Raw genomic sequence first — 144179 nt, 5'->3', positions numbered from 1 at the left:
AACCACACTAATTCCATATTATCCCAGTTTCTCATCCACTCCCTGCACTCTGGCGGCATTTTACAGAGGTCAATTAACCTACAACCCTGCACATCTTAGGGATGTGGGAGGAAATCGGGGAACCCTGAGGAAGCCCACATGGTCACAGGGTGAAAGTGCAAACTCCACACAGCAAGCACCCGGGGTCAGGGTTGAACCTGGGTCTGTGGCTCTGTGAGGCAGCAACTCTACCAACTGTGCAATTGAGCTTTCTGTAACGTCATTTTCTAAAAGGCGAAAGTTGTCATGACAGATGTGAAATGCTTTGTTTTTATTGACTCCATTTTTGGAATGTAGGTTCTTGGCAATAGCAGTGTTTATTACCAATTCCCAGTTACTTTGGAGGATGCAAGTGTAAGCCACCATTTTGAACTGCTGCAGTGTCAGATAGTTAAGATATTCTTCTGATCCTCCTCTTCCACTGACATAACTCTGGCATAAAGATGGCATGTGCTGCACTGTGACTCAACGCCAGAGATTCTGGTTGGATCCCATCTACGGGTGCTGTCTGTGCGGAGTTTAAACGTTCTCCCCGTGATCTGCGTGGGTTTTTCCTGGGTGTCTCCGATTTCCACCCACGCTCCAAAGACGTACAGGTTTGGATGTTATTTGGCTTGGTAAAATTGTAAATTGTCCCTACTGTGTGTAGGATAGTGTTAGTGTGCAGGCATCACTGGTCAGCACGAACATGATGGGCCGAAGGGCCTGTTTTCGTGCTGTTTGACTAAACTAAACTAAACTAAACTAACACACAGAAGTATGGCTGGCTTTCCTGGCCCACCTCCGTTTACAATCAACTGCAATTGTTATGGTCATAAAGTCCCTGCACATTTTCCTTTGCCAATTGCTAATTGACATAGTCATAGAGTGATACAGTGTGGAAACAGGCCCTCCGGCCCAGCTCGCCCACACCGGCCAACAATGTCCCAGCTACACTAGTCCCACTTGCCCGCGCTTGATGCATAACCCTCCAAACCTGTCCTATCCATGTACCTGTCCAACTCTTTCTTAAATGATGGGATAGTCCCAGCCTCAACAACCTCCTCTGACAGCTTGTCCCTTACACCCAGTGTGTGAAAAAGTTGTCCCTTACACCCAGTGTGTGAAAAAGTTACCCCTCTTTGCCTCTTTAGATCACCTTGAAATTCTCATCCTCATTTTAAATCCCTGATAGTGTAACATTGATTTGAAACCTGCACTGCCATTTTGGAATTCAGTATAGTTAGACACAAAATGTTGGAGTAAATCAGCGGGACAGGCAGCATCTCTGGAGAGAAAGAATTGGTGACGTTACCCATTCCTTCTCTCCAGAGATGCTGCCTGACTCTCTCAGTTACTCCAGCATTTTGTGTCTATCTTTGGTGTAACCCAACATCTGCAGTTCCTTCCTGCACCTTGGAATTCATTAGTCCAATTAACAACCTCACTTAAATTGCCACCCCCTTAATCCCTGCATAAATTATATGCCAAGGGATCATCCACAAGGCATAAATTAGTTGTCATTACTTTTGTGCATGAGATTCTGAAATGTAAGGGAAGATGTTTCAAGTTGCAAAATTTTACAAGAAATTGTTTGACAAGTGATAAAGCAATTTTGAATGATTTCAGATTTTGTTTTTCTTACTTAGATAGATGCAAAAAACTGGATTAACTCAGCGGGTCAGGCAACACCTCTGGAGAAAAGGAATAGGTGCGTTTCAGGTCTAGACACTTCTTAGACTGAAAGTCAGGTAAAGAGGAAGCAAGAGATATAGATGGTGATATAGAGAGATATAGTTCAAGTTCGTTCACCTTTAATGTCACAAATATAGAACAAATGAATGAAAGATATGCAAAAAAGTAAAGATGATAAAGAAAACAGGCTATTGTTAACTGCGGCCTCGGTAAAAACGAGTTACAGACAATGAGACTCGACAAGACGACTGAAATAGTACGACATGGGTGGGGGAGGGATGGAGAGAGAGAGGATGCAGGGGTTAGTTGAAGTTAGAGAAATCAATATTCACGCTTTCTTTATTCTTTGCAATATTCATTTTTTAATCTATTTTAGTAAGACTTCGTGTCATACACATAATCCATATCCTTTTCATCTCTATAAACTTTGTTGTTTCATCATCTCCAGATCTTCAGACCACCAACAGAGACTGTTTTGATCATCAATATGATTCTACAAACTGGAACAGATTAATCTCACCGTGCTATTTTGAACCTTGCTTTCTCAAACATCCCAGGCAATATCTTCAATACCTCATCTTCTCTAAAATTCTTTTCACTTCTAAAGTCCATCATTTATTTTATTTACTGTATGGCTCTGGATGTATAGAAGTGATTTTGTTCCAGAATTTGTTGCAGATGCAGAGAATCTGAAATAAAAACAGAAAATGCCGAAAACACTAATCGAATCAGCAATTAAGGCCACAACTGTGGAAACGTCACCTATTCCTTTCTTTCAATAGATGCTGCCTGTCCCGCTGAGTTACTCCAGCTTTTTGTGTCTCTCTTCTGTTGAAAGATAAATTGTTAACAGGTCTGGGATGCTCATCAAAACTATCAAGTTTCTCTAAGAATCTAACTATTTAATTGCTTGCAGCAATCAGTAGATTAGCAGGATATACTTTGGGCACCACCCTGTTACACAAGAATGTATGCAAGTTGCTATGTGATTAGTCTGTTATATTACTGCCATCTTTTGGTAGCATCAGGAATTAAATATTAATTTGTTAATTATTTTAGCGTGAAATTCAAATCTGTCCCGGCTTTTATTTGGAAATTTGATTATTGATTGTTTAACAAAATGGAGTCTACAACAAATAGTCATGTTTGTGACATTTACCACTCCAATTGTCATCCAAAAGGATATCGGCGTATGTGCAGTGAATACAATGCAGAATAGGCAAGATTGGGATTCTAACTCAGTATGTGACACTAATTTGTTTCAGCACTGCCATTTGGACTTGAATGATTTATTTTATACTCACCAAACCTGCCCACCCACTCCACAGGTTCTATATAAATAATCATTCCTGATCTACAGGTTAGTTGCCACTCCCTCATTTTTACTTCCCAAGATTCCGCATTGGTTTTGTGATTATTTAGTTTAGTTTAGTTTAGTTTAGTTTAGTTTGGAGATACAACGCAGACACAGGCCCTTCGGCCCACCTACTCCGCACTGACCAGCGATCCCTGCACATTAACACTATCCTACACACACTAGGGACAATTTACACGTACACCAAGCCAATTAACCTACAAACCTGTATGTCTTAGGAGTGTGGGAGGAAACCGAAGATCTCGGAGAAAACCCACGCAGGTCACGGGTAACGTACAAACTCCGTACAGACAGCACCCATAGTCAGGATCGAACCCGGGTCTCCAGCGCTGTAAGGCAGCAGCTCTACTGGAGCTGTTTTAAGTTACAGAGGTTTATAGGAAAGGGTGTGACAGTTGAAGAAGCATTTTTGATGACCATTTGATCCTACACAGAGGTGCATTACTAGCATAATCCTTTGGAAATCAACACAATTTTAGATCTCATGGCATCCAGGGAGAGTTGGTCAACTAGATAGGGACTTGGTGATTGTGGTCTTTTATCCTTCTGGTTGCTTCCAGGCTGAAATTGGGTATTTACTACAATCTGCAGTTTATAATTAATTTCAGTTTAGTTTAGAGATATTGCGCAAAGACGGGTTCTTTGGCCTACCGGGTCTGCGCCGACCATCAAACCCCTACATTAACACAGTCCTGCACACACTAGGGACAATTTACATTTATACCATGCCAATTAACCTACAAACCTGTACGTCTTTGAAGTGTGGGAGGAAACTGAAGATCTCTGCGAATACCCACGCAGGTCACGGGGAGTACATACAAACTCCATACAGACAGCACCCGTACTCAGGATTGAACCCGGGTCTCTGGAGCTGTAAAGGGCCTGTCCCACATAGGAGATTTTTTTAGGCAAATGTCGGCGACTAGGCTGTGGCCACACGGTTGCCGGGGTGTCACCTGTATGGTCGTGAGTAATCTCCTCATCCGCCCAAAGAGTCATAGCGTTTTTCTGGTCGCCGCTGGATTTTGAAATGTTCAAAACCTTTTGGCGACTGTGGGCTTGACGTAGCTTGTCTTCTCCTGTCGAAGGTGCTGTCGTAGGTTGTCGCCAGGATGACGCCAGTTGTCGCCAGAATTCACCAAAGTCAGCACCCGGCGACAACCTACGTCAACCTACGTTAACCTAACTTAACCGGTGACTGAATTGTCTTCAGTTGTCGCCGACAGGGTCGTAGCTTGTTGCGGGTGGACGTAGGTTGACTTCGGTTGTTGTAGGTTGTCGCCTGTGTGGTCGTATGTTGTCGTAGGTGTGGTCGTAGGTGGACGTCCTAATGGGTCGCCGGTTGTTGGTAGTTTGCCGTGGCTTGGCGTAGACTAGGTGGTAGGTTGTCGCCTGCGTGGTCGTAGCTTGTCGTAGACATTGTCATGGGGGGGGGGGGTCCAGTCGCCGCCTTTTCTGCAACCTGCTACGACTGTGACAGTCGCCAGCAGTCGGCGAAAAAATCACCTAAGTGGGACAGGCCCTTAAGGCAATAGCTCTACCACTGCGCCACCGTGCTGCCAGCAGGCAGAGAAAACACTTAGGTTTGTGAAGATTGCAAGATATATTTCACTGTGTATGTCCTGCATGTCAGCACTGCCTTATTCCTTAGCCAAAAGGGATCTCGGTCTGTGTAATCAGTCAATACCTGCACACATTGTTGCAGTAACAATCCCATCTTTCTGGGACAGTCACTTCAATGGTAATTGCAGGTATCTGGGTGATGAGCACTAGACAGTGGTGGCAAATATCTCCAGTATACACATATCATGACTGCTATACCGCCACATGAGATATGATTAAAAAAAAACATTTCCATCTATCCCTGCATTTCCCAACAGGTGACAGAGAATATGCCAAGATTCCTTGTGGTCTTGTGTTCCTTTCCCCTGACTCTCAGTCTGAAGAAGGGGCTCGACCTGAAACGTCACCCATTTCTTTACTCCAAAGATGCTGCCTGACCTGCTGAGTTACTGTAGCATTTTGTGTCTATCTTTCTTGTGGTCTGCTTGCCACAAACTACATTGAGAGGTTGACAATAGACAATAGCAATAGGTGCAGGAGTAGGCCATTCAGCCCTTTGAGCCAGCAATGTGATCATGGCTGATCATCCACAATCAGTACCCCTTTCTTGCCTTCTCCCCATATCCCCTGATTCTGCTATCTTTAAGAGCTCTATCTAACTCTCACTTGAAAACATCCAGAGAACTGGCCTCCACCACCTTCTAAGGCAGAGAATTCCACACTCACAACTCTCTGTGTGAAAATGTTTTTCCTCATCTCCATTCTGAATGGCTTACCTCTTATTTTTAAACTGTGGCCCCTGTTTCTGGACTTCCCCAACATCAGGAACATGTTTCCTGCCTCTAGCATGTCCAAGCCCTTAATAATCTTATATGTTACAATAAGATCCCCCTCATCCTTCTAAATGACAGTGTATACAAGCCCAGCCGCTCCATTCTCTCAGCATATGACGGTCCTGCCATCCCAGGAATTAACCTGGTGAACCCACGCTGCACTCCCTCAATAGCAAGAATGTCCTTCCTCAAATTTGGAGACCAAAACTGCACACAATACTCCAGGTGTGGTCTCACTAGGGTCCTGTACAACCGCAGAAGGACCTCTCTGCTCCTATACTCAACTCCTCGTGTTATGATGGCCAACATGCCATTCACTTTCTTCACTGCCTGTTGTACCTGCATGCTTACTTTCAGTGACTGATGTACATGGACCCCCCAGATCACCTTGTACCATCTAGATAATAATCTTGACACCATTTAGATAATAATCTGCCTCCCTGTTTTTGCCACCAAAATGGATAACCTCATATTTATCCACATTAAACTGCATCTGCCATGCATCTGCCCACTCACCCAACCTGTCCAAGTCACCCTGCATCCTCATAGCATCCACCTCACAGTTCACACTGCCACTGCCACCCAGCTTTGTTGAAGACAATGTAGAAAAGGAAAAGGGCAGGAAGAAATCTACACAGCCCATTGGCTGTGCTTGTAACCCTCTTTCAAATGCATTTCTGATAACCACAATCCCAACTCCCTGCTCATGAACAGTCTTAGATCTTCCCTTCTCCCTTTTATTGACTATCGCAGTCAATTGGCCACAACGGAAAACTAAAAACTATGGAAAAATAAACATTATAGATCAAATTGGTAAAGGGGGCACACATGCAAATTCTATACCAATGTTAATTAATCAATCTTACTCCTTCCTTTGGTGTCATCGTCTGTGTACCTTGTCTTCAGTGCTCCTATAGATGCTCCTCCAATGGCTGCACTGTGACTGATGCTCCACTGATGTTCATGGTGGAAGCACAGATGGCTTTGGAGGATGACCTCAATCAATCAAGGCCAGACTGAAGACTAGAACATCTCCTCATGTATAGTAACAGATCTTGCTGGCTGGATGCAAACCATGATAGTCAGCAATGAGGGCAGTTAACTGAGCTTGCCTAACAGCAGTACTGTGAACTTGTGCTTACAACACACAATGGCTGAATGTGGAGGTTTAGTTTAGCTTTGATTAGAGATACAGCACAGAGTCTACAACGGCCAACGATCCCCGCACACTAACACTATCCTACGCGCATTAGGGACAAGTTACATTTATACCAAGCTAATTAATCTACAAAACTGTATATATTTGGAGTGTGGGAGGAAACTGAAGCACAGATCAGCGGATAGCGGAGTCAGGAGATATGGCGAGAAGGCAGGAACGGGGTACTGATTGTGGATGATCGGCCATGATCATATTGAATGGCTCGAAGGGCCGAATGGCCTATTCCTGCATCTATTGTCTATCTCAAAGAAAACTCACGCAGGTCACAGGGATAACATACAAACTCCATACAGAGAGCACTCATAGTCAGGATCATACCCTAGTCTCTGGCGCTGTAAGGCTCTACTGCTGCACCACTGTGCCACCGATATAGTGAAGGTTGCAACATTAGCTATCAGACTCGGGATTGCACGTGTGATCATAAATGGCATTTGGAAAGGCTGGCCTTAAAAACACTGCTTTAGAACTGTTGCCAAAAGTTGTTGCCTTCTCCATGCTTCTGGACAATGCACCAGGCCCTTTACTGTAATTCCATGTGCCTTTTTAGCTGCTCTGCCTAAATCATCCAAATCCTCATTGAAATCCACTGCTAGAGAATGTGCCAACACCATCCTCTCCTCCCCCCCACCCCCACCACCAGTGCCCAGTATCTCACTACATGTACAGTAGATCATGGCTCTGTGCTTAACCTTTAAATTGCTCTCTAAGTTTTTGTGGCATCGTGGCGCAGAGGTAGAGTTGCTGCCTTACAGCACCAGAGACCCGGGTTCAATCCTGACTATGGGTGCTGTCTGTACGGAGTTTGTACGTTCTCCCGTGACCTGCGTGGGTTTTATCCGAGTTCTTCAGTTTCCTCCCACACTCCAAAGACGTACAGGTTAGTGGGTTAATTGGCTTGGTATAAATGTAAATTGTCCCGAGTGGGTGTAGGATAGTGTTAATATGTGGAGATCGCTGGTCAGTGTGGACTCGGTGGGCCGAAGGGCCTGTTTTCACGCTGTATCTCTAAACTAAAGTAGTGGGGATATGATTGCAATTGAGGATAGTCTGAAGGTGATCAGCCCAGTGGATAAGTAAATCATTCACCAAGATATACTGAAAGAATGGTGAATTGAAAGATACATAATTTAAAGCATAATAGATGGAAAAAATTAATGGTCTGGAAAAGATTTACAATATGTGGATAATTGTACAGATGAAAAAGGATAAATTGATTAATTTTTTTATGGGTTGAGATGAACTGATTGAAAATGAGGGGACAGGTTTATTTAATGTCATACTCTACTTAAGTACATTTTGATGGACATCAGTATTCTAGTCATAAATTGTTAGTGATCTGTGAAGAAAGAGATAAGTAAATGTTTCTAGCCAGTGAAGTACCATGTCGTCATAAGGTTCTAATCGTATCAGATGCAGATTCACTTCTTCAGCTACGGCAAATAACACAAAATGACAGAAAATAAGTGTGCAGCCCAAAGATAAAAATAGATTCTTCTATTTATTTCCTTGACAGTAAACCATGTGAGGAGAGTGCCAGGATGTGAGCGCAAACATTTACATGTATGAACCACAGTGTCACAGGGGGCAGCCTCAGTGCTGGGTCTGATGCAAACTCAATATTATGGTAGGATGCACTTACTAAGCCTTCCCCATAATTGGATTTGATAATAGATCGCTCTTGAAACAGGGATGTAATTTTTGTTACACATTCTTTAAATTCACAGGTTTCCCATCATTTTCTGTTTTAATAGTGTCTGCTCTATTTTTATTCAAGAGAGATTAAGATGTTATCAGCAGTGGTTCATTTGGAAATGTAAATTTCAAGTACTATGCTAATTGTATGTAAGTGATTCTTTCCCAGATTGATAACATGATAAAGGTCAATTATTATTATCTACTTATCAATGAAAATTAATTGTCTTAATTTACATAACTGGCACAGTTAGAGTCACAGAGTAATACAGTCTGGAGACAGGCCCTTCGGTCCAATTCTTCCTTGTTGACCAAGATGGCCATCTAACTTGGCCCCATTTGCCCAGCTTAGACCCATATCCCTCTACACCTTTCCTAAGCATGTAGCTGTGCAAATATCATTATTGCACCTGCCTCAACCACTTTCTCTGGCAACTCGTTCCATATACTTACCCCTGTCCCCTTAAACCTATGCCATCTAGTTTGTGATTTCCCCTCCCTGGTAAAAAGTGTGTGTATCCATCTTATCTATACCCCTCGTGATTTTATAGCCTCCATAAGGTCCTATATCATTCTCTCACACTCCAAGCAATAAAATCCTTGATTAACCAACCTCTCCCTATAACTCAGGCCCTTCAATCCTGGCAACATTCTTGTAAATCTTCTTTGCACTCTTTTCAGCTTAGTGACGTGTTTCTTATAACAAGTTAACCAAAATTATATATAATACTCAAAGTGCATCTTCACCAACGTCTTATCCAACTGCAACACAACATTCTAACACACAAAAAGCTTGGCGGGTCAGACAGCATCTTTGAAAAAAGGAATAGGTGACATTTTGGGTCGAGACCCTTCGTCAGACTCGACCGAAACGTCACCTATTCATTTTCTCCAAAGATACTGTCTGACCCGTTGAGTAACTACAGCTTTTTGTGTCTATCCCCTGTGTATACCAGCATCTGCGGTTCCTTCCTACACATTCTAATTCCTGTACTCAGTGCCCTGACTTCTGAAGGCATTGTGCCAAAAGCCTTCTTCAAAACTGTCTATCTATGATGCTACGTTCAGGGAAGAATCTACTTGTATTCCTAGATCCCTCTGTTCTACAACACTTCTCAGGTTCTACCGTTCACTATGAAAGTTGTACCCAGGTTTGGCTTCCTGAAATGCAGCACTTAGCGTTAATCTGAATTGAACAGCATTTGCCATTCCTCATTCCTACTGCCTAATCAAGTGTCGTCACCAATCAACTGGACTCTGACAACTTGCATTCATTTTCCAGACACACTATTTACTCATGCACAATGCGAGCAGCATAGGCCCAGTTTCCACACAAGGTCTTGGTGTAACTGGCCATAGCTTTCCTCACTGTCCACTATAACTCCTATTTTCAGTGTCAGCTGCAAACTTACAAACAAACCTTGTACATTGTCATCCAAATCACTGAAATAAATAGCAAACTGCAATGGGTCCAGCACGAATCCCTGTGGCACACCAATAATAAAAGATCTCCAATCCATAATAATAATAATAATAATGGATGGGATTTATATAGCGCCTTTCTAATACTCAAGGCGCTTTACATCGCATTATTCATTCACTCCTCAGTCACACTCGGTGGTGGTAAGCTTCTTCTGTAGCCACAACTGCCCTGGGGCAGACTGACGGAAGCGTGGCTGCCATTCTGCGCCTACGGCCCCTCCGACCACCACCAATCACTCACACACATTCACACACATTCACACACAGGCAAAGGTGGGTGAAGTGTCTTGCCCAAGGACACAACGACAGTATGCACTCCAAGCGGGATTCGAACCGGCCACCTTCCGGTCGCCAGCCGAACACTTAGTCCATTGCGCCATCTGTCGTCCCATAAACACATTTCCACCATCATCTTCTTCTTCCTATCTTGTCAAAGTCCTTGTTAAAGTTCCTATGAACAACTTTCACTGCCCTGCCCACATCAATCCTCTTGGTTACCTCTTCGAAAATATAACAGATTTTTGAGACCCAATTCTCCATATACCAACCCATGCTGACAATCACTAATTGTGATACAAAATGCTGGAGTCACTCAGCGGGACAGGCAGCATCTCTGGAGAGAAAGAATGGGTGACGTTTTGGGTCAAGACCTTTCTTCAGATTAAACATCACCCATTCCTTTACTCCAGAGCTGCTGCCTGTCCCGCTGAGTTACTCCAGCATTTTGTGCCTATCTTTGGACTAACTTGCTCATTAAAAAAGGAGTGAAAAAATACAAAGATGATCTCAGCTTGAAGGCAGATCTGCAGTTCCTTGCTACACATATCACTAATCGTTCCCTGTCTTTCAATATGTTGGTAAATCCTGTCCCTCAGAGTCCCCTCCAGTAATGTACTCACCACTGACATCAAGATCACCAGCCTGGAGTTTCCGAGCTTGACCTTGTTGCCCTTCTTAAATAATGATACAGCGTTGTCACCTCCCAACTTATAGACCTACACCTTGGCTACAGTTCAAGCAAATATCTCTCCAAGGGCCTCCACAATATCTGCCCTAACTTCCCACAAGGTCCACGTGTTCAGGCCCTTGGGATTCATCTACCTTAATGTGCTTTAAGACTGCCAACACCTACTCTTTGGTAATTTGTATATGGCCCAAGACATATACAAATTTGCCTCAATTCCTTAGCATCCATGATCTTCTCCACAGTAAACGCTGTTGAGAAATATTCATTAAAAGTCTCACACTTCTCCCCATGGCTCCACAAAGACAGCCATGATCTTAAAGGGGACCCATCCTCTCCCTAGCCTCCCTGTTACTCTTAATATACCTGCAGAAACTCTTTGCATTTTCCTTCTCCTTGCCTCCCAGATCCATCTCATGCCCTCATCTTCATGATTTTCCTCTCAATGTACCCCTACACTTTTTATACTCCTCAAAAGATTTTCTCAATCCTGAACAAAATGTGTGACTCCATTCTCCTGACCAGAAGCTCAATATCTCTTGTCAACCAATGAACCTTAACATTGCCAATCTTACCCTTCACACCAACAGGAACATGCTGTCCTGGACTCTTGCTATCACACTGAAAACCTTCCCACTTGCTCATATGCTATTACCTGTAAACGGTCTCGCTCTGTCCACTTCTGTAAGTTCCCGCCTAACGCCTCCAAAATTGGTTTTGCCCCAACCTAGGCCATTAAGTTGTGGACCGGTCCCATTTTTCTGCATAACTATTTAAAAATCAATAGAATTAGGATTACTGTCCCAAACAAATGTGATTAGGTGCAGAATTTACTCTTGTTACTTCAATCCTCCTGCTCCATCACACATCACACAGACCAACCTCCCATCCACTGACTCCATTTATACCTCATGCTGCCTCGGCAAGGCCAGCAGCATAATCAAGGACAAGTCGCATCCTGGCCACTCCCTCTTCTCGCCTCTCCCATTGTGCAAAAGGTATAGAAGTATGAAAATGTGCGCCTCCAGATTCAGGGACAGTTTGTTCCCAGCTGTTATCAGGCAACTGAACCATCCTACCACAACCAGAGAGCAGTCCTGAACTACTATGTCCCTCATTGATGACCCTCGGACTATCTCTGCACTAAATGTTATTCACATTAATCCCTTTATCAGATATCTGTATGCTGTTGATAACTCGATTGTAATCATGTATTGTCTTTCTGCTGACTGGTTAGCACGCAACAAAAGCTTTTCACTGTACCTTGGTACTGTCAGCTATAGTAGAAGACATGTGACAATAAACTTAACTCAACTCAACAAGTCTCAGTCTGAAGAAGGGTCTCGACCTGAAACATCACCCATTCCTCCTATCCAGAGATGCTGCCTGACCCGCTGAGTTACTCCAGCATTTTGTGTCTAAGCTCACTCACCTCATTCTGTTTTGTAGTATTTGCCAATGACACATTTAATGCTCAGCGTTTTGCATGCAAACATCCTGCTTTAATTCCTTTTCTGTAAATGAGTTTGCCAGCATCTCTGGCGAGAAGCAATGGGTGACGTTTCGGGTCAAGACCCTTCTTTTCAGACTGAAGAAGAGTCTCGACCCGAAACATCACCCATTGCTTCTCTCCAGAGATGCTGCCGGTCCCGCTGAGTTACTCCAGCTTTGTGTCCATCTTCAAATGACATCAAGAGCTTCAGACGGCTGTGCGTACGCATGTAATCGCGCTCGAACTTCGCCGGACCGTCGCGCCACAACACGACCACGAGATCGCGTAATTTGCATGCCAAGGATACGTAAGTGGGACAGGCCACATTAAAAACGCAAGATGTGCTTATCGAGCTGAGATTGTGGGTGAAAACACCTGTGGTATTGAGGTGCATTAAGAAAGCACATCAATAAATGACTAAAACAACACACAACTAAATGAGTGCACAATTTTTATATAAATTAATGCTAATTTACATGCATCAGATTATATAGGTGAATAATGTAGCATATTGTTCTTAGTAATAAAGTTTTCTGGATAAAGCTAAAAAAAACACTTTGGCTACTGAACCACACAAGGAGATGTTGTGAGCATGAGAGAGAGAGTGAGAGAGAAGATTAAGGAATGACTTCTCTTCCTTGGAGACGTGGTGTGAATCATGATAGGGCACCAGAACTTTGGATGATGGTTAAAATGAGAAGCTAACTAGTCAAAATCAGAATTAATAAGCCCACAAGTTAGTGCTTTGGTTAAATAATAAAGTGAGGCAGTGTCAGAACCAACCGATATACTGGATGTGGTGGTAGACAGTCACAGTAAAGGAACAGATTGGAAACTTGGCTCAGGATTAAATAACCAAGGTTTTTACAGCCTGAAACCATTCCCAAGAATAGCCAATGACCCAATTAAGTTGTTTATGTTCATGATAGAAACAGAAGAGAATGGAGAATTTTACATCCATCAATACAAGATGTTGGACACACAGTTCCTAATGATTATCACAATGCATTGCCATATCCTGCATGTTTGGCTGCATTGTCATTCAAGGGACCTCGAGCGTTATCGAGTGCTACTCCTCCCCAGGAGTAACTTGCTCATTAAAAAAGGAGTGAAAAAATACAAAGATGATCTCAGCTTGAAGGCAGATCAGTAGTGCCTGAAACAACTGGTAACAGGTCAGACACAATGGATATCAGCCTGAAACATTCACCATCTATCCATTTGGCATTTCCGTACAACAAGGCAACCAGGCAGTCCTAACTATTCCCATGCAAAGATTGAGAAAAATGTTGGCACTAGGAAGTTGTTCATGAAATTAAGTAACAAATGGAAATTGTGATGCAAGGGGACATGGGGGGAAGAGATGCACAGCACTGCATCCAAAATTAATAGTGGTGTAACATATTTCAGTACACAAGGGACAACTACAGATCTTGGCACCACGGATACTTCCCAACCTATGGTGACACTGGAGAAATCTACCCCCTTTAGTGCATTGATCGATACATGGAGACTCGGAGAATTGAAAACTCAGGCAATACGATCCCACGTTTGACACTCAATGTGCTCTCAAACAGTTCATTCATAAAAGTTGGATGGCTCCAAAAAATGTTGAGTCTCTCCCCATGGATATTTGAGCATTGGGACGGGCTGGTAACAGTAGCTCCAGCTGATCTCCTTGCTCAAGCTTCACGATTCCTAAAACAAAATAAGAGAGTTAACAGATAAATGAAATAAAAACACAATGTGCTGAAAATGCTCAACAGGTCAAACAGCGTTGGTGGAGAGAGAAACAACTGACATTTCCTGACAATGATCTTTCAATAAAATAGGAAACATTAGATATAAATATATTATAAATAGCAGAGAAGGTGTTGTGGGTGGGGGTGGGGGGGGGGGGGGGGGGTTGGGGGGGGGGGGGGGATGAAGGGCACAAATGGAGCATCTGTAATAGGGGCAGAACAAGGGAGAGTGAACAACACGTGGTGATGATGTGGCTGAGAGAGGATGCTGAAGGCATGTTAGTCTGCAGTTAGTAGAACTGTGAACTGAAGGATAATGTTCAGGATACTCAGCAGGTCAGTCGGCATCTGTGGAGATCGCAAAAAATTAACATTACAGGTCATTGAAACGGTCAGTGTCAGAACCAACTGGAAAGGCTGGGTATCTGAAATTGTTGATTGGTTAATCTGTCCTCAAGGAACATCAGCTTCATCTACAATTCAGTCTCAGAGAATTGATGTTGCACAGACACCAAACTAAGCACATCTTTCATTAGTTCCAGAATAAAACACCTCTGGGTCGTCAGGAAGGCCACACCGCAGAATTGTTTGCTTTTAGCTTAGTTTAGTTTAGTTTCGAGATTCAGCACGGAAACTGGCCTTTCGGCCCACCAAGTCCGCACCACCCAACAGTCCCCGCACACTAATACTAATCTACGCTAGGGACAATTATTACACATACACCAAGCCAATTAACCTACAAACCTGTATGTCTTTGGCATGTTGGTGGAAACAGAAAATCTCAGAGAAAACCCACGCAGGTCATGGAGAGAACGTACAAACTCTGTACAGACAGCACCCATAGTCAAGATCGAACCCGGGTCTCTGGCGCTTCGAGCATTGTAAAGCAACAACTCTACCATTGTTCCATCATGCTGTCTGCCATACTAAACCGGCCATCTTTTATGTTTACTTTCTACACTAATATCCGTCTGTCGGAAATATATGTTAGTCTCACTGCTTAAGATATGGATTATTTCTACTCCTCCAACTGGTGAAATACTGTAACTCAATGCCACTAAACACTCCTTGCAGACACTTGGAGTTCTCTCGTGCTTTATTTTTTACATGTATTACCATATCATTAGAAAACCTTACACTCTGTCACCTTTATCTAAGTTTTGATAAGTGCCAACCTCTGTGTTGACTCCTCTGGCACTTCACTGGTAACGACTAACCAAACTAAAAATGACCAAATTATTCCAGGTTTGCATTCAGTCCCTTTACCAAACAAAATCCCGACTACGGGTGCTGTCTGTACGCAGTTTGTCCGTTCTCCCCATGACCTGCGTGGGTTTTCTCCGAGATCTTCAGTTTACTCCCACATTCCAAAGACGTACAGGTTTGTAAGTAAATTGGCTTGGTATAAATGTAAATTGTCCCTAATGTGTGTAGGATAGTGCTAACATGCGGGAATTGCTGGTCGGTGTGGACTCGGTAGGCCAAAGGGCCTGTTTACCTTGCTGAATCTCTAAACAAATTTATGAATAGAATGATAATTACTGAACTTGTGATTCACTTCACATCCCTTTCGGCAATCCAGAGGGATTGTTCCCTCCATAACTCGTTGGTTCCCCCTTCAATGGTTTATGAACACACTGATCTGTTCTGTATTTATTTATGCCTACAATATTCTGTTGTGCTGAAGCAAAGCAAGAATTTCATTGTCCTTTCTGGGACACATGACAATAAACTCTCTTGAATCTTGAATCTATTATGAGTCCTTCCCCTTCTCTTGGCACCTTCCCTTGCAATCATAGCAAATGTAATATCTGTTCTTTTACAAATGCCCTTCCTACCAACCAGGGACCCAAACAGTCCTTCCTGGTGATGTAGTGATTCATTTAAACTCCTTCTTCAGTGTAGTTACGCTGCCCATGAACCTGGATGTAGTTAGGTGGCTGCTTTGAGAGCACCTTCATTTGGTCATGATGATAATCCTGAGGCTCTAGTTATCACTCTGACTCTCTCTCCATCCCATTCCCACTCTCACCTTTCTGCCTCTGACTTCCTACACTTTTCCAGTGAAGCAAAACATGACTTTGAGGGAGAGTTCCCCCTCTTCCACCTGGGAATGCTGCAACTCTCCGGACTTAATACTCAATTCAAACATTGTAGAGAGCCAGCTTTCCTGTTGGTGGCCAAACAGGCCAGTTCCAACAAAAAGGTTATTCTGTCAAATCGTCCCAGCTTTTCTCTCTCCATAGATGCTGCCCAATCTGCTGAATGTTTCAGATATTTGCTTTAATTCACAATTCCCACCACTTCCGGAAGTGGCGGCGCTGTGAAACGCCTGCGGCTCGCCTGCAGTCTGTCTGTTTTTACTTTTTTGTGTTGTTTTTTTTGTCTAGTTCAGTTAAATTTTTGGTTATTAGGTGGTGTTATGTGGGGGGGGTGTGGGGGGGGGGGTTGAAACAGGGCTTTCTGTCTCTCCCTTCGGGGGAATGCGACTTTCTTGTCGTATCCCCCTTCTCTTCCCCCGCCTGAGCTGAGGCCTAATGGCGGAGCTGGCAGCCTCCAACCTGCGACCAACCTCGAGCATCCGGAGGTAGAGCCAGCGAGGCTGGCCGTCTTCGAGCTGTGGCGACGTTCGGGCAGCGGCACGACTCGGCGCTACGGTGAGGGCGGACGGCGCGGGGCTGAGACACCGCCGTGCAGGCGGCGCGGCTACCGGCTGGAAGGCGCTCCCGTGAGGGCGGCCTGGGTCCCGGCTGGAAGGTGCTCCGGTGTGGGCGGACCGGCTCCCGGCTGGAAGGTGCTCCCGTGGGGGCAGCCCGGTGCGGGGCTGAGACGCTGCCGTGTGGGCGGCCCGGTGCGGGGCGGAGACGGTGCTCCGGTGGCTGTGGCGGCGTTCTGGCGGCAGCGACCTGAATCCGGGGTTCGGCCGCGGACCAGTGGACGACATCGTCGGGAGCTCGCAGGTCACAGGATGGTGCCTGTTTTCCGGAGCACCCGTTGCAACAGCTGCGTCCGCTGGACTGGAGGGCGGCAGCTTCGACCACCCCCGGGCCGCGGAGCTTGAACCGCGGGACTGACTTACCATCGCCCGGTGGGGTATCACCTCAGCGCAGAGGGAGAAGAGGAGGGAAGAGACAGTAACTCTAAGACTTTTGCCTCCATCACAGGGAGGAAGTGCTTGGTGAACTCACTGTGGTGGATGCTAATTTGTGTTTATTGGGTGTTGTTATTATTACATGTATGGCTGCAGGCAACAACATTTCGTTCAGACCGAAAGGTCTGAATGACAAATAAGGGATTCAATTCCAAGTTCTCCAACTCCTACTTACAGCATTTGAATTGTTTTTTTTGACTCTCCTCCATTATCATTTCCTTCCTCAGTTCACACCTTCTCAAGTTGCATCGTCTACAATGAATAAGTATGTGTGGCTCTCATAGATGGAATTTGCGCAGGTTGATAGTTTTGGATTCCATTCTATTACACTCTCTCCAGCCCTCCCTCTTCGCTACAACTTAAAACTTGCTTGCTCTCTCACTTTTCCAGTTCTGTGACAGCTTGCTATTCTGTGATGTTAATCTTGATGCTCTCCCTCCATGGTTGTTGCCTGTCCTACTGAGTATTTCTACCATTTTGTGTTACAAAATCTATCCAAATCTGCTGATGATATAAAACAGTGATAAAGATGTGGATCCACTTCATGGCAACACGGGCAAGTAAATAAATGGGCAGAGGGAATATACATGGAGTACTTTTTTGTTTTTTTGGTTCAGCTTAGTTTAGATTACAGGCATGGACATGCCAGCCCACTGAGTCTGCACTGACCTGTGATTACCTGTATACTAGTTCAATCATACACACCATGGACAATTTACAGAAGTCAATTAACTTACAAACTCGCACATCTTTGGAATCAGCTGTGAGGCCTGTTGTAGAAACATAGAATATAGGTGCAGGGGTAGGACATTCGGCCTTTCAAGCCAGCACCGCCATTCAATATGACCATGGCTGATCATCCAATATCAGTACCCCGTTCCTATTTTCTCCCCATATCCCTTGATTCCGTTAGCCCAAAGAGCTATATCTAACTCTCTTTTGAATATATGGTAGGCGAACTGCAGTGGATCAAGGCTGTTTGTTAGGCTGGATTTAATGTGTGCCATGTCCAGCTTCTCAAAGCATTTCATGATGGTGGATGTCAAGGCCACTGAATGGTAGAGTTTAGACTAAAGAGAGGCGATCTCATTGGAACATACAAACTTCTTGTGGGTAGACACAGAAAATAGTTTTTTTCAGCTGGTGAGTTTAAAAGCATGAGTCACCCGTTCACTTTAAGTCTTCAACCATTCAAGGACTGAGCAAGAAAAACATCTTGACAAAAAGTGATAGGTTGCCATTATAAGCCAATAGACACCAAAAGCTATCTCAACTCTACTTTCTCCCAGTCTGACTCCTGTGAGGATTCCAGTATATCCTCCCAGTTCTTCCGTCTCCATCATATCTACTCCGAGGTTGAGTCTTTCCACAGTTTGAGATGTTTAAGTGTGATTTCCTCTCTATTTAGTTGGCAGAGGCAGTGACTGCACCTCATCTATTTACTGCTCATCTTCTCTCTTCCTGGCTGAGAAAGGGATAAAGTTCCCCTTGACCTCATCTTCCATTATACCAGCCTCCATATACAGCAGGTCATCCTTTGCGATTTCTACCATCTTCAATGAGATTGCATCACCAGCTATATTTCCCCTTCCCCTTGCAGCATTCTGAAGGCTTCTCACTGACGATTCACTATTATCCAGCTGCATCACAACTCCAATGTATAGTCCATGCCAGCTTCCAGTAGACCCTTGCTGCTGCTCAGTTAGATGGCAAGTAGCAGGTAATGGATACACTATGTTCTTTCTGTTCAATGCAAAGACACAAACAACTGCACCAATCTTCATTGAGAATACCGTCAACAACCTGAGTGCGGTCGTTAATCTTAACTGGAACGACCAATATCAACAATGTGGCGAAAGGAGCAGGTGGAGTATTTTATTAACAAGTCCCACAGCCAATGATGAAAACCTTCTAACATATTGCCCCATGTATCCTCAAAGTGTTTCTACCATTTTGAAACATTATGTCCGAAACCTTATGGAATATTTAATGCTCACGTGGATGGGAGAATCTGCAAGAGTTGTTGCGCGGTGCGGTGGCGCAGCGTTAGAGTTGGTGCCTTACAGCGCCAGAGACCCGGGTTCGATCCCGACTACGGTTGCTGTCTGAATGGAGTTTGTACGTTTCCCTGTGACCCGCGTGGGTTTTCTCCGAGATCTTCAGTTTCCTCCCACACTCCAAAGACGTACAGGTTTGTAGGTTAATTGGCTTGGCATAAATGTAAATTGTCCCTAGTGTGTGTAGGGTAGTGTTAATGTGCGGTGATCGCAGGTCGGTGCGGACTCAGTGGGCCGAAGATCTTGTTTCTGCGCTGTATCTCTAAACTAAACAAAACAGGGAGGTCAGCATCCTCCGGCAGAATGGTCAACCAGTTTGTGATTAACATATCCTTGGTTCTTGGTTCTTGGTCCGTACTTACATCACTGGTGCCTTTATTAACGCCTTAAAAAATGCAGTACAGCTTACTATAACTGAATCGCACAATTGAGATCTGAGGAATATGAATAGCAAAAGTTTGACCGCCCATCACTTCTGAATCCACACAAGTTTTACTAATCCACATAGTGCCATTGTGTAGTCATTTTCTGGTCATTATGGTGAAAACAGTACCCGCAGGTTCTCTGAAGCAGGGTTTCGGCCCGAAAGTTGCCTATTTCCTTCGCTCCATAGATGCTGCTGCACCCGCTGAGTTTCTCCAGCATTTTTATGTACCCAGCAGGTTGTCAGTGGCCCTCATAATTGTTTGCTTTTCTTTCGTGCCACATATCACCAGTGAGACCACAAGAAGCAAGCAGAGGAGATAGGGGAGATTGTGACAGGCAATAAATTGCCAGCTGAATCTACAACCCCAAATCAAATAAGAAACAAATGAAGGCAACACTTGTCTGATGAGGCATTTGTTAACAGAGACTTGGTTGGCATGGATAAGTTGGGCCAAAGGGTTTATTTCCATGCTGTGTAACGATAAACTTCAGTAACATTGCCCTCTGAGGACACCAAGAGTAAAATGATGTGTTGTGTGTGGAATTCCATTACGTTTTACCTATGATCAGAATTACTTGAGAAAATACCCCCTTGATAGTAATGTGAATGTCTCTAATATTGCTGCCACCAAGTCCTTTACATTACCGGACTGCATTGAAAAGTGTTGCTGTTTGCCAAAGGCAATGATAAAATGAAGTAAAGATGGGGCATTGATCTGCTTTCAATTTCTTAATTCAGGTTAGTGTATGGCCTCAATTACATCAGAGACACTTCACTTTCCAAAGAGTGATATGGGTGCACAATAGACAATTTGTACAGCCCAAGACTTACCCGCTGTGAAACAAGTATTACTGGCTGTGTTGTTGGGCATGTTTTGAATGCACCGAAATAATGTAATTATACGCTGTTCATTTCCAGACACATTAAACTTCCTCCTCCGTACAACATGCCCCATAGCCATGCAGTTATCCTGGTAAAGAACCTGCAAATGAACAATCAATACATTATGAGTGTCTGGAAATAATCAAGTGTTTTACTGTGAAAATTAAAAGGATACAAATGTTGGCAATCTAAAATAGAAACGTGAAACGCTGGCAACACTCACCAAGACAGGCAGCATCTGTGGAAAAAGAAAAGGAGTAAATATTTCAGTTCAAAGGCTCATCATCAGAACTGTGAAAGAGAAGAAATGTCACTTTTAACGTCCCTGCAATGTTGCCTTGTTTTCTTTCTATCTCAGTTCTGATGTAGCATTTTCAACCTGAAGCATTAATTCTGTTTCACTTCCCACAGATGCTGCTTGACTGACTGACTATTTCCAGCAGTTGCTGTTTTTATTTGTGCATTACTACTTAATGATAACAAACCTAAGGATTTTCATGTTTATTGGTAGACTAGACCATGTAAAATGATATAGATACGTGAATTGTCTATTGGTGTTAAGAGGATCTCAACAAAGCAGTGATATATTGGAAAATGAAACAGTTCAATAAAATCTACAATGGAATTGGCAGGTAAAGAAAATCAGAATCAGAATCAGAATCAGAATCAGAATCACACTTTGTTCGCCAAGTATGTTTTGCAATATACGAAGAATTTCATTGGCCAGGTCAGCCATACAATAAAAAGCAACAGATCACTCAAAAACACATTTTAACATGAACATCCAGCACAGTGACTCCTACACATTCCTCACTGTGATGGAAGGCGAAATAAAGTTCAAGTCTCTGCCTTCTGTTCTTCCTCGGTCGTGGGCCTCGAGCCCCCGTTGACGGGACGATCTTGACTCCCGTAGCCAGCAGCATTTGGGCCCTCCGTGTCGAGGCGATCAAGCTCCCGCATCGGGGGGATGTCAGCTCCCCTACACGGGGCGATCAAACCTCGCGTCGGGGCTGGTCGAACCTTCCGCGGCGTTAGAGCTCCCGACTCGGCCTCTCCCGAGACTGCGAGCCCTTGATGGTAAGTCCGCGGTGGTCATGGTGGGTGCGATCCCAGGCAAGGGATCAGCTGCGATGTTAATTCCACGCCGTGGGGCTCATGACAGTCCGAGGCGGCTTCCAGCTCCATCGGTGGAAGGCCACAGAGCGCCCGGAGAATGTGATCCGAAAATTAATCACATCTTCGGGAAGGTAAGAGCTTGAAAAAAAAGATTTCCCCGTTCCCCACCCACCTTTCCCACCGACTTTTTCCAGGTCGCCTCCCCCGTGGCCTAACATCAAGGATCGACGCGGCCTTTCCCGGAGACGTGCCCGGGGCTTCAGCGGCGGGCGCAGCGTGGACTCTCGGCGTGGAGCGGGTGAGCCCTCGCTGGGGCTCACTGGAGGGGAGCACTCCGTTTCGCTGGCCCGGGGCAGCCGGCAGCCTGAAGTCGCAGTCTGAAGCCGCGGTCTGCAGAGCTCCAGCTGGTGCGGCGTCTACAGCCCGGGATCCCTCGTGGGGGACCCGGGGGAAGAAGAAGCCATCACCGCCGGCCCGCGGCCAACTTCTACCGCGGGGCTGGCATGGACTTACCATCACCCCTGGAGGGGAGCTTCGACCGCCGGCCCTGCAGTCTACGGTGCTTCTGGCTGCAGCGGGGACTTTAAATCTTGACCGCCGGCCTGCGGCCTACAACAACTTAAAGCCGCGGTCTCCGGTGAGGAAGAGCCGATCCTGGACTGACTCTGGACTCTGGTCCTGACCACGGGGGGGGAATGGAGGAGGACTGGCCAAATGTTTGTGCCTTCCACCACAGTGATGAATGCTGTGGTGGATGTTTGTGTTACAGTTTTATTGTGTGTTCTTTATTATTGTACTGCTGCTGACAACCCAAATTTCCACCGACCCTGGTTGTGTGGCAATAAATTATATCTATCTATCTATCTATCTATAAAACAAACCGAAGAACATTAAAACAAACTTTTAATGCACTAAAAAAATAACAAAAAGAATGGAAAAAATGCATGGACTGTCGGCAGGGCAGCCATCGCCCCGGAGCCCCTGGTGGTCTTCCTAAAAATGAGGATTAATTACTATTTCTTGCTTGACACTGCTTCAAGGCTGGTGTCCCAATTAGATTTAGTTGTGTTATTACGAATTGCAACAAATGGGATTGGAGTAGGCGATAGTTAAGAATTAACAATGTATTTATGTTTTGATCATTATAATTAGAATGATCAACAAGTTACAAATATGTTGGTGATTGACCTGTAGGTTAGGGTATGTCAATTATTGACGAGTTGAAGCTGTACGCTTGCAGTGCGTAAATAGCTAATGTAGAATTTATTATAGTTTGGAAGCAGCCTTGTTTGGAGTCCTAGTTTGGGAGTTGCTTATAAATGTTGGAGGGCTGTACGTTCTAATTGAAAGAATCATTAATTGATGTTATTATTGATTGATTTATCATTACTCAAGTTTCATGGTCCATGAAAATGCAAACAGATGACATTTAATGCCGAAGCAAGGCCATAAACTGTGTTAAGTTATTACTAAGCTAGTCAAGGAAATTAATTGGACATCACTATTGAATCATGATCACTTTTTTCTATTTAAGAGTTGTATTGTTTTTGCTGAAGGTGAAAATTATAATTGACAATTTCTAGCAAATGATATTGCAGGGTGCATTCATATTAAGTAAATGCATGCATTGTTCTGAGGTCTGGCATTTGGTGCCTTTTTAAAAAGAAAGTAGAACTCTGACACCTGAATATTCAGGGTTTTCTTTTTGTCTCAGCATTCTGAGAGTGGCACGGTGGCGCAGCGGTAGAGTTGCTGCCTTACAGCGCCAGAGACCCCGGTTCGATCCTGATTATGGGTGCTGCCTGTATGGAGTTTGTACGTTCTCCCCATGACCGTGTGGGCTGTCCCCGGGTGCTCCGGTTTCCTCCAACGCTCCAAAGACGTACAGGTCTGTAGGTTAATTGGCTTGGTGTAAATGTCAATTATCCCCAGTGTGCAGGAGAATGCTCATGTACGGGGATCGCTGGTCGACGCAGACCCGGTGGGCCAAAGGGTTGGTTTCTGTACTGTCTGTCGAAACCAAATTAAACTAAACTTTGACTGTGCCTGCAGGCTCTGGCTTGCTTGTAGAATTCCTTTATCTTCCCATCCCAATCCTTCATGCAAGTGCATCCACCATTACCAACCACACTGGCCTACATCCTCAATCCTGATCCTCAGGCTATCTCCATTGTCTTCTTTCTTCAGATCCCCCAGGGCGCCGTACTGGACGAGATCCTATTAAATATCATCCCCTTCACCTTTAACCTATGTCCTCTGGTCCTTGGTTCACCTACTCTGGGCAGGAGACTCTGTGCACCTACCCGATCTATTCCTCTCATGATTTTATACACCTCTATAACATCACCCTTCCTCCTCCTGCGCTGCAAGGCATAATGTCCCAGCCTCGCCCTATAGCTCAGACCTTCTAGTCCTGTAACTTGCGACATTCTTTCAGCAGTGCTCAAGGCCTTATGACTGAAACAATCAATGTTGCGGATTGTTTTGGCCATTTGGATGCAGTTGAATTTCTGGGCCTTGCAATGTCTTTTGTCTGCAAATAAGTGGTATTTCTTAATCTTGCGTACACTATCCTATAATTCCAGATATTGTACATAATAAAATAGGCCAAGTGCATGGTTTTGTGAAAGGGAGATTTGCCTGACAAACTTCTTGGAATTCTTTGACAAAGTAAATAGCAGGATAGACAATGAAGAGCCAGTCGATATGGTTTACTTGGATTTTCAGAAGGCCTTTGATAAGGTGCCGAATGCTAAATAAGATGAGAGATCATGGTATCAGAGGGAAAATACTAGTATGGTTAGCAGGTTGGCTGGATGTCAGAAGGCAAAGAGTGGAAATACATGGGGCTTTTACTGGTTGGTGCTGTCAGTAACTAGCAGAGTTCCGCAAGTGTCGGTGCTGGGGCCGCTCTCTTCATGGTGTGTATCAATGATTTGGACGAGGGAATTGAAGGCTTTGTGGCCAAGTTTGCAGATTGATGAAGGGGCAGGTTGTGTTGAGAAAGCAGGGACTGTGCAGAAGAGGTTGGACTGGTTGGGAGAGTGGGCAGACAAGTTGCAGGTGGAAAACATTTTGGTAGTAGGAATAAAGGCATAGACTATTTTCTAAATGGATAGAGAATTCAGAAATCAGAGGTGCAAAGGGATTTGGGAGTGCTTGTACATGATTCCCAAAAAATGAATTTGCAAGTCAAATCGGTAGTAAGGAAGGCAAATTAGTTATTTGCCTTTAGTTATTTAGAGATTAGTTAAAACAAATATAGGTCCCTTGCAATCAGAAACAGGTGAATTGATCATGGGGAACAATGACATGGCAGACCAATTGAATAACTACTTTGGTTCTGTCTTCACTAAGGAAGACATAAATAATCTGCCGGAAATAGCAGGGGACCACGGGTCAAATGAGATGGAGGAACTGAGTGAAATCCAGGTTAGCCGGGAAGTGGTGTTAGGTAAATTGAATGGATTAAAGGCCGATAAATCCCCAGGGCCAGATAGGCTGCATTCCAGAGTACTTAAGGAAGTAGCCCCAGAAATAGTGGATGCATTAGTGATAATTTTTCAAAACTCCTTAGATTCTGGAGTAGTTCCTGAGGATTGGAGGGTAGCTATTGTAACCCCACTTTTTAAAAAGGGAGGGAGAGAGAAAACGGGGAATTACAGACCAGTTAGTCTAACATCGGTTGTGGGGAAACTGCTAGAGTCAGTTATTAAAGATGGCATAGCAGCACATTTGGAAAGTGGTGAAATCATTGGACAAAGTCAGCATGGATTTACGAAAGGTAAATCATGTCTGATGAATCTTATAGAATTTTTCGAGGATGTAACTAGTAGAGTGGATAAGGGAGAATCAGTAGATGTGTTATATCTGGGCTTTCAGAAGGCTTTCGACAAGGTCCCACATAAGAGATTAGTATACAAACTTAAAGCACACGGTATTGGGGGTTCAGTATTGATGTGGATAGAGAACTGGCTGGCAAAAAGGAAGCAAAGAGTAGGAGTAAACGGGTCCTTTTCACAACGGCAGGGAGTGACTAGTGGGGTACCTCAAGGCTCAGTGCTGGGACCCCAGCTATTTACAATATATATTAATGATTTGGATGAGGGAATTGAATGCAACATCTCCAAGTTTGCGGATGACACAAAGCTGGGGGGCAGTGTTAGCTGTGAGGAGGATGCTAGGAGGCTGCAAGGTGACTTGGATAGGCTCGGTGAGTGAGCAAATGCATGGCAGATGCAGTATAATGTGGATAAATGTGAGGTTATCCACTTTGGTGGCAAAAACAGGAAAGTAGACTATTATCTGAATGGTGGCCGATTAGGAAAAGGGGAGATGCAACGAGACCTGGGTGTCATGGTACACCAGTCATTAAAAGTAGGCATGCAGGTGCAGCAGGCAGTGAAGAAAGCGAATGGTATGTTAGCATTCATAGCAAAAGGATTTGAGTATAGGAGCAGGGAGGTTCTACTGCAGTTGTACCATGGTGAGACCACACCTGGAGTATTGCGTACAGTTTCGGTCTCCAAATCTGAGGAAAGACATTCTTGCCATAGAGGGAGTACAGAGAAGGTTCACCAGGCTGATTCCTGGGATGTCAGGACTTTCATATGAAGAAAGACTGGATAGACTTGGCTTGTACTCACTAGAATTTAGAAGATTGAGGGGGGATCTTATAGAAACTTACAAAATTCTTAAGGGGTTGGACAGGCTAGATGCAGGAAGATTGTTCCCGATGTTGGGGAAGTCCAGGACAGGGGGTCACAGTTTAAGGATAAAGGGGAAATCCTTTAGGACCGAGATGAGAAAAACATTTTTCACACAGAGAGTGGTGAATCTCTGGAACTCTCTGCCACAGAAGGTTGTTGAGGCCAGTTAATTGGCTATATTTAAGAGGGAGTTAGATGTGGCCCTTGTGGCTAAAGGGATCAGGGGGTATTGAGAGAAGGCAGGTACAGGATACTGAGTTGGATGATCAGCCATGATCATATTGAATGGCGGTGCAGGTTCGAAGGGCCAAATGGCATACTCCTGCACCTGTTTTCTATGTTTCTAAATGCAATGGCGTTTTTGACATATGTAAAAAGAAGGATGTGATGCTGATGCTCTATAAGGCATTGGTAAGGCCAGGTTTAGAATATTGTGAGTAGTTTTGGGCACCATTTCTGAGGAAGGATGTGCAAGTCCAGGGGAGTTTTACAATAATTATCCAAGGAATGAATTTGACGGCACTGGGCCTGTAATCACTGGAGTTTGGAAGGATTAGGGGGGACCTCATTGAAACTTACCGAATAGTGAAAGGCTTGGAATAAGGAGATGTGGAGAGAATGTTTCCACTAGTGGGAGAGTCTAGGTCTAGAGGCCATAGCCTCAGAATAAAAGGATGTCCCTTTAGAAGGGAGATGAAGAGGAATTTCTTTAGTCAAAGGCTGGTGAATCTGTGGAATTCGTTGCCACAGGCAGTGGAGGCCAATTCAATGGATATTTTTGAGGCGGAGATAGATAAATTCTTGATTAGTACGGGTGTCAGGGGCTTTGAGGAGGCAGGTGAATGGGGTTGAGAGGGAAAGATAGATCAGCCATGATTGAATGGCAGAGTAGACTTGATTGGTCAAATGGCCTAATTCTGCTCCTATACATTAGCATGAATATTATTTCATGTTTAGGTGTCGTCAGCTTTGGTTGTGCTCAACTACGACAGTTTCAGATGATGATTTGCTCTCCCACTGCCCCCAACGTTTATCACCCAAAGGTTAATCAAGTGTTTCCCCCATTTTTACATTTAATGTATAGAATAGTTCAATAACATCCACACCCATTGAACAAAAGTTCAAAATAATTTTCCCCACAGTGTTTTATAACACATTGGACATTGATTGCAGTATTGTCTAATTCATAAAGTTTCTAAGCCCAACTTATAGAGTCATAGAGTGATACAGTGTGGAAACAGGCCCTTCGGCTCAACCTACCCACACCAGCCAACATGTCCCAGCTACACTAGTCCCACCTGCCCGCGTTTTGCCCATATCCCTCCAAACCTGTCCTATCCATGTACCTGTTTAACTGTTTCTTAAACATTGGGATAGTCCTTGCCTCAACTACCTCCTCTGGCAGCTCGTTCCATACACCCACCACCCTTTGTGTGAAAAGGTTACCCGTCATTTTGTTATTAAATCTTTTCCCCTTCACCTTAAACCTTGGTGGACTTTGTAAGTACATCTCTTATCTGCTAACAGAAGTATGCTTGCTCCTTGCTAACAACTGAAAGAAACCCATGAAGTTCTGCTATTGCCCATGTTTCAATGGGAACACACAATGGTCTGCAAATAACAAAAAAACTCACGTTTCCAACTTATCCATATTGATCAGCACTGTAAATGGCACAATTGTAATCATGTATTGTCTTTCTGCTGACAGGATAGCACGCAACAAAAGCTTTTCACTGTACATGAGTCCGCATACGTGACAATAAACTAAACTGATAGCCCCACTGTTCATAGTTATTATTAGATTAGGCTTACCTGACTGTACACAGTATAAAAGCCGCCTTTTCTCACACTTATCATATTGGAATTTGATGCCAAGGCCTCACCCCGCTCAGTATCCACAATCCAAGGAATAAAGGTTGAATCACCTGCTAACATAACATTGAAAGGTCTTGAGGAAGGAATCCAATAGAACAGGGAGATATTGACAATTGGGAAGATAATATAGGTTATTTGGTATTGGATATATTTAGGATGTATGCCTTGTTGTCACCTTCCTCTAGCTAGCAATGATCTAGTCTACATTGACCTTCATCCCCTTTGATCTCTCGTTTTCACATCTTACCCTTCCATATTTCTGTGTCACCCTCTCCCCTGACTCTCAGTCTGTAGAAGGGTCTCGACCTGAAACGTTACCCATTCATTCTCTCCAGAGATGCTGCCTGTCCCGTTGAGTTACTCCAGCATTTTGTGCCTATCTTTGACATAAACCAGCATCTGCACTGCCTCCTGCACACTTTGGATATATTAGTCGGGTTACAACTAAGCAGCAATGTGAACAACTATTAATACGCATACATTTTCTAAAAATCACATTTATGTTGCATTGGTAATTTATTTAATTAATTTTGTTTAGTTGGCTTCTGTGATTAATGTTTCAAAATGCGAAGTATATTCCCCCATTTCAATATGTTTCACACAATTCTTGAGTAATGACTCTAGATGCGGATTACAAATTAAAAACACAAATATATTTCCTCTGTCAATGTCCCTTATCTGTCTACTGAGAGGAAACCTGGGGGAACATAGCTAATTAATAAAGACAGACAAGGAACAACCTTTAACTTTTACTTGCCTCTCCTCATCCCTCAGGTTTGTTAGTAAATTTTAGAAAATATATATCTATATATCTCTATATATCTATATCTATATAAATATATCTATATCTATATCTATATCTATATCTATAGATATAGATATATCTATATCTATATCTATATCTATATATATAGATATAGATATATATATATCTATATCTATATCTATATCTATATATATATATATAGATATAGATATATATCTACACACATACATAATACATTATATATAATATATATAATATTGGGGAAAAAATCACAAACTCAAACTTGTCTGAACTATATATATGTATAATATATATTCTTTCTCTCCAGAGATGCTGCCTGACCCACTGAGTTACTCCAGCATTTTGTGTCTACCTTCGATTTAAACCAGCATCTGCAGTTCTTTCCTACACATATATATAATTGGAACAAATCACTAAATTAAACGTTTGAACTACTCTATATATATATATATATATATATATAGTTCAGACAAGTTTGATTTTGTGATTTTTTTCCCCTATGTTGATATATTTTTATATTTATATATTACTATATTAATCCAGTATGTTATTGGGAATTTAATTTGCAAATAGATCTGGCACTAAAAGACAAAGGATGTCTTTGAACTAGCTAATTGATGGTATAATTAGGAGACCCAGGATATTCCAGATGTGGGAATCTTGAGCAAAAAGCAAGATGCTGGGGACTCAACAGGCTGCACAGATGGAAGATTAAATTGGCAATAAATGTGTTTTACTGACAGAGTTTAGACATCAAAAGCATATTCTTCCTACATTAGCCATGGGACATGTGTTTAAAATGTAAAAGCCGCTGACATGTCAGTGTTGGAGGTACTGGCACCAAGGACAAGACCAAGAAATGGGTTCATTCTTTTGTCTTTTACATCACGTGATATTGATGTTTTTTATTAGACTCTGGTCTTTTCCTTTTTAAAAGTAGAAACGGTTGTGGGAGGACGAAAAGTGAAACATTTTGATAAGATTAGGATGTGGTTGAAAAGGTTTTTTTAAAGATTACATACACTTGGGACTTTCAGCTCAGCCTGGCCCCTCTCACCGCAACCTCACTTGATCACCTTGAAGCACAATTAGTTATAACTCTCTCCTCAATCCCACCCTGGACCCATCAGTTTTCATTTACTTTCTTCCTGTAAAACAAATGTAATCAACTTTTCCATTTGGCGCTGTGTTTATTTATGAGGGCTGTGAGGGGAGAGGGGAAGAACAATGGACAATGGGGAGGGGGGGGGGGAGACAAAGGACAATGGGGGCCCTGCGTGGGGGGAACTGCCGTGGTGGAGGGGAGGGGGGACAAAAGAGGGAGCTGGCGTACTTTGTAACTTTGTCAGCGCTGTAGGTGGCTGCTATTTGTATACATTGTGTATGCATGCATAGAATCTCACTGCAAAATATTCATATTCCTATTCCTATTTTTCAGCGTGTAGCACTATCAAACGGCAAAGGCATTTTTTATGTATCTTAAAATGCTTCATAAGAACGTTGATTGCATTTTGGCACTGAAACATTAAACAATGACAAGGTATGTCCCCGACATCACATGTATCCTGTTTCATATCAGTTTTTCTCAGTTAAAAAAAAATGATGGTGGGACATCTGATAGACATGTTCACAGCAGATAAGCAGTTTGGCAAGATGTACATTACTATTAAAACACAAAGTACTCGTGCTATAAAAGGATAAACGTTCAACCAAGAAAATCAAGCACAAAAGCCAAAGTACTACCTAAACTGATTATATCAACTGATGCTAAAGACAATAGCCAGCTCCATATACAATAAGCAGCTACCTACATGTTAACAAGCACATTTTTTATTAAGCTGATGGTGTAGATGCAAGTATATCATTAGGTTATCAAGTGGGCCCCTCCCTTCACTGGTGTTTCATTGAGTAAAGGGCCTGTCCCACGAGCATGCACCTGCATGAGGTGAGCGCGACCAAACCGGAAGCGGGGGCCGCGCGGAGGTCGAGTGATCCCCGTACAGGGCCGGTCCCACCAGCATGCGCCTGCATGCGGTGAGCGCGACCAAACCGGAAGCGGGGGCCGTACGGAGGTCGAGTGATCCCATACGAGTTGACGTGAAGTTCGAGCGAAGTCCGCGGGAATTTCGCGCGTGACGTAAGGTGTCAAGACGCTGCGTACGGCGTCAAGACGCCGCGCACGGCGTTGAGACACTGCGCACGCCCGTCGAGGCGGTGCGTACGGCGTCGAGGCGGCTGCAGGCCGGCAGGCCGTTGCCACGCGGAACTTTTGAACACGGTCAGTTTTTCGGAGCCCCACGCGGTGTCGGGACCATACGGCTCCGGCGATCGAAGTGGGACTGGCCCCGCGAGGCCGTACGGCTCAAGCGACCACGTTAGGTCGCGCTTGCCGCATGGAGTCGCATGCTCGTGGGACAGGCCTTTAGGCCCACACACCTCGGGAAGTTCCATGGCGTCCCACAACCACCTCCCTCAATACCTGCTCACACCAACAGCAGATGAGCAGTATTTAGTAAGATGTAATAAATAGAAGGAATGAATTGGAGAAGTAATTCAAACGAAAGTGACACCAAGTTGGGTGTAGATCACAGGTGGTTATATTCCAGAATCCTAATGGAAATGGTGTAGGAAATAACAGAAGCCTCAGAAGTTAAATGTCAGCACGCTACATATAATGACAGCACAGTATCAGATCTTGCTGAGTTACCTTGCTGAATTGTGCTGCGCTCAGTGTTTGGAATCAGCTGCAAGAAAGATGGTTGTTCTATAAAGAAAATATATTCATTGGTTAATTTTACAATAATCACAATTATAATTCCACTCATAATTCCACAATCCAGTCCAGTTAATTACTGCCCAATTGTCTACTCCCAATGTGATAGATAATGCTGCTGTCAAGTGGTAATACCTCCTCAATGTTCAATCCAGGGTGTGTTATACAATCACTGCCTTCAATATAGGAGAGTCTAACAACCCACCCTTGACGTTCATTGCCATTGCCATTTAACGGTGCCTCCTGGGTGTGTGTGGATGGGGTGTAGATTGCCTTGCTACATAAAGCTTGTCAGATGCTAGATATCCTGTTGAAAATAGGTGAAAATAGCTCACCGTCAATATCCTCAAAGGATCTCCACCATCTACACAATGGTCTGCATCAGCATTAGGAGCAGGATGGAACATTCTCCATTTGACTAGCTCCAATAACACAAAGAAGCTCAGCAAAGAAGCTCTGTCAAGCTTCTCAAGTTTGTGGATGACACAACCCTGATTGGACTGATCCAGGATGGGGAAGAATCTGCCTACAGACAGGAAGTGACACAGCTGGCGTCCTGGTGCCATCGTAACAACCTGGAGCTCAATGCTCTGAAGACAGCGGAATTGATTGTAGACTCTAGGAGAGCTCCCCCTCCCCTCACCCCACTCACCATCAACAACACCACAGTCATATCTTGGGAGTCTTTTAAGTTCCTGGGAACCATCATCTCCAAGGACCTTAAATGGGGGACGACCATCGACTCCACAGTCAAAAAGGCACAACAGAGGATGTACTTCTTGCGGCAGCTGAGGAAGCACAATCTGCCACAGGCAATGATGGTCCAATTCTATACGGCCATCGTAGAGTCTCTCACCTTCTCCATCATGGTCTGGTTTGGCTCAGCCACCAAGCACAACACCCGGAGGCTGCAGCGAATCGTCCGATCAGCAGAGAAGGTTATTGGCTGCAACCTTCCCTCCATTGACGAACTGTGCACTGCAACCTCTTTGAATTACTTCCCTCTAGAAGGTGACTCCAGACTGTCAAAGCTGCCACAGCCAGACATGAAAACAGTTTTTTTCCACGAGTGGTAACTCAAAAGCCAAAATTCTGTAGCCTCTTTTTACTCTGGTATTTTATTTAATTCACATGTTTAATCAATAATGTTTTATTATTAATGTTTAATGTTTTATTGTCATTCCTAACTGTCACTGTATCTCATGTTGTCACTTGTGGGCGGAGCACCAAGGCAAATTCCTTGTATGTGAATACTTGGCCAATAGACTTATTCTTATTCTTCTCATTCCTAATCCTGGACAAGTCGTTCACTCAAATGATGTCACCACCCTAAACTTCAGCTCCCACCACTATCATTACACAATGTCTGCTGTGTGTGTGTTCTGCAAAATGCACTGCAGTTATTTACCTAGACTATTCCAAGATCATTTCCCAAGCTTATATCTTTGAGTAGGGCCAGTTGGATGTATGAAACATCACTGGTTGTAAGTTCTCCTCCAACTGTGATATGAAAATATATTACTGTGGCTTATTTGTTACAGGTTTAGTTCCTGAACATCCTACCTAACATCTTTCAGGGAAGGACAACAACAGTTCAAGAAGGTAGCATGCCAACATGGTTTCAAGGGTTATTAGGGATGAGCAAAATGAACTTGCCTTGACATTAATATCTATATCTCATAAATGAATTGAAAGACATAAACCACCATTCGCTACGATCATGTCTGGTCCTCCATTTCAAATCAACTTTGCTCTTTGATCTCTATATCAAGGGGCGGGCACAGTGGCGAAGTGGTAGGGCTACTGCCTTACAGCGCCAGAGACCCGGGTTTGATCCTGACTACGGGTGCTGTCTGTACGGAGTTTGTACGTTCTCCCTGTGACCTGCATGGGTTTTCTCTATATGTTCCCGTTTCCTCCCACACTCCAAAGACGTCCAGGTTTGTAGGTTAATTGGCTTGGTATAAATGTAAATGGTCCCTAGTGTGTGTAGGATAGTGTTAATGTGCGGGGATCGCTGGTCAGTGTGGACTCGGTGGGCTGAAGAGCCTGTTTCCGCGCTGTATCTCTAAACTAAACTAAAATAATCTGTTGGTTTCAGCCTCAAATACACCCATTAACTGAGCATGTGCAACTCTCTAAGACAAGAAAACTTCAAACATTTAGAACTCTGGGTAAAGAAGTTTCTCCCCACCTCAGTTATAAACCAGTAATTCTTATTTCCAGACTATTGTACATCCCCAGTTCTGGATTCACTACATTATCAGAGGCGTCACTGTGATGGAAGTGCCTTTCATTGTAGATCATGTAGATAATGTATTGAATATGGATCAAGCTTTCCCAATTGCCCTTCCTGGAAAAGCATTCTATTTTCTCAGAAATCAATTCTGTAAATTGATATTGCATTGATTCCACATCAGGTATATAGACACAAAATGCTCACAATAATACAAAAACCTGCAGTCCCTGCAGAACTTCCTTCATTGTACTCCAGCATCTTGCGATGAAAAACAACACATCATTTGCTGCCTTGAATACTTCATACACACACCTATTTATTTTCTACACTAGCACACTGTACATGATTTTTTACTAGTTTCTCATGATATACAAAAACATTCCTTTTCTATTCTTGTACCCAAGTGCATGAACACAAATGTTCCCGCATTGTACTCCATCTACCATCTCCTTGCCTACTCACTTGACCTGAGTTTAATTTTGTTTGAAAAAGTAATTTGAATGACTTTAAAGCACCATGGCCCTAATGTTAATTGTGTAACCTACATTAAGATCAAGATCTTCAAATATAAATCTACATGTCTAGGTTTTCCTGTATTATACCCATGCTGATACTTGCATCGCAGTTTCAATGCAGGTTCTCGCGGATCTTGGTACTTATCAGAGCAGGTATGATCTCTGCAGTCGTGTCTTCAAAGGGTATACAATAGTAGCGGCCTCTGCAGTCTGTCTGTGTATTTTTTAATTTTTTTTGTCCTGTTGAGGGTTTAGTTTGTAGCGGGTTTTTAAATGTGTATGTGTGGGTGGGGGAAACTTTTAAATCTCTTCCCTGCATGGAGACCCAACCTTTTCCCTGTCAGATCTCCGTTGCCGTTGGGGCCTAGCGCCGTGGAGCGGCCTCCAACCGGAACGACTTGGAGGCTCAAGTCACGGAGCCTGTGGAGCTGCGGAGCTGTGGAGCTGCGGAGCTGTGGAGCTGCGGAGCTGTGGAGCTGTGGAGCTGTGGAGCTGTGGAGCTGTGGAGCTGTGGAGCTGTGGACCTACGGACCTACCTCCGTGGAGCTGGCCAGCTTCGGAGCGTGGAGAGCTGCGGTGGCGCGCTGCTGCGACCCGACTCCGGTGGATGGTGACACCGGGAGCTCGCGGGTCCCCGGTGGGAGACTGCTTTGCGGGGCACCGGCAACGGCGACTTCTCCCGTCCGAATTGCGGGGTTGAGAGTGACCTGGAGGGGGGCCTTACAACGCCCGGCGCGGCTTTAATTTGCCGCGGACTTGCTAGCGCCCGCCGGGGGCTCCAACACCAAGAACCGGGGCAGGGCCCTACATCGCCCGGCGTGGCTTTGAGTGGCCGCGGACTTACTAGCGCCCGCCGGGGGCTATGACCTCGACTTCGGGAGAGGAATGGAGAGCAGGGGAGAGACAAGACTTTGCCTTCCATCACAGTGAGGAGGAGACTTACTGTGATGGATGTTTATGTGAATTATGTTTGTGTGTGTCTTGGTTCTTTTTTTGTATGGCTGCAGAAATCAAATTTCGTTTGGACCTCATGTGAGGTTCAAATGACAAATAAAAGGTATTGTATTGTATTGTATTGTAGCCAAAGTCTTTCAGCTACTTGGGAGCTGCAATGTTCCCAGGGATCAGAGGAGGTGGAGAGAATGGTACCTGCAAGAAGCATGTTTATTTGGCCCGAAGCCGATGGAGAACCACCAGAGCTATGGCTGAACGCTCTTGGCTGGAGTTTACTGGGGACACCACTGCGAGGCGTAGCACCACAAGAGTGGAGCCTGTGAACCCCAGCAGTCTAGGGAAGTCATCACAAACCCCATGCTGCTTTAGTCGAAATTGTGTGGGATAATATTAGTGTGCGGGGATCAGTGGTCGGCGCAGACTTGGTGGGCCAAAGGGCCTGCTTCTCTAAACCAAACAAAAGTTTAATGAAGCTTGGGCTTGGAGTGTAGGTAACCACTCTAATGCTGTGATGAGCAGCAAGCGCTAAAAGATAGTCAAAGAGCTGCAGTTGGAGCAATGCTGAGACCAGGAAGAGGAGATGACCATCATTCTGTCCTCCAAGGGTAAATATATTAACACGAGGTCACAAACCCCGCTGAGAACAAGGTCATAAGATCATGTGATAGGAGTGGAATTAGGCCATTCGGCCCATCAAGTCTACCCTGCCATTCAATCATGGCTGATCTATCTCTCCCTCCTAACCCCAATCTCCCCATAACCTTTGACACCTGTACTAACCACACTAATCAATAATCCTTCTGTCTCTGCCTTAAAAATATCCACTGATTTGGCCTCCACAGCCTTCTGTGGCAAAGAATTTGACAGATTCACCCCCCCCCCCCACCCCTCCCCCACCCACCTCCCCCTCTCCTGACTAAAGAAATTCCTGCTCTTCTCCTTCCTAAATGAACGTCCTTTAATACTGAGGCTATTATCTCTTGTCCTAAACTCTCCCACTAGTGGAAACACCCTATACAGGCCTTTCACTATTCCATAAGTTTCAATGAGGTCCTCCCATGATAACAAGGGGTATGAGTTGAGAAGCTCTTTAAAATGCATGGATTAAAGAGAAATTAATAAAACCTGGTAATCCCGTGACTAAATGAGAATTCTCATTTTACAGTGAATGTTCAAATAGGAATGTTACATGTTACTCTACTGTTAATCTCGTTGGGCAGTTCTAAACGGAGTAAAGGTGGAATCAGGGCAAATAAAAATTGTGCCAAGAAATCTGGGATTATATTGACCAACAGTTTTGGTTCAGGTTTATTATTGTCATGTGTACTGAGGTACGGTGAAAAGCTTTGCATTGGATGTCACCCAATCTAATCAGATAATACTGTACATAAGTACAATCAAATCAAACTCAAGTACAATTGGAAGAGCAAAGGCGAAGATCCAGAGTGCAGATATTATTCTCAACATTGCAGTACTTCATTTTCATACACCTTATGGAAGCACCATTGAGAAGCCTGATAGCAGAGAGAAAGAATCTGTTCCTAAGTCTGGTGGTGCATGTTTGCAAGCCTCCGTACCTGACAGGAGTGGGGACAGGAAGCAACAACTGGAGCAGGACATGTCTTTGATGATCTTGGCTCTTTCCTGAGGTAGCATGATAGTTCATTTTGGGCCTCCAAATGTCACTTATGTGAATTCTGAATACTTGGAGGCCCAAAATGAACTATCATCTGTTTATTCCTACTCAGTTTTCTGTCCTTTACCCAAAGCTCCACATCTGCCTATACGTTACCTCTTACTTTGTGGATACTTATGTTATAGTAACATCCGATCAAACCCCTTCTGAAAATCTAGTTTCACTATGTTGATTTGGCTCGCTTTTCCACCCTGCCAATTACATCTTCAAAAAGGATGTTAAGTTTGTTGAAACAGTTTAGCTCCCATGCAGAACATTGGGGGTTTGAGTCCAAACCCAGGGGCCCCTGTGTCAAAACCATGCACTGAAGGAAGAATATTTTATAGCCCATCTGTGGTCCCTAACCCTAACCAGGCATCACCCACACGACAGCATACGTCAGTGTGTGACAGGGAGCACGACAAGATGAGACACCCAGATGTCGTCCTAGGATTTTGAACATTCCAAAATCCTGGGGCGGCAGGGAGACACCGCCCGTCACTACATGCGTCACGACCCGACCACGCCCAAGGGAGACAGGCCTTATAGGGGTTGAGAGAGAGAACATCTGAGATGAGGTTTGTGAATATTGAAGGCCAAGACACCAAAGATGCTGGTTTGGATCTGGGATGTGCAGTTACTCAGGTTTGGATGAGCACAGACATCTGTAGGTTTCCACTGGTGGGAGAGTTAGGATGAGAGGTCATAGCATCAGAATTAAAGAATGTTCCTTTAGGAAGGAGATGAGGAGGAAATTCTTTAGTCAGAGGGTGGTGAATCTGTGGAATTCTTTGCCACACAAGGCTGTAGAGACCAAGTCAGTGGATAATTTTAAGGCAGAGATAGATTGATTCTTGATTAGTACGGGTGACAGAGGTTATGGGGAGAAGGCAGGAAAATGGGGTTAGGAGGGAGAGATGGATCAGCCATTATTGAATGGTGGAGTAGACATGATGGGACAAATGGCCTAATTCTGCTGCTATCATTTATGACCTTATGATGGTAGCGCTGGAAGAGATTCCAGAGGAAGAGACACGTAGGGACAAATAAGATTTGAAAATTAGAGCGAGGATTTTTAAACAGGCAACGCTTAGCCAATCTTGTTCAGTAACACCAGCAATGTAAGAATTGGTTGATGATAGAATATTGAAACAAAGTTTTGAATGACCTCAAGTTGATGGTAAGAAGCTGTGCAAGGAAAAAATAGTTTTACGTACATGATTTGGATAAAGGGTTATATTTTTTGACAGTTGACATTGGTGTTCACTGATGTTTCTCTGGTATGCCAGAGGCTGAGGGGAGACTTCTCAAACTTTATAAAATAATGAGAGGCCTAGATAGGGTAGATAGAAATTTTTTTTTTCTGGGGTCAAAGATTAAAGGGCATAGCTTTAAGGTGAAAGGCAAAAGGGCAAAGTTTAAAGGAGGTGTGCGGTGTAAGTGTTTTACATACTGTAGATAGTGGGAGGTGCCTGGAAATTGCTGCCAGAAGTGCTGGTGGAGGCAGATATTGGCTTAAAAAGGCTTTTAAAAATGGGGAATGGTGGGGTGGGATGATGTACAGGCAGATTAATTTACTCCCCTCCATGGACACAATCTACACACAGCGCTGTCAAAAAAGAGCAGAGAGAATCATCAGAGACACACTACATCCAGCTCACTCCCTGCTCAAACACAAAAACTGCACATACAACCTCAGGCACAGACGAGCAGACAGCATCGCCACAAACAGAACACGCTTTTTTAAGAGCTTCTTCCCTGCAACAGTGAGACTCTTGGCCAAAACAAAATGAACTGATGTCCTGATATAGGGTTTGTGCAAGTTACAATGCTCTCACTTTCCCCTTTATATAGGGTTTTAGGCACTTTCTTTTTTTATTTCTAGAGTAGTATATGTTTTTATAGATTGTGTGTCTTCTGTGTGTCTTTTTAATTTTTAATTTGACTTGACTTGACTCTCTGAACAACCGCACAAGTGTGTAAGCACAAATGGCAAATAAAGTTTTTGACCTTTTTTTTTAATGTTGGCTTCATGTTTAGCACAGATATTATCGGCTGTTCCTGTGCTGTGTATATACTATGTTGGAGTGTGTACTGAAAAATAGATTCGCGCAATCATACTTTCAGCGTTCCTTCCACGTGGACTATACTTAGCCTTTAATTATGATTTTGAATTCATCTGCTTACTTTCACCATCTCTCGTATCTCTCCTCTTTCTTGTAAGACTCGTGAATTCATAACTCTTAACATTCCGTATGGTTAACTCTTCGCTTATTTGGATTTGGCCATGACTATCATTTTCCAGCAGATCTTCCTGAGGAGAATTGTGAACAAAATGTGAATAGAAAAAAAATTAGTGGTTGCTTTTCCTCTCCCCTAAATCCATAGTTTAGTTTAGTTTAGTTTGGAGATACAATGTGAACACAGGCCCTCTGCCCACCGAGTCCACGCCGACCAGCGTACCCCGCACATTAACACTACCCTACACACACTAGGGACAATTTTACATTTTATACATTTATACCAAGCCAATTAACCTACAAATCTGTACTTCTATGGAGTGTGAGAGGAAACCGAAAATCTTGGAGAAAACCCACACAGGTCGCGGGGAGAACGTACAAACTCAGTACCGACAAACACCCATAGTCAGGATGGAACCCGAGTCTCTGGCGCTGTAAGGCAGTAGCTCTACCACTGCGCCACCCTATAGATTGGAAAAAAACTCTCCAGTTCCTCATTCATCATCTTTCTTCATGTGTGAATCAATTTAATTAATGTTAACATGCTATTTCACAGTGGGAGGCATGATCTTAATCTGATCAGTCTCCACTACTTTTCTGGTTGTGTTCGAATGATTCAGCAGCCTCGGCAGAGCCAGCAGCATAATTGTGGATGAGTTGTATCCTGGCCTCTCCCTCTTCTCCCCTCTCTCATCTGGCAAAAGGTATAGAAGTGTGAAGACGCACACCTCCAGATTCAGGGACAGTTTCTTCCCAGCTGTTATCAGGCAACTGAATCATCCTACCACAACCAGAGAGCAGTGCTGAACTACTATCTACCTCATTGGTGACCCTTGGACTATCCTTGATCGCACTTTGCTGGCTTCACCTTGCACTAAACGTTATTCCCTTATCTAAACACTGTAAATGGCTCGATTGTAATTGTGTATTGTCTTTCTGCTGACTGGATAGCATGCAACAAAAGCTTTTCACTGTACCTCAGTACACGTGACAATAAACTAAACTGAACTGAACATCTCCTCCTACCATGCCTCTTGCAACGACTGCATCCCTTACTCGCAATTTCTCCGACACCGCCGCATCTGCTTCCAGGATGAGGCTTTCCACTCAAGGCTATCCAAAGGAAACTCATCAGCAAATATGGTGTTAGCCCCTGCTGTTGTGAATGGATCTCTCATCTGTGGCTGTTCTGTGTCCCACTATTCTGCTATCACTTCCCCTTCCTCCAGACACAAGGATAGAATTCCCCTGGTTCTCGCCTTTCACCCCACCAGCTTTCTCAGACATTTCACTCTCTGACATTTCCACCACCGTCAACGGGATCCCACCACTAGTCGTATCTTCCCATCCCCACCCCTTTCCGTAGAGACTGTTCCCTTCTCAACTCCTTGGTTCACTCATCGCTTCCCACCCAAACCACCCCCTCGCCAGCAATATAGGAGATGTAACACCTGTCCCTATACCTCCCCCCTCACATCTCTGCAGAGCCCAGCAGCTCTTCCAGGCAAGACAGAGGTTCATTTACATGTCTTCAAACCTCATCTCCTGCATTCGGTCTTTACAATGTAGCCTCCTTCACATTGCCAACTCTAAACTAGCCGAACACTTGCACTTTGTCCACCAACGCCTGCTGGCTATCAACCTTTTTTTAGTTTAGTTTAGTTTGGTTTAGAGATACAGCGTGGAAACGGGTCCTTCAGCCCACACCGACCAGTGATCCCTGCGCGCTAACACTACCCTACACACACTAGGGATAATTTTACATTTACACCTAGCCAGTTAACCTACAAACCTGTACGTCTTTGAAGAGTGGGAGGAAACCGAAGATCTCGGAGAACGCGGTGAGAACGTACAAACTCCATACAAACAAGCACCCGTTGTCAGGATCGAGCCCGTGCCTCTGGCGCTGTAAGGCAGTAGCTCTACCGCTGCACCACCGTGCTGCCTATTTTTACCCCCCTGCCCATTCCCAAATCAAGCTTTCTATCCCAGGCCCCCTCCATTCCCAGAGTGATTGATGGAACAGGCTTGGGTAGCTTACAACCCAATGCGATGAACATTGAATTCTCCAACTTTAAATGCTATCACCTTTCTCTTTATCTTCATATGCAATATTCTCCCCCCCCCCCCACACATTCTGGTGTGCACCCATTTCTACCACTATCCCACCCCAGCTACCCTGCACATCTCCCCTCCTTCCTAGACTCGTGCCCTATTCCTGAGTCCCCCATTCCCCTTGTATTTCACTTCTTGCCCCTTCCACTTGTCCCCGTCCACCTCTATCTGTCTCTCTGACTTTATATTTCACTCTTCTTCTCTCCTTATCTGACCCCCTTTTGTCTCCTTCTCATCTTTGTCCTGTGAGATTTACTCCGCACATCTGCCAACCCTCACTGTATCCACCCATCACTTACTAGGATGGACACAAAATGCTGGAGTAACTCTGCGGGTCAGACAGTATCTCAGGGGAAAAGGTGATGTATCGGGTCGAGACCGATCCATGTTCAATCCACTTACTGGGCTTTGTCCCACCCTCCCATTTTTCATTTCCAGCTCCCTCCCCACCTTCTGCAATTAGGCTTAAGAAGGGTTTGGACCCAAAAAGTTATTTGTCCATTCCCTCCACAGATGCTACCTGATCTGCTGAGTTCCACTAGCACTTTGTGTATTATGCAAGATTCCCTCATCTGCAGGTCCGTGTACCCCCCCATCATGTCATCAGCAACGCACAAGCCCAGAGGACAGGACTGCACTGACGCATGTACTACAGTCAGAGGTCTGGAATGTACTGACGCATGTACTCCAGCCAGCCAGCCAGCCAGCAAGCTGTCCCCTCTCCAACCATAACCCTGCCATCCACACAATCTGGCCCATCTCATCTCAGGCCCACTCAATTGTCTGATGGAAAGAATTTGATGGCTTATGATGTATGTTAGTGGAGGCTCTACCAATGGTCCTCTGTAGCCAGCTGCTGAAAGGTACAGGAGGAAGGTGATATCACACTACTTGCAGTTTATGTTTGCAGAGGAGACTCAAGTAGTAACAAAGGAGAAATTTATGGAGTTTGAGAAGAACTTTTTAATGTCTTTATACTATCATAGAAACATAGAACCATAGAAAATAGGTGCAGGAGGAGGCCATTCGGCCCTTCGAGCCAGCACCGCCATTCATTGTGATCGTGGCTGATCGTCCCCTATCTATAACCCGTGCCTGCCTTCTCCCCATATCCCTTGACTCCACTAGCCCCTAGAGCTCGATCTAACTCTCTCTTAAATCCATCCAGTGATTTGGCCTCCGCTGCCCTCTGTGGCAGGGAATTCCATAAATTCACAACTCTGTGGGAGAAAAAGTTTTTTCTCACCTCAGTCATAGGAAACATTTTTCCTGCATCTAGCTTGTCCAGTGCTTTTATAATTTTATATATAATCAGTATAAAGATGCACTGTTAATGGGGGTGGGGGGGGGGGGGGGGGGGGGGGGGGGGGGCAGAGCACGTAGTCCAAATATTTAGACAAATTGGCTGCAATACATAAACAGGCATTAATATCTATTGACATTGGGTTTAGGTCATATTACTGTGCCATGTGCTGCAGTAGCCTACGGTAGCAGAAGAAAGCTTTTGCTCCAAGTAAATTATTTTCTATCTGGCCTGCAGTTCCATTAATGTAATATTTCTCACACACATTTACAATGTGTATGAGAAAGAACTGCAGATGCTGGTTTAAATCGAAGGTAGACACAAAAAGGTGGAGTAACTCAGCGGGACAGGCAGCATCTCTGGAGAGAAGGAATGGGTGACGTTTCAGGTCGAGCCCCTTCTTGAAGAAGAGCCTCGACCCAAAACGTCACCCAAACCTTCTCTCCAGAGATGCTGCCTGTCCCACTGAGTTACTCCAGCACTTTGTGTCTATCCTTAATGTAATAACTTTGTTGCATTTATCAATATAAAGTTGTTGTCCTTCATTCTCAGTTGTCACTTGGTCTTATACGTCTTACTATGACAACCGAGAATAGAGGGCGACACTTAGAATTTACCCCTGTAAAGGAAACAAAATCCAAGAGATTGAGCGGAAATATTTCCTTACCATATCTTTCTCGTGCTGCGTTGAGCGATCCCCAACATTTACTCTTGTCCTCTTGTTAAAAACACGAAGCTGTTTGTGGACATTTGCCAGTTCCCTGTGTAGATCACTAATTTGCTGCAGTAGTATCATCAGCAGTGAGAAACAACATAAAACAGCCAAGAAAAGGATGACTACAGTTATAACAAACCCTCTCATGATAGATCTGCTTCTTGATTCCGGTAAATTATTCCAGAGTTTGGGTTGCATCGTAATTTAAATCATTCTTCTTTCTTAGTTCCAGTCAATCTGGTGACAATTCTTTCACTCAACAGAGGAAGTTCGTATGTCTGAAGGCGTCATATTGCAATGACAACAGGAAATTGTATTTCATTGAAATACTTGCATTATTAAACATTTTTAAAGGGCATTATCATCTGTTATGATTAATAAGTGGAGCTCAGAACTTTCAAATATTTACTTGGAATCTTTAAATCTTTCTAGTAAGGCTGCTGTATTATATGCCCTTGGGAATATTATTTTTTTTAAATTATTTTTTTGTTATTAGAAGCAATGTACATACACTTAATCATGATATGCAACATACTACATTTTGTGTACAACTTCTTTTTTTTTAACTTTAACCTATAATAGAAAAAGAGAAAAGAGAAAGAAGAGAAGAATGAGGATAGTAGAGAAGTGTAGTCCGCAGTAGTTGGCGTTAAATGAATGATGATGGTTAAGTAGACTGCGTGCTTGAAAAAAAAGAAGAAAAAAAGGCCCCAAAGAGAAGACGGCCCTAAGAAAAGAAAAGAAATAAGTAAAGAATCCAAAAAAGGTAAAGCTAAACAAAAAAGAAAGGGAATGTGCCTAGTTCATAATGATTCACACCCATCACCTAGTTCTAAAACAATTACTTTCCAGGGTTGTGTTGCACCATATTACACTAGTAACAAATCAATGAAAGGTGACCATATTCTTTGGGTGTAAATATTCTTCTTGAATCGGGGTTGAATAGGGTTGAGAACATCTCACGGTGGCACAGCGGTAAAGCTACTGACTTACAGCACCAGAGACCCGGGTTTGATCCTGACTCTGGGTGCTTATCTGTACAAAGTTCGTACGTTCTCCTCGTGACATGCATGGGTTTTCTCCAAGATCTTCAGTTTCCTCCCACACTCCAAAGACATACAGGTTTGTGGGTTAATTGGCTTGGTATAAATGTATAAAATGTAAAATTGTCGGATAGTGTAAGTGTGTGTCGGATAGTGTAAGTGTGCAGGGATCACTGGTCGGTGCGGACTCGGTGGGCCGAAGGGCCTGTTTCCAAGCTGTATCTCTAAACTAAACTAAACTAAAATCACTAAATCCTTGCGGCAGAGATGCTCCCTGCGTTTTGGTGATCTTGGAAAGAATCCAGAGAATTGCAAGAGCGATTCTCAGTTTAAGCAAAAGTTTATTACGCAGGCCTTTGGAAATGTAGAGACTTAATGGTGAACGTCAGAGGTCCATAATTAATTAGCAATTCTATAGTTAGATTGCTTCAATGTTGCAGGTTGATGAGAAACACAGGGCATGAGTTTAAACTCTGTGGTAAAGTATCAACTTGTATGTAGCGCTGTCTCTCGTTACACACACAGTCAGCATGAGCCTCCGACAGGTTTTGCCCGTTGGTGTGATGTTGCTGACTCTGTATTCCAGGGGAAGGTCCATGTCCATATTTTGGGAGCAATTTCTTCACATTGTCTTGAAAAAGGGATGGTTTTGACTGTGTGAAGGAGGCCGAGGGCAAAGTATGTTTTCTTTCTTTTCTTTTCTTACACTTTGGGGAGGTGGGGTAGGAAAGTGTAGCCATGATGGTCACGTCATCATCAATGTAGAGAGTCCCAGGACTCTTATTAAAGGGACAGCGTAACGGGTGCAGGTAGTCAGTTTCAACGACACGGCTTCAACCTCTGGCGCTGTCTACGTGGAGCTTGATAGTTCTCACTGTGACTCTGGGTTTCCTCCAAGTGGGCTGGCTTTATTGGTACAACTTACCATTGTAAATTGCTCTTAATGTTTAGGAAGATGGTAGACTCTGAGGGAAGTTCAACGTGGAAACAGGCCCTTTGGCCAACATGCCCCAGCTACACTAGTCCCGCCTGCCTGCATTTGTCCCCAAAATCCCTCTAAACCCATCCTATGCATGTACCTGTCACTTACCGTGTTTCTTAAATGTTGCGATAGTCCCTGCCTCAACTACCTCCTCTGGCAGCTCATTCCATACACCTAAAGTTACCGTGACAAAGTTACCAATCAGGTTCCTATTAAATCTTTCCCCCTTCACCATAAACCTGTCATTAGTTCTCGATTCCCCTACTCTGGGCAAGAGATAATGTGCATCTACCTGAACTATTCCTCTCATGATTTTATACAACTCTATAAGATCACTCCTCATCCTCCTGCACTCCAAGGAATAGAGTCCTAGCCTACTCAACCTCTGCCTATAAAGGGCCTGTCCACGAGCATGCGACCTGCATGCGGCAAGCGCGAACAAACCGGATGCGGGGGCCAAGTGGAGCTCGAGTGATCCCCGTACAGGGCCGGTCCCACCAGCATGCGCCTGCATGCGGCGAGCGCGACCAAACCGGAAGCGGGGGCCGCGCAGAGGTCGAGTGAGTGACGTGAAGGTCGAGCGAAGTCCGCGGGAAGTTCGCGTGTGACGTACGGCGTCAAGACGTGCGTCCGGTGTTGAGACGCTGCATATGCCCGTCGAGGCGGTGCGTATGGCGTCGAGGCAGCTGCGGGCCGGCAAGCCGTTTCCGCGCGGAAATTTTGAACACGGTCAGTTTTTCGGAGCCCCGCGCGATGTCGGGACCAGCTCCGCACAACTCCATACGGCTCCGGCGATCAAAGTGGGACCGGCCCTGCGAGGCCGTACGACTCAAGCGACCATGTTAGGTCGCGCTTGCCGCATGGAGTCGCATGCTCGTGGGACAGGCCCTTAACTCAGACCCTCGAGTCCTGGCAACATCCTCGTAAATCTTCTCTGTACCCTTTCCAGCTTGACAACATGTTTCCTATAACATGGTGCCCAAAACTGAACGCAATACTCTAAATGCAGCCTCGCCAATGTCTTCTGCATGAGCTCCCAGCTTCTCTAATCAATACGCCGACCAAAGAAGCCCAATGTGCCAAAAGTCTTTTTGGCCACATTATCGACCTGCGACTCCACAATCAAGGAACCGTGCAGCTGCAGAATGCAACGCCTCATATTTCTCTGTATTAAATTCCATTAATCATTCCTCAGCACACCTGCCCAACCAATCAAGATCCTGGTTTAAATGTTGACCTCCAATACCACCCACCTTTGTATCATCTGCAAACTTGCTAATCATGCCATGTACATTCTCATCCAAATCATTGATATAGATGACAAACAGCAATGGGCCCAGCATCGAACCCTGAGGCACACCACTGGTCACAGGCCTCCACTCCGAAAAGCAACTTTCCACCATCACCCTCCGCTTCCTTCCATGAATTTTCATCCCATTCAGCTATCGCTCCTTGAATCTCATTGAACCTGCCTGCGCAGCCTACCATACGGTACTAAAATCCACGTATGCAACATGTACAGCTCTGCTCTCATCAAACTTTTTGGTCATATCTTCAAGGAACTCAATCAGATTCATGATGAGACATGGCCTCCCACGTACAACACCATTGGTAAACCCTTGCCCACCTAAATGCCTGTATATCCTATCCCTTAGAATATTCTGTAGAAACCTTCCGACCACAGATGTTAAGCTCACTGGCCTGTAGTTTCCAGCTGTTTCCCTGCAGAAATAGATGCACAACATGCACCTCACCAGTATTTAATAACGACTCGTAAATCTCAGCCAGGGCTCTCCCAATTTCCTCTCTAGCTTCCCAAATTGTACTCAGACATATCTGATCAGGCCCGGGAGACTTGTCTATCATCCTACGCGCAACACTGACTGCTCTCAAGACACCTCCAGTGACTATTCCAAGTTCCTCCCTCCTCATGTCATTCTCCACGGTAAAAACAAAGAAGAAGTGCTCATTGCCCATCTCCAGTGTTTCCACACAGAGTTGACTGCTTTTGAGGAGTCCCACTCTCTCTCTGGTTATCTTTTTCCCTTTATGTGCTTATAAAACCTTTTGAGATTATCCTTAAAGTTGATGAAGGGTGAGTAGAACAAAGTGGAATCCATGTGGGATTGTTGTGAATGCTTGAGGGTTAGTCAGAGAATCATAGAGTGATGCAGTGTGGAAATAGGCTCTTCGGCCCAACTCGCCCACACCGGCCAACAATGTCCCAGCCACACTAGTCCCACTTGCCTGCGCTTGGTCCATATCCCTCAACCTGTCCCATCCATGTACCTGTCTAATTGTTTCTTAAACGATGGGATAGTCCCAGTCTCAACTACCTTCTCTGGCAGCTTGTTCCGTACACCCACCACCCTTTGTGTGAAAAGGTTACTCCTCGGATTCCTATTAAATCATTTCACCTTCACCTTGAACCTATGTCCTCTGGTTTTCGATTGCCCTACTCTGGGTAAAAGACTCTGTGCATCTACACGATCCATTCCTCTCATGATTTTGTACATCATTGTAAGATCACCCCTCATCCTCCTGCGCTCCATGGAAGACCCAGCCTACTCAACCTCTCCCTATAGCTCACACCCTCTAGTCCTGGCAACATCCTCATAAATCTTTTCTGAATCCTTTCAAGCTTGACAATATCATTCCTATAACATGGTGCCCAGAATTGAACACAATATTCTAAATGCGGTCTCACCATCGTCTCATACAACTGCAACATGACCTCCCAACTCTATACTTGACATGGACTTGGCTGAAGAACCTGTTTCCTTGATGTATGGCTCTATGTGAAGAGATGGCATTACATCTCCAATCAAGAGTGATGGATAAACTGCAGGGGAATTACCTATATAGTTAGCTGTGCAACGACTGTTACTTGCATTAAATGTTCAGACGCGGGATCACCTAGGTGTACAGCATGTACACTACAGATCAGAAGTAGGCCAAATGCAGAAATGGCAAAGAGAGGCAAAAGGCACACTTTATTCACTCCTGAATGAACCTTTACATAAAGAAAGAAAGGGGAATCACACCTGTCCGACACCCCAATCCCAAGACTAGTTTGCCCTGAAACAGCCAATGCCATCACAAGCTTATTTCAGAAAATCAGCCCTTGGGATCAGCAGCCAACCAAGAATAGAAACTCTGTCCGGAATGTGTCACCCCACTAAAAAGACCGTTGTTCCATTCTTCCCTGTCCTCCTGATTAAATTTCCTGATTGTATGCCTCGTTGTCACCTTCCGCTCAGCTAACAATGAATCATTCTACGTTTTCTTGATCATCGTCTGCTTTGATCTGTAGTTTTCACACTTTACCGTTCCATATCTGTGTTTCCCTCTTCCCTGCCTGTCAGTCTGAAGAAGGGCCTTGACCCGAAACATCACTCATTCCTTCTCTCCAGAGATGCTGCCTGTCCCGCTGAGTTATAGCCCTTTTCCACAGTGCGAGTTCATTCCAAGAGCTCTCCCGAGTTTAAAAAAAAATCAAACTTGTGGTAAGCACGGAGAATGAACGTAGCGGGTACGTCGGAGCTCTGGGACGTCTCAGCGCTTACGACAGGTACTCGGGAAGACTCGCTAACGGCAGGTAAGCACGGAAAGATTTTTCAACATGATGAAAAATGTCCACGGGAGCCACGAGTACCGATGAGTGGCCATTACCGTAAATCTCCGAGTTCGAATCAGGGCAAACTCTTGGAATGAACTTGTACCGTGGGACAGGGGTTTTACTCCAGCTTTTTGTGTCTAATGATCATTCCTTTTCTTCTCCACTCCTTCTCTACACCATCTACCCCCATTTTCTGCTGCTGTACAGTGTCTCAATCTCCACTCACTGGAGTTTATAGATAATAAACAATTTTCATTTATTTACTGGTGTTAACATGGGATATTTGACTGCATTGCACAAGCCTTTGGCTTCCTGCAGTGGTTGCAGCATTTAACCGCTGCTCCGGTTCAGTTTGTGATCTGTGGAGACTCCTCGGGATATTACTGGCCATGGGTCTTTGCCATGGAGGTGCCTCAGAGACAAGAGGAATTGCTTGGTTTTCCTGTGGTGAAGATGATCGTGTGAGTCCTGTGAATATGACAGAAAGCTACGGTGACCAAGTCACCGAATATATTTAATAAGGAAAAGGAGGCCAAATCAATGGATGTTTTTAAGGCAGAGATGGATAGATTCTTGATTAGTGTGGCTGTCAGGGGTTATGGGGAGAAGGCAGGAGAATGGGGTTGAGAGGGAAGTTTGTGAGGAAAATATAGATCGGCCATGATTGAATGGTGGAGTAGACTTGATGGCCCGAATAGCCTCATTCTGCTCCGATCACTTACGAGCATGAACTTAAGATCTTATGAAATAGAGATATTTCTAAACACACAAAATCATTAGACACAGGGGCAGAATTAGCGCATTCAGCCCGTCGAGTTTGTTCTGCCATTCGATCATGGCTGATCTATATTTTCCTCACAAACCGATTCCCCTGCCTTCTCCCCGTAACCTTTGATGCCCATACAAATGATGAACCCATCAATCTCTGCTTTAAAAATACGAAAATGACTTGGCCTCCACAGCCGTCTGGTTCTCCACAGAATGAGGATCCCGTGATATGTGGAAAAAGTGGGAATAGCACTTTGAGATATAGCCATTATCTCTTCATGGCAGCACAGATCAGCGATCAGCCATGATCACAATGAATGGCGGTGCTGGCTCGAAGGACCGAATGGCCTCCTCCTGCACCTATTTTCTATGTTTCTATAATATCTCAGGTTGACCTTTGGTGACTGGTGTACCTACACACATAGAATCCTTTACACACCACAAAACTCTCTCTATTTAACAAATACTTTGGTTTTCTCCTATCTGCGCCACACCCTTTCCCACATATACCAATACAAATACTATCTGTCAACTTATCGCCTGGTCTCTACACTTGCCCATAACCACTGTATGTTTATTTATATCCTCTTCTGTACTCTTCAACCCACTGGTTTAATATCATCAGCAAACTTGGAAATTTGAATTTCGCAGCCATTTGGTGATATAATGAAAAGCCACGGTCGAGATTCCAATTCTTATGGGATCTCCATGGTCGTAGCCTGCTAACCCAAGAGAGATCTGTTCATCTGTTCTTCCTTTTGTCCAGTATGCAGGCACTGGAGATTTTCAATCTTTGACTCTCATTGATTTAAGTTTTACTATTACTTCTTAATGATCCACTCAGAGAAAAACTCCCTTGATATCAGGAAAAGTCAACATCATGTCTGGAATCTAATTTGTCCTTGTTTCATTGGATTTAGTTGCCATACACTTCCTCACAGAATCCCAATTTAGATCGAGCAACCAAAACTGTGCACAATGCTCCAGGGATGGTTTTACCAAAACTCTGTACTTTACGGTAAGACTTCCTTATTCTTGTACGCCGCTTCTCACAATAAAAGTCAACGTGTGTAGGAAGGAACTGCAGATGTTGGTTTAAACCCAAGATAGGCACAAAATGCGGGAGTAATTCAGCAGGACAGACAGCGTCTCTGGGTGACGTTTCGGGTCGAGAAAGGCCTTCTGTAACGGTCCTCCCGTAATATCAGTTCCCTATACAGTGGCACAGCAGTAGCATTGCTGCCTTAGTGACAGAGTCCCCGGTTCGATCCCCACTACGGGTGCTGTCTGTATGGAGTTTGTATGTTCTTACCGTGGCTGCGTGGGTTTTCTCCAAGATCTTTGGTTTCCTCCCACACTCCAAAGACGTACAGGTTTGTAGGTTAATTGGCTTGGTAAAAATGTAAAATTGTCCCTAGTGTGTGTAGGATAGTGTTAATGTGCGGGAATCGCTGGTCGGTGTGGACTCGATGGGCCTAAGAGCCCGTTTCCTAAACACGTTGTATCTCTAAACTAAGCTTCCTTTTTTTCTCATCCTCCACCCTTCAGTATCCCTCAGTGCAACTCCAGAGCTAATAAAATCATGGGAGACCCCTTCCACCCCTGCAACGGACTGTTCCAGCTGCTACGGTCAGGCAAACGCCTCAGTTGCTATGCTGTGAGAACGGAGAGGTTGAGAAGGAGTTTCTTCCCAGAGGTCATTCGGACTGTAAACTCCTATCTCACCAGGGACTAACTTTACTGAACATTTTTCCTTCCGCCCACAATAATTAATATGTAAAAGAATATGTGATTCTGTTTGTAGTTTGTTTGGTTGTTTGTTTGTTTGTTTGTTTCTTTTTATGCACAAAGTCCGCGAGCATTGCCACTTTTCATTTCACTGCACATCTCGTATGTGTATGTGACGAATAAACTTGACTTGACATACTTGTTACTTCAGGACTTCACTCTGACTAACACGGTGGGCATGAAATCTTGCTATTTCTCTTTCAAACTCCCAGTGCAGTTATACATTTACCATGTCCATGTGAGTTTTCTACATGCAGTACATTCCAACAGATTTTGTGTTCCAAATATTACTAGTTTCACAATGTTTTTTTAAATCTTCTGTTTTACTATTCCTCCAACCACATCAAAACAAATGTTAACACATTTTTTTTTTTAACTGTCCACAAATATCTTACTCAAAGTATCCGTTTCCAGACCCTAAGCATCATCCACACAGGTTGCTTTTCCAATTAGATTTCTACCGTAAACTGATTTTCTGGAGCCCTGGAAAAGTATCTCCAAACGGTGGGAAGGCTAATGTCCGGAAACCAGTGTAAAGTCACACATTGTAATCCAGCATTCCGTACGGCCTGTCACTTGCACACCAGCCCACGTTGATTAATGAAACATATTTGGCCAGTTATAAAGCAGCAGATAGGAGAGGAGAACACTAAAGGGCCTGTCCCACTTGGCCGTCATTTGAGCCTCATTTACGCGTCATATGTAAAATAGGTCGTGATGGGCGCTGTCGCGCACAAACCACACGTCAGCACAGCCGTCTGGTGCGCCTGACGTCAATAGAATACCCTGCGGCGCCCGGAGATGCATGGTTACGGACGTTGACGCACGATGACGTAACCATGCGTCACCACGCGATACACGTGAGACGTCGGGACGCCAGCGTGCGACGCCAATGCGTCAGCGTGCGTACACGATATACGCCACGCAGGTGGCACGCGAGGATTTTGTTACACTATGAAATCCTGGAGCGCCGCGCAATACTGCGCGCCACCACATGCGATTCCACGCCTCACCATGCACAACGCGTGCATCAGCCACGCGTCGACCTACTTTACATATGACGCGTAAATGTGGCGCAAAAGACGGCCAAGTGGGACAGGCCCTTAACTCACTAACTAAGTCCACAATTCACCACCTGCTTTCTCAAAAATTGCCCTAAACATCCATGATCGGTTCAGGAAGCAGGACATGAGTATGGCACTCTGAAACGGAGGGGAGCTGCTGGAGGTGAGGGATGGTGCGTTTTCTGTGGTCATGGATTATGGTGTTGATGGAGGCAGCCATGAGAGGCATTGCAGCAGCAGGGTGAAGGAGTGAATCAAGCACGGCCTGCACCAGCTGCATGGTGCAGTGGCAGAAGGAGCTGGTGGTATCTTGTTGGGCCAGGCTGACCCCTACTTCATCCATCCACTGCTGCCAGTACTTGCCCAGAGCAGGTGAATTGAGGACCAGAGAACATAGATTTAATGTGAAGGGGAAAATATTTAATATGAATCTGAGGGGTTACTTTTTCACACAAAGAGTGGTGGGTGTATGGAACAAGCTGCCAGGGGAGGTAGTTGAGGCAGGGACTATCCCACCATTTAAGAAACAGTTAGATAGGTACATGGATGGGACAGGTTTGGTGGGATATGGACCAAATGCAGGCAGTTGGAACTAGTGTAGCTGGGACACGTTGGCTGGTGTGGGCAAGTTGAGCCGAAGGGCTTGTTTGCACACTGTATCACTCTATGACTCTACGGCCAGTCCTTCAAGTGAGGAAATAAATTGCATATCTCCTTGCCCCAAGATAAGACCATACAGAGACTTGGGAGTTGCAAGATGCCACCAGAACATAGCGATTCTGTCTGTGTGCAGTTCCATATGAAGAACTACTGGATTTGATAGGAGAGTATACATCACAAACATTTCACTGTATCTCTGTGAGAATAAATAAACCAAACCAAATAAAGATTGCAGGCCAGCTTGTCATCCCTTCAATAACTGTGTGGGTAGAGGAAAGGGTTGTGGGAGAGAACTGAGGTTAAGGGGTTGGACAGGCTAGATGCAGGAAGATTATTCCCGATGTTGGGGAAGTCCAGAACAAGGGGGTCACAGTTTAAGGATAAGGGGGAAGTCTTTTAGGACCGAGATGAGAAACTTTTTTTGCACAGAGTGGTGAATCTGTGAATTCTCTGCCACAGAAGGTAATTGAGGCCAGTTCATTGGCTATATTTAAGAGGGAGTTAGATGTGGCCCTTGTGGCTAAAGGGATCAGGGGGTATGGAGAGAAGGCAGGTACAGGATACTGAGCTGGATGATCAGCCATGATCATATTGAATGGCGGTGCAAGCTCGAAGGGCCGAATGGCCTACTCCTGCACCTAGTTTCTATGTTATTCCGGCAAAGGCTGGATCCTGGAGTTTTTAAACGTATCCACTGTTTCAAATTGACCTTTTGGCTCCCCATTGATTATGCAACATGTTTCACTGCTTCCAATGAAATGCAGCAGAAGGTTAACATTGTAAATAGTCATTGTTCTCCTTGCAATTATACTGAGGACCTTCCTTATCACATTTGTCTTTGTAGCCACCACAGTTCAGGAGCCAGCTCGCTGCTGCCAAGGACAACTGAATTAGCAATAGTTGGGATTTAGAAAACTGTCCGCTGTCATTTCAAGGCAGACTGGGCCTACAAATGTCCTATTTGATGTTAGAATGGAAGATCACTCTTTCTCCACATTGAAAAGTTAAAATCTACCCAACTCTTAAAAATCCTTCAATAGTATAGTTATTAAAAAAGATAGTCAGCATATGAAATATTAACTAGTGACAGAGCACTCTATGATATTAATAGTTAAAACCTTACAGTAGTGATGAATGGAAGGCAGCCACCAACTATGTTTAATTTATGAATAGTTGCTGAATGAGGAAGTGAAACCATGTGTGACTGGGCTTATGTGCCTATTTTCAATTTCCTGTCACTCACATGGGCAATTGCTTCCTTCCTAAGCCTAATGTGAAAGATAAAAGAAAGTGAAAGTTCTCGATTTCCAATGCTCTGGAATGATATCACAATCAAGCTTTGCATTGTCTGGTGGGCCTCCTTTCCAGCCATTTAAATTACTTGAGTAAATATCCGAAATAGAAATTTATCATTTTGATTCTGATTTAGAACAATGATCAGAAGACTTAGGAGCAGAAGTGGATCATTCAGTTCATCGAGTTTACTCAGCCATTCGAACATGGCTGATTCCCATAACTTTTGATATCCTAAAACCTATCAATCAATCTCTGCTTTAAAAATACCCAATGTCTTGGCCTCCACAGCCACCTGTGTCATTGAATTCCACAGATTGAACACCTCTGGCTAAAGAAATTCCTCCTCATCTCCATTCTAAAGGCATATTTTTTTATTCTGAGGCTGTGCCCTCTGGCCCTATACTGTCTCATTACGAGAAACATCCTCTTCACATCCACTCTATCTAGGCTTTTCATTATTGGGTAGTTTTCAATGAGATCCCCCCTCATCTTTCTAAACTCCAGCGAGTACAAGCCCAGAGCCCCCAAGTGCTCTGCATACGTTAACCCAATCAACCCTGGGATCATTCTCGGCAACATCCTCTCCCTCTCCGACGCCAACACATCCCTCCTCAGATATCATGTCCAAAACTGCTCACAAGATTCCAAATGTGGTCCTGGCAATGTGCAAGACTGGCACATAATAGGTAAAGGAGAGGTGAGGAGTGGATTGATGGATAGAATCAAGATGGCAGAGAGGGGTGGGGATAGCAACAAAAACTGGGACATGATCGCTGGAGGTGACCAGGGGCTGAGGATAATGAAATCTGATGGAAAGTGGAGTATGGGACCATAGAAGGGATGTGGGGTAGGCAGATAGGAAGGGGGGGAGGCAGGGGGGGTCAAGAAAGAAAGAGGCCCAATGGGAGGTAGACAAAATTGCTGGAGAAACTCAGCATCTATGGAGCGAAGGAAATAGGCAACGTTTCGGGCCGAAACCTTTCTTCAGACTTCAGGCCCAATGTGAGGAGTGCGTGGGTGATGGGCAAGCAGTGTGGGTAAGAAGCGCGAGAAGGGACATGGTATTTTGTCAAAGAAGGATATATGTGGGAGGATCGGGGTGGAATGGGACCATGGCAGACAGAACACAGGGGCTCTGAAAATTACAACCATAAATCTATAAACCACTATGGATTTCTCATTCCTTAAATAATATTTTGTTTGTTGCAGCCCGTTTCTGCAATGAATGTGCTGGAATTATTCAGAAGTTCAGGCATAATGGGGAAAGAGTAAATGTTTCAAACCTGACTTCATCAGAACAAGTGTCCTGCACAGTGGCGCGGCGCGAGAGTTGCAGCCTTAAGAGTGGATGCGGGTACCATCCCGACTGCGGGTACTGTCTGTACACAGTTTGCACAGTCTCGCATGGGTTTTCTCTGGGTGCTCCTTTCCCGTCCCACTTTCCAAAGACAATCAAATTTGTATGTTGATTGGCCTCTGTAACTTGTCCCTGGAGTGTAGGATAGAACTCGTGTATGGCTGATTGTTGGTCTGCACGGACTCGGTGGGCTGTAGGGTCTGTTTCCATGCTGTATCTCCAAATTTAAAAAACTAAAGGAAAAATTACAAATCAATCAGGTTTCCAGTTGCAGAGAAAGAGAGGGATGAAGGGCATTGAAGAGGTCTGCGATAGAAAGGCGACAAGGAGGGAGAGACAGAGAGAGAGAGAGAGAGAGACAGAGAGAGAGAGAGAGAGAGAGAGAGACAGAGAGAGAGAGAGACAGAGAGAGAGAGAGAGAGAGAGACAGAGAGAGAGAGACAGAGAGAGACAGAGAGAGAGACAGAGAGAGAGACAGAGAGAGAGACAGGGAGGGAGAGTGAGAGAGACAGGGAGAGAGAGACAGAGACAGAGACAAAAAATATCAGGTATGTGATGGTACCACATAGGGGATACTTTTTAATATTGCTTAGTGCTTATAATTCATATTCAAGACAAAGAATGAAAGTAGAGGTAAAGCTGTTTGAAGATATATGTTCCAGGTAAAATGCCCTGCTGACTTGCACTTTATCAATCAAATCTACAGGGAATGACAGTTGACAAGTATAAATGAACAAAGTGGTAAAAGGTAGGAAAAAAAGACACGTGGTCAAAAGATTTGTCAGAAAGGAGCAGGATGGATTTGACTTTATTATCTCAGCATTTTGACCATATTCTCAAAGAGATATATTCAGTGAGATTTCAAGCTCGATTTTTATTAAAAATTGCTAATATTATATAGATTATTCTCTCAGACATTTTCCCAGTAAAGGTTGACTGAGAATTTAAGAATATTTAAGAAGCTGCTAACCTTTGAGATTGATATTGTAATGCGTAGTGTTTTAAACCTAGCATTATCCACTCATGTTTGTGCACTCTAGATAAGTTGCATGTCCACCTACCTAAGGTACAGTCGGACAGGCAACACTAACACGAGAAAAAGATGGTGTTCCTATCTAATATTCTCAAAAGCTAAAAGGGGAATATCTTTTTGTTGAGAAAATCGCTATTTTCAAGCTGAAATCCAGCTCCCAGATGTCTTATACATGCATCAGTGGTATCTTATATGCCTATTTGTACTGTACGGTGCTTCCCTGGTCTTTGTTACATTTCAAAGTTTCACAATAATGAAACAAACTTTTTGGGAGATCAAAAATACCATTCAGGAATATTGCATCAATATGCATTATCCTAAAATCTGTATTCAATATTTTAGGACTACCAAACAAATGAACAATAATGGAACATACAAAATACTGGACAGGATGCTATAAATACATTGTAAATGCAGGTAGACACAAATTGCTGGAGTAACTCAGCGGGGCAGGCAGCATCTCTTGAGAGAAGGAATGGGTGACGTTTCGGGTCGAGACCCTTCTTCAGACTCAAGGAGGGTCTCGACCCGAAACGTCACGCATTCCTTCTCTCCAGAGATGCTTGCCGTCCTGCTGAGTTACTCCACCATTTTGTGTCGACCTTTGATTAAAACCAACAGCTGCAGTTCTGTCTTATACACATTTTAATGCAGAATCAGTACATACAGTATCTGACCAAAGATGGATTACACTATTTATACAGAATTAAACACAGTAATACTGAAAATTAATGAACAGAATTAATCTTTATAGATACCTCCAAATTTAGAAAAAATCAAGAGTTGAAGGAGAATGCAGCATTAAAAAAAGATTCCTCAGTACAATACGAGGCATGCAGTCTAGCACTCAGCTGGTTGAAGGGGGAAATCCTCATCTATTGAAGAGTGTGATGATTTATGTGACAACTCTGTCACAAACACACCACAAGCACTGGTTTACACTATCATCTTTCTATATCAGAAGTCCTCTTCAACTGGAATCCAGGACACTTGTTCCTCAATGTCCTGCACCATGACATCAAATCCATTCAAGAATATTTTCTAATTAACACTCGTTTCTATTAGATCCCTAAAACAGATGAGGATCCAATCTTTGGAAAACTGTCCTTCCTTGTTTCGTTCAAAGGAAAGTGAAATACGCGAGGTTGGGAGATAAACAAGGCAAGCAAGTTGCTCAGAGAATGAGAATGATTTCATTATCTTCAATCGTGCTGCAAAGTTTGTTCTATCCTTATGAAATCAGGCACTTGTTAAAAGGCGGCTCAGCTGGTATAAACACTGGAGAGACTCAGTGGTTGTGACTCAGCAGCAGTGTTTGATGCATTGGAGGGAATCCAACCATATACTTTAGACATTCAGGATTTCAAATTCTTCCTCCGATTCAAACACCTTGTCAGCTGGTTCGATAAACTCTGGAGACATCAATGAATACAAAAACAAAAAATGTGATTTTAATACTATAAAAACACCGTTTTTTTACCTCGTAATATACTAAAGAGAGAAATAGCTGAAAATTGAGATGTCAATTTGGAAAATTTTCAAAATTAGCGAATAAAGAAAAGCATTGTACTGAGCAAGATGAGTAAAGTCACAGGATAATTCATTAACAATTAAAAATGATGAGGGACATCGTGTACTCGAGGGAGGAACTTTAAGTAGCTCAATGTACTTTCTCATTCCCGACTTTGTTAGTATTTTTTTTATTCAGCAAAATAAAAATCAATTTTTCATGATCTTGTTGAAAGGACTAAAATAACAAAAGGAACCTGCAATGGTTTAAGGAGTTTAGAACATACAATATAGAATGGTACAGCACAAGAACAAGCCTTTCAGCCCACAATGTGATAAGGAATAGGAGTAGAATTAGGCCATACAGCCCATCAAGTCTACTCTGCCTTCAATCATGACTGATCTATCTCTCCCTCCTAACCCCATTCTCCTGCCTTCTCCCCATCACCTCTGACACCCATACTAATCAAGAATCTATCTATCTCTGCCTTAAATATATCCACTGACTTGGCCTCCACAGCCTTCGGTGGCAAAGATTTCCACAGATTCACCACCATCTGACTAAAGAGATTTCTCCTCATCTCCTTCCGAAATAAACGCCCTTTAATTCTGAGGCTGTGACCTCTAGTCCTAGACTCTCCCACTAGTGGAAACATCCTCTCCACATCCACTCTATCCAAGCCTTTCACTATTCTGTATGTTTCAATTAGGTCCCCCTCATTCTTCTAAATTCCAGCGAGTACAGGCCCAATGCCGACAAACACTCATTCCTGGGATCATTCTTGTAAACCTCCTCTGGACCCTCTCCAGAGCCAGCAAATATGGTGCCCAAAATTGCTCACAATATTCCAAATGTGGCCTTACCAGTGCCTTATAGAGCCTCAACATTACATCCCTGTTTTTGTGTACACGCCCCCACCATCTAGCGCGCTCAAGATACTCACCTCGCTCTGTGTAAAAAAAAGTTGCCCATCTCCTTTATACTTTGCCCCTCTTACCTTAAAGCGATGCCCTCTAATATTTGATTTTTCCAACCAGGGAAAAGGGTTCTGATTGTCTACCCTATATATGCCTCACATAATTCAATATACTTCTCCCTGCAACCTCGAGTGTTCCGAACACAATCCAAGTCTGTCCACACTCTCTCCTGTAGCTAATATCCTAATCCATGCATCATTCTGGTAAACCATTTCTGCACTCTTTCCAAAGCCTCCACACCTTTCCTGTAACAGGGCGACAAGAACTGCACGCAATATACCAAATGTGGCTTAACCAAAGTCCTATAAAGCTGCAACATGACACCCTGACTCTTATACTCAATGCCCTGACCTATGAAGGCTAGCATACCATATGTCTTCTTTACCACTGTATCTACTTCAGTTTCCACTTCCAGGGAGCTATAGATTTGGACCCCCTCTGTACATCAATGCTGTTGAGGGTCATGCCACTTATTGTATATTTTCCCCTCAGATTTCTCCACCTGGCACCTGCTCAGACTAAACTCCATCAGCCACTTCTCCGCCCATTTCCGTAGCTGATCTAGATCCTGCTGTAGACCTTGACAGCCTTCCTCACAGTCCACCTCAGCAGAGGTCCCAGTACAGAGCCCAGCAGACCTCCACAGGTCACAGATCTCCAGCTTCAGTTAGACTGGAGTTACAGAGCCCCGGCACGGGGGGACAAATGCGACCCGCCAATGGGCACGGAAGTCCCGATGAGGTCTTGATCGGCCACTTTATCCAGACTAGGTGCCACATTTTTGGGGGATCCTGGGAGGGAGGTGGGAGGAATTTCCAAATGCCCTCTATGATATTGTCCGGATTAAAGGAGGTGCCAGACCAGCAGTTGCCAGAAAATTGGCGGTGGACCTTGTCAGCAACAAGAGAAAGAATGCAATGCACTTCCTTTGAAATAAGTCCTGGGAAGAATCCTAAACAGGCGTGGAATTATTTCTTCAGTGAAAAGAAGGGGCGTTGAGAAGAGAGAAGGAACTAACAGGAATTGGGCAAATGTCATACCAGGCATAATATAGGATAGGTGCAACTTTGGCACAGAATGTTGAAGAGTTGAAATGACAAATGGGATATTAAATTGAATTAATTAGGCAAGGTGTTGTCAAGCTGGAAAGGGTCCAGAGAAGATTCACAAAGATCTTGCCAGGATTAGAGATTCTGAGCTATAGGGAGAGGTTGAGTGGGCTGGGACACTATTCCTCGGAGAGCAGGGGGATGAGGGGTGATCTTATAGTGTACAAATTCATGAGATAAATAGATTGGGTAGATGCACAGAGTCTGTCGCCCAGAGTAGGTGAATCGAGGACCAGAGGACATAGGTTCAAAGTGAAGGGGAAAAGATGTAATAGGAATCTGAGGGGTAACGTTTTCACACAAAGGGTGGTGGGTGTATGGAACAAGCTGCCAGAGGAGGTAGTTGAGGCAGAGACTATCCCAATGTTTAAGATACATTTAGACAGGTGCATGGATAGGACAGGTTTGGAGGGATACGGGCCAAACGCGGGCAGGTGGGACTAGTGTAGCTGGGACATGTTGGCCTTTGTGGGCAAGTTGAAGGCCTGTTTCCACGCTGTATCACTCTATGACTCTAAGTGTCCCAGCATTGTCCTCACCTGCACCTGTGGTCTGTACATCAGGTTTAGTTGCAGGTATAAATGGTGGCCAATGAGCAGGATGCTTCTCGACCAGTTCAAACATCCGGAAATTTCGTGTCTTCAGGATTTCCTAACAATGTAATATTCACATAATTACGCCTAAATTAAACAAAGCATTTAATTTGTACTATAGATTAAATATAGAATAAATATATCATGCACAACCGCATCCCTGCACACCCATTTTGTCTCTAGGTTCGGGATCTGAAACAAATGAAGACTAAGAGAGGTAAAAGCCTTTTCTTGTTGTCGATGCCAACTTCCACCATCCGTAGCATCAAAATCCAGGCCTAGGCGAAGAGGAGTTCACAATACATGCAAACTGTCTGATGCAAAGCTAATCTCAGAAATGCCACTGTTAATGCCTCTAACAAATATTATATGAGACTCACTCAGAAAGAAGATCCTTCTGAAATGTCAGACCTCCTTTTACAAAAGACAATTCCTTCTTGACTGAGCAAAGAACCAAAAAATCTACAAGTGTATGTCACATTTCTGGAAGAGGTGCCATGGCTACCAATGACAAAAAAGGCCATGCTGCTTTTAATATAGAAGTTACTACTTTATTTAAACAAAAATGCAAAATCAGCTTAGAAAATGAGGAATCTCTAAGATACTGAGCTCGGGCAAACTGAAAATGGACTGCAGGAGTTGCAGCTGCTAATTCCCACCTTCTCAAGGCCAATAGGGATGTGGTGAATAAATGCCAGCCTTGCCAATGACAGCCACATGTCGAATAGTCAATAAATCATTGAATACAGATAGACACTAAAAGGTGGAGTAACTCAGCAGGTCAGACAGCATCTCTGTACAAAAGGAATAGGTGACATTTCGGGTCGTGACCCTTCTTCAGACTGGAGTCTAAGGTCTCGACCCGAAACGTCACCTATTCCTTTCCTCTAGAGATGCTGTCTGATCCACTGAGTTACGACTGTTTGACCCACTGAGTTACCGGAAGAGAGAAGGTGGGTGACGATGAGGAAGGGAAGGAGGCTTGGAGTACAGGAGACCCCGGAGGTTGTACCTCTTGAAAACAGGTTCACCCGCTTGGAAGTTTTCGGGACAGAAGACACTGTCATTATGAGCTGCGAGTCAAAACGTGGCGCTGAGGCAAAGAGACAGAGACAGACGTCAGGCAGAGCCGTGGTAGTCGGGGACCCCATAGTGAGAGGTACAGACAGGGGTTCCTGCGGCAACAGACGGGATTCAAGGATTCAGGGTCCAGGACGTCACGGACCGATTGCAGGGCATCCTCAATGGTGAAGGTGAGCAGCCGGAAGTGGTAGTGCATGTCGGCACAAATGACGTCAGGAAGAAGGGGAAAGAGATTCTGCAGCACGACTTTAGAGAGCTCGGAGGAAGGTTGCAAAGCAGGACCTCCAGGGTGGTTATCTCAAGTTTGATTCCAGCTCCTCGTGTTGGTGAGGGCATGTACAGGGAGATAGCGGATCTGAATGTGTGGCTGAGGAGCTGGTGCAGGGGGCAGGGATTTAGATTCTTAGACCACTGGGATCTGTTTTGGGGTAAGGGTGAATTGTACAAAAGAGACGTGTTGCACCTTAACAGGTGGGGGACCAGCATTCTGACAGGCAGGTTTGCCAATGCTACACTGGTGGGTTTAAATAAACAGTGGGGGGGGGAGGAGACAAATTGGATATACAAACATGGAGTTAAAGGGAAAGAGAGTATAGCTCACGAAGGGGTAGGCCAAGTGAAATACGAATCGATGTGAAAGGCGAGGTGAGTAATGGATTAAAAGTATTACACATGAATGCGCAAAGTACAAGGAGTAAAGTGGATGAGCTTGAGGCTCAGTTAGAGATTGGTAGATATGACATTGTGGGGCTTACAGAGACATGGCTGCAGGAGGATCGGGGCTGGGAACTGAATATTCAGGGTTATACGTTCTATAGAAAGGACAGGCAGGTGGGCAGAGGAGGTGGGGTAGCTCTGTTGGTGAGGGATGGAATTCAGTCCCTTGCGAGGGGTGACATAGGGACTGACGATGTAGATTCGCTGTGGATAGAATTGAGGAATTGTAAAGCTAAGAAGACACTAATGGTAGTTATCTACAGGCCCCCAAACAGTAGCCTGGATATAAGGTGCAAGTTGCAGCAGGAGTTAAAGTTGGCATGTTACTAAGGTATAATGCCACTGTGGTTATGGGAGATTTCAATATGCAGGTAGACTGGGAAAATCAAATTGGTTCTGGACCCCAAAAAAGGGAGTTTGTAGAGTGCCTCCGTGATGGATTCTTAGAGCAGCTTGTACTGGAGCCTACCAGAGAGAAGGCAATTCTGGATTTAGTGTTGTGTAATGAACCAAATTTGATAAGGGAACTCAAGGTCAAGGAACCGCTTGGAGGTGGTGACCATAATATGATAAGTTTTAATCTTTAATTTGTGAGGGAGAAGGGTAAATTAGAAGTGTATGTGTTGCCGTTGAACAAAGGGGACTATGAAGGCATGAGAGAGGAGCTGGCCAAGGTCAACTGGAAAAGGATCCTAGCAGGGATGATGGTGGAACAGCAATGGCAGGAATTTCTGGGCATAATCTGGAAATTGCAGGATAATTTCATTCCAAAGAGGAAGAAAGATTCTAAGGGGAGTAAGGCAACCGTGGCTGTCAGGGAAGTTAGGGATGGTATAATACTAAAAGAAAAGGTGTATAACATGGCAAAGAATAGCAGGAAGCCAGAGGATTGGGAAACTTTCAAAGAACAGAAGCTAGCAAAAAGGGCAATATGGGGTGAAAAGATGAAGTACAAGGGTAAGCTGGCCAAGAATATAAAGAAGGATAGTAAAAGCTTCTTTAGGTATGTTAAGAGAAAAATATTAGTAAAGACAAATGTGGGTCCCTTGTAGGCAGAAACAGGTGAAATTATTATGGGGAACAAGGAAATGGCAAAAGAGTTGAACAGGTACTTTGGTTCTGTCTTCACTAAGGAAAGCACAAACAATCTCCCAGATGTACTAGAGAACAGAGGATCTAGGGTGACAAAGGAACTGAAAGAAATTTGCATTAGGTGAGAAATAGTATTGGGTAGACTGATGGGACTGAAGGCTGATAAATCCCCAGGGCCTGATGGTCTGCATCCCAGGGTACTCAAGGAGGTGGCTCGGGAAATCATGGATGCATTGGTGATCATTTTCCAATGTTTTATAGATTCAGGATCAGTTCGTGTGGATTGGAGAGTAGCTAATGTTATCCCATTTTTCAAGAAAGGAGCGAGAGAGAAAACGGGGAATTGTGGACCAGATGGCCTGACATCGGTAGTGGGGAAGATGCTGGAGTCAATTATTAAGGAAGTAATAATGGCGCATTTGGATAGCAGTAAATGGATTGGTCAGCATGGATTTAGGAAGGGGAAATCTTGCTTGACTAAGTTAAATGGATGAAGGAGAGCCAGTGGATGTAGTGCATCTGGACTTTTAGAAAGCCTTTGATAAGGTCACACGCAAGAGATTAGTGGGCAAAATTAGAGCACATGATATTACCTCCTCCACTCTGTGTGCTCAGCCCTCTCCTCTACTCCCTCTTCACCCATGACTGCATCCCTAAGTATGGCTCCAACGCCATCATAAAATTTGCCGATGACACCACGGTGGTAGGACTGATCAGGGACAACAACGAATCAGCCTACAGGGAGGAGGTCCAGAACCTGGCAACCTGGTGTGCCAACAATAACCTCGTCCTCAACTCTAAGAAGACAAAATAAATAGCATCCTGACCACCTGCTTCACAGTATGGTACAGCAGCTGCACCACAGCTGACAGGAAGGCACTGCAACGGGTGGTGAAAACCGCTCAGCACATCATCGGTGCCCAGCTCCCTGCCATGGATGCCCTCCACCGCAAACGGTGTCTGAGATGGGCTGGGAAAATCATCAAGGACCCCTCTCACCCTAACCATGGACTGTTTGCCCTCCTCCCATCAGGGAGGCGGTAAAGGAGCCTCAGGTCTCGCACAAGCAGGCTGAGGAACAACTTTTTCAACAACACCATCACACTGCTGAACTCGGAGTCCCGACGCTAGCCATCCTTAGACTCTCCCACTTGTATACAGTTATCTGCCTATGTATCAGTTTTAATTAATTAATCCACAATCCACACATTGCTAACCAGTATTTTTTTTTAAACTTTTATTGTATGCCAACTTTGTATTTTTATTTTGACTTCTACTATCTTGCACTATGACTATGACCAGACGCTAAACTGCATTTCGTTGTACCTATACTTGTATTTGTGCAATGACAATAAAGTTGAATTGAATTGAATTGAATTGAGTATTGACATGGATAGAGAATTGGTTGGCAGACAGGAAACAAAGAGTAGGGATAAACGGGTCCCTGTCAGAATGGCAGGCAGTGGCGAGTGGAGTACCGCAAGGCTCGGTGCTGGGGCCACAACTATTTACAAAATACATTAATGATTTAGATGATGGAATTAAAAGTAACACTAGCAAATTTGCAGGTGACACAAAGCTGGGTGGCAGTGTGAACTGCGAAGAGGATGCTAGAAGGTTGCAGGGTGACTTGGACAGGTTGGGTGAGTGGGCAGATGCGTGGCAGATGCAGTATAATGTAGATAAATGTGAGGTTATCCACTTTGGCGGCAAAAACAAGGAGGCAGATTATTATTTCAATGGTGTCATATTAGGAAAAAGGGAAGTGCAACGAGACCTGGGTGTCCTTGTACAACAGTCACTGAAAATAAACATGCAGGTACAGCAGGCAGTGAAGAAAGCTCATGGCATGTTGGGCATCATAACGAGAGGATTTGAGTATAGGAGTAAAAAGAGATCCTTCTGCTGTTGTGCAGGGCCCTGGTGAGACCACATCTGGAGTATTATGTGCAGTTTGGGTCTTCTAATTTGAGAAAGGACACCCTTGCCATTGTGGGAGTACAGCGTAGGCTCATGAGGTTAATTGCCAGGATGGGGGGACTGTCATACGATGAAAGATTGGAAAGACTTGGCGTGTATTCACTGGAATTTAGAAGGATGAAAGGAAATCTTATAGAAACATATAACATTACTGGACAAGCTAGATGCAGGAAAAATGTTCCCAATGTTGGGGGAGTCCAGAACCAGGGGCCACAGTCTAAGAATAAAGGGGAGGCCATTTAAAACTGAGATAAGAAAAAACTTTTCCACCCAGAGAGTTGTGAATTTGTGGAATTCTCTGCCACATAAGGCAGTAGAGGCCAATTCACTGGATGAATTTAAAATAGAGTTAGATAGAGCTGCGGCTAGCAGAATCAAGGGATAGGGGGTGAAGGCAGGCACAGGTTACTGATTGTGCATGATCTGCCATGATCACGATGAATGGCAGTGCTGGCTCGAAGGGCCGAATGTCCTCCTCCAGCTGCTATTTTCTATGTTTCTACAGCTTTTGTGTCTATCTTCGGTTTAAACCGGCAGCTGCAGTTCCTTCCTACACAAATAATTTAATAAAACCAGAATTATTAAAAATAATTATTTTATTTCATACCTTCTGTACGAAATTACACCAGCTTTCAAAATCTCTTTCAGTGTTGCAATAAAAGCCCTGTAAAAAGAAGCAAATGTCAGAAAGAGCAGGGACACCGTAAGATACAAGTCTAGACAATTATGCATACCAGGCATTTGGGGTTGAAACATTTAACTGACATATTTTAAATCTTGTGCTCTGACAGCACTAGACTTAAAACATGTTAATTAAATGTTAGCAGACAAAATTGTGTCGATGAATATTTAGCCGTCATGCTGACATGTACAAGAAGCTGAAAACTGTGAACAAGCTCCTGCCATACAGGATGTGAAGAAAGACAAGACCAAGAAACCTCAAGCTGATCGCTGATGTCCTTGGCACTTGCTTCAGCATCAGTGGAGATCTGAGAGGAACCTATGCTGAAGAACTACAAGTCAACTTTCATTTCTATTTCTCCCTCACAGATCAAATCTACGGCATGTAATACATGTAGCTCAGAAACCTCTAAACCTGAAATACGGTACTTCCTTCAGACCCTGCGAGACATGGCACACCAAGCCGTCATGGAGAATCATGGCACGAGTTCCAAGTACCTGCGTTAGTCTGCAAATAACGCAGAGCCATGCAAGGGACAACTTAATAATAATAATAATAAATTTTATTTATGGGCGCCTTTCAAGAGTCTCAAGGACACCTAAACTTAGTGACTCTCATCCTTTATGCAGAGGGGGGGAAATCACTGAATTGCTTTGAAGTAGAACATTTTCTAAGATGGCATCACTAGAAATAGAAAATGAGAATTTACCACACCCTGGGCAAGATTCTATAAAACAGTGCTCAATCTGTCTTTGTTATAGGACCTGAAACAATAACAGCTGATGTAAAACAGAAACTTGTCCTATTTGATTCGAGAGAGTCTAGCAAGTTAATGGTCCATCAGGCAGGTTGTTCCTTGCAAGATATGTAGTGAGAAAAGGAGCAATGCTTTCCACTGGACAAGGTGGAGCACTACATTTGTCCACATTTGGGGATATTCATCTTGATCATTACAAAATGGGTACTTATGTTGTTTCGACTGAGTTAATGGGGTGGTTCCTCTGGAATAGGATTTGTCATCAATTTTGGATTAATAAAATTTACTTTTGTGACCTTCTGAGTAGCTCAGTGCAGTGAGAATTAAATATGAAAATGAATTTCTGCTCATGGCAGATTATATAGCTGAACAAATGATTCAGTCGTATGGCAAAGACGTGCGATTCAGGAAAGCCTTCCAGAAAATATATACCCGAAAGTTAAAACAAAATGAGGCAAATTGTAACTATCTGAACACAAAGTTTTGCCCATTTAAATGTTTTTGCTCCGAGTCTGGTTCTTTTGGGAATACATGAAGAAAGGAGGAACCAAGATTTAAGTATTGTGTTTCCTCCAGAGACTAATTATTAGAATCATTGCGTGAGTCATCCCACAGTGGTGATTTACACTTCTGAGCAGCTAGGAGTGCAGTGACATTGGTAGAACATCAACAGTGTTATCATCAATACATCAATAGTTGTGACATATCTCTGGTCTTCATGACATCCCCCATGTTAACAGATGCAACAATTACCCTGGTGCAAATGTGCTACGATATCAAGCAAGAATTTCATTGTCCTATCTTGGACACATGACAATAAACTCTCTTGACTTGACTTGAAGCGTGCAAATGTCACCAAAACAAGAAGCACAGTGAGGATTTTGATAAAGTAATTTGGGAAAAATGACTTCCACTGGTCAGCATGTTGATAATTAGAGTGCTTGTGTCTAAGATAACCATTAGAATGTTAACTGCGTATTAAAATATTTTTACTTGGAAGGTTGCTGGAATGCTTAATGATCCCCGGGAATAATACAGAAACAAATCATTCTTTCTCCAAAGTTTATAAGGAATGGAGAGAATTGATCTGAATACTTAGCACTAATGGAGAAAGTGTCCATTCATGCTGGATCAAATGAGCTCCCTCCACATCACTAAATTATTTGTTTTGTTTACCTAGCACTGCAGTGCAATTCCTCTAATTCAATATATCCTGAAGTATAGGTCATGGTATCGAAAGCTACCACAGCTTATGTAGTACTCCGACCAATCTGTTACAAAGCAAAGGCTTATAGGGTAAAAAAACAATTCCTTTTTGTCCATAGCCTGTAAAATTCCTGCCTGACAATATCTCTGGAACTCTGATTGCTAGATTGTGACACATCTCTGGTCTTAATGAACGGCGTGTCCGCATTGGTTTTTCAGATCTTCCTATGCTGTTAGCGTTCTTTAAGATCACATGATTTACGTCATTGATATATGTTTGTTATGTCAATGTTTGGTGGATTATAATTTTGTCAGCAGATGGGGCTATTGCACTTTCTGAAATAAGCAGTGTGAATGTTTTTTTTATTCTCAGGTCTGCAGCAGTGTTCAGCACCTCACAAAGAATCGTACTCATTTGTCCCTTCCACTTTAATGTTACGATGTTGCCCTTCAATAGACAATAGACAACTGGTGCAGGAGTAGGCCATTCGGTCCTTCGAGCTAGCACTGTCATCCACAATCAATACTTCATTCAAAGTATATTTTAAATGCTGGAATGGACACCACCATGATTTTGAAGCCAGACCTCCCAGGGAAGTAGGAGTAGGCCACCAGGTCCCTCTATCCTTCCATGCCATTCAATATGATCCTGGTTAATCTATGCAGGCATCGACTCATCTTCTGTCCCAATAACCGTCAAGTCATCAATCTTTCAAACATCTACCTATCTTCACCTTAAACAAAACTACCCACCAGGCCTCCACAGCGACCGGGAGGGGGGGGGGGGGGTAAGATGGGGGTGTCCCCCCTCCCACGGTAGGAAGCTTTTGCATTTTTCAGTTTGAAATTGTGGAATCTGGTGTATTCTTTTAACTTTATGCTCCAAATTGGATTAGGTGTGAATAAGGATAGGCTGAACTACATTCCTAATTACATTCCACAGTAGAGCCAGGCTCTGATCAACAGGTGCAGCACATGAATGACCTTAGTATATTCATGTATGGAAATCAGATTATAATTCATGCTGTTATGCATATATATAGAGAAACAAAAACACAGAAACAAGGCAAGAGTCAGACTTCCATCACTGTTCTGCACAAATAAATCAATTAAACTTACCCTTTGACTATAGAAACAAGATTAAAATAATGCCACATATTCAACCGTATATGGTTCAATGAAATTAAGATATATATGTAAAACATATATATGGAAACAGGCCCTTCGGCCCACCAAGTCCACACCAACCAGCAATCTACCATACACCAGCTGTATCCTACACACCAGGGACAATTTACAGAAGCCAATTAACCTACAAACCTGCACTTCTTTCGGATGTGGGAGAAACTGGAATATCCAGAGAAAACCATGTGGTCATAAGGGGAATGTACAAATACTGTACAGACAGCACCCGTAGTCAGGATCAAATCTGGGTCTGTGGTGCTGTTAGGCAGCAACTCTACCACTGTGCCACCATGCCACCCCATTAAATTATTTTCTGTAATATTTATTATGGTGTCAAGTCAATAAAGATGAACACATGATTCTGATTACTGCCTTTAGTTGGATAACACACATCTCCAGTCATTGTGTTTTATTGCTGCTTTTCAACCTCTTCAGTCTGAAGGTCTCGACCCGAAGCATTACCTATTCTTTCTCTCCAGAGATGCTGCCTGTCCTGCTGAGTTATTCCAGCTTTTAGTGTCTATCTTCAGCTTAAACCACCATCTGCAGTTCCTTCTTACACTCTTTATTAAGCGAAACAGGTCCTATTCTCACAATATTATTCATCGCAACTAAGTGTTTTCTTCACCTCCGTTGCTGCAGAGAATACAATCCCAGTTATCAAATCTTTCTTCGAAGTGAAACAAAAATTCTAGCCCTGCCAATATGTTCATAAATCGCCCCTGGATCGTCTCCAGAGCAATTTCACCCATTCTACAGTGTGTCATAGTCTTACAGCATGGAAACAGGCACTTCATCCCAACTTGTCCATGCAGATCAAGATGCCCCATCTAAACTAGTCCCATTTATCCGCATTTGGCCCATATCCCTTTAAACCTTGTGTGTGCCAGTGTGTGTGTGAGAGAGTGTGTGTTAGGTTGTGTGTGAGAGTGTGTGTTAGGTTGTGTGTGAGAGTGTGTGTTAGGTTGTGTGTGAGGGTGTGTATTAGGTTGTGTGTGAGAGTGTGTGTTAAGGCTGTGTGTTAGGTTGTGCGTGAGACATGTGTGTCAGTGAAGCGGCGACAACACCCGGAGTGAGTGGAGACTTGGCGATGTCCGGGGAGCATTTCCCCTCTCCCCCCCCTCCCCGGGAATCCAGGCCGGCCCAGGTGCTCTGTGTCCAGCTGGGATCCGGGGGAGGTGAGGGACAGTGACCCGGGGGTCAGGCATCGGAGCAGAGCTATAGCCCGAGATTCATCCCCGCGGCTCCGGAGGCGGCACCGACGCCCCCACTCACCCGGTCCACTCCTGGCTCCGGGCCGGGGTTAAAACTCCATGCGGTGTGGACAGAGCCACTGGAGGTGAGGGTGGGAGGCGTGAGCGGTGCCTCGGGGGGGTGGTGGTGGGACCACCGCCGTGTCTCACCTATCACACCATCTGCACGGGAATGTGAATGCGGGTGAGGCAGCATCTATGGAGTGGTAGACAAAAATGGTGGAGAAATGCTTGAGTCTGAAGAAGGGTCAAACTCAGACATGGATGCTGCCTCACCCGCTGAGTTTCGCCAGCATTTTTGTCTACATTGCTCGTTCTTTACGGGGAACCCGCCGACAAAAAAACTATTCTCATTGGTGAGTGTGGAGGAGTGTGACTTTATTTATTTATATATGTTTTTAAATATTTCTTTGAGCGTGAGAACTTCTGTCATCAGCGTGAGAGCATGAAAATTTCCGCAAATGCGTTAGTCTCACGCTCTATGCGTGAGAGATAGCAGCCCTGCCTCCACCAGCCTTGGGGCAGTGAATTCCAGAGGTTCCCTGTAAATACCTCACACAGATTGAAGCACAAGCATCTTTATTGTCTAGAAAGATCATCATCATATAAGCAGTACATCACACGTTCAGTCTACTACAGCTGCTGGCAGACAGTAGGCGAGTTCTTACACTATAATCATACATTTAGGCGGAGTTATAATTACTAAGCATTCTGATTTGCTAACCTGCAATAGCCAATCTACATTTCTTCTTGTAGAAATGAAAAAGCAACTAAGGCATTTTAAACCATAACCAGTGAGTAATAATGGGGTTAAACAAAATCTAATGGGTGGCCTGCTAACCCGCCCGGTCCTCGTGCAGTAAGGGGCTGCCTCATCACACTTTTTCTCCGAAACTATGGTGGCTGGGGTAGGTACAACCGCGGGTGACCCAATGGGTCTATGGGGGGAGATCGCCGCCGGGAAACCCCGGGGGGGGGGCTGGTTACAACAGGGGACGCGGGGCAAGACCGACACGGGGAGTGGGCGGAGCCGGCCGCGGCCGGTGCTGAAACGGCTGCAACAGTTTAAACTGAATGGTTGAGTTCTTCATTAGGATGGAGAGTGACATTATTAATTCAGAAACAAGGGTCCTGATCTTAAAGAAAGGTAACTTTGAGGGTATGAGACGTGAATTGGCCAAGATAGACTGGCAATTGATTCTTAAAGGGTTGACGGTGGATATGCAACAGAAGGCATTTAAATACTGCATGGATGAACTACAACAATTGTTCATCCCAGTTTGGCAAAAGAATAAATCAGGGAAGGAAGTGCATCCATGGATAACAAGGGAAATCAGGGATAGTATCAAAACAAAAGATGAAGCATAGAAATTAGCCAGAAAAAGCAGCCTACCAGAGGACTGGGAGAAATTCCAGACTGAGAGTCCAGCAGAGGAGGACAAAGGGCTTAATTAGGAAAGGGAAAATAGATTATGAAGGAAAACTGGCAGGGAACATAAAAACTGACTGCAAAGGTTTTTATAGATATGTGAAGAGAAAAAGATTAGTTAAAACAAATGTAGGTCCCTTGCAGTCAGAAACAGGTGAATCATGGGGAACAAGGACATGGCAGACCAGTTGAATAACTACTTTGGTTCTGTCTTCACTCAGTAAGACATAAAGAATCTGCCGGAAATAGCAGGGGACCGGGGGTCAAATGAGATGGAGGAACTGAGTGAAATCCAGGTTAGCCGGAAAGTGGTGTTAGGTAAATTGAATGGATTAAAGGCCGATAAATCCCCAGGGCCAGATAGGCTGCATCCCAGAGTACTTAAGGAAGTAGCCGCAGAAATAGTGGATGCATTAGTGATAATTTTTCAAAACTCTTTAGATTCTGGAGTAGTTCCTGAGGATTGGAGGGTAGCTAATGTAACCCCACTTTTTAAAAAGGGAGGGAGAGAGAAAACGGGGAATTACAGACCAGTTAATCTAACATCGGTAGTGGGGAAACTGCTAGAATCAGTTATTAAAGATGGGATAGCAGCACATTTGGAAAGTGGTGAAATCATTGGACAAAGTCAGCATGGATTTATGAAACGTAAATCATGTCTGACGAATCTTATAGGAGGATGTAACTAGTAGAGTGGATAAGGGAGAACCAGTGGATGTGTTATATCTGGACTTTCAGAAGGCTTTCGACAAGGTCCCACATAAGAGATTAGTATACAAACTTAAAGCACATGGTATTGGGGGTTTAGTATTGGTGTGGATAGAGAACTGGCTGGCAGACAGGAAGCCAAGAGTAGGAGTAAACGGGTCCTTTTCAGAATGGCAGGCAGTGACTAATGGGGTACCGCAAGGCTCAGTGCTGGGACCCCAGCTATTTACAATATATATTAATGATTTGGACGAGGGAATTGAATGCAACATTTTCAAGTTTGCGGATGACACGAAGCTGGGGGGCAGCGTTAGCTGTGAGGAGGATGCTAGGAGGATGCAAGGTGACTTGGATAGGCTGGGTGAGTGGGCAAATGCATGGCAGATGCAGTATAATGTGGATAAATGTGAGGTTATCCACTTTGGTGGCAAAAACAGGAAAGTAGACTATTATCTGAATGGTGGCAGATTAGGAAAAGGGGAGATGCAACGAGACCTGGGTGTCATGGTACACCAGTCATTAAAAGTAGGCATGCAGGTGCAGCAGGCAGTGAAGAAAGCGAATGGTATGTTAGCATTCATAGCAAAAGGATTTGAGTATAGGAGCAGGGAGGTTCTACTGCAGTTGTACAGGGTCTTGGTGAGACCACACCTGGAGTATTGCGTACAGTTTTGGTCTCCTAATCTGAGGAAAGACATTCTTGCCATAGAGGGAGTACAGAGAAGGTTCACCAGACTGATTCCTGGGATGTCAAGACTTTCATATGAAGAAAGACTGGATAGACTCGGCTTGTACTTGCTAGAATTTAGAAGATTGAGGGGGGATCTTATAGAAACTTACAAAATTCTTAAGGGGTTGGACAGGCTAGATGCAGGAAGATTGTTCCCGATGTTGGGGAAGTCCAGAACAAGGGGTCACAGTTTAAGGATAAGGGGGAAATCTTTTAGGACCGAGATAAGGAAAACATTTTTCGCACAGAATCTCTGGAATTCTCTGCCACAGAAGGTAGTTGAGGCCAGTTCATTGGCTATATTTAAGAGGGAGTTAGATGTGGCCCTTGTGGCTAAAGGGATCAGGGGGTATGGAGAGAAGGCAGGTACGGGATACTGAGTTGGATGATCAGCCATGATCATATTGAATGGCGGTGCAGGCTCGAAGGGCCGAATGGCCTACTCCTGCACCTATTTTCTATGTTTCTATGTTTCTATGAAGCGGAGGGGCATCAGGACCCTGGGACGCCGGACGACGTTCCTTCACAGGAAAGAGATGTTGACGGTTGCGTCTGTAGAGGACACCATCGACTTCCACCAGGTAGGAGCGTGGTTCCTTAGAGGAGCCATGAATGTGTCCCAGTTTGGTATGTCCGCTATCTGTCTGTAGTCGCACCACTTGTCCCTGTACAAGTGGTTTGAGTGGCTTGGTGGTCTTTTCATAGAAGCGTTTCTGCGTGTCTCGATTGAACTGCACATGCTTTTGTATTGTGGCTGGGGAGCGGACTTTAGGTTGTAGCTGTTGCTGAGAGACGGGCAGTGGTGGACGAGTCTGACAGGACATTAGCCGCTGGGCTGGGGAGCCGAGAACATTGTCTCTTGCAATATTTCGTAGGTTTATCAAGTCCAGGTAGACGTCAGATTTATCTAGATCGCAGCGCTCCATGAGTTGCTTTGCGCTCCGAACAGCACGCTCGGCAAGTCCATTGGACTGTGAGTATTCGGGACTGCTGGTGACGTGTTGGAAGTTCCACCGTTTAGCAAAGTCCTTAAACGTTTGGCTGGTGAATTGAGTTCCATTGTCAGTCTGAAGATGAACGGGTACCCCATGCCCGGAAAAGTGAATTCTCAGCTTTTGAATCACTGTTTCAGAAGTGATTGTTGGCAGGAAGTCAAGCTCGAACCAGTTAGAGTAGGTGTCCACCAGAAGTAGGTAGTGTTTCCCGTGCCATTCGAAGATGTCGGCAGCCAGTGATGACCATGGTAAAGAGGGAGCCGGCTGGTGTAAGAGGGGCTGCTTCTGCTGATGCGGTGACTGGCTGTTGCAGATCGCGCACGATTCTGTTTTTTCACGTATGTACTTGGTTATCCCGGGCCAGTAGATCATACTCTGGGCTCGTTTTAGAGTGGCCTCAGTACCTGGGCGGCCTCCGTGGATCTCGTCATAGTACTCACTCCGTAAAGAAGGGGGGGATGACTGCCTTGTGACTTTTGACAATGATTCTGTCCTGTAGCACCAACTCGTCACGAACCAGGAAGTAGGGTCGTACTTCAAACGGGGTGCTTGACTGCTTGTTTGGCCACCCGCCTCTTATGATGGAAATCAGCAGCTGTGAGGTTTTGTCTGCAGCTGTGTGTTCGGCAAGGCAGCGCAGGCAATTGGTGGGCACGAATGAGACCTTCAGGACTGAGAATTCGTCCTGGTCAAAAAGGTGGCGTTCGCTGGTGATGCACGGGGCTCTGGAGAGCGTATCTGCAATGTGCATGTCTTTACCTTTCTTGTAGACGATGCAGAAGTGAAACTGTTGCAGCTGCATCATCATTCGCTGTAGTCGAGCAGGGGCAGCATGGATAGGCTTGCTCAGGATGGTGACCAATGGCTGGTGGTCGGTTTTGCCAAAAATAAAGTCTTTGAATTTAGAACAGGCAAACACAACGGCGAGCAGTTCCTTTTCGGTCTGAGCATAGCGTTGTTCAGTTTCTGTCAAGGTGCGTGATGCGTAGGAGATAGGCATCACGTCGTCATCAAAGGCTGTTTGTAGGCAGGCTGTGCCTAATCCGTACTGGATGCATCGCAGGTGATGGTTACTGGCAAGATTGAAGTATGCCAGTGTAGGTGCGCTGGCTAGCTGGAGCTTTAAAGTCTCGAAGGCTCTTTGGTGTTGTGGGAACCAGGACTATACGTTGTCCTTGTGGGTCAGTTATCAAAGAGGAGCAGAAAGTTCACTGAAGCTGGGAATGAATTTGCCCAGATAGTTGACCATGCCGAGGAATCTTTGCAAACTGGTAACGTCGGTTGGGTTGTTGATGGCTGCGGTCTTTAACGGATCAGGTTTTAATTCGTTGCTGGTGAATACGAGACCGTCCTAGGTGACTTCTGGAACCCTGAACTTGCATTTCAAAGGGTTGAGTTTCACATTAATTTCTCTGGCACGGTTTAGTATTTTCTTCAGGTTGGCATCATGTTCGGCCACGTCGTGGCCGTATACTAAGATATCGTCAACAATGATGGCACATGGATTTTCTGCGAATAGTTGTTCCATTGCGCGTTGAAAGACTTCGCTGGCAGAGTTGATGCCAAATGGCATCCTTAAAAACCTGTAGCGGCCGAATGGTGTGGCAAAAGTTGTTTGATGCTCGGTCCAGTGGTATTTGCCAGAAAGAGCTTTTGGCATCAAGGACTGAGAACATCGTTGCATTGCCAATCTGTCTCAGTAGTTCTCATCGGATAGTGCTGTTGTTTAATTGCTGTATTTAAATCTTTAGAATTGATGCAGATCTGTAACTCTTTCGTGTCTTTCTTGGTGATTACGGCCATAGTGGAAACCCAGTCAGAAGGTTCGCTGACCTCAGCAATGACTCCGATGGAGATCATGCGTTTAAGTTTGGTGTGTATTCTCTCCCGCATGCTATGAGGGATGCGGTGAGGTGCGCGAACTATTGGGGTGACTGCATGATCTACAGTGATCTTGTATATCGTAGGCAGTTTGCCAAGTTTGTCGTCAAACAAGTCTTTTTAATTGGATAGCATCTGCTGTGTTGGTTCCTCTGTCAAACAGAGTTTGTGGACAGCACGTCTGAAATAAACCAGACCATGCGTTGATGCCAAGCAGGGTTTCTGAGTTTCGTTGGACAATGTAAAAACCCAGGTGCTTAGTCTGCTCATTGACAGTGCATTTTAAGTCAGCTATATTCAACGGGTGAAGAATCTCCCCCCCCCCCCCCCCCCCCCCCCGTAAGCATGTAGGGTGGAGGAGCCTTTTTTCAAGAGTTCAGTGGTTCTTATCTTATTGAACTCTTTGAGTGACATTACGTTTACTCTGGCACCAGTGTCGACTTTGGCATTCAAAGCCTTGTTTATTATCATGGTCACAGCAGGATCCATCAGCTTGCCCGGGGAGCGCAGGTTTAGGGAAAGTACGGTAGAGTCGGTGTCTGTGTTATCGGAATCATTCCCGTGGGAAACATCATCTTGTTCTTGGGAATCAGAATCAGACGGCTCTTGTTGAATCAGTTGCAGATTCGTCCTTGAAGCAGTGTTCCCACGTGATCGACAACATGTAGCAAAGTGGTTGAGTTTCGTGGATTTGTGACAAAATTTCCCATGGGCTACGCAGAACTGGCGTCCCCTAGAGTGGAAATAGTTGCAATTTGTGCATCTCGTGGCAGGCATATTTTTATTTTTACGGAAAGCATTTAAAAACTGCTGCGGAGAATAGCTAGCTATATTACCGTTATGTTGCTGGGGTCAAAATCAGCCAGTGGGGCCAAGGTTTCCGCCATTCAACATGCATGAATGGCTTGCTCTAAAGTTAGTTCAACGTTCCGAAGTAGTTCAGCTCTTAGCTTGCGGTCGCTTATTCCTCCCACAATTTTATCACGCACGAGCTCATTAGTCAACTCACCGAAGCGGCACCATGTACTCATGTGTCGTAGATCGTTGATAAATCGTTCAACAGGCTCATCAGCCTGTTGCTGTCGGGCGAAAAATAATGTTCTCTCGATTATACGGTTCGAGTGCGGATCACACTGTTCTCTAAACTTCCTTAGCAGAACTGTCGGATTGTCGACAGTCTCAGCTGGCACCAATACCAGACCATTAGCGTCGAGGTGTGCTGGGGCGAATTTAAAGGCATCCGCACGTGTCATTGCTTCTGGATCCGCGAGATTGAGCCGTAACAATGTCTTCAAATCGTCGGGGTCGTTTCGGTGAACGATGCGGATATAGTGAGCATAATCTCACGCAAACAATCGCCAGCCTTCGGCTATATAAGAATCAAACACAAGCGGGCTTGGCTTTCGACAAGAGTTTTGCAATGCCGTCAAAATCACTCACAAATAATAACTGATAAACAAAACAAATCGCGTTAAACAGACGAGGGTTAGACCCAATTTTCTGACACCATGTAAATACCTTAGTCTCACACAGGTTGAAGCACAAGCATCTTTATTGTCTAGATCATTATCATATAAGCAGTACATCACACGTTCAGTCTACTGCAGCTGCTGGCAGACAGTAGGCGAGTTCTTACACTATAATCATACATTTAAGCGGAGTTATAATTACTAAGCATTCTGACTGGCTAACAAGCAATAGCCAATCTGCATTCCCTATTCTCTGAGAAGAATTTCCGTGCATCTCAGTTTTAAATGAGCAGATCCTTACTTGCTGGGATTGTCCTCCCACTATGGGAAACATCTACCCTGTCAAGTCCTCTTAGGTTCCTATATGGTTGAGTATGGGCACTCCTCATTCTTCAGATGGCAGGAGCACAAAGAGGACACTTTCAACATGACATATCAAATACAAAATAGTCAAGTTGTACATAACTCCCAAACATGGGGCAGTTGTGAGACCATGTAATTTGAACAAGATATTTGAGAAAATATATGATGAGCAGAGGTGAAAAATGACAGCACTAAGGATCAGGTAAATTGGAGAGAAGCACTTAAAAAAAAAAAGTGAAAGTAGCATGGCTGAATGAGCAAGATTTCAACTAGGTACACTATAAAATGAATACCCAAGGGGAAACTGAATCATAAAACAGTACTATAGGATAGGGGGTACATGACTTGAATGGTAAAATTGTGACTGTTTGGTGTGATATGGAGAGGAAAAGACATAAAACTTTTATACGGTTAGAGTACAAAGGCAGACCAAGAAATTAATTCACAGATCACGATCTCACTGAATGCAAGGACAAACTTAAGGGACTAAAAAGCACTACTCTTATTCCTTTGCGAAGAGCAAATTAACTGTAATGGGTTCTGAACAAGGGTCTTCAATCTGAAATATTAACTGTTTCACTTCCCACAGATGTGGCCTGACCTGCTCAGTATATCCAACATGTTCTGCTTTTATTCAAGAACTAGACTAAGTGGGACTAGCATCACACGGGAGGGCTGGTCACCAACGCAATATTCCACTTCTCCACCAATTCCAATACTGCTCACCAGTGGGGGGGGGGCTGTCTGTTGCGCTAGTATGTGTGTTGCGGGCCGAAGGTACTGGTTTCCAGAGGGCTAGTATAGACATTGTGGGCTGCATGGATGCTTGGGCAGGCATCCAACTGTTGCAACGATTTTAAAAGCTAAGGCGAGGCAAACAATTGGGCTGCAGACACCCGACAACCAAAATTTATTTTGTGAACACAAACTTGTTAAAAAAGGCGAGGCAAACAATTGGGCTGCAGACACCCGACAACCAAAATTCATTTTGTGAACACAAACTTGTTAAAAAAAGGCGAGACACCCGACAACCAAAATTCATTTTGTGAACACAAACTTTTTTAAAAAAGGCGAGGCAAACAATTGGGCTGCAGACACCCGACAACCAAAATTCATTTTGTGAACAGAAACTTTTTTAAAAGGGCTGCAGCCGCTTTACAGCCGTATCGAGGGGACTCACCGTGGAGTAGACGTGCGTTCAGTGTTATTCGCAGCTCAGTCTCTGCCAGACCCTCTCGCTTCCTGGGTCTGGCAGAGACTGAGTGAGGTACGACACTTCCTGGTTTTATAGTCCCTCCCCGGTTTTATAGTCCCTCCCCCTGCCGCCAGCGGGGGCAGCAGAGAGAATGGGGAATTTTGTAAAAACATTAATATCTCTCTCAATTTTCATCGACGGAAAAAATCCTCCGCACTCATACGGCGGAGAGGGGCTCTGAGCGAGGTGGCCAAAAATGACGGCCGTAGGTGGCGGCGTTCTCTCGGAAATCGCAGCACAGTCAGCCAAAAGCGGTCAAGATCAGAGATTTAGTAATATAGATGTTCATAGGCTATTTAGTCATTCAGCTGTGAGATTAGGGGTGATGAGCAACTTAACCCATGAAACAACATTTGTTCCATATCCCTTATTATATTTTGATTATCAAAAAGCTGTCGTGAATTGCTGACCTAGCATTAATTCCCAAATAGCACTAAAGGTTAGGGAAAGGACAGAATTAAAAACTCAAGGTTTGATAAAAGCAAAGCATATACATTAAGTTTTTTTCTAAAAGGATACAAATAGACTAAAGGTTGTTGTCCAAGTAGGAGAGATGATAGAGATTCTGAAATTCACAGAATGGCATGGAAAAAGAGTCAAATGGCTATAAAAATGCATTCCCAAGTCTAACCACGTACTTCATAATCTATCATCATGCCGATGAATATTTTCAGACGAAGATACAGAAACCAGAAAAGGAAATTGAAAATAAATGAAAACCAAACAAGGCTTGCAATATATAAAGAGGCATTTAACCCAAATAGCCAGTGAACAAAGGAGGAACTGGATCCTTGTAAACATGGATGGTGAGAGTCAAATATGCAGGACTGTGTACCGATAATTCAAGAACATAAAGGAGCGGCAAATAAACAGACATACGCGCCAAAGAAGGTGTCATTCCATAAAATAAAATGTAACGTTTGCGTTGCTAATTTTGCTATAAACCCTAATTTTCATGTTAAAATATGCATGCTGTATCTATTTTCCAGATAAACCAGCAGCTCCAGTTCCTTCCTACACAAAACATCAAGCTTACATATATATATATATATATATATATATATCTATATCTATATCTATATCTATATCTATATCTATATCTATATCTATACTACCTTATATACTACCTTAAAAAAGGAAAACATTCGCAAGGCATTTCAAATCAATATTAAACTAAAGTATTAGGAAACAGAAAATTAAAATTAAAACACAAATGCCATCAGTTTCCTCATTGAAGCCACTTGAGACAAAGCCTCAACACTAACCCTCACACACAGCACTCCACCTCATTGCAGCCTCTCCAAAATGGCCACTCCCAAATGACCCTGCCTGCCTGCCTTCTTGTTATACACCACTAGGAGCAGTCCCTCCGGACATTAATGGCTACTTTTTAAATCTCCCACACTGCTCCTCCTGTCAGTTGTTTTCACTCAACAGTGAAAATGACCTGGCATCACACTAATGTCCGCTTTCTAAATTTCACACACTGTCCCTCGGCTCAGTTGCTCAGGTGACAGTAAAACTAATATAGGTGTATAAAACTCTGCATGATGGATGTGGAGAGGATATAAACCATGTGGGTGTTCTTCATGCCACACAATAAGTGATGAGATTGGTAACAGTTTCTCAATTAATCAGAAGACCTCACAATGCAAATGTAGAAAATCTTCCTTGTATGCATTCCTTGTGACAAGTGCACGGATAACAAATCATAGATTTAAAATCAATGGGTATAAATATAATGAAGAGATTAAATATCTTTTCAGAGGGCTGTTGTAATCTGGAACACGTTTCATTAATGATAGATACAAAATTTTGGAGTAACTCAGCGGGACAGGCAGCATCTCTGGAGAGAAGGATCGAGACCCTTCTTCAGATGCTTCTCTCCAGAGATACTGCCTGTCCCGCTGAGTTACTCCAGCATTTTGTGTCTATCGTCAGTTTAAACCAGCATCTGCAGTTCCTTCCTACACATGTTTCATTACAATGTGGTTGAAGGAAAATGTTAGAAGCATGTTTGAGTGCCCAGAACAAGGAACTGATGAATCTCATGAACAAAGATTGAAGTGTGGTACTAAGTACAAATATTCCTTCAAAAAGTCAACACAGGCATAACAAAGCAAATAGCCTTCTTCTAGAGTGTTAATATCTGTGAAGCTCTTCATACAAACATTTATCAAACTTAGTTTTCTATATAGCAGATAAAAGTGTCAAAGACTATAAAACATCGTTGTATTCCAGAGATGAGGAGGAAATGGATAGTTTCAGAAGCGGGTCATTCAGAGTAGTATTCTGTAAAGCATACAATTTGTTCATTTTCCACACATGGAAACTTATAAATGCAGATCTTTATTCAGAAGGACTGTTTAAATAGCGTAGTTAAATGAACTGTTTAGGAATGAACACCGTATGAATTAATACAGGGCAGCCACCCACAATCTCCAGATAACAATTTTTGTTTTTTAATTTAAAAAAATTGAATGAATTAACCGTTTAAATTAAAAATGCCCATATTTTAAGTGTGTAGATTAAATTAAACTGGGGCAGAGTTGGTGAGGATGGTCAATACTGAAGAGGAATTGCCCAAATTACAGGAGGACATTATTACATTTGCAAAATCGGAAATCATTCTTGAATGAAGTTCAATCCAGATAAATATGAAATAGAATATGGTGGTTTGAAGGTGAGAGCTCAGGCTGAATAAAGGAGGAAAATGGTTTTTGATGATCAATGCACTATTGGTTATACATTAGGTTATATTATTGGTTAGAAAATGCCATAGAAAACAGCAAATGGAAGTTTGCCAAATCTATTTTGAATCTTACAGTAGCTTGATCTCCCCAGTCTGGTTACATTATAAAAAGATGCAGAGATGCTGGAGCCAAGATTTACACGGATGGCACCATAAATGGTCACTAAATGCTGGAGTAACTAAGCAGGAAAGGCAGCATACCTGGATAGAAGAGATGCTGCCTGTCCCCACTGAGTTACTCCAGCATTTTGAGTCTATCTTCAATATAAACCAGCACCTGCAGTTCCTTCCTACACATGGTACCAGAAATGCATGGGTATATATCAGGAAAGAATGTACAGACTGGGCATTTTACATCTTTAGTAAGAAGACCATCATAGAAAAAAATCTTCCCATTTGTGGTGAAAAGCTAAACTGGAGGCCACAATACAGGATATTCATTATAAAATTCAGATGAAGCTACTTACCAAAAGTGGCAAGAATGTGAAATTTACTACAACAGGGATTCATTGCGGTGAATATTATAAATATACTTGAAAGAGGCAGGTTAAGCATTTGAGCCAAAAGAGGATATAGGGTTTTGCAAAAGAATTTATGCGAGGAAGGTCAGGATGAGACTTGAATGACGTCTAAATGTATGTAGAGTGGTTGAGCTGAATAGCCCGCTTCAGTGCCACATCCTGTGGAAATTATAGAGAAATCTGTGTCCCAACACACTATAGCTAAGTATTGGTGTTAAATGTGCATTCTTCAGATTGAGCAAACCCATTTTTTGATCTGTGAGAAAGAACTGCAGATGCTGGATAAAATCGATGTAGACACAAAATGCTAGAGTAACTCAGCGGGTAAGGCAGCATCTATGGAGAGAAGGAATGGGTGACGTTCTTCAGGCCTTTGTCTGGGGTGGAGGGGGATGGGGGCGGGAAAAAGATAGAAAGCCCACTTTCTATCTCTCCCCCCCACCCCCCCGACATCAGTCTGAAGAAGGGTCTCAACCCGAAACGTCACCCATTCCTTCTCTCCATAGATGCTGCCTGACCCATTTTTTGATCTGGTCATTACATGTGATAGCCCTGGTCAAGTCAGCAAACAAAGGATTGAGACGCATCACTCACTAAGGCCACCGAAGGGTCAAGATGTGTAATTTTCATGCGATGTGGAGCTCGGTGGCAGTGATAACTGTAGTCATCCACACTCCCATTGTCCTCTGTCTCCACTGCAGTCTGAGTTGTGTGGGGGTCCAAATAGATTAATTCATCTCCTATGTAAAACAGCAGGAAATATTTCAGTCATAGGTACAACATTCAGTGTAACACCAGAATGAATGAAAGAATACTTTATTGTAACACGTGACCAGTGACCACCGTTGCCGAGACTGTTTTTCGCTTGTGACCTATGACTTGGGCATGCGCAGTCGGAAAACCGAACTCGCTTATTACAATGGGATGAGGATAGCAATTCCTTATGTGGACTGGGTGGACAGATTGACAAATAAGGCCAGCATTGGCAGACATTTAAGGAGATAATTCATGATGCTCATCAAAGATAGATCCCGGAGAGGAGAAAAGATTCTAAGGGAAGGATGCTCCAACCAGGACTAACAATGAGTCAGTGGGGTATAAAGTTGGGTGGATAAACATAAGAAGGCATTTGTTGGTGATAGATCCACAGATTTGATGGATTTAGAATCCAGCAAAAGAGTTAAAGAGAAAGAAAATAAACATTGAGGGGAAACCTGGAGAGAATTATATAAAAGAGATTATAAGAGTTTCTTTAAACATCCAAAAAGGTAGAGAGAGCTCCAAATGAATGTTGGCCTGTTGGAGAATGAATTTCAGGAAATAACAATGGGGAACTAGGAAATGCCAGAAGAATTAAACTAATACTTTACTAGAGTTTTTACGGCAGAAGATACCGTATGATAATCCCATCAGTACTGAATAATGCTGAGGAAAATTAAATACCAACACTACCACAAAATAATTAGCATTCAACAGGCTGAAGGAGCTCAGAGGCTGACAGGTCCTCTGGCCCAGACGTTTGCATCCTTGGATCCTAAAATAAATTGAGGTTGTGAATGTCAAATGATTGGATTTTTATTGCATTTAAATGGAGATATATTGCAGAAGGCTGCAGAACAAATGGATTAGGGGTCATCGCAGAAAGTATCATTGCATTGCAGCAAGTGAAAGGAATGGTGGCCCTTTTTTCAAATGGCTTTTTCTAAGAGGGCTGGAATATAAAGGTAGAGAAATCACTCCGCAATTGTAGCTTTTTGACCACCCTATCTACCAGCCACTCCATCTTCAAGGAAACATGCACCTGCACTCTTTGATCCCTCTGCTCTACAACACTCCCCAGACCCCTGCCATTCAGTGCATATGATAGAGCCTGGCTATTTGATAAGAGCCGACAGGATCCAAAACCATGTGTCCGATTTAGGTTTGGTCAGTTTTGCACATTCTCTGGCTTGGGTCAGTTTGCGATTGGATGGGTTTTCATTTTATCAAGGCAATAATAAAATGGCACTTGAACTAAATATTCCCAACCCATGTAATATTTTGACAAACTATGATGCTGTTATACTAGCAGCTCGGTGGGAATAGGCCTGCTGCGGCACAACATTATAATAGCTTCAAAATCTCTAGTACTCTTTCCCCAGAAACTGTGGTTACTGACAAATCCCTTGTTTGAATAATTTTATTGTCATGTTGAATGCATAATTGAGGCATTTTGTGCACTTGGTAAATAGAACATAAGTAGCAGGTCAGCATGTGAAGTTGGGATAGTTTGCTCTGCAAAAATACAGTGTTAACTGAGAATCTAAAATTATTTTGTAGAAAAACTTAGATCAGTTTAACAGAATTTGTTGGTATAATAGATAATATTTGACTGGGTACAGACACAAAAAGCTGGACTAACTTAGCGGGTCAGACAGCATTTCCGGAGAAAGGGAATAGGTGATGCTTCGGATCGAGACCCTTTTTCATACCGAGAGTCAGGCTGAAGAAGGTTCTTGACCCGAAACGTCACATATTCCTTTTCTCCAGAGACGCTGTCTGACCCGCCGAGTTACTTTTTGTGTCTATCTTCAGTTGAAACCAGCATCTGCCGTTCCTTCCTACATATTTGACTAGGTTATGTTCCAGATCAAAGGAGCATCACAGAACCGATCAGGAGTTTGTGAATGAGCAAAATACTTTGTAAAGATGAAGGCATGGGGCATGTGGAAGATAACAGCAATCTAGCAATTGCTGAATCTGTAGCGATTTAGTAGTTGGAAACACCCAAGTCAGTGAAATGAGGAAACTGCAAAAAAAAATTCTTTCAACATTGTTTTAGTTTCACAAATCTCTCCTTACTTTCATTTTATAAAAGAAATATGGTAGCTGAGGCTAGTGAAAATAATGATATCGCAATAGTTGGAGAAAGGTTTTGGCGATATTCTGGATAAATCATTTTAAATCCCTTTGGCAACGAGAAGGTACCCATTCGTAAGGATTGGCAGAAATTGTAAAATCAAGGTGATGGTATATTTTGATTCAAGTACTACATTCAGTTTTGACAGTATTGTTTCCTAATATTATTAAAACATACAATATCTGATATATATCTCTTTTCCACAAGTATATATTTGCTATTATTCAACATTAGAATTAAGTACAGGTAGCAGCAATCCCTGTCATAGACTGCAATACCCAACATCACCACCTGGCAAAAGGGTGCAAACAACTTCAATTCTGTTCACTAATGAAGCTTGAATAATTACTTACCAAGAAATCCTATAAAATAATAAGCATTATTTGGTTTTCCACCTAAAACTCCTAATGACTGAGGCATCTTAAAACACTCCTGGAACAAGAAAAAAGAAAAACGCATCAGAATTTAAAATTATTTACTTTGATCCCCACAAGGACACAATGCTCAAATATTAGATCTGATAATCAATGAATAAACATAAAACACAGTAAGAATTATCTAAATCTAAACTAAAAAATTGCAGGAAGTATAAAGTAGGTCGGCCAAGTTCAATGAAACCAAGATTAATCTTCTGGGTGTATACCATTCCTTAGAACAATACAGTGACTCCAGTCTCAGCCTTGCTAACCAGATGAACTGCCAAAAAGGACGGCACAGTGGGTGCCTCACAGCACCAGACACCTGGCTTCCATCCCGACCTAGGGTGCGGTGCCCGCGTGGAGTTTGCACGTTCTCCCTGTATGCAAGTTTCATCTGAATGTTCCGGTTTCTTCCCACATCCCAAAGACATGCGGGTTTATAGGTTAATTGGCCTCTGTAAAATTCCACCCAACTTTGTAGGGAATGAAAGAGAAGATGGGTTGATCTGGTTGGTTAATGCGGACCGAGTGGAGGTGTTTGGCGAAACGATCGCCAAGCCTGGTCAATTCTTCCCTTCCCTCCCGCACCATCCCCTCCCCGGGCACTTTCCCCTGCAACCGCAAGAGATGCTACACTTGTCGCTTTACCTCCCCCCTTGACTCCATTCAAGGACCCAAGTAGTCGTTCCAGGTGTGACAGAGGACCACCTGCATCTCCTCCAACCTCATCTATTGCATCTGCTGCTCTAGATGTCGGCTGATCTACATCGGTGAGACCAAGCGTAGACTTGGCGATCGTTTCGCCGAACACCCCTGCTCGGTCCGCTTTAACCAACCTGATCTCCCGGTGGCTCAGCACTTCAACTCCCCCTCCCATTCCGAATCCGACCTTTCTGTCCTGGGCCTCCTCCATGGCCAGAGTGAGCATCACCGGAAATTGGAGGAGCAGTACCTCATATTCTGCTTGGACAGTTTGCACCCCAGTGGCATAAACATTGACTTCTCCAATTTCCGGTAGCCCTTGCTGTCTTCTCACCTTCTCAGCTCTCCCTCAGCCCTCGGACTCCTCCTCTTCCTTTCTTCTTCCCGCCCCCCCCTACCCTAAATCAGTCTGAAGAAGGGTTTTGGCCCGAAACTTTGCCTATTTCCTTCGCTCCAGAGATAATAATAATAATAATAATAAATTTTATTTAATGGGCGCCTTTCAGACATCTCAAGGACACCTTACATAGTAATCGGAATAACATATAATCGGAATATAACAAGTAATAAAGACATCACAGAGACACAAATTAAAAACAGAATTCAATCCAAAAACAGAAAATCAAAAACACAGTGTGAAGAGAGAGCAGCGGCAGCCAAAGCGCGCCAGCGTCCACTCTCTCTTCACGGCAGCCATCTTGGACACAGACCTACAGGACTACAATTAGACAAAAAAATCATCCCCCCACAGTGGATAGCACTGTGGGGGAAGGCACAATGTCCAGTCCCCACCCCATGTTAACCCCAAAGTCAGGCCTATTGAGGCCACCGCAATTGCCTCTACACCCGCTGAGTTTCTCCAGCACTTTTGTCTACCTGTGTAAGATTGTTTGACTGTTTAAACCGAAGATAGACACAAAAAGCTGGAGCACCTGACACCTCTCTGCTTTCTTGATCTCTCGGTGTCCATCACGTTGGACAGATTATCAACTGGCAGCTGCTACAAACCTACCAACTCCCAGTTTTCTGGAATATACCCCTATGGCAAATACACTATACCCTACTCTCAACTTCTTCATCTCTACTGCATCTGCCTCCATTCTAGAACATCCGATGACTTCTTTGTTACTTTTCGCCCTGCTATCATAAGGAATAGGAATAGAATTAGGCCATTCGGCCCATCAAGTCTACTCTGCCATTTAATCATGGCTGATCCATCTCTCCCTCCTAACCACATTCTCTTGCCTTCTCCCCATAACCTCTGACACCCATACTAATCACAAATCTATCTATCTCTGCCGTAAAAATATCCACTGACTTGGCCTCCACAGCCTTTTGTGGCAAAGAACTCCACACCCTCTGACAGAAGACATTTCTCCTTATCTCCTTCCTAAATTAATGTCCTTTAATTTGAGGCTATGACCTCTAGTCCTAGACTCTCCCACTAGTAGAAACATCCTCTCCACATCCACTCCATCCAAACCTTTCACTATTCTGAATGTTTCAATGAAGTTCCCCCTCATTCTTCTAAACTCCAGCGAGTACAGGCCCAGTGCCGACAAATGCTCAACATAAGTTAACCTCCTCATTCCTGGGATCATTCTCGTAAACCTCCTCTGGACCATCTAGAGTCTGCACAACCTTCCTCAGATATGGTGCCCAAAATTATACACAATATTCCAAATGCAGCCTGACCAGTGCCTTATAAAGCCTCAACATTACATCCCTGCTTTTGTATACAACCCTCTTGAAATAAATGCTAGCATTGAGTTTGTTTTCTTTCCTACCGATGCGACTTGCAAATAAACTTTTTGGGTTCTGCACCAGCACTCCCAAGTTCCTTTGCACATCCGATTTCTGGATTCTCATCCCATTTAGAAAATAGTCTATGCCATTATTCCTACTACCAAAATGCACGACTCCACACTTTGCTACACTATATTCCATCTGCCACTTCTCTGCCCACTCTCCCAACCTATCCAAATCCTTCTGCAGAGTCCCTGCTTTCTCTTCACTACCTGCCCCTCCACCTATTTTCGTATCATACGCAAACTTGGCCACAAAGCCTTCAATCCCCTCGTCCAAATCATTAATATACAACGTGAAGAGTAGCGGCCCCAGCACTGACCCTTGTGGATCTCCACTGGTCACTGGCAGCCAACCAGAAAAAGCCCCCTTTATTGCCACTCTTTGCTTTCTGCCATCCAGCCAACCTGATATCCATGCGAGCATCCGCCCTGTGATACCATGGGCTCTTATCACATATAGATCCCTCACTAGCATGTCCTCCGTGTCCCGTGATCCTGCACTTGCTCCCCCTCCACCCAGATGGAACAAGGATCCCCTTGTCTTCATCTTTCACCCAAACGGCCTCTGCATCTAAATCATCACCCTTTGACATTTCCATCACCTCCCATGTCCTACCATCAGTCACATTTTCCCCATGTCCACCCCTATTCACCTTCCATTCCGAGACCATTCCCTCTGCAATTCCTTGATTCACTCAACCCTTCCCAGCAAATCCACACCCTCCCAAGGAACATTCCTCTACAACCATAATAATAATAATAAATTTTATATTTAATGGGCGCCTTTCATACAAAATCTCAAGGACACCTTACATAGTAATCGGAATAAAAACATATAATCGGAGTAAAACAAGTAATTAAAGACATCACAATGACACAAATTAAAAACAGAATTCAATCCAAAAACAGAAAATCAAAAACACAGTGTGAAGAGAGAGCAGCGGCAACCAAATCGTGCCAGCGTCCACTCTCTCTTCACGGCAGCCATCTTGGACACAGACCTACAAGACTACAGTTAGACAAAAAAAAATCATCCCCCCACAGTGGATAGCACTGTGGAGGAAGGCACAATGTCCAGTCCCCACCCCATGTTCACCCCAAAGTCAGGCCTATTGGGGCCACCGCAGTTGCCTCTACGGAGGCCCGATGTCCCTGGCCGTTCTCACCGGGTGGTCTTGCCCCGGCGTCGGGAGAGTCCTTTCGGCGGCTGGGCCACTTGGAACGGCCGCTTCTTGGTTGGAGCCCACGGCTGCCGAAGCCGACAAGGCCGCGCCGGTTTGGCGCTCCTAGGCTCCAGATGAAAAAGTCGGCGCCCCGCTCTCCTCACTGCCGCCTTGCCGCCTCTACGCACGCCGTCTCTCCGCACGCCGCCTCTCCGCTCCGCAAACCCGCAGCCCGGAGATGTTGCTTACGGCGGTCCAGCTCGCCAGAGCTCCAGCGCATCGACCCAGGCAAGGCATCGCCCGCTCCGCTCCGCTCCAGCGCTCCAATGCAGTGCCGCCACGCAGGCCGAGGTGCTGGGTGGTTCCCGCCAAGAAACGGCGCTCCAAGCCCGCTGGTAGGCCACGATGACGGGTCGATGGGCAGCCCGGAAAAAAGGCTGCCACACCGACCAGGTAGGGACCTATAAATAAAGTAACACCTACCCCCCCACATTAAAAGACCATATCCCCTACAAAAAAAAACAAAAAAAAAAAAAAAAAAAAAAAAACAGGACTCACTAAAAACTAAAAAAACGGATTTAAGACGGACGGCTGCTGCTAGCAGCCGTTCACCAAGATGGCTCCTCCTCCTCCTCCTCCTCCATAGATGTAACACTAGCTCAACTTCACTTTTGGAAAGGACGATGGACTTACCTTTAACGCGTTGATGTAAACCGGATTGATGTGGTTTATTCCCATACGGAGTGGTATAATCAGCAAAAGTGGTTTCCAGTCTCGATGGTGCACAGATGCAGCCTGGGTTTTGGTAACATCACCTCTGTACAGAGACGTCTCCGTTTGTAGCCTGTAATTCTCAGACCTATTTTTGCACAATTTTTCTGAAACAATTTTAAAAATAAAAAAATTAACAAATGCACAAATTCAAAGCAGTAACCAGTGGAGAATACAAGGAAAAGGTGTAAAATATATTGTTTCTTAGAGTGTCTATACCAAAACATGTAATTTTCTTGAAAGTGGGTAGTCATATTCATCATCTATGCATTTTTCCACTGAGTGCTTCAATCTGCACATATATTGCCTTTGTTAGTTAAAAACCAGAAAAAATGCGGACTAAACTTCGATCAGGCAGCATCTGTGGAAGGAGAAATATTAAACGTCTTGGATTCCGAAATGCTTACTGTTTCTCTTTCCACAGATGCTGCCTGATCAGCTGAGTTTTTCCAGTATTTTCTATTTTTATTTTAGATTCCCAACAACTGCAGTTCTTTTGACTTTAGTTTAGTTTAGAGATACAGGCCCTTCGGCCCACCGAGTCCACACCATCCTGCAATCCCTACACACTAACACTAACACACACTTTAGGGACAAATTACATTTATACCATGCCAATTAACCTACAGACCTGTACGTGTTTGGAGTGTGGGAGGAAATCAAAGACCTTGGAGAAGACAAAAGGTAACTAAAAGGACAATACGGAAAGAAAAGATGAAGTACAAATGTAAGCTAGCCAATAATATAAAAGAGGATAGGCAGAGTTTCTACGGATATATAAAGAGTAAAAAAGAGACAAGAGTGAAAGTTGGGCCGCTGGGGAATGATGCAGGCGAAGTGATAACAGGAAATCAAGAAATGGCAGAGGAATTTAATAACTTTTTTTGCATCAATCTTCACAGTGGAAGACACCAGCAGTGTGCCTGCAATCCTAGAGTGTCAGGGGTTGGAAGTTAGTGGAGTTGTGATTACTAAGGAGAAGGTGCTAGGAAAAATGAAAGGTCTGAGGGTGGATGTTACCTGGACCGGATGGACAGCACCCCCAGGGTTCTGCAGGAGGTGGCCTCAGAGATTGTGGGGGTGTTACTTGTGAGATTTCAAGAATCACTAGAGTTAGGAATGGTTCCTGAAGATTGGAAAATTGCGACTATCATCCCGCTGTATAAGAAGGGAGCAAAGCAGAAGGGCGGAAACTATAGGCTGACTAGCCTGACTTCGGTGGTTCGTAAGATTTCGTAAGGCATAGTGTGGATATGGAAAAGATGTTTCCACTTGTGGGAGAGTCAAGGACTAGAGATTATGGTCTCAGAATTAAAAGGCGCTCTTTTGGAAAGAAGGCAAGGAGGAACTTCTTTAGTCAGAGGGTAATTAATCTGTGGAACACATTGCCACAGAGGGCTGTGGTGGCCAAGTCAGTGGATATAAGGCAGATAGAGGCAAATTCCTGATTAGAACGGGTGTCAAGGGTTATGTGAAGAAGGCAGGAAAATGGGATTAGGAGGCAGAGATCAACCATGGTTGAATGGCAGACTAGACTTGATGGGCCGAATGGCCTAATTCTACTCCTACAACTTGTGAACTTCATGCAGACAGCACCCGTAGTCAGGATTGAACCCGGGTTTCTGGCGCTGTCAGCACTTTAAGGCAGCAACTCTACCGCTGCGCCACTGTGCCACCCTCTGTTGATCTGTTTGAAATCAGGTTTCCATCGATTCTGGGCTCCTTTCACATCAACCTGAAAATAGGAAGCCACCTTGTTCAAAGCAGTGCAGGAGAAGGATTTAGGTTTTAGTGAAAGACATATTTAAATTAAATCAAAGAAAATAGGATTTGATACAAGCTATGGATGCCAAGTTCTGATGCTGACAGTTCAGTCTGGGTTTGAGACCACATTTGCGTTGTCTGTCATTTTTCTGACTTGGTCCCAATGCTTCAAGTGAGATTGTTTCACTGTCAGGTCCTGCAGTGTTGAAGGACTTGCTATCTAGCTCCAGTTTGCTTCCAGGCCTTCCACATCCAGGTGAGTGGGGAACCTAAACAACTAGCCATCCATACAATCGAGGCCACTGCTATCTTACATTATTACCACCAATGCAATAACCTAAGTATTAGGGCATTGACATGCTAATTTATACCCTAATATTTTTTGCATGTTTATTCACAACACCTGTGTACAATTGACAAAACCAGCATTTATTTGCTTAAAAATTGCACTAAAATATTTGAAACACTGCAATTTGTTTAACGTGTGCATTTCTCACTTTTAGCTAGGAAGTTCTCGTTCTTTGACCCAATTGTAAACATACCCATATACTGTAATTAGCTGATTTGGGAATTTCCCATTCTCTGCTTTCGAAGGTAAACTCTGTTGTATTTTATTTTTTAAACACATAGAATATTAGTATCAAGTGGGTTGGGGGTAGTATGCAAAGATGTGACATTCTGAATGCCGGTTTAATACAATTGTGCCACAGCAACAACTGGCTGATGGAAAGGGTTCAATTTCTTATGATGCTTAATTTGGGTTTGGCATGAGGTCGATACAGTTTCAGTTTAGTTTATTGTCAGGTGTACCGAGGTACAGTGAAAAGCTTTTTGTCGTGTCTCAGCAAAGGTCAACAAAAATGTCACCTATCAGCAAAAAGACAATACATGATTACAATCGATCCCTTTACAGTGTATAGATACATCATAAAGGAATAACATTTAGTGCAAGGTAAAGCCAGCAGAGTACAATCAAGGATAGTCCTAGGCTCATCAACGAGATAGATAGTGGTTCAGCATTGCTCTCTGGTTGTGGTGGGGTGGTTCAGTTGCCTGATAAGAGCTGGGAAGAAACTGTCCCTGAATCTGGTGGTGTGCATTTACACACTTCTATACCTTTTGCCTGATGTGAGAGGGGAGAAGATGAAGAGTGGCCAGAGTGCTTTTTGCTGCTGGACTTGCCGAGGCAGCGTGAGGTATAAATGGAGTCAATAGGCGGGAGTTTGGTTTGTGTGATGGTCTGGGCTGCGTCTACAATTCGCTGCAATTTCTTGCGGTCTTGGATGGAGCTGTTCCAAAACAAGCTGTGATGCATCCTAGTAAAATGCTTTCTATGGTGCACCTGCAGAAGCTGGTGAGAATTGTAGGGTGCATGCCACACTTCCTAAGCCTTCTCAGGAAGTAGAGGCGTAGAGGAAGTAGAAATAGATATTCTTGGAACTCCTATAATAGAATATTTTATTGTCAATCAATACTAGGATCTGTTTAGGTACAGATTGCTACAGATGGCATTCAACACTTGCACCAAAAATATGTAGAGACAGATAAATAAATCCTTATACAGGTGCACAACCTTTTATCCGAAAGCCTTGGGACCAGACACTTCTCGGATTTCGGAATTTTTCGGATTTCCGAATGGAAGATTTTTAGCGTAGATTAGGTGGGTAGCGAGGGCGGCTTGAAAAGTCTGGAGCGGCTGCCTCCTCCCCGGAGACCGGGGAATCATTGCTTAAATGTTAGTCAGTTAGTTTGGAGGGATTTTATGTGGGGGGGGTGAAGGGGGAAACTTTAATTCTTAGTCCCCTACCTGGTCGGAGAGGCGGGGAGCAGGCAATGCCTTACCGGGTCGCCGTGCGGTAAGCTCCGGAGCGCTGTGGCCGCCGACTCCCAACATCGCGGAGCTGGGGGCTGCGGGCGTCCGGCCGCGGGCGGAGCCGGTTGGAGCTCCGACCCCGGCAACTCTACCCCTGGCTGCGAGGCGCTCCAAATCCAGCGCAGCCCGCGGCCGGACGCCCGCAGCCCCAGCTCCGCGATGTTGGGAGTCGGCGGCGTCGCAGCGCTGGGATACCAGCGGGGAGCGGGCAATGCCTTACCGGGTCGCCGTGCGGTAAGCTCCGGAGCGCTGTGGCCGACGACACACAACATCGCGGAGCTGGGGCTGCGGGCGTCCGGCCGCGGGCGGCGCTGGATTTGGAGCGCCGCGCAGCCAGGGGTAGAGTTGCCGGGGTCGGAGCTCCAACCGGCGCCGCCCGCGGCCGGACGCCCGCAGCCCCAGCTCCGCGATGTTGCGAGTCCGTGGCCACAGCGCTCTGGAGCTTACTGCACGGCGACCCGGTAAGGCATTGCCCGCTCCCCGCCTCTCCGACCAGGTAGGGGACTAAGAATTAAAGTTTCCCCCCTCCCCCTGCCCCTCCCTTCACATAAAAGCCCTCCAAACTAACATTTAAGCAATGATTTACAGATGTTTAAGTGTCTCCCCGTTCTCCGGGGAGGAGGCAGCCGCTACAGTAGTACAGACCTGGGTTGACCGTGGGTCGTTTCGGGTTAAGTTTGGCGCCAAACGCGAGCTTTGGTGTGCAGACGACATCTTGGAAAAAATGTCCGGTTTTCGGAGCTTTTCGGTTTCCGGAACTCCGGATAAAAGGTTGTGCACCTGTACAATGTAGTTTACAAGTAACCCCCTTATTGCTGACATAACAATCCCACTGATCTAGCCGGCTGTGGAACAGTTTGTTGCATTAAATTGCAGGTCACACCACCTTAATCTCACTGTATCCTGCAACATTTCCTTGTTAAATAACAGACTATGGATTGGTAATTACATAAGCAAAAATAATAAGACTTACTGATATCTTCAATAACCACAGTATTATCCATAGAAATGTAAACTGCCAGTGCATTCCAGTCGTCAAATAATGTAAGCTTCCTGTGGGAAAATAAACATTCATCTTGGAGATAACGGAGGAACAGAAGGAGCATGCTATGAGAATGCGGGGTCACTTGGACAGGTTGGGTGAGTGGGCAGATGCATGGCAGATTCAGTTTAATGTGGATAAATCTGAGGTTATCCACTTTGGTACCAAAAACCAGAAGGCAGATTATTATCTAAATGGTGTCATGTTGGGAAAAGGGGAAGTACAATGGGATCGGGGGGTCCTTGTACATCAGTCAATGAAAGCAAGCATGCAGGTACAGCAGGCAGTGAAGAAAGCGCATGGCATGTTGGCCTTCATAACAAGAGGAGTTTAGTATAGGAGCAGAGAACCTTCTGCAGTTGTACAGGGCCCTAGTGAGACTACACCTTGAGTATTGTGTGTAGTCTTGGTCCCATAATTTGAGGAAGGACATTCTTGCTATTGAGGAAGTGCAGTGTAGGTTTACAAGGTTAATTCCCAGGATGGCAGGACTGGCATATGCTGAGAGAATGGAGCGGCTGGGCTTGTATACTCTGGAGTTTAGAAGGATGAGAGGGAATCTTATTGAAACATATAAGATTATTAAGGGTTTGGACACACTAGAGGCAGGAAACATGTTCCCGATGTTGGGGGAGTCCAGAACCAGGGGCCACAGTTTAAGAAAAAGGTGTAAGCCACTTGGAACAGAGATGAGGAAACACTTTTTCTCACAGAGAGCTGTGAGTCTGTGGAATTCTCTGCCTCAGAGGGCAGTGGAGGCCGGTTCTCTGGATACTTTCAAGAGAGAGCTAGATAGGGCTCTTTAAAGATAGCGGAGTCAGGGGATATGGGGAGAAGGCAGGAACGGGGTACTGATTGGGGATGTACAGCCATGATCACATTGAATGGTGGTGCTGGCTCAAAGGGCCGAATGGCCTACCCCTGCATCCATTGTCTATTGTCTATAAGGAATGGAGAGAAATGCATTCCTAGATGTGATTACGTAAAGCTAAATTAAATTAGATATAATCCAATCATTTAAAAATTGAATTAAAGACATTTTTAGAATCTTAATCGTGTACACATTAGGACTTCCATTTGACTGTAGCCTTCACTCTTTGATAGCATAAAGCTCCATTTAAGAATACTGAAAAGGATCTCCATTGAACTTAATCCCCACAAACTGAAAGGCAAGAGATGGCCCTAACCCAAAATGTCACCTTTTCATTTACTCCAGAGATGCTGTCTGACCCGCTGAGTTACTCCAGCAATTTGTGTCATTTTTTATAGGCCACCATCTACAGTTCCTGACAATTTGTTTTCATGATCATTATGACTGGCCTTTAAGTCAGAGTCTTGACTTCAGACTTGAACACAAAATACTAGGCTGATTCTCCATTGCTGTTGTGAGAGAGTATTACATTTTCAAGCTGTCCTTTTTCAGATTTGAGGTGAAATTAAATCTACTCCCCTAAATGAACGCAAATGATTCGGTGACACTATCCCAAAATTGCTGACCCATAATATTCCCCCAATCAACGTCTATAAGGGAATATTTGATCATCATTACATTGCTGCACGTGGTAGCTTGATTGGTTGCCATAGACAATAAGTAGGCCATTCGGCCCATCGGGCCAGCACCACCATTCAATGTGATCGTGGCTGATCACGGCTACATTCACAACAGTGACTATTTCAAAGACAGTACTGCATTGTGTAGAAATGCTTCAGGATGACCTGAGACTGCAAAACCTACTACGTCAATAGACAATAGGTGCAGGATTAGGCCATTCGGCCCATTGAGCCGGCACCGCCATTCAATGTGATCATGGCTGATCATCCCCAATCAGTACCCTGTTACTGCCCTCTCCCCATATCCCCTGACTCCGCTATTTTTAAGAACCCTATCTAGCTCTCTCTTGAAAGCATCCAGAGAACCTGCCTCCACCGCCCTCCGAGGCAGAGAATTCCACAGACTCGCCACTCTCTGTGAGAAAAAGTGTTTCCTCGTTTCCTTTCTAAATGGCTTACCCCTTATTCTTAAAAGGAATGTCAACTCAAATCCTTTTATACGTCCATAATCAGCATCAGAAGCAGTTGAAGCCACATGTTACTTATTTAGATATTATGCTACTCTAAACACTTAACTACAGAGAAAAGGATGCCTGCATGCCCGGTGGCATTTTTCACATTCTAAATATTCACTTACTTTAAGACTTGAGCCACTGTGTTGGGTCCGTACCATTCCCCTACAGATTTGCCCTCCCCCACGCCCATCTGAGCTGTTAAAAAGATTTAAAAAAAGGCAAGAGTCAGAATTTCATCAGGACAACAATGAGTGTGCATCACAATATGGTTCTGCAAGAAAGCCATTCAATCCTCTGAGTGATATGCTTGGCTGGTGACATGCAATCAGGCTCAAATACAGAGCTGTCAGTTCATAGCATTTTGGTAACACAGCCAATTGTTTACTTATCCAATCCAAAGAGATAAAATTAGCTTTTCTGGCATTTTTTTGTATCAGAAATCCTGTGCATAAACCAGCTTTGTTAATGACAGTTCAGACCAGCTTTGGCCAGCTGCTGTATTTTTCTGGCATCAAACACTAGCGCTTACCTCACTGAAACACTGCATTTGAATTAACCATTTCAACATTGTAGAAAGAGTTGCAAATTTTCATTTAAATTATCACTAGTTTTCACTAATTGACCAGACAGCTTCTTATTCAAAATTTATGACTATGCCTTCACTGATATACAGACTTGTGTTTCCCCCATGACTGGAGAAGCAGCTCAGGGTTCATGAGAACAGGTCCTTCAGCCATCCGAGTTCACACTGACCACATCCCACCCATTTACACTGATCACGTTTATCGCCCACACTCATCTGTAATCAGTGCTAGTGGAGACAGAAACAGAGGTCATACTTCAGCTTGTGAAGTACAGGTCCTCCCCAGGTTACAAACCCCTGACTTATGGATAGCCTGTACATCTGAGCTAGTGTTTGGGGAGCTGGCAGGATGGCTCTGCCGGTTGTTTCAGTGCTGCAGGCAACTTCTGCCATTTGGGAACTCGGTTTGCTGCTGCAAAGGTTGGGATATAGTATAGCATTCTCGTAGCATGAATGAAACAACCCCGACTTGCATTCCATGCAAAGCATAGTCATTACTGAGTATAGATAATAGTTACCTTGACGATCAGATTCACATTAGTTTATTGTCATATACCAGATTGCGATGAGGGATCGCATGACCCTCATGCAATAAATACAATAAGTACAGATCCACGAGCATCGAGTGGTGGCGCCATCGCCTGCAGCTGTTCGTATTTTCATCCTTTTAAAAAATATTTAGTCCATCAAAAAGTTTTGTTTTGAAGGTCTTTTAGTCTTTTTATGAGGGGGGGGGGGGAAACCTGTTTTTCACAGTCGTTACCTGGGTCGAGAATGCGTCTTTTTTCCAAGCCGCATCTTCGCCCTCTCCTCGCGGCCTACCATCTGGAGTAGCGCGGCCTTTCCTGCCGGAGACCAACCAGAGCTTCAGCAGCGGCGCAGCACTGAAGTACCATCGCGAAGCGGCCGATGCCTTACTAGGGTCGACGTGTTGGAAGCTCCGAGTGCTGGGACTGCTGACTTTAACACAGTGGCGCTGTGGTCTGCGGCGCTGACTTTAACATCGCGGAGTCCTGGGATCTTTCGCCGAAGACTGCCGTGTGGAGCTCCGCCCAGCTCGGCCTGTGGACTTCGGGAGCCGCGGTCTCCGGTAGGAAACGGCCAATTCGGAAACTCCAAGCCACTGAGAGTGTTCTGCTGCCGCCGGAGTTCCATCATCCCGGCGAGAGGGCCTGAAACATCGGGCCGTCCGTAGCGGCAACTGCGGAGGCCTCAAATAGGCCCCGACCACAGGTGAACAAGATGAAGAGGACTGAACTTTTATTGCCTTCCCTCACAGTGGGAAACGTTGATTCCCACTGTCATCAGCGCCTCTACTTCCTGAGAAGAATACGGAGAGTCGGATTGCCAAGGAAGACTCTCTCTAACTTCTACAGGTGCACAGTAGAGAGCATGCTGACCGGTTGCATCGTGGCTTGGTTCGGCAATTTGAGCACCCTGGAGAGGAAAAGACTACAAAAAGTAGTAAACACTGCCCAGTCCATCATCGGCTCTGACCTTCCTTCCATCGAGGGGATTTATCGCAGTCGCTGCCTCAAAAAGGCTGGCAGTATCATCAAGGACCCACACCATCCTGGCCACACACTCATCTCCCTGCTACCTTCAGATAGAAGGTGCAGGAGCCAGAAGACTGCAACAACCAGGTTCAGGAATAGCTACTTCCCCACAGCCATCAGCTATTAAACCTGGCTCGGACAAAACTCTGATTATTAATAACCACTTTCTGTTATTTGCACTTTACCAGTTTATTTATTCATGTGTGTATATATTTATAAAATGGTATATGGACACATTTATCTGTTTTGTAGTAAATGCCTAGTATTTTCTGTGTGCTTATGCAAAGCAAGAATTTCATTGTCCTATACAGGGACACATGACAATAAACTCACTTGAACTTGAACTTGGATGTTGTATGTTTTATGTTAAATTCTATAGTGTTGTGTTTATCTTATTTGGGTGCTGCATGGTAACTCAAATTTCACTGCACCAATTGGTATATGTGACAATAAATGTCCTTTGTCCCAAACATAATGACAAATGCATGAATAGCAGGAGGATGCAAAGATTGCAGTGTAAACGGAAATAATATACAAAAAACAAAACAATTGAAAGGCTGATTGAGTAGGAAAGAACTGCAGATGATGGTTCAAATCAAAGGTTTAAGTCTGAAGAAGGGTCTTGACCCGAAACGTCGCCCATTCCTTCTCTCCAGAGGTGCTGCCTGTCCCGCTGAGTTACTCCAGCATTTTGTGTCTACCGAAAGACTGATTGAGGCAATTAAGAGTCAGAATATGCGGTAGCACCACCTGGAAGGGGGTGTGACAGAGGTGATTGACTCACAAAGCTGATAGCTGTGAGGAAGAGTACCACATCATTGCATCTTGCTGCAGAATCAGAAAGGTTGAGTTAACCAGCTTGGTTTAATGATGGCTGGCCTATGTTTTTCTTTAAACTTATTGCCAGGTGGCCGCTTTTCAGATTTATGAATGGTTCAGGTTAAGAACAGTTCTCAGCAATGCAATATTGTCATAATCTGGTGAGGATCAGTGAAGATTTATTTTTTCTTGTAGTCGTACTTTAGTAAGAGTAGCTAACAGTTCCTACACTTGCATGGCCAGGCAGCTGTCACTGGGGGCATATTGAGGCCAATATATCAAGAAACTGACCAGAGACCTTCACCCTTGCCTGCTGCACACAGTACTTGATGTGGCTTCCTCTACAGCAGCAAGACGAAACACAGACTAGGCGACCACTTGTCAAGCACCTGTACTCGGTCATCCATGGCCATCTGGATTTCCTGGTTGCCAGCCATTTTAATTCTCCTTCGCATTTTCACACTGACGTATCTGACCTCGGCCTCATTCACCATCGGGTAGATTACAACCCAACAGAATGAACAGTAAATTCTCAAATTTCAAGTACGTCGCACTGTCTGTCCCATTCTATTTATCCTGGTCCTCTCTCATACTCCCTTCTTCCTATCGCATCCCCCCTCCCAATCACCCAATTTCATCCCTCCCACCACATACTAACCCCACTGGAATCCCCTCCCCATTTCTCTTAGTTCCCCTATCCCTGTTGTTCCAATCTGCCATCATCCCTCATTCAATTCCATTCCTCACCACCTTTTCCCATCAGATTCCAGAACCTACAGCCTGACCCACTAGGTTCCTCCAGTTGAACTCATTTTTCTGCTACAATTTCTAGCATCTGCGGCCTCTTGTGTCACCAAAGTTTCATCTGCCTCAATTTCAATATGGAAAAGTATTAAGGACATGCTATTATAATCATAGTTTATTTCTTGGTCAGTGACTATGTTTCACAACTGGCCCGCTCCTAGAACAGAGAGGGTTGTGGTGGAAGGATGTGATTCTGACTGGTCTGCTCCAGTGACTTTGCAGGGATCTTTTGTTTGTGATTATATATGTCAATGTAGTTGGGTTGGTTGGTAAGTTTCCATAGGACATCAAAATTGGTGGAGTTGCAGACAGTGAGGAAGGAGGTCAAAGTATATAGTGGTACATTGATCAACTACAGAAATGGGTGGAGAAATAGCAGATGGAGTTTAATCCGAGTAAAAGTGGGGTGTTGCACTTTGGGATGTCAAAGTATACCGTTAATGACAAGATGAAGAGAGGAATGTTGGAGTCCAAGTCCAGAGCTCCCTGAAAGCAGCAGCACAAGTATCACAGCACACAAACAGACACTTTGGCCCAACTCATTCATGCTGACCACATTGCCCCATATAAGCTCAATTATCAATGGTTCAATAGCTCTTTATTGTCGCATATATCGAGGTAGAGTGAAATTCTGTTTTTGCATACTGTTCAGTAAAGTATTACCATACATAAGCACAGTCTCAGATCAAGTACAATGTGTACATTTGCTAAGTTTGACTCGTATCCCACTAAACATTTATTTTCTATGTACCTATCAAAGTGTCTTTTACATGCTATTATAGTTCCTACCTTAACTGCTTCCAATTAGAATGGTAAAGAAGGCATGTGGTATACTTGCCTTCATCAGCTGGAGCATTGAGTATAAGAGTCAGGAATAGTCCCGCTCAGTTACTCCAGCAATTTCTGTATATCTTCGGTGTAAACCAGCATGTGCAGTTCCTTCCAACACATAAGAGTCAGGAACTCGTGTTGCAACCTTGTCTGTTTGAATGACAATAAAAGGCATTCTATTCTATTCTATTCTATATTGGATTTTGATATGACAGCATATGGAGTATTGTGTGCAGTTCTGGTCACCCTGGGGATGTTGTAGAGCAGAGGGCAGGTGCATGGTTCCTTGAAGGTAGAGTCGTAGGTAGATAGTGTGGTCAAAAAGGCATTTGGCTCATTGGCCTTCATCAGTCAGAGTATTGAGTCTAGAAGTTGGGAGGTCATGTTGCAGGTGTATAAGATGTTGGCGAGGCCACATTTAGAATATCGGGTTCATTTCTGGGCACCATGTAATAGGAAAGATGTTGTCAAGCTGGAATGAGCATAGAGAAGATTTTCGAGGATGTTGCCAGGACTAGAGGGTCTGAGATATAGGGAGAGGTTTAGGCTGGAACTCTATTCCTTGGAGCACAGGAGGCTGAGGGGTGATCTTAAAATCATGAGAGAAATAGATTGGGTAGATGCACAGAGTCACTTGCCCAGAGTAGGCAAATCGAGGATAGGAGGATCATAAGATCATAAGTGATAGGAGCAGAATTAGGACATTCGGCCCATCAAGTGTACTCTGCCATTCAGGGTCCCTACCTGGTCGGAGGCAGCTTTAGCCGGGCTGCAGCTTCGACCCGTCCTCACGGCCTACCAGCGGGCCTGCAGCGGCGTTTCCTGTCGCGGACCGCCCAGAACCTCGGCTTCGGCGGCGCCACAGCGCTGGAGCGCTATCGTGGAGCGGGCGATGCCTTGCCTGGGTCGCCGTGCTGGAGCTCCGGTGAGCTGAGACCGCCGAGAACAACATCGCGGAGCTGCGGGACTGTGGAGCGGCCAGCTGCGGGCAGCGGTGCCAAACTTTACACTGGGAGCCTGGGATCTCGCGACGAGATCGCCAGTTGTGGAGCTCCAACCGGCGCGGCCTTGTCGGCTTCGGAAGCCGCGGCCTCCAGTACGGAGGTGGCCGCTCCAGGGTTCCCATGCCGCTGTGAGGACTCTCCCGACGCCGGAGCACCACCACCCGGCGAGAACGGCCAGGAACATCGGGCCTCCGTAGAGGCAACTGTGGAGGCCTCAATAGGCCCGACTATGGGTGAACTGGGGTTGGGGACTGGACTTTGTGCCTTCCCTCATGGTGGGAGGGTGTTCTTTGTGTTTAAGACTCTCATTGGTGTTATGTCTGTATTCTTTTTTTGTGTGCTGCAAAATGGCAAAAAGCATTTCACTTCATTACACCTAGGTGTATGTGAATGTGACTAATAAAAACCTTTGAATACTTTGAATCATAGCCGATCTATCTCTCCCTCCAAACCCCATTCTCCTGCCTTCTCCCCATCACCTCTGACATCCGTACTAATCAAGAATCTATCTATCTCTGCCTTAAATATATCCACTGACTTCCGTGGCAAATAATTCCAGATTCATCACCCTCTGACGTCTAATGTGAAGGGGAAAAGATTTAATAAGAACTTTTGTCACACAAAGAGTGGTGGGTGTAGGGAACAAGCTGGGACATGTTGGCCGGTGTGGGCAAGTTGGGCCTAAGGGCCTGTTTCCACACTACCACTCTATGACACCCTATAAAAGGAAGCATATGGAGGCATTGGAGAGGATGCAGAGATTTACCAGAATTCTGCCTGGATTACATTGTATTAGCTGCAACAAGAGGGTAGACAAACTCGGATTGTTTTCTCTGGATCATCGGAGATTGAAGAGAGCCCTGATAGAGGCATGTACAATTATGAGAGGCATGGATAAGGTAGGCAGTCAGAAACTTTATCCCAGGTTGGAGATGAGGGCATTAGCTTTTAGGTGAATGAGGAAAAGTTTAAAGGAGATGTGTAGGGCAAGTTTTTTTTTTTTTAAACACAGAGAGTGGTGGTGCCCTCTGAGGAGTGGTGATGCAGGCAGACACAATAGTAGCATTTAAGAGACTTTTAGATAGGCACATGGATATTCATAGAAATGGATCACATGCAAGGCAGAGGCGATTAGTTTAACTTAGCATTATGTTTGTCACGGCGATTGTGGCCCAAAGAGCCTCTTCGTGTGCTGTAGTGTTCTATGTTCTGCACCATTGTAGAGTAAATGCGCCGCTAATTCTCAGCAGTTTTAATGTTGTTTAATAAATCAAATCTCCCTTACCCATTTGGTGAATCGAGTAACAACTATCCTTTCTGTCCAGAAAGCACTGTAGAATCCGGTAATAAGACTCCGGCTGCCATTTGCCTTTCTCCCATCGCCAATCTGCATCAAAACATTTTGTTAACTAACTAATCAAAACACATTTACATAAAAGTTAGCTTAAAATTATCTTGCCATGTATTAACATTAATACCTGCTTGTTTCAGTACTGCATTTAATCAGGGTAGCTGCTAAGAAAAACAACATTTTTTAGAGGAATTACTCGACTACAAGCATTGGTATTGTTTTATTAACATCAGAAGTGTCGTCAACACACACCTAAAATCAACTAAGTTAATGCTTCGCAAGTCAATATTCTCAACTTCGTCATTTTACATTGAAGAAGCAATGCAATGGAAGCAACTAAATTAATTTAATGGAGAAGAAGATTTAAAATCAATTAATATACAAGGACTACAGAATGTACAGGAAGTAGATGATGTAATAAGACATAGTGTGATATAGTATAATTGCAAGTAAAGGAAGCTTGAAGGTGGCAATACTAACGTGGTTAAGATGGCATCTGGGGCGATTGCCTTCATTAGTCAGTAGATTGGATGCAAGAGCAGGGAGCTTATGCTCAAACTTCATAAAACCTTGGTCAGACCTCAGCTGGACTACTGTGTGCAGTTTAGGACACCACACTATAGGAAGGATGTAATCGTGCTGAAAAGAATGCAGTGTAGATGCATCAAGATGTTACCTGGGACGAGGCATTCGAGTCATGAGGTGGAAATGGAGAGCAAACGTCTATTTTAACTAGAGTGGAGGAAGTTGAGGGGACATGACTGAGCTACGTCAGAAAGTGAAGGGTACAGATTGGGTAGACTGTGTGAACCTTTTGCCTTTATCAGAGGTGAATAAAACTAGGGGTCAAAGATTTAGAATGAGGACCAAGAGATTTCGAAGAGATCAAGGGGGACCTATTTTTTACCCAGGGAACAGTGTGTACCTGGAATGTACTGCTAGAGAGCAGGATGGAAGCAGTCACTGACACCACTTACGAGGTGCACCTCAATCGCCTAGGTATTGAAAACCATGGGAGATGGGATTAATATAGATCGATGTCCACTAGTGGGCCAAATGGCCTTTAACATGCGGTCCGACTGTAGATTTTAAGGTAAATAAAGCGATTGACAGGTATTCAGAGCAAAGGTGCAGGGTAGTGATTTGGGGGGGGGGGGGGGATTAGGTTGCAGTTTGATGAAAAGAACCATATCGTCACCACAATTGAGGAAAATTAAAGGCAGGCACATGGGATTCAGTCATCATCCAAGCCACTGTTAAAGCTGTATACATGTAAATAGGAGTAGAAACACATTGTCTGGCTCCCCAATTCAATATGATCCCAGGTCTCTTCTGTGTCAGTTCCATACAGTTCTCCATTCTGTGATCTTTCAAAAATGTATCTACCTCTTCGTTGAATGCCTCCGGTGATCTAACTTCTCCAGAGAAACACAAGTAGTAATTCTTATGCATCTCAGTTTTAAGTGATCATTTGAGATTCTGCCTCTGGTGAAAACATCTCAACATCCATCCTGCCATGTTGCCTTAGGTTCATGAGGTTCATTTATTGTCACATACACCTATTGGTTTAGTGAAATTTCACTGCCCAGGTCAAACCCCTGTCTCACGGTGCGAGTCCACCCACGAGTGATCCCGAGTTTAAAACAAATCAAACTCGTGGTAATCACGTAGAATTAACGTCGGAACTCGTGGACGGAACTTGGCGACTCGTAACGCTAACGGCAGGTACTCAGGAAACTTGTTAACTCGTGAAAATCTTTCAACATGATGAAAGATTTCCACGAGTCAAATTTACTCTTGAAGTAAAAATATTAAACTTCTAAACTCGTTGTAAGAACGTAGTAGCTCGTGAGTTTACCGTAGTGACTCGTGAGTCTACCGTGGGCACTCTTTAACTCAGGCAGGACAGGCAGCATCTCTGGAGAGAAGGAATGGGTGACGGGATGACGTTTCCAAAATTCTGCTGCGTCTTTGTGTTACTCCAGCACTGTGTGTTCACTTTTTGTCAACCAGCATCTGCCCTTTCTTGTGTATGACATTATTTGTATCCGTGGCAGTTGATTGTCGCTCCCTTCAGTTTCCCAGGGGGTCGGGACGGGACTGGAGTTGGCAGGGATTACTGACCTCCTTGATTACTGACTCCCCCCCCTGCTTGAACCAGTGAGTCACATTTGCAAGTTTCAAATCATCTATTACCCTCTCAGAATTCAGTGAATTCAGTCAATGCTTCCAGCATCTCTGCAGTCTTTTCTTTAAACTGCACAGATGCAGGCCATTTAGTCCTCGCAATTTACCTGCATTTAATCCCAATTATTTTTTCCAATATCTTGTCCCTGATGATAGGAGTTATTAAAAGTTCTTCCATCTTTTTTTTTTAAACTAGCCTATCTGTTATCTTTGGGATATTTACAATTCTCTCCACCATAAAACCTGATGCAAATTAATTCCCCAGCTTCACCCTTGAGTTACTTTAACTATCTCTTCCTTTTTGGTATGTATAGAAATCCTTACTGTTTCTCTAGATATTAAGTGCCAACTTTACTCTCATAATGAATGGTATCAGACTACTATACAGTTGCAGAACATAGAACAGTTCAGCAGTACTGAGCGGAGGTGTTCAGCGAAATGATTGCCAAGCCTGCGCTTGGTCTCGCCGATGTAGAGAAGTTGACACCTGGAACAGCGGATACAGTAGATAAGATTGGGGGAGGTGCAAGTGAACCCCTACCTCACCTGAAAAGACTGTCGGAGTCCTTGGGCAGAGTCGAGGGGGAGGTAAAGGGACAGGTGTTGCATCTACTGCAGTTGCAGGGGAAAGTACCTGGGGAGGGGGTGGATTGGCTGGGAAAGGACGAGTTGACCAGGGAGGAACGGTCTTTGCAGAAAGCAGAAAGGGGTGGTGATGGGAAGATGTGACTAGTATTGGGATCTCGTTGGAGGTGGCAAAAATGTTGGAGGATTATATGCTGTAAGCGACGGCTGATGGTGTGGAAGGTGAGGACAAGGGGGACTCTGCCTTGCTATGAATGGGGGGAGGGGGAGCAAGAGAGGAACTGCGGGATATCGAGGAGACCCTAGTGAGAGCCTCATTTATAAAATGGAATAGGGGAACCCCTGTTCCCTTAAGAATGAGGACATCTCCGATGCCCTGGTATGGAAAACCTCATCCTGGGCGCAGATGCAGCATAGATAGAGGAATTGGGAGTAGGGGATAGTCTTTACAGGAAGCAGGGTGGGAAGAAGTGTAGTCGATAGTCTGTCTCCTATGATGGAGACGGTGAGATCTAGAAACGGTAGGGAGATGTCGGAGATGGTCCAAGTGAATTTGAATGCAGGATGGAAATTAGTCGTGATGTTGATGAAGTCAGTGAGTTCTGCATGGTGCAGGAGGTAACACCAATGCAGTTGTCAATGTAGCGGAGGTAGAGTTTGGGGATAGGGCCCATGTACGCCTGGAACAGTGATTGTTCAACGTATCCTACAAAGAGGCAGACATAGCTGGGGCCCATGCGAGTGCCCATAGCTACACCTGGGGAGTGGAGCAAGTAGGAGTCGTCGAAAAAGTTGTTAAGGGTAAGGACCAGCTCCGCTAGGCGGAGGTGAGTGTTTGTAGAAGGAAATTGTTTGGTTCTGCGGTCAAGGAAGAAACGGAGGGCTTTAAGACCTACCCAGTGGGGGATGGAGGTGTAGACTAGACATCCATAGTAAAGATGAGGTAGTGGGGGCCTGGAAATCAGAAGTTATTGAAGAGACGAAGGGAGTGTGAGGTGACTTGGACATTGGTAAGGAGGGATTGGACCGAGGGGGGGGGGGGGGGGGAATAGGATGGAGTCGAGGTTTGTGGAAATTAATTCAGTGGGACATGAACCAGCAGAAACAATGGGTCTGCCAGGACAGTTCTGAAAGATGGCTGCAATACAGGCCTGGCAGAGCATCACCAGAGAAGACACCCAGCAACTGGCGATGTTTATGGATCGCGGACTTCAAGCAGTCATTCCATGCAAAGGATATGCAACAAAATACTAAACATGACTACTTTCATTTGCATGACATTGTTGTGTCCCAAACATTATGTTGCTGTGAAATGGGGGGGGGGGGGACTATGTATAAACACAGCTGTAATTTCTACATGGTGAAACCAAAATATATAAAAATGGTCATTATTAAAATCTGACAATGTGTACTTTAACCACATGTGATTTTTTCTATTACAAATCTCAATTGTGGAGTACTGAGGGAAATAGATAAATGATGGGTCTTTGTCCCAAACATTAAGGAGGGCACTGTAAACACTATTGAAATTATTAACCTGCTGTGCTGAAGGAGCATAACACCTCAATGTACTTCGAATTCTGAAAGTTCTATCACAAGATTCTTCAACCAGGTTTCCCTATGTATCTGTTTGTGCTGAATAAAGTATTCTAACATCTACAGCTTATGAGGATATTTTTTGAAGACTGGAGGGCCTGAGCCTTAGGGAGAGGTTGAGCAGGTTAGTTCTTTATTCCTGGGTGCACAGTGTATAAAATGACGGGAATAAGTAGAGTGAATGCAGAGTTGTTTTCCCAGGGTAGTGGAATCAAGAACTAAAGGGCATAGGTTTAAACTGACAGGAGAAAAACCAATTGGAATCCGAGGAGAAACTTTTTCGGTGCACGAAGTGAGCTGACAGACGAAGTAGTTCGTGCAGATACAAAATGTTGCCGTAACTCAGCGGGACAGGCAGCATCTCAGGAAAGAAGGAATAGGTGACGTTTTGGGTTGAAACCCTTCTTCAGACTAAGAGTCAGGGGAGAGGGAAACAAGAGATATGGAAGGGTACAAAAAGAATGTAAGGTGTGGAAAAGTACAGATCATAACAGACGATGATCAAGGAAATGTACAATGATTCATTGTTGGCTGAGGGGAAAGTGACACAAGGCATCCAAAGTAAATTTAATCAGGAGGGCAGTGAAACTAGTCAGAGACTAGGATGAGGGTGGGATGGAGAGAGTGGGAAAGCAAGCGTTACTTGACGTTAAATAAATCAATATTCACACTGGAAACATTCTGTATTAAGACATTACAATAGACATACCTATGCCAAGGTGCTTGCATATCAATGCTTGTGCCAGGATCATCTGCCCACAGCGTAGCATACACCCCCAGCCAGCATCAGAAGAGGGGCCAGTTCCTCCTGTGTGCACAAAAGACAGAATTTGCTATATATTTTCAGAACCATTCCCCATATGAATGTTTTACGTTTGCAAAGGAAATTAAAATATAAATTGTGTAATTTTCCCCCAATTTGATTTGAATCTCAAATATGTTTTATTGTTTTGTTTAATTACTGGGGGGGGACGGGGGGGACATAATAGATAAATATTCATGTAAAACACAGACACACAATACAGATTTGCTGGAGTTGCACAAAATATTGATGGCTTTATACAGAGCAAAGAAGAATAGATATCACTGGAAGTAGGTAGAATGAAATGCTGGAGAAACTCAGCGGATAAGGCAGCATCTATGGAGCGAAGGAATAGTTGACGTTTCGGATCGAGACCCTTCTTCAGACTGGAAGTGGGATCAACGTAATAGAAGTAGGAGCAGGAATCGAACATATGTCTGATCTAGGGCCAAAGGAGACCACAGATGAAGCAGAGCTGTGCAGACAGAATGTGCAAGTCAACATTCAGGGTCGAGAACCTGCATCAGGTCTGAGGAATTAGGAAAGACTGCCATTTTAAAGCAGGATGAATGGGGTTGCATGGAGCCTGGTAGGTGAATGGTGGAATCAGATGGGGATGGGATGGTTGGCGATTGGAACCAGATGGGTCAAGGGAATAGGAAAGGGGAACAAAGGGAGAATAAAACTAGGTGGACAAGTGAGTGTCAATTACCTTATCTCCCTTACTTCCTCACCCCAATTAATAAATCTGCTCCATCATTCCTCGTAAGACAACCCCTTCACTTTAGAATCAATCTAGTGAATATGGATGGCAAATATTTATCTCCTTAAATAAGGGGACCAAATCCATACACAGTACTCCATCTTGATTTCACAATGACCAGGACAAGTGTAGCAATACAGTGGTATTGTATCACATTGAATACAACGTTCTAATTGTGTTGCTAATCACTTGTCTGGGTGCTCCTCTTTTTTTTTCTCTTTCATGTATAACGATACCCAGAATTCTCTGTACACCATCATTCTATTGTCTACAATATAAAACATTACAGATACTGGAAATCTGAAATAAAAACTGAAATATAAAATGCTGGAAACATTCAGCAGGTGGGGCAAAGGGAAAGAAATTGCCTTTCGGGCCTAAGCTCTTTATCAGAAGTATTCTAGAACTGAACTATTAAGTTTCTCTTCCACATATGCTGCCTTACTTGCTGAGTTTCCAGCACTGTTTGCTTCTCTAGTCAACTTCCATTTAAAGTAATATTCTATTTTTTCTCCTTCTGTTAAGTTTATACTCACTTGATTAAACTCTCTATAATCACTTTGTAGATTTCATGCCAGAATTTTTTCCACTACTCATCTGTGCCTCATCAGCAAATTTCACTATAATATAGCCAAAGGCTTAGGACACACATTTAAGCAGTAGGCAAAAATTGCAAGGAGGAAAATGGAAAGCCATAACTATGGTACCAAATATGGCAGCAGTAGCATAATATGTAACATAAATTTCACTATGTAATGTTTAATAACATATGTGACAATAAATACCAATTGAACCCACTAGAAAAAAGTGCTGGCTGCAAATATTCAAGAGAAAATTGCTCAAACACTTGAAGGTAAAAATTGTGCAAGGCTAAGGAGTGCAATGGGACCATCTAGATTCCTCTACACTGAGCTGGTGGAAACAATGAGCAATACAGCTTTCTTCTGTACAGCAATAATTTTGGATTCTATGATTCAACTCAAAATTCAGAATACTGCACAAGAATGTTATTTGTAGGAAGGAACTGAAGATATCTCTTGAGAGATGGAATGGATGACGTTTCGGGTCGAGACCCTTCTTCGGACTGAGAATCAGGGGAGAGTCAAGGAGACTAGAGATATGGAAGAGCAAGGTGTGAAAATTGTTAGCTGAGGGGAAGGTGACAACGAGACACCTTCCCCTCAGCAAAAATAATCAGGAGGACAGTGAAACTAGTCGGGGAACTAGGGTGGTGGAGGGACAGAGAGGGAAAGCAAGGATTACTTGAAGAGAAATCAATATACATACCACATTAAGAATGTTGCTTTTATATCCCTCGCTGTCATTTATTTAACATGTTATCATGTCTCTTTGAACCTCAACTACACACACACACAATGCAACACTTTGTACTGTAGTCATTATTACCATGTACTGCTTTACACAGTGCATGATCTCAGATATAACTATCAAATGGATAGCTCTTGTTTCTCAAAAACTGCAAGAAGATCTATATCCGTCCGTATCACAAGCACAACGGCATATCGGCCTCTTTCCAGCTTCCAAGCAAAGGACATTGCCTGACAATAAAGCACTTCCCTGTAGTGGACTGTTTATTCAGATTACGATCCTAGAGTAACTACACATTGGAAAAACCAGTGTCCTAGCCTTGACTCACACTTGGATGTGAGTGGGTGAAAGCTTTAGAGTGTCGTCGGAAGGCCCAGAAATGATCATGATGACGATTCACTCCAGGGACCAATCTTGTTATTTGCATAACGCTAAACAAACAATATTTTGCATCTGACCTAGTGAGTATGTTAATCTTTTTGTTTTAGATTTGTTATCTTTATTAGTTTGAGATACATAAATCATATACAATGCATAATCTGGGTCAAGATTACTGTACATACGAGTGCTCAAGATTCATTTTTGACAGAATTAACTAACAGAAGAGAGAGGAAATCACAGACAATTGGACAATCTACTGAGCAGACAAAATCAACAAATTTGACAACTCAGTCGGTTCAGCACAATTTAGATGCTTAACTTTTGCACACTATAATGCCTCGGAAGATACTTTAAAGAACCTTACGGGCAGGCAGCCAGCTTTCCTGCTGCCCAGAGGAATCCACTTGAAACCGGACTGGACAATCTCCTCTAGGTTCTACGAAGCAAAAGACCATAACACAAATAACCAAGTACTTCAACACTAATTCGGAACTTCCCCCAAAACCCATATGATAAGATGGAATGCAAAGTAGAAATGTCAAATGTGTAGATAGACGTGAATTAAGGCAAGTCATTGCGATGTACTAAAGGAGACTTGTGTAAGTAACAGACTGCCAGCTCCCAGGTAGGCTGACCTCTACCGTGCTGAGGTCAGGCACCAGCTTTCAAACACTTCCTCATACCAGTGTCTTGTTTGTGTGCTGTATAGAATGTTTTGCTGAATCCATCAAGGGCAATGAGAGCTAAGGAGGGGTGACATTGCCTGGCAGAGGGGGTACTGAAATCAAAACCTCCCTATGTCATCATCTTCTGCTCGGTCAGTCCGCAGATTGATAGTGCCTGCAACCAATTGGAGTTGGCACCTGGAGCCAGAATGAACTGCTCAAAGAGCGAGACCATGCTCTTCGGCAACTGGCCCGCCTGACGGAATGTCCTCACCCACAACAACTTCTCTTTTGCCTCCTCTCACGTTCTCCAAGTTAAAGGAGTAGCCATGTGCATTCACAGGGGCCCCAGTTATGCCTGCCCTTTTGCTGGTTACGTTGAACAGTCCTTGTTTCAGGCGTACACATGGCCCTATCCCTCAACAGATAATTGCCTTCTGCATCTGTGCAGAATCCATGGATTTCATTAACTTCACCACTAACTTCCACCCTACCCTCTATTTCATCAGGACTGTCTCCGAAACCTCTCTCCCCTTTCTTGATCTCTCGGTGTCCATCACAGGAGACATACTATAAATTTACCAACTTCCGGTTATCTGGACTACACTTCCTCCCATCCTGCATCTTGCAAAGAGGCTATCCCCTACTCACAATTCCTCACTCTCCGTCACATCTGATCTCAATTCTAGGACATCCAACATCCTCTTTCTTTAGTAAACGTGGTTTCCACGTCATTTCCTTATGTCATAGAGCGATCCATCACCCGCGTCTCCTCTATGTCCTGTAGTTCTGTTCTCGCTCTCCCTCCCCCAGACGGAACAAGGATAGTGTTCCCTTGGTCCTCACCTTGCACCCCACCAGTCTGCGCAACCAATGCATCATACTTCGTCACCTTCAACGTGATCCCACCACGAGTCACATCATTCCATCTCTTGAAGAGTCTAAAAAGCGCCTCAACCCAAAATGTCACCTGTCCACATTCTCCAGAGATAGTGCTTGATCGGCTGAGTTACTCCAGCACTTCATGTCCTTTTGCAGGCCAATCTTTGTCCCCTTCACTATTAGGTCTGACCAACAGAGGGTGCTGAGGACCTTGTTCAGAGCGTGTGCGGTCGTGGCACCGAGGGACGAGAAGCCGAAGCAAAGAAGTCGAAGCCAATGAACCGAATGGAAACGAGGCCAAAACATCAAATAACCGAAAGAGTACGAAGCCGAAACTCCAACTAACTGAAAGGATGGGACGCCTAAATGCAAACTAACCGAAAGGGCGGGACGTCTAAAAGCCAACTAACCGAAAAGCTAAGTCGCCTAAAACCAAACTCACCGAATGGCCGCTCTGTCGAAACGCCACCTACCCGAAAGGCGGCGTCGCCTACAAGCCAACAAACCAATTGGTACTCAATAAAAAAGTCAAATAACAGACATGACGTTGCCTGGGGGGTGGGACTTGTCAGCGATTGGTCCAGACTCCCACATCCATCACATCACTGTGAAGGGATGAACATTGTCACACACCTCCGCTCCACCCGACCCACAGCCCGCGGAGGGTGGCCGTGGGAGAGTGGGGGCTGTCCCGAGGGATGCGCACCTTCGGCTGCTTACAACTTGGTGCTTGGGTTCAAATTGCCCAGTCACCTATGGCTCGTGTGGGAAAATGTGATGTGATGGATGCGGGGGTCTGGAACAATCGCTGACAAGTCCCGCCCCCGGCAACGTCATGTCCGTTATTGGACTTTTCTGTTAAGCGGCATTCGGTTCGTTGGCTTGTAAACGACACCGCCTTTCGGGTAGGTGACGTTTCGACAGAGCAGCCATTCGGTGAGTTTGCTTTTAGGCGACGCAGCTTTTCGGTTAGTTGGCTTTTAGGCGTCCTGCCCTTTCAGTTCGTTTGCATTTAGGCGTTCCATCCTTTCGGTTAGTTGGCGTTTCGGCTTCGTACTCTTTCGGTTATTTGGCGTTTCGGCCTCGTTTCCATTTGTTTCTTTGGCTTTGACTTCTTGTCCGTCGGCTGCAGGACCTCCAGCAGCCCACTACACCGCTGCCTCGATCCAGACACATCGACCATCGAACCGTGGAATACTACTTACTTTACATTTGGTCACATGAGATTAGGCACAGAGAAATTCTTTGCTTGCATACAAATAGCGGTCACCTACGGCGCTGACAAAGTTACAAAGCAGGCTGACTCCTCCTTTTGTTCTCTCCGCCCCCCCCCCCCCCCCCCCCCCCCAAGGCAAGGCCACTGCAAAGCATCACCACGGCTGACGTCCCATCGTCGCAAGCCTTCATCACTGCCAGCATTTCACCGCTGTTGTGGCCTCACTGCTGCCGACACCCCGCTTCATGTGTCCGTCTCTTCCGTCGGTCGGCGTCATCATCGGCCTCCTCACCAACCTCTCCACAACGCTGCTGTGTCCTCTCCTGAAGCCTCCATGGTGCCGACCCGGGCCCCAGCAGCGGGCTCCATCGGCTGCTGCCGACCCGGGCTTCGACCCGCGAGGTGAGACTCCTCTGACCGGCCCGCGAGGCCCAGTTCCACCACCCAACCCGTAAGACCCCAACCGGGCCCCTATCTGGCACCTTAATAAAAGCCTCCAGCTGCGCTCCCAATCCACAGACGCAGCCCGTCAGGTAGCCTTCTGTCTTTCTTCAGTGTCGTCCCTCGTCTCACATGACCACCATTCGGTCATCGGCCCCCTGAGGGAGCCTCCTGCAGCCAACCTCGTAGCACCCGGAGCTTTTTTGAGGGTGTCGGAGGTAAAACACTATCCGCTTACAGGCGCCATTGTATCCGTGTGTCTGCCGCCGCCATCTTGAATTATGAGCCACTTAAAGCAGGGAAGGATACAAAGTGCTGCAGTGACTCAGCGGGTCAGGCAACATCCTTGGAGAACGACTGGTTACACCCTCTCCTCTGACCCAGAAGGCTGAGTGACTCTAAATCTTTGCTGATACTCGAGAGACAACAAAGGAGAAAGCTGTGCAGGCAGGAACTGCAGATGCTGGTTTACACTGAAGAAATTCATAAAATGCTGAAGTCAGGCATCATCTCTGGAGAGACCTTCTAACAGGTCAGGTCTAGAAAATAACTGGTAAGATCAGAAATGGAACACTTGGCCTTTCTTCCTTTGCAGAAGTACAAAAACATGGAATATCACATAAACAGATGAGCAAAATACATATTTTGTCAAAATTGATAAATTATTCCATGGATTAATTTACTGCCGAACAAAGTTACATTATAATCTGAGACATGGAAGACTGACAAGATATTACAACAGAAAAATTACTGAATGTATAATTTATTGGGCCTTTGGTGTTCCAAGAAAAAATGAGATAGGTTGTCTGTGATGGAACCGTTTTCAATATACTCCATCCTTAGAGTATAATGACCAGACTGAAGGACAATCTCAGAAGATCTCTTCAGGGTGTTACATGAATGAAAGTTATTGCTGCCCGGTCTTGGAATATGCAACTCTCAAAATTAATACTGATAATTGGGCAGTGAGGGGCAAAGACTTACCCCTTCCAAATCATACACTGCATTTAACCAACTGTACTAAAGAAATACTGGGTCACTGGATTGATTAAAATCACAATACTTACCAATAGGGGAGAACTTCTTCCTATATGTAAACCAAAGCCTTGACTTGACATCAGAGAGGAGTTCAGATCTTTCTACAAGAAGACATATGAACAGTGAACACTGAGCACTGAGTAGTGAGGATCTAGCAACACATTCACTGATACAGAAGCATTGGTAAAATTGCATTCCACAACATCAACTGAAGTTACACACTCATGCACCAAGGAATATAAACCAGCTACAAATTAGATCTCTACTGTCTCAATTCGATGAGAGACGATCCCATGGAAACAACAAAACTCTATGGAGCTTGGCAAGTAAATCCTTCTGCTGGTGCTCCAGTACTAGGAAAGGAATAGTTTCTTTATTGTCATTGTAACATGAACCATGTACAACGAAATTGTAAATGTACAACGAAATTGTACACTAGACTAGACTACTAGTCTAGTCTCAAAATAATGGATCATTATACATCAGAATGTATTAAAAAATACATTTTCTGATTATACCTATCAGGACTATTATAGCTCATTTTAGTTTATTGTCACATGTACCAAGGAAAAGTGAAAAGCTTTTGCGGCGTTTCCCTCCCCCCCCACCCACCCCCCGGGATTGAGGGCCGGCCCAGGTTCTCAATGTTCAGCTGGGGTCCAGGGGAGGTGAGGGACAGTGACCCGGGGGTCGGGCATTGGAGCGGAGCCTTAGCCCGAAATTCATCCCCACGGCACTGGAGGCGGCACCGACGCCCCCACTCACCCGGTCCGCTCCTGGCTCCGGGCCGGGGTTAAAACTCCATGGGGTATGGACTGCGCGGCCGACGGACACAGAGCCGCTGGAGGTGCGGGTGGGAGGTGTGTGCAGTGCCTTGGGGGTCGGTGCTGGGACCACCGCCGTGTCTCACCTATCACACCATCCGCACGGGAATGTGTAGTTTAGTATAGACTTTAAACGAAACTACCCTTTTCCTCCCAAATCATCCCGCGGGCCGGATTGGACCCCTTCGCGGGCCGGTAGTTTGACACCCCTGCTTTAAACCAATGCCCTCTCGTTCTTGAATCACATATCCCGGGAAAAAGACTATGCATTCACCTTATATATTCCCCTCGTGGTTTTTACTCACCTCTAAACCAATTTTTGCTTTATTTTGAATTTCCAGCACCTGCAGATTTTGCTTCAATGAATGTCACATTGAATCATTAGTACTGCACTTACATTGGCATTTTAAATAGTGTGCGATGGGCTTAAGACAATCAAATTGCTCGTTCTTTACGGGAAACCCGCCGACAGAGAACTATTCTCATTGGTGAACGTGGAGGAGATCTGGAACCCTTGGGCGGATTGAACTGTTCGTGACTTTATTTATTTATTTGTTTAAGATTGAATGTGAGAAATTCTGTGATCAGCGTGAGAATTTCGTGAAATGTGTGAGTCTCACGCTCAATGCGTGATAGTTGGCAGCCCTGCACCAATGAGGTAGATAGTAGTTCAGCACTGCTCACTGGTTGTGGTAGGATGATTCAGTTGCCTGATAACAGCTGGGAAGAAACTGTCCCTGAATCTGGAGGTGCGTGTTTTCACGCTCCTGTACCTTTTGCCTGGGGGCGAAGAGGGAATTGGCCAGGGTGTGACTAGTATGTTCGGACAGGAAAGCGGCACTGAAGTAAACAGCTTCTTCCTGTTTCCATTTTAAATGTTTTTGTGCATTTATGTTCCTATTGCATAATGCAGATCCCTACACCTTTTATCTCCCTCTCACCCACTGATCCACATACATCTCCATACACAGTTTCAACAGAACAGCCATCAGCCTGAAACATTAACTCTCATACTCCCTACCTAGCTCTTTCCTGACATCAAGCCAGAGCTAGGTAACCCGTAAACAGGCCCTTTGGTCCAATGCCCATGCCAATTAAGTTGGCATTCTGGGCTAGTCCCATTTGCCTGCATTAGGCCCATATTCTTCCAAATGCTTCCCAGCTAGAGACTTGCTGAAGATTTCCAGCGTTCGCAATGCTTATTTCAGATTTCAAAAACTGGAACTATCTGAGCTGGCATAGCATACAGAGTTCCTTGAAACATAGTTTAAATGAGTTTATTTGTTTTAACCAACCTACCTGTTTTGGGGTGATATTGCTTTCCCAGAATCCATGTAGGCTCTTCTGTGTCTGGAAAATCCTCAAGTAGTTCAGAAAAGCCAGGTATTTGGTTCTCACACTTAGCAAAAACTGTAGTGATAGAAAGCAGATGGCCCAGTAAAGAACAGCTATTCATCACAAACAAAACACACTTCTGACTAACTATTCTAAACTCCCAACAACATTCTAACCCAGCTAACTAGGATATTCAGAAAATGGCTGTGTTTATTGTCAGATGCACACAGGTACCATAAGCTGCAGGTGCAATGGAAAATATTGCTCGCAGCATCATCACAAGCACATAGGCTTAAAAATAATATTTAAAGTATTCTAAAAGGAGACTACAGAAAAAACATAATTAGAAAAAGAGCAAGCCCAGGGTAGTGGAAGTGTTGTGTTGTCGATAACGTAACAATGGAGTCATTTAATTGTCATCAAAACCAAAAGCTTTGTTCACAAACATGCTTCCTATAGGAAAAGAGATCGACCATTTTATACCAATACATGACATTTCTTTAACTGCCCTCTAAAGTATCCAAACAAGCCTCCCAGCTGCATCAAACCTTCAGCGACAGAATGAGAAGATTGCTGCTATGGTTTTCCTAACGAACAAGGGGTGGGCAATAAATATCAGTCTTGCCAACAATACTATATTATAGGGATGAGCAATTTAAATTTAATAATTCATGAACAATACTTTTACTGTTTCATCAGGTTCAGTGGCGGATTGAAGGAGTGATACACACTGGCAGTTGCTCTCTTGGACTAAATATTTAACTTTTGAGTAAATACTTCAGGAGGATGTTGTTACTATTTGGATCCAAATCATTTTACTTTAAGTACATGTCAGGTTTTCATAAACGTGGCTCACTTTATAGGGAAGTCTGTAGAATAACTACTATGAGACTGGTTACAGGATGTACGACTACCTAACAGACCTTCTCCCCAATCAGGGGTTCACACCCATGTAAATCACTGCATTAATCATTGACAGGCATTATGAGTAGCGAACAAGGCTGCTTTCCTTCACTTTCAACATAAATAACCCGCAGCACTTTCCTCTGAGATCAGAGACATTTATCAAAGAGCACCGAGTTCTGCTCACCCCATTACAGGAAGCATGTGGAGGCTTAGAAGAGGGCACATACGATGTTTACCAGAAAGCTCCTGGATCAGAGGGTATTAACTATAGGTAGAGGTTGGACAAACTTGGGTTGCTTTGTCTGGAACTTTGGAAATTGGGAGGACATCTGATAGAAGTTTATAAAGTTATGAGAAGCATAGGTGGGATAGACGGTGAGAACCCTTTTCCACAAGGTAGAAATGTTAAAGAGTGGAGGATGGAGGCAGATATAATAGTGAGGTTTAAGTGGCTTTAAGGTAGGGACAAGAACATGCAGGGAATGGATGGATATGGATCACATGCAGAAGAGATGTTTAATTTGGCATCACATTGGACACGAGAATTGTGGCCTGAAGGACCTGTTCCTGTGTTGTACCGTTCTATGCTCTGGCACAGATTGAACATGGGAGCCTTCCTCCACAAAGCTCTTTTCATTTACTCACTAATTAATTTATGGAAACCAAGTGGTTCAATTTGTTTTTAAATCTCCCTGGCTTTAGTCCCGATTTTGATTAGTCATTCCCACTGTTGGATTCCTTAACATCCACTTATTTACTTTGTACCTGTAGATGGAAAAAAATAAATGTGATACCCAAGCTCCTCTTTTTTTTTGTTCAAAAAGGAACTGCAGATGCTGGAATATCGAAGGTACACAAAATTGCTGGAGAAACTCAGCGGGTGCAGCAGCATCTATGGAGCGAAGGAAATAGGAAATAGGCGACGTTTCGGGACGAAACCCTTCCGGGTTTCGGCCCGAAACGTCGCCTATTTCCTTCGCTCCATAGATGCTGCTGCACCCGCTGAGTTTCTCCAGCAATTTTGTGTACCTTCTCTTCTTTTTTGTTGCGGCACCATCCTATTGCAACACTTTGCAAGCAGATCCATCCTCACATGTTGAAACTTATTGGCAGGAACGTGGCACTGGGGGGGCAGCTGTGGCTCACAATCCTCACAAGTTGCCAAAGGATCGACACTCGGCACCGACCGAGGATGGACGCGGTGGCTATTTTGGATCCCAAGTCATTATTACACGAAGTGCACGTCACGGTGAAAGCGTCAACAAGCTGGCTTTCTCAACTGAACATCACAAACAAGCCCCACTACTTCACCCATGGAGCTTCCCCAACACGGGGGGGGGGGGGGACATCGACAAACATAGACATAGAAACATAGAAATTAGTTGCAGGAGTAGGCCATTCGGCCCTTCGAGCCTGCACCGCCATTCAATATGATCGTGGCTGATCATCCAACTCAGTATCCTGTACCTGCCTTCTCTCCATACCCCCTGATCCCTTTTAGCCACAAGGGCCACATCTAACTCCCTCTTAAATATAGCCAATGAACTGGCCTCGACTACCCTCTGTGGCAGAGAGTTCCACAGATTCACCACTCTCTGTGTGAAAACAAACGGCTCCTTACAACAAGTAGACGACAATAAGAGCGCGCTCCCTCCCTCCCTCCCTCTGTGCCGGAGATACAGAGCAGAATAAATAACTGATGACAACATGCAGGAGCAGCTCTGTCTCATGACACCCGCCACAGCAGCAGCTGCCGCCACAACCACCACCACCCCGGCGATGGGCACAATAGCCAGCGCTGCCGGGTTGTGTCGGTGTCGGTGGCGGCACCATTGTGCCAGTGTGGAGTGGGGGGAGGGAGGGAGGGAGGCGACGGTACAGTTCAGTCACTGACGAGCCGGGACGTTACCTGCCTCCATCCTCCGCCTGCCCGCCTGCCTGCCAGCCAGCCCGCGCGGCGCCCTCTGGGACCTGTAGTCCCCCGGCCCCTCCTCCTGTGTCCGCGTCATCCGCACCCGGACTACGGCCCCCAGAAGGCCTCACTCCCGGCAGTGACGTGGCCCAGGCCCTGGATAGGATAGGAAGTGACGCGTGGTGGTGGCGGCGGCAGCCTGGGGCCCCCCCCCCCTGCCGGTTGGCAGCGGCAACAGCAGCAACCACAGGGCGGTGATTCAGCAACATGGACGGCTCTGTGTCCAATGTGGAGATCTGCAACCTGGCCTATGCCGGCCACCTGGAGCAACTCAAGGCCCTCATTCTAACAGACAAGAGCCTAGCTACAAAAACTGACCAAGTAAGCACAGCCACTTCACTGTTACTTTGCCCAAAGTGAGGATTCCTCAAGAAGGTGCAAAAGTCTAATGTAAATTCCATTGGACATGGCTCACAATTGTCTGGCAAGATTCACTGCAGAACGTATCTATTGCTGAGCCACCATCAGCATTAAGTGGTTTGGACTAATGGAAAATTTTGTGTTGAACAGCATCTTTGCTTGTCTTTAGCTGCTGATATTTATTGAGTCTGTGTGGAGGAAGGAACTGCAGATTATTGTACTCTTTGTAGTCTGAAGAAGGAACGAACCCAAAACCTATTCCTTCTCTCCAGAGAAGAAGCGTTTCGGCCCGAAACGTTGCCTATTTCCTTCGCTCCATAGATGCTGCTGCACCCGCTGAGTTTCTCCAGCATTTTTGTCTACCTTCTCTCCAGAGATGCTGCCTGTCCTGCTGAGTTACTCCAGCATTTTGTGTCTATCTTCATTGAGTCTCTGGTCACCCATGAATAGCTAACTTCATGTCCATTGGGTGGCATATCTATTTATTGCTGGTTCAAAGTCGGTTTACAAGCTTGCAGACATGGATCCAGTGAACAAATGTTTGTGAAAATCCACTTGTAGTGAAAGAGCTGTATCAAACAATGGTATCAAGTATCAAACATGCTTTATCAAACAATGGTATCAAGTTCAATGACATCAGTTTAGTCACAAGATGCATATGGATGTCTACTGCAAATAGATGCAGGGTGCTTTACTGGGCAGTTTAAATAGTGTTTGGGATTACTTTATTTGAGTTCCTAAATGTCAGAGTTGCAACCAGGTTCTTGTTCAGACTATTTTTGTAACAGCAAATTGGAAGAAAAGTAATGGAAAAAGATATATGTGAAGCAGTTGTATATTAATATATGTATTTTGCTAGTATCTTCCATGTCTGAGTAGCCCTTTATAAGGAGAGCTAGGACATAGCTCTTTGTAACAAGATCTAGCTTGTAGTGACTCAAATCTTATTGGAATTGGTAAAAGAGCTGTGCTTCATTAGCCAAAGAACCACCAGACTGCAATGAATTGATAGCTGCTATTTGGCTTGCAGATGAACTATCTAGTTGCCAAAAGGTTTGCTATTGCAACATTGTTACTGTCTGTGGTCAAACTAACAAACCAACTGCTAGTCCAATCAGATAATTGATTAGACAATTTACAGTGGTCCTCCTCCATGGCCAGATTGAGGACCACCGTAAATTGGAGGAGCAGCACCTCATATTTCGCTTGGGCAGTTTGCACCCCAGCGGTATGAACATTTATTTCTCCAATTTCAGCTAGTCCCTACTGCCTCCTCCCCTTCTCAGCTCTCCCTCAGCCCACTGTCTCCGCCTCTTCCTTTCTTCTTTCCCACCCCCCACCCTCACATCAGTGTGAAGAAGGATCTCGACCCAAAACGTTGCCTATTTCCTTCACTCCATAGATGCTGCCTCACCCGCTGAATTTCTCCAGCATTTTGTCTACCATTGGTTAGACAGTGTTCTTTAAAGGAAGCAATGCATATCTTAGATACAAGTAAATGTGAGGCCAAACAGAAATTGGAGGAACAGCACCTCATATTTCGCTTGGGCAGCTTACACCCCAGTGGTTTGAAAATTGATATCTCTAACTTCAATAACCCTATTATCTTTCTCTCCGTCCCTGCCCAACTCTAGTTCTCTAAGACAAGTTTCACTATCCTCAAGCTTTTCACTGTACCTCGGTACACATGACAATGAACTTAACTATACTAATATTACTGTTTGCCTTGTTGTCACCTTCCCCTGAGCCATTCTACATTTCCTTAATCATCGTCTGCCTTGATTTGTTCTTTTCACGCTGTACCCGCTAATTTCCCTCCCCCCCCCTGACTCTTAATCCGAAGAAGGGTCCCAATCCAAAACGTCACACATTCCTTCTCTCCAGAGATGCTGCCTGTCCTGCTGAGTTACTCCAGTATTTTTGGTCTATCTTCACAGATTTGTATATTTTGGTTTTCCGCAATCTCACTTTTAACTATGTGATCTGTTTGGAATATTATCTCAAGGCATCAGCAATCAAAGTATTCTCCAGCAGTGCCCCTGCAACAAATTGCTTCTGATAATGAATGCAAAAGGAAATTGCATGAATTGTTTGTAGAATAAGATGTACAGGAAATCCAAATGGACATTGTCTAACCTGATCTATCAACTTAGTAATGTCAGAAATTTATTTTGAATTAATAAGATTAAATATTGTTTTCCTGAGCTGGCTGTGAATATTATATGGGAAGAAATTTAAAGAGCATCTCTCGTTCTCCCTTCCGATATCTTTTTCTAACAAAAATCAGAACAGAAAGCATCTACTCACACAGTAGATTAGATAGATTATGTGAAGAAAGAAACAGTTAACGTTTCAAATCAATGACTTTAGTAAAATGTATTTGATCTGATCTAATGAAGTGTTACCCACCTCTCACCACAGATGCTGTCTGACCTGCCAACTATATCTTGCCTTTCTTCACTTCGGGATTTCAGCACATGCAATTTATTTAGCTCCGAAGGAATGACACCTTGTTTGCTGGGCATTTTAAGTCTGAAGGGAATAATGATTGACTAGAATGACTAACCAACAGAACATCTTGTATTAAAGTTTCTTGTTCTGGCTAATTTTATTTTAATTTTTGCAATTTCTAATTTATAGTGCAACATATCATGGTTCAGACCTGTTGTCGGTTGCAATGTCATTGATGTGGAAAGGTTGTCCCTGAAGTCCCTGTTAAATCTCTCCTCTCTCACCTTAAGCCTATCCTCTCTTGTTTTAGACTCCTCTACTCTGGGGACGAGGGGGGGGGGACTGAGGATTCACCTTATTCATGCTCCTTGTGATCTTGTACACCTCATCCTCCAAAGAAAAAAATGTCCCAACCTTAAGGACAGCGCAGTGGTGCAACTGGTAGAACTGCTGCCTCCCAGCGCTAGAAACACGTGTTTGATTCTGACCTCGGTTGCTGTCCGTGTGGAGTTGGCATGTTATTATCTCTGTGACAACATGGGTTTCGTCTGGTTAATTTTCCTCTGCCCCTAGTGTATAATGGGTGAGAGAGTGTGATAACGTAGAATTATTGTGAACGGGTGGTTGATGGCTGGCATGGACTCTGTGGAATTGGAAGTTATCGAAGTGGTGAGGGTTGTGTGAGTGGTCTCGGATGTAGTCGGAAGGGACTGGATATGAGGGGTTAAGATCCAATGAAGGTGTCTGGAGATGGGTTTGTGGGGCAGTAACAGGCAGAAACACATCCTTGCGGATTTTCGTAAAGAGAAAGAAATGGCTAGTGCAGGGTTGTGAAGGGGAGGCAATAAGTTCAGTGATGGTTTGGGAGATGAGACTTGGTGTTCATCAGTGAAGTTATGGTCAAGGGGTAGGAGTGAGGAGGTATCCGAGAGCCTGCCAGACTACATCAGCGAGTTTGACGACAATATTGGGGTTGGTACTGCGAGAGCAGAGGGCTGAACATTCAGAGGGGATGACGTTGGAGTGGGTAAGGGGAGTGGAGAGGTTTAGATGGGCGATACTACAGTTGGAGATACAATGGTTGAGAGAGGGCCGAAGGACACTGGTTGCTCTTGATGGCTTGGTCCGCAGACAGGCAGACTAGGGGAAAAAAGAAAGGAATATCGGGTGGCGCCACGAGCGGCAGTCTCGTTAGCGTGTCTGTCCTTTCGGCTTTTTTTTGTTTTTTAGTATGTCTAAATGTATGTTTTAGTGTGGGAATGGTGGATGATGGAGGGTTCAGCAGCGTGACTTAAACATCGCGGAGCAGGGCGATCCCTTGCCGGGATTGGCCAGAAGAAGTGCTCCGACTGCCGTCCTGCTGCCTATAACATCCTGAAGCCTCGGTCTGCAGAGCTTCTAGCAGCATGCGTGGAGCGGACCTTACCATCACTGAGCGGGGTCGATCCCTTGCCGGAAAAGAGCTCCGACCTCCCGCCTCGCGGCCTATAACATCGTGAAGCCGCGGTCTCCAGTAAAAAAGTGGCCGATTCAGGAATTCCAAGCCGCGGAGTGTGTGACCCGATCAGTCCCGACGTTGAAGTTTCGATCATCCCGACGAGAGGGCTTGCACATCGGGTGGTCCGTAGCTTCAACTATGGAGGGTGCAATGCCGCGACCATGGGTGAATAAAGGAGGAAGACTGACTGAACTTTATTGCCTTCCATCACAGTGAAGAATGTTGATTCCACTGTAGTGGATGTTTATGTTAAATTCTATTGTGTATTGTGTTCTTTTTGATTGTATGGCTGCATGGTAACTCAAATGTCACTGTACCTTAATCGGACAATAAATGTGAATGTGAACTTGAATAGTCGGAACTTTTGGATCCAACTTCAATCCCTCAGAACTGCACAGCATTATATTCCCAGTTGGAGAAATAATTAAACTATCTCCATGCCCCGGTTTCAATCAATGTGACATTTGGGGGGGAAGATTATCTTATTATCCCCTGTTTGTGGAACCTGTCCATCCTGGCTGCCTGCGTTCCCTGCATTACAGTAGTGCATGGACCACAGAGCACTCTTAAATCATGTTTGGATGGCTCAGGAAGTTATGAAGTTACTTATTTGAAGTATGTAAGCTCTCCCATGTTAAAGTGAATGGTTTGAAATCTTTTTCCTGTCTATTTGCGTAGGATAACAGGACAGCTTTACATTGGGCATGCTCAGCTGGATACAAGGACATTGTAGACTTCCTGCTAAATCTTGGAGTACCAGTCGATCCTACAGATGACGTAAGTGGAGTTAATTATTTCTTCTGCAACTATTTCTTATCTGTGGCTGCAGTCCATTTTAAAATCCTCCTTCACCTGTTAAATTCTTCTGTGGATATTCTGTTCCCATTTCTGTGTTTAGTATCATCCCACAATCCTCCCAATAATTCTGGTCTCCACTCTGCTTTCTGCCTACCCCAAGAGTTCTGCATCCTCTTCGTCTACGATGCTTTTTTTACCGCTCAGCCGAGACCCAAGCTGGACCTACCTGTTGAGGAAGCTTCTCGTTATCAGGCAGTGTCGATTAAATGCCCTAAAATTAAATGTCTTAGATTGTTTTATTATGTTTCAAAATGAAAGCCATTGTATTTTCATGGTTATATATTCTCCATTGTTAGTCCATTGATGGCACGGTGGCGCGGCGGTAGAGTTGCTGCCTTGCAGCACCGGATTCCCAGGTTCGATCCCAATTACGGGTGCTGTCTTTACGGAGTTTTACGTTCTCCCCATGGGTTTTCTCCGAGATCTTTGGTTTCCACCCACATTCCAAAGACATACAGGGTTGTAGGTTAATTGGCTTGGTATAAAAGTAAATTTATACATTTATACCTAGTGTGTGTCGGATAGTGTCAGCATGCGGAGGTTGGCACTAACTCGGTGGGCCAAAGGGCCTGTTTCCACACTGTATCTCTAAACTAGTCATCCAATTGTGATATTGACTCGGTTTTTCATTGAGCATAGCTTGATTGCTGAGCATGTCCTACAGACCTGCATTTTACATTTTAAGCTCTCTTATTTTTCTTTCTTGCATGCTATTATTGCTCCCATCGACCAGAAGACCTCCTTATCCCATTATAATTCAGCCCCCCCCCCCTCCCCTTCTCTGCAACTTAAAACTAAAATGAAAATAAATTTAAAAAATCCAAAGCAGGAGATCTAAAATAAAAATAGAAAGTGCTAGAAATACTCAGTAGGTCAGGCCACATCTGCAGGAAGAGAGTTTTAGACATGGTGTTGGGACTACTCCAGTACTTTGATTTTTGGAATCCAACGTCTGCAGTTCCTAGTTTCTGGCGTTTAAGAGTAAATTGCCGCCCTCCAGTTCCTCAAACGCAAAGGTCCTCAAAGGGTCAGAAGAAGGGTTCCGGCCCGAAATGTTGCCTATTTCCTTCGCTCCATAGATGCTGCTGCACCCGCTGAGTTTCTCCAGCATTTTTGTCTACCTTCCATTTTCTAGCATCTGCAGTTCCTTCTTGAGCCTCAAACTGAAATGTTTCTCATTCCATCGATGCTGCCTGATCTACTGAGTGTTTCCACCACTTTCTGCTATTGTCTCAAACTTAATACATTTTGATTTTCAAATTAAATTCATATTGCTAAGAAATTGAACAGTTTTCTTTGACATTAACTCTATTTTTAGGACTATATAATTCCAGGCCTGTCATAAGGCAAGATAAAGGTCTATCTGTCATACAATATGAATGTCCTTTGTTGCAATCTCTAAACTGCAGCCAAACGCCTTCAGCATCAGCACACCCTCCACCCACACTCCAAAGATGTACAGGTTTGTAGTTTAATTGGCTTGGTATAAAAAATTTTTAAATTGTCCCTTGTGTAGGGTAGTAGGATGTGTGGGGATTGCTGGTCGGTGCGGACTCAGTGGGCCAAAGGGCCCATTTCCATGCTGTATCTCTAAACAAAATCAGCATTCTGTTTCTCCAATTCAAACTTATTTCTTGACTTCTCTTTGTGACCTTGCTACGATCTAATTTTGGCCAAACAGTGAGACATGGAGGAAATATACTATCCTTTGCAGAAATCTCTTCAGTCAAATTAGGCGTCCCCTCTTGCTTCTTTCCAGCTAATGCTTTGCACACAGTAATGGCCAGTAATGGTACATTAATTGAGTGCTGTAAACTGTGGGCGAGTAGTAAAATCTGGGGTGTTGGTCGGAATGTGGGCTGAAATCATCTGTGGACTGTATCTGTAGTGTTTCTCCCTGTAACTAAGACCATAAAAGAAATAAACTTGCACAGACAAGATTTAGGGCAGCATGGTGGCGCAGCAGTGAAGTTCCTGCGCCAGAGACCTGGTTTGGATCCTGGCTCTGAGGACTGGGTACAGAATTTGTACGTTCTCCCTGCAACCATGTGGGTTTTCCCTGGATGCTCTGGTTTCTTCCCACACTCAAGGCATTCAGGATTGTAGGTTAATTGGCTTCGATAAAGATTGTAACTTGTCCCTAGGGTGTAGGATAGTGCTAGTGCATGGGGATCAATGGTTGGTGCGGACTCAGTGGGCTGAAGGGCGTGTTTCCGCGCTGTATCTCAACTGAACTAACCAATTCCTTTGTCTATAATGGCAAACTGGCTAATTATGGGGGAACAAATCACATAATTCTGATCTGGGAATGTCCCCGACAGGGGTCGGTTCAAAAATCTCAGAGTAAGCAGAACAAATTTTCAATTGTGCTTCATAATGTAACAAAGGATAAATAGAAGATAAAACAACAAATGTGGGACAACCAACATAAAAAGTAGAAAGTGGAAAAATAACAAGGCAGTCAGCTGTCGGATGTTTGTTGTTTTTATTCCTTTTTTGTTGTCGTCTCAATGTGTGCAATTTGATTACTTTCTGTCTCTTGGGTCCAGCATTTTATCACGCATGTGAATGATTGCTGACTGTTTTTACTCATTGCAGGTCAGCTGGACTCCCTTGCATATTGCTGCGTCAGCAGGCCGCGAAGAAATCGTGAGAGTGCTGATTAGCAAAGGAGCTCAGGTCAATGCTGTCAATCAGAATGGTTGCTCCCCCCTGCATTATGCTGCATCTCGAAACAGATATGAGGTATTAGACTAACATTTTAAATAGGAGTCACTTTCTGTTTGGTCAACATCCACTTTTTATTGTTGCTCTGTTTGACAATTCTCTTGAAGTAGGAAGTCATGTCCTTATGCTTGTTTGGGTTTGAGATTTAATGTACTCTTGTGAATCTTTCGACTTGCTCATTCAGCCACAAACAGTTTAAGGTCTCTTATTCTAGTGCAAACTTCAATGCTTTTCCCCGGTGATGCCTAATGTCACATCCTCCTTCCTTAGTTACACCGGTTGTAACGTATAAATCTGCAATACCTCATTTTCTTTCCACAATATCTGCCACAGAGTAAAACATGACGGTGATTTATAGTTTCTCCACAATCTTTCAGCCTTGATTAATGTTTCAAACCAGTATGAAAAGCATAAGGATTACTCATTTACACCAATCTATATCATCAAAGGCTTAGCCATTATAATATTTTTGATTCAAAATAAACCAGACAGATTCTAATTTGTATACTTAATAAAAGTTCAGATATTGACCACTTCACTTCCCCCTGTCTGCATTTACTCTATGACCAATTAAACTTTTCTTTTCCACCAGTTGGAATGTGGTGACACAAATATTTGCAGCCCTTAGTATTCACCTAAGCAGTATTTCCATTGTGAATTTGTGTAAAACTAGACTACTCCTTTATCTGAACCTGCCCTGAACCCTGCCATTGGCCAGGGCACTTTCTGACAAGAATATGGAAACAACCTTATCCGTTTTCTTTTTGCCCTAGATTTAATTTCACATCAAATGTTGAATTCGACCTGCCGATATATATTTTCTTGAGTCGTGCTTTGGATAGTGCTGATACCAATAGCTGGCTTCACAATTTAACGTTTTTGATCGACAAACTACAAGAAGCCAGAAAGGTTCATGTTTTGTAGGCCTTGTATTATTTCTGTTGCAAGTACTTAATTTTTCAGTTGTATTTAGAGCGAATGGCATTTTTAATGTTTTTAGTTGAGTGAAAAAAAACTAGGAGTACTGAAGAAATATTCTTAACTAATTTGGTGAAGAATTTGATTATAATTTGTCTTTATTGATTCATTTTACTTTTGCCTCTTTTTCCTATTGGTTTTGCATGCCTTACTAGTATATTTAACTTTATTTTTCCGTATCCATTATATTTGTATGTTCCGTATTATTCAGTTGTAACTGGTAATTTTAACTTCCATCTGCAAAGAATTGTAGGCTAGATAGATACAAAATGCTGGAGTAATTCAGCGGCTGAGGCAGCATCTCTGGATGGAAGGAATGGGTGACGTTTCAGGTCGAGACCATTTTTCAGACTGAGAGTCGGGGAGAGAGAAAACAGAGATGTGGAAGGGTAAAGGGCCTGTCCCACCAGCATGCGATTGCATGCGTCTAGCGCGACCAAACGTGGTCGCTTGAGGCGTACGGCCTCGCGGGACCGGTCCCAATTCGCACCGCGGAGGCGTATAGAGTTGTGCAGGGCTGGTCCCGACATCATACTCACCAATCAGCTGGGCAGGAGGTGGGCCGACTGAATTTGGACGTCCCATGCGTCGGGCTGTGACGTCATCACGCAACGGCACGCCGGGCGGTGACGTCATCGCTCAACGCCATGTGCTAGGCGTACGCCGTCAAGACGCTGCGTACGCCCAACGAGAAGCTGCGTACGCCATCAATTCGCCTGCAGGCCGACAGACCGTTGGCGCGCGGGATTTTCGGACAGTGCTCGGGTGGGCGAGGGAGTTCGTAACTTCGTAACCCTTGCTTTCCCTCTCTCCGCCCCTCCCCTATCCTAGTTTTCCGACTAGCTTCACTGTCCCCTTGATTAATTTTACTGATTGTACCTCGTTGTCACCTTCCCCTCAGCTACCAATGAACCGTTCTACATTTCCTTGAACATTGTCTGCTTTGATCTGTCGTTTTCACACCTTACTCTTTCATGTCTCCCTCTCCCCTGGCGCTCAACCTGACGAAGGGTCTCGACCTCGAAACTCACCTGTTCCCTCCCTCCAGAGATGCTGCTTGTCCCCCAGAGCTACTCCAGCATTTTGTGTCCATCTTCGGTGTAAACCTGCATCTGCAGTTCCTCCCTACACATAGGAATTGGGTCTTCCTATACTTCAGTATTGCCCCTCAGGCCAAAAAAACCCTCTAATTAATATATTATTCACAGTGGACTAGGTTCATTTTCATCAAAGCTCAGCATTTAGTTTCCTCTGGATTCTTTTCTCAGGCTCCTGCTTGTTTCATATTTGAGACCACGTACCTCCTTTTCGCTTGCAGAAATAATTTTGATGAGTGGGAAGAGCACGTAGAAAACATAAAGCATATTTTGACAAATATTGATTTGTGCTGTATTAATATCCGAGTGACAAAAAAATATTTTGTTCTCAGCTTCTAGTTAATAATAATCCATCTATCTTTTATTCTGCGTGTAAGGGTTACATTATATTTTTCTGTTGATCTATAGTTCAATCTGGTCCAGGCCATTTTCTTTACGATGGAATCTTGACTGATGGTGATTTAAAGTCGGGTGCATTATTTAAAACAACTGACCTATTTATCAGTTGGAAAGACGCAGTCCATGGTCGCTCATTGGTATCAAAACCCAATTACACATCAGACATTATATGCATATTGTAGAAACAAAGAACTGCAGATGCTGCTTCACAAAAATAGATATAAAGCACTAGAGTAACTCTGGAAGCATCTCTGGAGAACATGGATAGGTGACGTTTTGGACACAAATCTTCTCCACAGTTGCTGCCTGACCTGCTGAGTGTTGCTGCCTGACCTGCTGAGTAACTCTAACAGGATGAAAACGAAACAGATTTCAGGAGGCAATTTCTACAAAAAATTGCATTATCTCGTGTATATTTGAACATTACTTTTTTGCAAACTTATTTTCCTCAATGATGTACATTGAAATGGTGCAAGTCTATATTTTGGAATGAAAAGGCACACATTTTTGAATAGCAGCACAAAATAAGTGTGAACCATATACCAACTTTACTCCTTTCAGTGAAAGTAGTTGCATACTCTGGCAAGCAGGAGATGCTGTAGTATGGGATTTTGAAATCGGCCTGATCTGTTTTATATTAAAGCCGTCTGTTCAGCAAGCATTTTATATCTTTTATTTTGACAGATAATGGATTTTTTATTGCAGCTATTTCCAGTAGTTGTGTGGGAGGGTGATTGTTATCCAGTTGCTAATGAGATTTAACTGTCTCTTTGCTAATCTTTTACTGTAAAACAAATGCTGTTTGGGGGGAACTATCTTGCATGCCAATGCTCAACTTCATTCTTTAATCAAAGTTAAGCTAACGTTTCCGGTTCATCTATTGATCTGAAACATTATCTCTGTCTTTCTCTCCACAACAGCTGCTTTACCTGCGGAATGTTTCCATCACCTATTTTAGATTTCCTCAGCGTTTTACTTGCGTCTTTGCACTTTAAAATATTTATAGCTCTAAAACAGCGCTTCTTATAGAACGGCACTAATCTGTTTTCTCTAACTGGTTTCTGTGTGCACTTTGTTTTCACACTATCATGGTGTACCTTATTGAGATTAACTGATTACTTATTGTCGTTGCTGTTACATGAGATGTGTCTTTAAGTGTTACATGCAATCTATAAAGCTGCAGCAGGTAAAATTGGTTTTGTTCCTTTTCCTATCCAGTGCATATGGCAAATGAACACTTTTGACTTGATTCCCTTGATTTAGATCGCAAGCATGTTATTAGAGAATGGAGCAGACCCCAATATTCCGGATAACATCCACTCTACTCCTTTGCATAGAGCTGCAGCGAAAGGAAATTTCCACATGGCCCAGCTTCTACTGAAGCACAGAGCCTCTACAAACCTCCAGGATCTGGAGGGAAACACGCCACTGTAAGTTCAAACTCTATTATCAGGAGGAGGTCATATGAGATAAATGTATTGACAAATAAGGGTCAAACCTGAAGTAGCTTCAGCAACTTTGGGTCCTCACTTATTCCTGCCTTTGTCATCGGTATACGTGTAACAAATAATAGGGATTTTAAACATCTTGCAAATATCAATTTGGTGTATGTTTCAGTATCATTCATTTAAAACGGATTTTATGAAAAGTTAATGTTTTCTGTTAAGATTATTCCTGTTAGAAAGGGAGTTAGCAAACATGATGCAGCGGAGAGTTATTTTTGTCATGAATGATTTTATACTGCAAATTTGAAAGCAATCATTGAATCTCCGGGATATAATGAAAAGAGATTGAAAATACCCCCAAATTACAGCACCACTCTTCCTTCCCATAAACTGATTACACGATAATAGCCTTGCCCCGTCACATCCACTATAGTATTCCACGGAAGATCTACAAATGGGATTTAAAGGTCTAAATCCTCTGTATACATGGGTCTTAAACTGTCATGTGCGGGTGATTTGTTTTTTTAATACATGTATTGCTTTAGAAATTTCATGTTACTTCAGAACTGCACTTTCATCTCTAACTTTCTACTTGTGCACATAATTCAATCCCAGGCATTTTCTGAATAAGCAAGTAAACTCTGAAAACATGTTCTGTTTACTTGAAATTTTAATTCTGCCTTGTGGGCATTTAGTGGTGCATTTGATCTATGTAAACCATGCTCAGGTTTCCGGCAGTACTCTTTTGTTGCCCATTTTAAATTTCCCTCTAGGGTCCAGATGGGCCACTCTCCTAAACACTGCAGCTCCTCTGGTGGGAGTAGCGGTATGAATATTGATTTCTCTCACTTCAGGTAGCCCCGGCATTCCCTCTCTCTCTATCCCACCCCCATCCAAGTCGCACCAGCTTCTCATTTTCACCCCATAAACAGCTAACAATGGCCTGTTTCCTTTATCATTGTTACTTTTTTGGATATCTTTCATTCATTGTTCTTTATCTCTCCACTGTCCATATCTCTCGTTTCCCTTATCCCTAACCAGTCTGAAGAAGGGTTTCACCCGAAACATCACCCATTCCTACTCACCAGAGATGCTGCCTGTCCTGCTGCGTAACTCCAGCTTTTTGTGCCTATCTTTGGTTTAAACCAGCATCTGCCAGCGACTGACTTCATCCACTTCACCACCAACTTCCATCCGGCACTCAAATACACCTGGACTATTTCTGACACTTCCCTACCATTCCTTGACCTCACTATCTCCATCGCAGGTGATAGACTTCTGACTGACATCCACTACAAACCCACTGACTCCCATGGCTATCTGGACTACACTTCTTCCCACCCTGCCTCCTGTAAGGACTCCATCCCCCACTCCCAATTCCTCTGCCTACGTCGCATCTGTTCCCAGGATGAGGCGTTCCACACCAGGGCATCTGAAATGTCCTAATTCTTCAGGGAACGGGGATTCCCCTCCTCCACCATAGATGAGGCTCACACCAGGGTCTCTTCCATACCCCGTAACACTGCTCTCTCTCCCCATCCCCGCACTCGCAACAAGGGCAGAGTCCCCCTAGTCCTCACCTTTCACCTCACCAGCCGTCACATACAACAAATAATCCTCCGTCATTTCCGCCACCTCCAACGTGACCCCACCACTCGCCACATCTTCCCATCTCCCCCAATGTCTGCCTTCCGCAAAGACCACTCCCTCCGCAACTCCCTTGTCAATTCTTCCCTTCCCTCCCGTACCACCCCCTCCCCGGGCACTTTCCGTTGCAACTGCAAGAAATGCAACACCTGTCCCTTTACCTCCTCCCTCGACTCCATTCAAGGACCCAAGCAGTCATTCCAGGTGCGACAGAGGTTCACCTGTATCTCCTCCAACCTCATCTACTGCATCAGCTGCTCTAGATGTCAGCTGATCTACATCGGTGAGACTAAGCGGAGGTTGGGTGATCGTTTTGCCGAACACCTCCGCTCAGTCCGCAATAACCAACCTGACCTCCCGGTGGCTCAGCACTTCAACTCCCCCTCCCATTCTCAATCCAACCTCTCTGTCCTGGGTCTCCTCCATTGCCAGAGTGAGCAACACCGGAAATTGGAGGAACTGCACCTCGTATTCCGCTTGGGGAGCCTGCATCCGGCGGGCATGAACATTGAATTCTCCCAATTTTGTTAGCCCTTGCTGTCTCCTCCCCTTCCTTAGCCCTCGAGCTGTCTCCTCCCAGCCCTCGGGCTCCTCCTCCTTTCTCCTTCCTTCTCCCCGCCACCCCCCTATCAGTCTGAAGAAGGGTTTCGGCCCGAAACGTTACCTATTTCCTTCGCTCCATAGATGCTGCTGCACCCGCTAAGTTTCTCCAGCATTTTTGTGTATCTGCAGTTCCTTCTTGCACAGTCACATTGGGCAGGAAGGTATTGTGATATATTTCTAAGTAAGGGTAGTGTACATCCATATTAACCTTATGACAACCTTCTGCACTGTTATTCAATCCATTGCATCCATGCCAACTCATAAGCAGAGCTGCCAAGTAGTACTGATTTTCTGTATTTTGTACGGAGATAACGATTTCGCGTTATTAAATATGGATTTTTTTTTTTTAATCGGCCCGACTTCCTGTTTCATTAACATACCACTCGCCAATGGAAAAGTAATAACCCGGTTAAATTGTCAAAATCTTGCTGCTTAAAAAATGCAAGGATATAAAAAGTCATACAGTACCTCTAAAAATTATAGCAGATTAAATCTATTAGTATTTTAAATTTCAAGATCTGGATGATTATTTTTGTAAGCTTTGATCTGCCTATCCAGCTCCAGGTTTAAACAGTTTAACGCGTGGGAATTTAAACGAAGAGCTGTCGGCTATTGTGCTGTAGGTTCTAAATATAGCGCTATGCGTCACAGACTGTTCGGGAAAATTCTCGTATAACAATGAGTCTTTGGAATTCTCTTTCTCGGTGGAAGTTGAGCCTTTGCTTGTTTTTCAGGCACTGGTAGAATTCTGGGTAAGCCTAGTGGTGAAAGGTTACCAGTGGGATTGCAGTTACATTGGGATTGGCCTTGAGTTTACAGAACGGTGGATGGGCTCAAGGAGGAGGGGTGGAGAGGGAGATGAGAGAGGGAGGGAGAAGGAGAGAGAAGGAGAGAGGGATGGAGGGAATAAGGGAGGGAGAAAAGAAGGAAGGGGAGGGAGAGAGGGGAACGAGGGAGGGAGAGGGAGGCTTCCAAAATGGCTGCTACGTCATCATCTGGTGCTAAAAGCAGGAAGCAGCCATTCAAACAGCAGTATACAAAGAGATGGCAATGAATGCACTGTCAAGTAAGGTGCGTAGAAGACATGTCAATTGGTAGCAAAGTTATGCATTCTTGTACTCTTACATGGGTATGACTGCACATTTTTCTTTTAGCAAAATGGCACCGCATAAAAACACTGATTTCCTCAGCATAATGCTGATTTTCAGTTACTAGAATACTGAAATGCTCTGACAAAATTTGGCAGCTCTGCATAAGGGAGAGCAATCCCTTTCGTACCATTTCCCTCTTATAGCATTCCCCACTCCCCAACCCAATCATGATTTCCTCTAACCTATATGTGAGGCATAAGGGATATCTATTATTATTGTAAGCTTTGATCTGCCTGTCCCGCTCCAGTTTAAACAGAGTGCTGTCAGTTTAACGCGTGCTGAGTGGTGGAGTTTGGGAGTTTGGCAAATGCTATTGGAGTAGCCTTGGCGAACAACTGATGGTGTAGTCGCACAGCGGTAGAGTAGCTGCCATACAACGCCAGAGACCTGGGTTCGATCCTGATTATGGGTGCTATCTGTAAGGACTTTGTTCTCCATGTAACTGGGTTTTCTCCGGGTGCTCTCCTTTCCTCCCACACACCAAAGACACGCAGGTTTGTAGGTTAATTGACTTCTGTACATTGTAAATTGTCCCTAGTGTGTAGGATATGGGGTGATCACTAATTGTCAACGACATGGTGGGCCGAAGGGCTTGTTTCCACGCTGTAGCTCTAAAGTAAAGACTAATGCACTGCACTTGTAAACAGTAAGTATTGCAGCCATGAAGTAGTGACAGAATGAATCATTGGGGTTGTGGATGATGGGTGGTCAAAGAAAATAATGTGAGCCTTTGAACACATTTGTTACAAAATGTTAAAATATTTTTTCAACTCCTTTTGTCAGCCCTGTAAGAATTATGCTTTACATTAGCAAAGCCCCACACTGACAATGTTTGCTCAGGAGATCTATTTGCTCAGGCATGCTATTTAAAAAAAAACAACAAATCACATGGCTGCTTGTAAACTAGATTATTGAGTAGGATTTTTCAAAATATTTCATTTGCTAATTTTAATCTAACCATGGTGAAAATTTCTAATTTAGAAGTAATTATTTTGTGATCGTTAGATTTTGTTTACTTGTCATTACGTTGGTCCTGTGCCAACCAACACATTGTGATTGTAAGCTTTTAGCTGCTATGTATTTCAGACACCAGACTGCATCATCCTTTAGGCAGCCGAGTGGTGTGGCTAGTAAAGCTGCTGTGTCACCGCTCCAGCAACCCTGATACCCAACCCTCACCTTCTCTCTGTGTGGACATTGCACATTCACCTTGTGACCACATGTTGTTTGGTTTCCTCTCCCATTCCAAAAATGCAGGTTGATAGGTCAATTACATTGCAAATACATTGTAGTGTGGAGGAATTAATCGAGATATAAAACTAGTCGGGGTAAGATTCGTATAAAAAGGACAAAAAGACAGTTGCTGGCAGACATAAATGCTGGAGAAACTCAGTAGGTGAGGCAGCATCTATGGAGCGAAGGAAATGGGCAACGTTTCTGGCCGAGACCCTTCTTCAGACTCATGCTGCCTCACCCGCTGAGTTTCTCCAGCATTTTTGTCAGGTCTGAAGAAGGGTCTCGACCCGAAACGTTGCCTATTTCCTTCGCTCCATAGATGCTGCCTCACCCGCTGAGTTTCTCCAGCATTTTTGTCTACCTTCGATTTTCCCGCATCTGCAGTTCCTTCTTAAACAAAAGATAGTTGCTGGTCAGTAAGGACTAGGTAGGATGATGGACCTATGATGGAGTCTGAAGAAGGGTTTCGGCCCGAAACGTCGCCTATTTCCTTCGCTCCATAGATGCTGCTGCACCCGCTGAGTTTCCCCAGCAATTTTGTGTACCTAGGATGATGGACCTGTTTCTTTGCTATTATCTCTCTGACTCCATGACCATTTCTGAGTGAATGCATTTACCTTCTACCAGTTGGGCTCTGCCTTTTCTTGTTAATTATACAAGTAAAGGTGATCAAGAGCAACATCTTCAGTCAGAGACTGATTGCACAAATGTGCAAAACTGAGAGACATAGGAAGTCTTGTATACCAGCTGCTATAAGGTTATATAATGCGCATAAATAACTGCACTTTTTTTTCATTCATTGTATTTTAACTTGTTAAGTTAAGTATGGAAGCTATTTGAGGAAATGTGTGGTGTTATGTCTGTCTTGAAGCTGTCGTGGCACTGTAATTTCCTGTAAAGGATTATTAAAGGTATAATCAATCAATCAATCAATCAAGCATTTCAAGGCCCAAATGGAAACAGAAATTTACAATTCCAGTTCAGCTTCCCAGCTTTTCAGATGCCTGATCAAACAGTTCCCAGCTTTCTTCAGATGCCTGAGCAAAGCTGAGTTGTGTTTCGTAGAGTTAACTTTAGGTTTAAATTGGAGGTCTCTGAGAGATCGAAGACATAAGGAGCTGCAGATGCTGGAATTGTGAGCAAAATTGTGAGGGACCCAGTAGGTCAGCCGGTATCTGTGACGGGAATGGACAGGCAATGTTTCTGTTTCGGACACTTCTTCTCACAATGTGGTAGGGGGGGAAAGAGCTGGAAAAGTTTGATGGGGGTGGGAACAAAGGCTGACAAATAATCACAGGTGGGGAGCAGTGAGGGAGAATCTTGCAGCAAATTAGGAAAGGTGTCCAGGTATCAAGGAAATGAGTCTAAAAAGGCATGGCTAATTTAATCTATTATGATTAATATACAAGCAGTTGGATCCTATGATTTGTATTTGTACAACCATGGGGCCTTCTCTTCTTCACTGAAGTTTAGTTTAGAGATACAATGCGGAAACAGGCACTTCAGCCCACCGAGTCCGCACCAACCAGCGATCCCCACACTATCCTACACTCGGGACAATTTAAATTTTATACCAAACCAATTAATCTGCAGACCTGTACATCTTTGCATTGTGGGAGGAAACCGAAGATCTCTGAGAAAACCCACGCAGTTCACGGCAAGAACATACAAAACTCTACCTGCAGTCAGGATCGAACCCGGGTCTCTGGCGCGGTAAGGCAGCAACTCTACCGCTGCGCCACCATGCCACCCACTTAAATTAAATTACATGTTTCCCCAAGTGGATTGTAATTGCAACCACTTTCAAGTTGATTCATATTCCTCCAGAAAATCACTTGGGTGCTTCTAGTCACTTTTCACCCATGTTGGTGTGACATCATTTCTGATCATTTGTCTGTTAGATTACCATTGGACTTTGCTGAAACAGCTTGGTCTTCATTATGCATTATAAATTGGATCCCAATGTGTTACATCCAATGCACCTTTTGGACTATGAATACAAAAAGGTAGTAATTATGGTGTGGCTTCATATGTTTAACATATCAATAATCCCCTGTCAATTCCAAACCTTTAATTTCCAATGGGACACTCTATTTTTGCTTGCAAGATAAACCTCAGAAAGTGATTTTTTTTTTTAAATTGTAAAGGAACTTTCAGGTGGATTTACATATGGAGGTTGGCAAATCCTGTGAGGACATTCTACCTAATGTCTTTTACAAGGGCTTTACATATTACAAAGTCAATTTATTTATGAAGAGAGCGAGCTCAAGTTGATGGAAGCAGGGATAATAGAAGAGTATGAAATTTGGGCGTCTAAGCATTTGTCCAAATATGTTAGGTGGTATTCTAATGTAACATTTTGTCAAATCCTTTGAATTCTAGCATTGAGTTTTCCTGAAGGAAGGAAATAGATGTCAACGTTATGGTTCTTGCACTATATGAATTGCTTCGACACAGGTCGGCTTTGCTTGGGCATCTGAAGAAAGCTTTGCAATCTTTCTTAAACTGAACTGGATTTGTAAATTTCTGTTTCAATTTGGACCTGGGAATGATTTACTTACTTATATAATTGACAAGAAAAGGCAGACCCAATTTGCAAAAGGCATCAAATGCCTGCTCCATAAATTGTCAGAGAGTCCTAGAGAGATAATAGCCTGGAAACAGGTCCATCGTACTACCGAGTCCATACCGACCAACAACTATCTTTATGTTTTTTGTATGCGAATCTTACCCTAACTAATTTATTCCTCCATCAATTACCCCTCACATCCACAGTTTATTCCCAGCTATTATCAGGCAGCTGAACCATTCTCTCACCAATTAGAGAGGGGTCCTGACCTACCATCTACCTCATTGGAGACCCTTGGACTATCTTTTACAGGACTTTATTTTGCACTAAACGTTATTCCCTTATTCTGTATCTGTACATTATGGGCGGCTTGATCATGTAGTGTCTTTTCGCTGACAGGATAGCACACAACAAAACTAGCTTTTCACTGCACCACGGTACTTGACAATTATAAACTAAACTAAAGTATTTACATACTGATATTGATGTAGTGGAAACAAGAATAAATATAGTAACTAATGGCTCAAAATTAATGAAACGGGTTAAACAAGCTATAAATTTGATTTTGTGTAGTGCCTGTTATTTATCACAGTTCAAGTTACTGGTCATTTTCAGTTCTGTATAAACTATTGAGCTCCCTAATCTTGTGGTGATAAATTTCAATTGTATTTTTCTGGAGAACTGTTGAGAAAATCGTGCTGATAATGTCCAATTGAGTTTAATGGGGCTGGTGGTTTTTGTCTTTTTTTTAAATTATCTTTAATTTTTAAATACTCATTTATTTTTAAGTCATTTCCTCCCTCTTCGATGGACACCATTATTCAAACTATGAAAGGGAACATGGAAGCTGTGATAAATCTCACTTCTCGGTTCACTTTGTACAGGGGACATTCATCTTATGAATTATTTTAAAATAAAATAACATCCACCGTGACCTATTTATAGATGCATTGTAATATTCCACTACCAAAAAAAATCTTAACAAGGTTAAAATATCAGCTAGTGTGTTAAACTGTATGAGAACATGATAAAAATCTTGTTGAAACGTGGCTGGTTCTGTGTGGTTGTTAACATTGTATGCTGCATTTTGATAACTTTGTCACTGACACTCGACAAGCCTTCATCCTTCATATGTTGCAGTCTGTTACTATGGCCACTTTAAACCAAGTTTGAGGACTTTGATATTAAAGTATCATCTCCAGAGGTTTCATTCAAATAGAGACATAATATTTTACTCCCAAATATTCTACTAAACGGATTCCCTCTGACGCAACAAGTCCCTAGATCCTGCACACCAATGAAACATAACATTCACTGTAACATTTAGTATTCTGGAGTAGTTGCAAAAATCTGGAGTAATTCAGCGGGACAGGCAGCATGTCTGGAGAGAAAGAATGGGTGACGTTTTAGGTCGAGACCCTTCTTCAGACTTTTGTGTCTTTCTTCGGTTTAAACCAGCATATGCAGTTCCTCCCTATACATTTAGTATTCTACTGTACTGTGTAACATTAAAAATATATATTTTAAAGACACTTGGCGCATTAATTGGAATAACATTCAATAATCCAGAAATCTGCCAGTCTGACATATCTGAGTTCTATGCATGCCAGGTTAGAGTTTCCTTGGTTTTTTTTTCGTTTAGAGATATCTATATGGATCTGGCAAATTCTTAAGAAAGATGTGCTTTATTTAGAAGCTCATAAAGTTCCAACTATTTCCTTGTGTTTTGAACTACTTATGAGACTGTCTGAGGTTTTCCTTGGATGAATCGTGTGGATAAGAAGGCATTAGTGGCCATCCTTGAATAAACACAGCAATCAAACTGCTGGTGGTCTCCCTTGCTGTTGCCAATTTTGTGTAAATGAGTACATCTGGAATTAACGAAAGCCAGCATAACAGTAACCAGAAAACACTAAATTGCCATGTGGTTCACTAATGTCCTACAGAGAAGGAAATCTGTCATCCTCAAATGCTCAAGCTAATGTGCAACTTCAAACTTCAATGTGGTTCACTCTGAATAGTCTCCTTAGTTCAGGAGCATTTAAAATGTGAACATTTAATGCTGACCCTGGGTGCAGTATCCACATCCTGTGCACAAATAAATAAAACTGCTAACCACAGTGCCCCTCCTGCTGCTTCGTGGACGTAAGCCGACTAACACATACACTTGAAGACTGAATAAAAACAAATGTTAACATATCTTGTATATAAATTGTAGCCGAGGTGAATTATCTGTGAATTTGAAAAAAAAAGACTGAATTCTCCATATTTATGTTAGGTAACTACTGCTGTAAACTCTGGCAATCAGCAAATAGGATGTTGTAGGTAATGTTTTTTCCGTACTACATTTGGGATGTAAATTAAGACTGTTTTAAACTTTTCCTTTCAGACATTTGGCATGTGATGAAGAACGGGATGAAGAAGCTAAGCTGTTGGTGGAGAACGGAGCAAGTATTTATATTGAAAACAAAGAAGAGAAGACGCCTCTGCAAGTGGCTAAAGGTGGACTTGGCCTGCAGTTGCGTAGGATAGTGGAAGGTTCAAATTAAACTTGCTGCAGAAGATCAGTATGAACTTGCATTTACCTCAAAACACTGACTTGGAACAAGATGGGGGGGGGGGGAAATAAATTCTGGACATTTGTGTATTGCATGCTTCATTTTCCATACAATGTACTACTCGATAGTACATTACCTGAAACGCCTGTAGAATTTAGGCTAGTGTGTGAAGTCTCACTGGCACAATGTTCTGCAAATGTGAAACTGCCTGTTGTTAAGCGACCTGCTAAAGCAGTGATAGCAGCTGAGATGGATGAATAAATCCCCTCTTATTTTTATTCACAGCGTCATCATTGTCCACTGAGCGAAACCAGCACTGTGTTCTTTGGGTACTTTTCCACCATTTCCGGTCTTGGATTTGCTCCCAGTTTTGTAATTCCAGTATTCTAATAGATTTATTCGATATTTATTTAGATAAACACAACAATGATGACTTGGTGCCTCTTAAACTAAAAATGTTTGCAGCCTTTAAAAAGATAAAACTCTGCTCAACTGCAGTCAAAAATGTTCAAAGGCCTAATGCTTAAGGAATGGTGGCAGCATAGTTTTCAACATTTATACTGGTTCTACTTATTTATGACAATATTTATGTTATATTTCTTACTTGCACAGCTTACAAACCACAAAGGACATTTATTATCACATACACCAAATGGTGTAGTGAAATTTGACTTGCCAATGCAGCACACGAATAAAGATAAGACACAACATTAAAGAATTTAACAACATGAAAACAATGGTTCCCACTGTGGGGGAAGGC

The 144179-nt window shown here is 44.0% G+C and overlaps 3 protein-coding genes across 3 annotated transcripts; 1 reads left to right on the top strand and 2 right to left on the bottom strand.

Moving 5' to 3' along the window:
- Nucleotides 1–12912: 12912 nt before the first annotated feature.
- Nucleotides 12913–43825, bottom strand: LOC116978896 (tumor necrosis factor ligand superfamily member 13B-like). Its single transcript, XM_033030161.1, has 6 exons — nt 43561–43825; nt 39423–39549; nt 31787–31843; nt 28230–28342; nt 20542–20692; nt 12913–14031 (listed from the first exon to the last, which is right to left on the bottom strand). Exons 1-6 carry the CDS (start codon nt 43804–43806, stop codon nt 13916–13918), a joined length of 810 nt encoding a protein of 269 aa, XP_032886052.1. The 5' UTR covers nt 43807–43825; the 3' UTR covers nt 12913–13915.
- Nucleotides 43826–57845: 14020 nt separating this feature from the next.
- Nucleotides 57846–121846, bottom strand: atg4a (autophagy related 4A cysteine peptidase). Its single transcript, XM_033030159.1, has 13 exons — nt 121780–121846; nt 118929–119039; nt 116835–116906; nt 109998–110096; nt 104855–104956; nt 98095–98167; nt 95838–95917; nt 91150–91334; nt 86718–86796; nt 84060–84205; nt 66887–66943; nt 61354–61465; nt 57846–58630 (listed from the first exon to the last, which is right to left on the bottom strand). Exons 1-13 carry the CDS (start codon nt 121787–121789, stop codon nt 58566–58568), a joined length of 1191 nt encoding a protein of 396 aa, XP_032886050.1. The 5' UTR covers nt 121790–121846; the 3' UTR covers nt 57846–58565.
- Nucleotides 121847–121998: 152 nt separating this feature from the next.
- Nucleotides 121999–143697, top strand: psmd10 (proteasome 26S subunit, non-ATPase 10). The gene is made up of 5 exons (XM_033030160.1): nt 121999–122163; nt 126830–126928; nt 129608–129754; nt 133474–133640; nt 143251–143697. Exons 1-5 carry the CDS (start codon nt 122050–122052, stop codon nt 143408–143410), a joined length of 687 nt encoding a protein of 228 aa, XP_032886051.1. The 5' UTR covers nt 121999–122049; the 3' UTR covers nt 143411–143697.
- The last annotated feature ends 482 nt before the right edge of the window (nt 143698–144179 follow it).

The sequence above is a fragment of the Amblyraja radiata genome, chromosome 12 (assembly GCF_010909765.2).
Source record: "Amblyraja radiata isolate CabotCenter1 chromosome 12, sAmbRad1.1.pri, whole genome shotgun sequence".
Classification (NCBI taxonomy): Eukaryota; Metazoa; Chordata; class Chondrichthyes; order Rajiformes; family Rajidae; genus Amblyraja; species Amblyraja radiata.
This window is presented reverse-complemented; position numbering and strand designations above follow the sequence as displayed.

Bases quoted from the DNA above. Each gene is read 5' to 3' on its own strand.
- atg4a (XM_033030159.1), bottom strand. The intron at 95,918-98,094 runs GTAAGTGAATAT...ATTTTCCCACAG, and splicing joins ACAGTGGCTCAAGTCTTAAA to GAAGCTTACATTATTTGACG. The intron at 84,206-86,717 runs GTAAGTAATTAT...TGTTTTACATAG, and splicing joins TTATTTTATAGGATTTCTTG to GAGATGAATTAATCTATTTG.
- psmd10 (XM_033030160.1), top strand. From the start codon at position 122,050: ATGGACGGCTCTGTGTCCAATGTGGAGATCTGCAACCTGGCCTATGCC. The intron at 122,164-126,829 runs GTAAGCACAGCC...CTATTTGCGTAG, and splicing joins TAGCTACAAAAACTGACCAA to GATAACAGGACAGCTTTACA. The intron at 129,755-133,473 runs GTATTAGACTAA...CCCTTGATTTAG, and splicing joins CATCTCGAAACAGATATGAG to ATCGCAAGCATGTTATTAGA.
- LOC116978896 (XM_033030161.1), bottom strand. From the start codon at position 43,806: ATGCAACCCAAACTCTGGAATAATTTACCGGAATCAAGAAGCAGATCT. The intron at 31,844-39,422 runs GTAAGCAGATGA...TTTTCTTTATAG, and splicing joins AGATACGAGAGATGGTGAAA to AACAACCATCTTTCTTGCAG. The intron at 28,343-31,786 runs GTAACTCAGCAA...TTATGTTAGCAG, and splicing joins GCGCAGCACAATTCAGCAAG to GTGATTCAACCTTTATTCCT.